General features: G+C 42.1%; 10 protein-coding genes across 16 annotated transcripts; 4 read left to right on the top strand and 6 right to left on the bottom strand.

Moving 5' to 3' along the window:
* Positions 1–312: 312 nt before the first annotated feature.
* Positions 313–13,235, bottom strand: uckl1a (uridine-cytidine kinase 1-like 1a). The gene is made up of 15 exons (XM_069704165.1): positions 13,127–13,235; positions 9,405–9,592; positions 9,071–9,177; positions 6,982–7,152; positions 6,612–6,683; positions 6,274–6,463; positions 6,110–6,171; positions 5,600–5,616; positions 5,265–5,363; positions 5,090–5,183; positions 3,841–3,903; positions 3,624–3,746; positions 3,266–3,373; positions 2,833–2,989; positions 313–1,923 (listed from the first exon to the last, which is right to left on the bottom strand). The coding sequence occupies exons 1-15, from the start codon at positions 13,213–13,215 to the stop codon at positions 1,841–1,843; spliced, it is 1,623 nt and encodes a 540-aa protein (XP_069560266.1). The 5' UTR covers positions 13,216–13,235; the 3' UTR covers positions 313–1,840.
* A 119-nt stretch (positions 13,236–13,354) lies between these two features.
* On the bottom strand, positions 13,355–22,838 carry samd10a (sterile alpha motif domain containing 10a). Its single transcript, XM_069704166.1, has 5 exons — positions 22,370–22,838; positions 20,519–20,700; positions 14,477–14,645; positions 14,238–14,378; positions 13,355–13,700 (listed from the first exon to the last, which is right to left on the bottom strand). The coding sequence occupies exons 1-5, from the start codon at positions 22,380–22,382 to the stop codon at positions 13,678–13,680; spliced, it is 528 nt and encodes a 175-aa protein (XP_069560267.1). The 5' UTR covers positions 22,383–22,838; the 3' UTR covers positions 13,355–13,677.
* An 11,885-nt stretch (positions 22,839–34,723) lies between these two features.
* emilin3a (elastin microfibril interfacer 3a) lies at positions 34,724–38,407 on the top strand. The gene is made up of 4 exons (XM_069704167.1): positions 34,724–34,875; positions 35,007–35,126; positions 35,250–35,779; positions 35,993–38,407. Exons 1-4 carry the CDS (start codon positions 34,724–34,726, stop codon positions 37,927–37,929), a joined length of 2,739 nt encoding a protein of 912 aa, XP_069560268.1. The 3' UTR covers positions 37,930–38,407.
* Positions 38,408–46,107: 7,700 nt separating this feature from the next.
* On the top strand, positions 46,108–56,530 carry opn7d (opsin 7, group member d). 3 transcript variants are annotated; one of them, XM_069704270.1, is made up of 6 exons: positions 46,108–46,377; positions 52,560–52,650; positions 52,759–52,921; positions 53,145–53,272; positions 53,387–53,721; positions 53,985–56,530. In XM_069704270.1, exons 2-6 carry the CDS (start codon positions 52,560–52,562, stop codon positions 54,465–54,467), a joined length of 1,200 nt encoding a protein of 399 aa, XP_069560371.1. In that variant the 5' UTR covers positions 46,108–46,377; the 3' UTR covers positions 54,468–56,530. The 3 variants fall into 3 exon arrangements, with proteins under 3 accessions (XP_069560371.1, XP_069560370.1, XP_069560372.1); XM_069704269.1 differs by having other exon boundaries at positions 53,145–53,721; XM_069704271.1 differs by lacking the exons at positions 52,560–52,650; positions 52,759–52,921.
* A 4,963-nt stretch (positions 56,531–61,493) lies between these two features.
* On the top strand, positions 61,494–66,265 carry rad21l1 (RAD21 cohesin complex component like 1). The gene is made up of 12 exons (XM_069704177.1): positions 61,494–61,640; positions 62,009–62,138; positions 62,719–62,818; positions 63,153–63,256; positions 63,717–63,824; positions 64,288–64,395; positions 64,566–64,795; positions 64,934–65,015; positions 65,137–65,276; positions 65,377–65,487; positions 65,735–65,809; positions 66,080–66,265. Exons 1-12 carry the CDS (start codon positions 61,494–61,496, stop codon positions 66,263–66,265), a joined length of 1,521 nt encoding a protein of 506 aa, XP_069560278.1.
* A 3,084-nt stretch (positions 66,266–69,349) lies between these two features.
* LOC138624263 (syntaphilin) lies at positions 69,350–76,180 on the top strand. Its single transcript, XM_069704272.1, has 5 exons — positions 69,350–69,645; positions 72,244–72,360; positions 72,472–72,606; positions 72,950–73,099; positions 73,296–76,180. The coding sequence occupies exons 2-5, from the start codon at positions 72,317–72,319 to the stop codon at positions 74,548–74,550; spliced, it is 1,584 nt and encodes a 527-aa protein (XP_069560373.1). The 5' UTR covers positions 69,350–69,645; positions 72,244–72,316; the 3' UTR covers positions 74,551–76,180.
* Positions 76,181–76,631: 451 nt separating this feature from the next.
* fkbp1aa (FKBP prolyl isomerase 1Aa) lies at positions 76,632–79,580 on the bottom strand. The gene is made up of 5 exons (XM_069704274.1): positions 79,452–79,580; positions 79,260–79,307; positions 78,636–78,748; positions 77,431–77,606; positions 76,632–77,119 (listed from the first exon to the last, which is right to left on the bottom strand). Exons 1-4 carry the CDS (start codon positions 79,486–79,488, stop codon positions 77,475–77,477), a joined length of 330 nt encoding a protein of 109 aa, XP_069560375.1. The 5' UTR covers positions 79,489–79,580; the 3' UTR covers positions 76,632–77,119; positions 77,431–77,474.
* Positions 79,581–89,824: 10,244 nt separating this feature from the next.
* On the bottom strand, positions 89,825–92,373 carry fam110a (family with sequence similarity 110 member A). 2 transcript variants are annotated; one of them, XM_069704275.1, is made up of 2 exons: positions 92,333–92,373; positions 89,825–91,491 (listed from the first exon to the last, which is right to left on the bottom strand). In XM_069704275.1, exon 2 carries the CDS (start codon positions 91,340–91,342, stop codon positions 90,017–90,019), a length of 1,326 nt encoding a protein of 441 aa, XP_069560376.1. In that variant the 5' UTR covers positions 91,343–91,491; positions 92,333–92,373; the 3' UTR covers positions 89,825–90,016. The 2 variants fall into 2 exon arrangements, with proteins under 2 accessions (XP_069560376.1, XP_069560377.1); XM_069704276.1 differs by lacking the exon at positions 92,333–92,373 and adding an exon at positions 91,581–91,826.
* A 1,161-nt stretch (positions 92,374–93,534) lies between these two features.
* Positions 93,535–112,955, bottom strand: prickle3 (prickle homolog 3). 4 transcript variants are annotated; one of them, XM_069704277.1, is made up of 11 exons: positions 112,763–112,955; positions 106,870–106,952; positions 99,983–100,166; positions 99,608–99,721; positions 99,020–99,157; positions 98,476–98,679; positions 97,721–97,907; positions 96,416–96,757; positions 95,995–96,300; positions 95,473–95,856; positions 93,535–95,394 (listed from the first exon to the last, which is right to left on the bottom strand). In XM_069704277.1, the coding sequence occupies exons 1-11, from the start codon at positions 112,802–112,804 to the stop codon at positions 94,940–94,942; spliced, it is 2,439 nt and encodes an 812-aa protein (XP_069560378.1). In that variant the 5' UTR covers positions 112,805–112,955; the 3' UTR covers positions 93,535–94,939. The 4 variants fall into 4 exon arrangements, with proteins under 4 accessions (XP_069560378.1, XP_069560380.1, XP_069560381.1 ...); XM_069704279.1 differs by lacking the exon at positions 112,763–112,955 and adding an exon at positions 112,512–112,528; XM_069704280.1 differs by lacking the exons at positions 106,870–106,952; positions 112,763–112,955 and adding an exon at positions 103,436–103,553.
* Positions 112,956–114,085: 1,130 nt separating this feature from the next.
* plp2b (proteolipid protein 2b) lies at positions 114,086–122,335 on the bottom strand. Its single transcript, XM_069704281.1, has 5 exons — positions 121,909–122,335; positions 117,553–117,708; positions 117,365–117,463; positions 115,346–115,442; positions 114,086–115,235 (listed from the first exon to the last, which is right to left on the bottom strand). Exons 1-5 carry the CDS (start codon positions 122,002–122,004, stop codon positions 115,222–115,224), a joined length of 462 nt encoding a protein of 153 aa, XP_069560382.1. The 5' UTR covers positions 122,005–122,335; the 3' UTR covers positions 114,086–115,221.
* Positions 122,336–122,656: the final 321 nt, after the last annotated feature.

Raw genomic sequence — 122,656 nt, forward strand, 5'->3', positions numbered from 1 at the left:
CAAACATCATCATCAACATGGCTGAGCATCAAACCGGCACCAGAACAGTCAGTCAAACCACGAAACACAAGGATGAATCCAATTACTTCCACGATATTAAATCTGTAAATTGTGATTTGTGTGCATCCGTGTGCTTTCTCCTGCACTGTAAAAGAACAGATTTCTCAAAGGGACACACTACTGTATAGAAATCACACTGGAGGAAGCTTAATGTGAGCTATACTGACCCCTTCAGGCCTTAAAGTGCGTCGCAGAGGGGAGCCGGGCAGCCTGTGCGTGAACCCCGAGAGCCAGAGGAGCAATATTTGTGACCGTCGGTGACCTCGAACCTCGACAACTAGTCCAGGATCATCCAGGTTTTATACGCAGGCGGAGGTCCACACACGTCATCGGAAACTCCAGCAGTGATTTCTAGTAGTGGCATTAATCTGAATTATAATCTCCTTTTTAATACCCTGAATCTAAGATATATTGGATTTACTCCTGACAAAACAACAATAAATTCCCTTTGTGATATATCTTTAATATAAAATTTCGGACAACTACTCAGCTGTAGATGTAAGTTTACACCATTACATGTATAAAATCTCTCATCAGAGCAGCATCAAGTGAGAATGAATTTACACAGAATAAATCCTGAGGCCGGTTGCACCAGCTGTTCATAAACGTTTGTGACTCTCAAGTTTGAACATTATATTATGTTATGCATCCGATTTTAAAACACAATAAACAAAGTGAAACGTCTTCAAACTATGTGGATAAAATAAAGATTTGTTAAGTCTTCTAAATTGTGCCTGTTTTTTTTTTCTATTCAAACAATGCTGTACTCACTATTTCACCATATTCACATAGTTTCACAGCTGCTGCAGTGACTTCCTGTCGACACTGCGGGTTCACACGTAGTCTGAACTAGTCAAGATATTTCCTAAGTTTTAGTAAATTATTGTTCGCAACAATATTTTAGAGCAGCTGGTGAAACCCAGTCCCAGATAAAAACCATTTACTTTAATATCATGTTATTGCATCATTGTACCCTCACAGGTAATGGCACTGTTTCACTTCTGGGACCCTTCTGTAAGAAAATATTAATGACAAAACACTTAAACAAAATGAAATATCCCTCATGCATACATCTAGACTGAGACTCGTTTGGTTGCATTAGAGTACAAAATTTCATGTGCAGTACACAAAAGGGAATATAACAAAGTTTTTGCTATGAATGCCTGAAGAGGAGGATGCGCATTAACTGGAGTTTTCAAGTAGTTTGTTTTTTTTCTCTCAACGATGTTCGAGTCAGTGTCGTCTCATATACGACGATTGTCTGGCTGCACTCAAATATCATTCTGTTTTAGGGGGAAAACGCCCTGACTTGTTATATTTCTTTAAACTAATCAATTGTCTTCGGCGGCACAAAGCTGCAGCGACAGCGCTCTTGCTAAATAGTGTGTGTGTGTGTGTGTGTGTGTGTGTGTGTGTGTGTGTGTGTGTGTGTGTGTGTGTGTGTGTGTGTGTGTGTGTGTGTGTGTGTGTGTGTGTGTGTGTGTGTGTGTGTGGGGAGGGCTTGTTTTGGTGGAACATTTGTACGCGGTGAGGCAAGCTCTGGTATAAAAATATCTAAATCACTATAAAAGACTGAACAGAACCAAGCAGGCGTGCCTTACTGAAAGATCCTGACTTCATCAAAACTTTTCAGCATGTAGGTTGCTGCTCGGAGGTTGTTGTCGTATTAAGTTGCTACGGGAGACTCTAAAAACGGAAACGCAGCGATAGCGGAGGGGCTGAAATTGTCGCCAGTGGCGGGTTTGTACTGACATTTTACATCCGGTGAGTGACACTAGAGTCAGTATGAAAGCTGCTCCTGGTCCTCCACATCGCTCCAGCTGTCGGACCCGTCCGTCCCAAAGTACCGGTCCCCAAAGTCCCCTAAAAACACACAACAGCGGCCTCAGAGAGGGGCAGTCATCCCTCCCGAAGTCAGATAGGATGAAATAATAATAAAACTAAATAATGAGTGATGAAAAACACCTCATGAATACACATTAAAACTGAACGGCTGCAAAGGTTGGATGACTTGGATTGAAGAGCTCAGTGCTCGGTATCTGGAACCTGGAATTAATTTCTGCTTCAGTGACACAGAGAGACTGATTATTTTGAGGTTATTATGAGGGGTTTTTTTTCCACGAGGAATTTACTATGTTAAGTGCCTTGAAATAACTTGTCAATAATTGTACTGAATCCAAAGCATTTTGCGTTTCGAGTCCCTGGATGCCAGAAGCAATGAAAGATTAAGTTACAGTCTTTGATAGTAAGCGACGACACCGGCAGCTTTTTTTGTGTGTCAACATGTTTTCTTGAAGGCACAGCTGCAGCTTGTCACCTCCCATATACATTTCCTACATAAAATACATCCTCTAGTTATGTAATAGTATTATTTATGTTAACAGAGAACAAAGTGATCTGTCTGATGTGCATTTTGTTTAGTTACAGTCGTGACGGGGAGCAGCGCTGGCTTCAGATCTGAGGTGACACAGCCATAAAATTAGAATCTGCTGGGACATGAAATGAAATCCGTCAACTTGAAACACAGAGCCTTATTACCTTTTATCTACTGCTTTTATTTCCTGCATAAAGCTAAAATGAACAACCCAAAACCTGGATGCTGAAGACAGAGCTGGAAGGTGAAGATGAGCATGTCAGTAATTTACCAATTGGACAAGTTGTCCCGGGATGGGAGACTTTAAAACGGACAAATGGATTCCAGTTTTACACTTAGGAACAAATGGCTTCTGAATTTGTTTCATAAAGAGTTAATAAAAGCTTGCGACGACTTACCGATACCAGGAATCACGTGTAAAAAATCGTCCAGGCTCTTGTCCACGGCGGTGGTGATGATTTTGACCTTTGGGAAAGCGTAGGCCACAGAGTGCACCCCGAGCTCGGCCATCAGCAGCGACACCAACATGATCTTATCCTCCTGAACCTCGTGGTCCTGCTCAGCCACACACACATCACAGCGACAACTGTCAGTGGCTTTGTGATCATTACCGGAGGTTTAATGAATGAGTGGAAAGCAGGGGAGGAGATTATTTGACTTTTGTCTTTGCAGAAATAAAATGAATCAACTCTCACCTGCACAAAAAAAAAAAAAACACCAACTTGTCCTCAATTTCTACACAGATGAGTAGTTAAACACATGTGACTGATCAAGAGCAGAGGGGTCCTATTGTTGCCTGACTGAGGAGTAATGATGTTAATCTCCACCCACCAATAGGACTCGCACTGCCATCATGGCAGCAGCGCCGGTGGAGACTGTGCTGTCCATTAGGATGACATGATCTTCACTGATGTCTTTGGGCAGACGCAGGTAATGCAGCTGGCGAGGCCAGAGAGGAGGAGACCGGTTACCATGGATACAAAAGCAGGAAGGGTAGTTACCACGGAGACACACATCATGTGGAAGAAAAAAAAAAAAAAACGAAAAACAAAAAAACATTTTTTTTTTCATCTCTTTGTTTGATGTGATTTTTAAAACCCGACACTATGGACTCTTAAAAATGGCCCATGAGGGTTTGGAAAATATTAATAGCAAAGACATTTGGTACTGAATGATTCATCCTTGCTACCTCCGGTTCGCCCGAGTCGAGGTTGGTCTGGATGAGGATCTTGCCGATGCGGACGTCCTTGCACACGGCCCTCAGGGCGGGCTCCATGGTCTCTCCGGCCCGCAGGATCGACACACCGGTGATCTGTGGAGACGAGGCAGCAGAGCGAGTGTGATGACAGAAACCCCGAGGAAACAGTCGACTGGAAGTTAGCAAGACCTCGTGGATCTCCACTCACCCCTTTGCCTTTGTAGCTGCGACCCTCGTATTCGTGGCCCTGTGGAGTCTGAACTACACACGGCTGATAGAAGAGAAGACGAGAGTTGGATTTTTAAGAGATGATGTTTTAGCACAGAAACAGTATATCTGCATCTTTTCTTTATATTCTATCTTTTGAAACCGAGTCACTTTTTTTTTTTAAGGATATAAACATTCTGTAATACTGCAACAAAGTTCATCTCAAAAAAGGCAATTAAGTTTTCTTTAGCACATTCACCACAAATGGTGCACGCTTTCCGAAGAACTGTTTATTTATACCTGCGGAGACCTGCAGACACCTCAAGCAATCCATCACTGTCACCTTTATTTTTGTTTTTATCTTTCATTACTGTATTAAAAACTGGTGACAGAGATAACTGCTTAAATGCTATATTTATTAAAAACACAAGCAATGAGTAAATGAATGTAAACAAATGATTGTTATGAAATTGATAACTAAGATAAGGTTGTTTGGCAGTTGATTGTAGAGGTGGTGAGTCCCTTGAATCCGCCAAAAATGTTTCCAAAACAGTTCCTATTTTCCACAACTGTGGCAGAATTGAAATTATAATAATGATTTGTGTGTAATTCATTATCTCAATTATCTAACCTGTATAGAAACAGGGCGAAGGAAATAAAACGATGTTTCTAAACAAAAATATCTGCCGTTGGCTGATTTTGCTGTTTTAAAAACATATTGTTGGCATGGCAAAATACATAACTTAGATCATTTAGTATATTATTTAAGTGGATAATTTGTGACTAATGGTCTAAGTCATGAAAAAAAAACTGCTTTTGAGTTTAAACCAACAGCAGATTTTTTTTTTTGGTAACTGCACAATTGACAAATTATCACCCTTCAAGTTAATAAATATTAGACTTTCTGGCAAACAGTTGCCTATTTCAAAATAACACCCAACACATAACAACTCTTCTACAACTACTGAGGGAAACATTTTGCTCTGTAGCTGCTAAATGTTCCAGTAGAAAGTTTCTAACTGAGTGTGTCTGCTGTTCGGTGCTAATAAGCTCGTGTACAGTTATTAAATCTTTTTTGCTCTCAACAGCTTCTGTGGCAGAAAAACAACACCGATTAGAGAGGTGAGGGTGAACCAAAACAACAAGCTTAAAGACGACAAACTCCACAGACCTGACAGGAAACAGAATCCGGTGATCATTTTCTGTTTTCATTACTACGAGTAACTCTTTTCACACGAATGTCTACTCACCTGACATGGTATAAATGTTAGAGCGTGCTCTATGAGAAGCCGCATTAATCTCTTTGAGTAGAAGATGAACTCGTCCCGGCTGGTTTCATTGTTCCTGCGGTGAGGCAGAATAAAAGTTTTTAAAACAACGCATTGTAGGTATTGTGGAAGATCTGTCCTTGAGCTCATGTCCTACCTGATGATGGTGTGCAGACCTTTGACCTGCGGCGTGCTCTCCAGCACGCTGAGCGTCTGAGGCAGCGGCTGCGTCTGCTGGGCGGAGGCCAGGAGCGCCCTGCGACAGAGGAGAGGTCGTTCAGATCCAAAGGTTTTTACTGCCTCATTCTGCTGTCGGAGAAACATAGCAGTCTGACTTTGAGACGGCTGAGGCTTCTCCGAGAGCCACTTAATGCAGAGCCACAGAGGAGACACTGTGAAGGACGGCGTGTACACAGCACGGATATAAAAAAAAATTACAATCACAGTAAGTGGAAAAAAAAGCCAGAGAAGTCAAAATACGTGTCAGCGTACCTGACACTGAGTTCACGCTGCATGAGGAGGAGAGAGTGAGAACAAGGCAATGAAATGACACAGAAAATGCAGATAGAGAGAAGAAAAATACGTTTACAGAAATGTGTTTTTCATCGTTTACATTTTTTATTAAAAGACAAGAAACAGTGTGCCAGCCCAAAACATTTCTGTTCCCTCAGGAGATGTAAAACAGCTCATAAATATGTAGTTTTATTGTTTAAAAAAAGCAAAATACAGCTGGACACTGTATGTGTATGTTGCACAAACTAGAGAAAATGCTGTGCTTTTACTGGGGACTATTTCCAGGATCATGTGTGTGTGTGTGTCCATGTAACGAAGAGACATGTAAAAGTTTGTGAATGGGAAGCTCCGGTGTGATTTAATAATAAATAAATAAATAATAAATAATTTAAGCAGGTCATTGCTCCAAGAACTGAGCCTGTATTTTTCAGCTTTTGGACACAGGGTGGCGCCACTCTCTCATGAACACAGAGGGTCTCTGTGACTCACCTCCTCCAGCTGGCTGTGAACATGCTGGACTATCAGATCGATGGCCACCATATTCCCACCACCTTGGAGGTAAAAAATAATCCCAGTTGGTACAAATATGTCCAAATGTTTTAGTTTAGGTTGTTGTTGTTGTTGTTATTTGAGAAGAGGTCAGCCTGTCTCACCTCTGGGCACAACAATGTCGGCCAGCCTCATGGTCGGCTCGATGTACTGCTCGAAGGCCGGCTTCACATACTTGTTGTACTGCTTGATGACACCTTCGATGTCCCGCCCGCGCTCCGTGATGTCCCTGCGGAGCCGGCGGACGAGACGAATGTCTGAGTCTGTGTCCACAAAGATTTTCATATCCAGGAGCTGCAGGTGTGCAGAGCAAACACGGTTCAATTAATGTTCACTTCAGCGAAGCAGCTGCGCAAACTACAAATCCTGCTGATGATGATTACTTGACTTCAGTCAGGAATTCTTCAAAAGTAAATAAATAAAAGAAGAAACACGGCCTTACCTGCAGAAGCTCTTTGTCCGCAAAAGACATAATGCCTTCAAATATTATTACACTGGCACCGTACACATTTTTCTGCAGAAGAGAGGAGGGGAAACCAAGAGTCTTAAAAGAAGAAAGCTGCTTCATGAACAGGCATTTCAGCCTTTTTTTTTTTTAAAGATTACAGCAACAGCATGTCACTTTGAGAAAATTCCTTTAAAAAAAAAAAGTTTTAATTTAAGTTTAATATATTTTCACACATTAACATCCAGAATAAAACTGTCTCATTACTGCTGTTCTACTTTTTTCTTTCAAAAATTAATAGATGCATATTTAATTTAGTCTTTCAGAAAATGAACAGTGAGATGTTTTCTGCAGAAGCACAACTCACCCAGTCTTTCTGTCTCCCGTGTGTGGTGAAATCGTACACCGGGATCTTCACACTCTTGCCCTGCTTCAGTTTTCTCAGGGTGGCAACCAGCAGCTCGAAGTCAAACGCTCCCGGATGGTCGAAGTTGTAGTCGTTCTTTGCTGCCATGTGCTGCTCCTCAGGGGACAGAACCTGACGAACAAAGCGGATTCACAGGATGATGCTGACGAACAATGTTTGACGACTTTTAACAAAGTAGTTTTGACACTTTGCCGATCATTTGGATGCGATCGATACCACCCGTGTCTGTGCATTAGCCGAAGCGCGAGAGCTGGGAGTTTAGCTTTGCTTAGGAAAGGACGGGAATCAGGTGGAAAATGTTACCTTGACTTTAAAGAACCTATCAGCAACTCTAAAGTTCCCTCTACAAGATGTTGCACCTTGTTTGATTAATTCACACACAAACTGTTAAGTAAAAACATCAAGTTACGTTGTTGTACATGCTATAACTACAGTTTTTCTTCCACTGATTGGCTGGATGGCTCTTCTAAACTCCAGGCAAGAAAACAAGTGCATTGCTTCCCATACACAGGTATCGCTTGTATTGTCTACTGGTGGCCTGCATGCGAGGCGTTTAGGGGGAAATCTGCAAACTTGAGATACAGAAAACAAGCTTGGTCTCCCCCTCCGAAACACGTCAGTACCCACAACCAAATGGCATTTCTCAACCTGGGAAACACTGGAGGATTTTAAAAATGTTGAGATGTAAACCTTAACAACAAAATATTTAATATCTTGTCACTAAATGTCCAAAGTGCTTTCCCTCCTTTTACGATATTTAATGTGCTTGTAGTATGTCTGTTAGTTCAGTGTGTGACTGCATTCAGTTTCTTTGTGTTACATGGCCCCGTACACTCGTGAAATTTAATGTAAAAAGTTGTTTTTACCAAGTTATTTAGTCAGGAAACCTCACTGAGATCAAGATTTCTTTTGCAAAAGGCAGCTGAGGACAAAACACGAGATCACAACAATGATAACCGTTCTCACCAAAAAAAACATCAGACGTGAATAATATTAGAAATTTAAACTAGTAAAGAGGAAAAGAGGAGAGGAATGAAAGTCTAAACGTCCAGTAAGCGGCGCAGAACTGGAAACCAGTTGTAATAAGAAACTCAAAGAATGTCTCTCCTGTGATCTGGTGTTGTGGTTATTAACTCTGACTGTACACAACGAAAGACGTTCAATACCTCAGCTTTAAAAATGAAAACAATAAATCAGCTCATGCTTTGTAAATGCCAGTGATGAGCGTCCAACCCTTTCATGTACTTCACAGCAGGTGAGCGCGATAGCTGTCTGCAGTAATTAATCGGAAGCCAGCGAGGCAGACGGCGTCCGGTGGTTTAAAGGTATTTAAACAAACAGGATGTCGCCGTTAACCTGCGTAGACAGTTTGGTGGATGGTTTGTTTGTCTCAGTTTTGGCTTTGAACTTAAAATTTGTGATCAACGTGAGTTTTGTAGGACATTTCTGGGTGTTTCTGAGGCTGCATTATATCAGTTAGATCTCCATGAAGGACGTGAATTGGATCGTTTTGGAGTTCTGATCCAGTTTTAATAAGTTAAACAGAAGTCTGGAGGTTATTGAAACAACCTACAATTTGGAGAAGTCTTAACTATTGTCAAAGGACATTTGCCTGAACGTGTTGGTTCCCAGACACTTTTTTTTTTTTTTTTTTTTTTTAAACATGTGCTGAGTCATTTAAAAAGTAATTACAGAGTTTATTTATTTCCAGGTTCCTCCCAAACACTTTTGTTTTAGTACTCCATTGTTCTCCGTACTTCTTCCCTTACACGTATCTTTCAACAGCTTTTAATTTGTGCAGCATATGTACAAAATATTTCCCCTGCGAGTTGCAGGCTGTGATCCAAAGCGTTACCACGACATCTTATTAACTCAAAACCCTGGCAGCCGTATTACGATCGCTCCGAGGCGCTGTGATAGAAATGCTCTTAAGATTGACAAAACATTTCCTCATGATGATGATTTCTTCCTGCAAAGATAATCAGTAATAACCAAATAAAAACAAGGCTGACACGCATGACTCTCTCACCTTGTAGAAAGAATCCATCGACAGCAGCACAACCCACGGCACATCCAGAGCCTCGATGATCTTATTGGCCACGGTGGTCTTCCCTGAGGCGCTGCCCCCACACAACCCTGCAGATCCACACAGCATTTCAAAGCCCCATTATGTGTGTTTTTCAGAGTGTGTCTAATGTTGTCTGGTGGTATGCATGTGTGATAGCACTAAAGTGTTTATGGGTATAATAAGAGAGAATAGGTTCTGCAGCTCAAAGCTTACGACTTGGCATGAAGGTAGTGAAAGAAAGAAAGAAAAAAAACCGTCCACAGGAGACTGAAGACATCATCAGTGAGTGTCGTACCGATGACAAAGGCCTCTTTTGACTGAGCGCCGTGCTCGTCATACCAGGGAGGTCGGCCGGCGGTGTAGATGGTGCGTGTGCCCGTGCGGAGCAGAGGAGGCTCTGTTTTACTCAGCGAGGTAGTGCTCTTCCTGCGAGGGGCCCCGGCGGGGGGCAGGAGCCGGTCCAACGAGTCCTCGCCGCTCCCACTGCGTACAGCAGACAGCAGACAGCGGGGCAGGTTACAGCCTGAACACACAGGACTCAGGAGAAGAACTGGGAGAGAAAATGTTAAATGCACTTTCTGTGGGCCGGCAGGTTGCTTCTATTATACTATATGGTCTGTATTCTGCAGAATGTAAACACATTTATTTTGTACAACCTTACTATGCATGTTGTATGCACGATGGAGCTTAATGGCCCTGTAAAAATGCAGACTAGTCTACAGTAATGCCAGCAGCAATGTTAACCATTTCCACCATCTTGGTGTTAGCGTGCAGTTAAGCCTGATGGGAATGTCGTTAGTTTTACAGGAATCTGGTCATAAACTAAAGAAAGTGAGAGAATAAGAGTTGCAACGATCTCAAAAGTTCTCAAATGTCCAAAGGGACTTGACATGTTGACCGTTCTGTTTACACAAATCAAATACGCACATACACTTTCTGCTAAAATACTTTCCTGCTGCTAACACGATAAAACTCTCTTGTAATTGCTAACAAACACATTATTCTGATGTTATCCACTTGACAACTGCTCAAAGACAAATATCTGATTCCAACTTTTCGGGAAAGTCTATAGAAGCTCGGACTAATCTTTACAGAGTTTAAAATAAGAGCTACTATCAGGAAGCGAGAAATGAGACACATTCAATTAAACATGTTTCTGTTTGACAGCGACAAAGCTGCAGTAAAAAAACATCAGAGTGCAAGAAGAAAATATTTTTGTCATGTTATGCAAACACATTATTGTGTGCGTTATGTAAGGTTGTTTGTGAGATCCTGTGAGGTCAAATCCAGCGGCCGTGTGTTGAATAATAATTTAACGACATCTCAGAGGGAAATCTGCATTTTACCGCACAACATTGTTGTTACACATTATGATTTTAAATATAAAATAAATAAATAACTTGTAAATAAGTAAAGCACTCAACAGTGGTATTGACAAATAGACAGTTTTTCAATTATCAAAAAATAATCCGATTTTTAAATTTTTTTTTATTGCTGATTAATCAAAAGTGATTAAATCAACAGATTTATTGGGTCAAATGATACAATTTGCAGTTTTTTCTTACCTTAAATTACAGTAAACAGAATCATTTTAAGGGTTTAGACATATGAAGACGTCACTTTGAGTTCTGTGTCTCTGCGATTTTAGTTTGTCAATGCTGTTTTACATTTGAAAAATCAAACCATAAATTGATCGATCGAGAAAGTAACCAGCTGATCAATCTACAGTGAATACAATGACTGGTTGCCGAAACCAATTACTAGAGTAAAACACAATACTTCATGCTGTAATAGTACATTTACATTAGACAGTAGCATCCTGTGCTGTGTACACACAGGGACTATTTACATTTAATACTACATTACCCTGATAATACCGCGTTACATTGTCAGTGCAGTACTTTTACATTGTGGTATTGTAGTAAAGGGTCTGAATACTTCCTCTGTCACTGTCTTGATTGTCTTAATGCGGCGGTATGTTATTTAAACTTGTATAGCAGAGCTTAGATCACTGTGATTAAGATTAGACTCTCACAGCTCTGTTTACGTTGGAACAGACAAAAGTCACTCGGCTTTTGCGTCACTCACTCCGAGGACACTTTTAGGAACTCCTGCGTTCCCACCGGCACAAATTAAATTAGTAGCCCGCTTCCTCTGGTTGTGTACGGGATGCCTAACAACATGTATGTGTACAAAAACGGGACAAACCGTAAATGGACCTGAAGACTAATGAGAGTTTTGCATATTCAACCAATGCTCAGTAATGACACACTGCAGGCAACCTCAGGAAAACCCCTTCTGACTCCTATATTCCCTGCAAACTAACCTAGATCATGCACTTCCTCTGCCCTCTCAACAACCCCCGTTTATAGACTATTTATAGGCCAATCTTGCACCCTGCCTGCGCGGAGAGAAAACAACGGCAGCCGCAGCCGATCAGATCTTACCTGCAGTCAGACCTCAGAGACCAACACCCGGAGATTCTGGCTCCCGCACCGTCCAGCAGACATAAATCTGCTTCGGACGACAACCTGCTACCCTCCAGCTTGCCTGTCAAAGTGGAAACCTCAACCAAAACAACAGCGACACTGACCGAGGTCGCAAACGAGCGTAAATCACAGATGTGTCTCTAGTCTGTTGTCACACATCTGTATCGGTGGAGCCCTGAATGGTCGTCTTCCCGTCTCTCCATGCTGCTGTCCATGTGTCCTCCTCTCCCTCTGTGTGTGTGACACACGCGCTAAGAGGATCACTGTGACACTGACAGCAAGAGAGATGCTTGGCTGGTATTAATAGAGGCACCTGTAAACAGAAAGAGGACAGAACGGACATCTTCTACTGATCCTTCCTCTCAGTTTCTTAATCTGATTCGCAGAAACACTAAAGAGCCGGAGGGACAATATGTTTTATATTGTGGAAAGAGACACGCATCATCTGAGACAACAGTGGAAACTGTCCATCACAGTCCACCCAGAGGCTTAAATGAAGTCCGCTTTTGTCTGATCAACTGTCCAGTAAATAAAGGTACAAAACAGAAAATCCTCACATTGAAGTGAATATTTAGCTCTTGTCCCTTGAACTCCTCACCTGTTTACAGCTGTGCTGGAGTTCCTTAACTATTAATATCACGATAAACTCATTTCATCATGATATTAATAGTTATATAATGATTTATCTTGGGTTTACTTATTTAACTGTATTTAAAATTCCTCTGTAAACCACTTTGGTCACCATCTGCTGTTACAGCCTATAAATAAATTTGACCTGAACATTGTCATAATTAGTACTTTTCATACTGTAGGTACATTTAGTTGTTCAAATTCATGTACTCTTCTTACAAATAAAACTTTTAATTTAAGAGTAAGTATGATGATGCAGTATGGCTTACTTGATTGACGTAAAAACTTCTTTCACTGCACTTGAGTACAAGTCCTTTCAACTCGGCATTATTTGCAACTAGTGAAAAATAGTTCCAGTTTTGGCCTTTTATCCAAAAAAGATTAGTTATATTTTGCAGGGTTACACTTCTTTTTTTTTTTTAACTTAAACATTTTAATACTGTAAACTGACAACAGTTGTCAAAAGCCGTAATCATGGTCACTGTGAACGAACTCGTGAGTGCCAGAGATTAAACACTTCAGGGTTATTTAAAGATATAATTCAGGGATTTTCTGGTGGTTTCTTATTAAGAGTCTGTGACGCACAACTGTGTCATGCAGTGCACTTCACCACATCTGAAGCATCCACATGCTCCACTGTGGTGATGTTGTTCATGTACTGAATGCACAATAACAGAGAGAGAGAGAGGTGGGGGGGGTGGGAGGGGGGAGTTTGAGTATTAGTTAATATATTTAGATATCTTTGCTCAGTTTGGACAAGGAGCTTGTGTAAGTGTGGTTAGCGTTACATTACAGCATCTGGACTCGGCTGCGGACAGAAAACAGCCCAAACCCGCGTGAATAATTTCGGGAGCATCGTTTTCAAACACAGGTGAAAATACTTGAGAGTATCATGTACCTGTCCGAGTGGGACGACAGTATTATCCCGCACTCCGCTTCCATCGGGATCCTGCGACCTCGGAGCCGGCATCGGCTGGTCAGAGCCATGGACGGATTCCTTGTTAACCGTGCCGAGGGATTGTGGGTAATGTAGTTCATCATCACGTGCTTCACACACGGTCAAGGTTTTTTTTTTTGTTTTTTTTGTTTTTTTTAACATACACGTGGCAGAAAGCGGCGCTGATATTCAGATATTCTTATTTATTAATGATTTTATTTTACATTTAAAAAAAAAAAAGAGAGAGAAAGAGAGGAATAGTTATAATAATTAATCACAGAACAGAGCAATAGATTGACAACAGATTGTCATGATGCTTTTTCATCACAGTTCACAGTCAGTCTGTAGAGATGACGTCTGTTTATCCTGCAGACAGGGAATGAAAAGCTGCCAACTTCCAACATTGTTCTCGATATCAGGTCTCGCTGTGTGCATTTGTCCCACCGATCTGATTCACATTTCAGCTTTTACGATTCAATATCCTGCGATTCCACAGCGTCCACTTTCTCCAGCTATGATATCTTTCCGAAGGAACCTGCAGAAGACAGAAAGTTTACTGCTTTAACAGATTTGTTCTCAACTTTTATAGCAAAAGTTTGACATTTTTTTAAAAGTACGCTCCGGCTTTCAGGTGTTGAGTTATACAAGAAGATCTGGACTACTTCACGTTAGGCGACAGCCAGCTGTTGGTTAGCTTGGCTTAGCATAAAGACTGGAACCGTGGAAACATCTGGCCACGCTCCGTCCAAAGGTTTTTTTTTTCAGTCCAAAATCTTTGTTTTGGAGATATTTTAAGACGATGCAGAAGCCATTTTATTGAAATGGATGTGGTTGATAGCTGTTAATTGTCATGGATGCATTAAACTGCTTCAACTTACACACTTTCAATACAATGCAGAAATAAAGTTGATGTGGAAGTCATTTTAACTGACGCCTCGTAAAATTTCAAGCTGCCGACTGAAGCTTCATATCTATCCAACAGATATGAGCATGGTATTGAAAGTGAAAGTCGAAAATATGTCCTCACAGTCCAGGTTTGAGAAATCACTGTTAAGGACACAAACAGCCTCACCTCTGCTGAGCAGCTGCAGGTTGCGCCCCTCCTCCTGCACCTGGAGCTGCAGCACCTGCTGCAGCAGCTCCTGTCGAAGCGTCTCTTGCACTAAGCCCATCCGCTCCAGCTTCTCCCCATTCAGACGCAGCAGCGCACGGCCTGTGAGGCGAAATCAGAGGACTTCACTTTTAACCCGTCATCCTTTAATCCACCTCCTGGAGTCACACTACAGCTACTCATCATGTCAGCAGAGCGACCTGTGATGGCGTGGTGGGAGAAGGCCTCCACGTAGGTCAGGTAGTTGTGTGGACAGTGCTTCTTCAGCCATTTACAGACATCCTGCTGTGACCAGAGCACGACGGGGCGGATCAGGCTGGGCTGTGTCGGGCTCGTGTGATATATCCCATAATTGTCACTGGAGCGGTACTGAAACAGACAAGACATGCAGATTAATACAGACGAGACGGATACGCATTAAAGGAACAGTCTGACATTTTCTTGAGGAGAGTTGATGCCGCTGTGACAAAGTTAACTTAGCATAAAGGCTGAAAACTGGAGGAAACAGGAAGCCTGGTTTACCAGCCGCAGGTTCACAGTGTGAATATCTGGGTACGTTCCCGAAGTAATCGTTTGCAGTCGTTGCATCTTACTGGGAAACTATTGGAGCAGCTTTAATCATTACTAATTTAGCGCCTGGCAAGAAGGAAGCCGAACTGAACCTGACATCTGTTGTAAAGTTCTCACAACATCACTGAGAGGAACCCAACAATTCAACAATTCCCACATGAGCAACAGCTGGCAGGAAAACAACCTCCCTGTCTTAGTTTGGTGTATGAGCATTGCGTGCATGGAGTTAGCGTAGCATCCTGTGAATTCGTGAGGCATTTTTTTTGGTAGGTGAAAACTGGTATTGAGTTGTTCGACCCTTGAGAGGTGTTCTTCCACAGTAATGTGCACTTTGTGTGTACTTTAAAACGGAGAAAAACCTCGGATAGAACCAGACCCAGACTTGGGCGGCGTCTTCTTACTAGTAACTTCATAGTTGCATTTCTGTTTGTCACAACACTAAAATATTCACACATGGGACATACCGATGTGCTAGATGCCTAATTAAGACAAGCTACCGTGCCTCAGGCACATCTCTCATGAACCGACAAAGTTGCACAGTTATCGGTGGTGTTTCACTCCTGAGAGACCGCACCGTGAAACTCTTCCTGAAAATATGGCCACCGGTATCACACATCACACAGACCCTGTTACAAAACACAAACTACTCATTGATGCCACTGAGGCATCAGACAGCCCGCATCTCTGAAGTGATGTGATCAAATCCACAAACACCCGTGGCTTTTCTTCTCTGCACATAATAGTTTGATCTCAGTTTGATTAATCAAGCGTCTGCTGGGAGGATTTCATACCGAACATACAACACATACGCGTGGATATGTCTACGGCACACGACCAGCTGACAGGATCGGTGCTCCGCAACCGCAAGTTTCAAACTCATTAAAGCGCTCGGAGAGCATCGCGACCATATGGGCAGATCAAACGCTCCGTGTGGATGTGAGCTTCTAAGTGGTCGGGAAGATCAGCGACCATACAGCAGCAGCAGCAGCATCTATAAAGAGGAGCATGTAGATCGGTGTGATCTTCACATTCGGCTCTTTAATCTTAAAGATGCACAAGATGTAAAACTGTGAAGGAGTAATCAAACTTACTCTTTGATCTGTCTATCAGGCTCAGCAGTTCTCCAACTCACAACTTTCTTGGATGTAAAAAATAAATAAAGGCTGGTTCACATTTAACGGTCAGCGGGGCAAAATGTCTGCCTAAAATGTTGAGTGTACTGATGACTCTCTTTCATAGAGTAACATGTTGCTTGTTAATCAATATAGAAAATCTTCCAGCTGAGATCGAGAATTACCGCACGTCTCTCTAAATTAGTCTGGTTACAGTTTGCATCCATATTTGTCCAGACTCATAAAATATGTAGAAAGGACTTTGTGTTCTATCAGAATTAGATTTCTTTTGTAAAATTCCCGTGACAATAGGCGATGATTTAATTATGGATCTTACCACAAAGAAGCTTCCCCTTTGGTCAACGTCTTATCTATGAAGAATTAGTATTCTTTCTCTCTCCTCCTAATAATCATGTGGTGTTAGTGTGTCCTGCATCGCTGACTTTGGGCCGCCTGTCAAGCTCAAGGTGGAGGCATTGCCACACTGAGAGAAGAGAAAATTGGCAAGATGACTGTCTTTGTCAACAATTTCTGCTAAATAATGTAATAACTGCTAAGGAGATTAATGAGTGTTGTCTTAATGATTTAAAAATGTTGTTATATATTTAAAATGTTCATTTTCTGAAGAATATATTACATTTAAATAACATGCATTTTCACATAACATAACCACTTATTCTTTTGCGCGTGGCCCTCCATCCAGAATAATTTTTGGTCCTTTATAGAAAACAACTTGGGCACGTCCAGTCCAAACAGTCGCCACAGTTTCAAGGTGGACCACTAAGATTTTTTTGTCACCAATTAATTGTGCCACCAAATGTCAAATATGTTCACAATCCCCCCTTCTGTTCCTGAGTCATGGCGTTTTTTTGAGGTCACAGTGACCTTTTCACCTTTGACCACCAACATCTTATCAGTTCATCTTTGAGTCCATGTGAACGTTTGTGCCAACTTTGAAGAAATTTCCTCAAAGCATTCCTGAGACATCGTGTTCACTAGAACGGGACAGACAGAAATTAAAATGCCTCAGACCGCAGCTGTCACCGACACAGAGGCATAAAAATATTCATCCTTAAAATACACATAATATTGTGCATTTCATATTGTAATAAGACATTTTCATGTAAACTGCTGTTGTAATAAACAAAGCGGCAGGTGCATAAAATCATAAACTCTTAATCATTAAATCCTGAACCTTGTCGATCGCTTCAGTAAGATTGTTTCAGTTCTCAGACCTTCTTTGAGAAAGTTTCACAGCAGTAAATGTTGTTCATAATAAAAAATAAATTACATTAAACACTCAGAGCCAACAATTTCCATCAAGTACCAAAACCTACCAGCGTGCTCTTAAAAACAAAAATCCAGGTGATTTTAGTCCCTGAGGACAATTAAGATCCAGCAAGTCACCAAACAGCTGATTCCAGCATTTGTCTTATCGCCCTTCATTATTGAGCAATTAAGGAACACAGAAAAACACAACAGGAGGTAATTAAAATAGGTCGACATACTGAATAATCATTAGTCTTGGTTGCTGTACAAGTAAAAAAAAAACAGTGCACTTTATCAAAACAACCTAAACCTACATGTTGTTCTTTTCAGACAGACATCTGAGTACATTTTTGTTGCCCCATGTAGTATTCTTTATGTATTTAACGGTGTATTATTTTATGTACACGTTTAGAAATTGTATTTATTTACACAAGAAACTGAGTAGCTGTTTTTTTAATAATGTATGTTATTTTACTGGTTACAGTTGTGTCTCTGTAGTTAGTTGTGTTGAGTATTATTATGAGTAGGGATGTTAGAAATGATGTGCATCGGTATCACTGCTGCTGCTGCTGCTGTGTCAGTACATGCAGTTAATATGGATGAAAACGCCTTCGAAGACACATTCAGAGAGGCAAGTTTGAAGATTAAAACACTTTTCTGCGTTCTGACTGACTTGAAAACATGGACGCTTTTGATTTTTATCTTTAGACTTCCACACAGCCCGGAGTTTCTTTTTTTCTCCATTTACTTACAGTATATCTTTCAACTCAGTGCGGCACAAAGTAAAAGGCAGCAAAAAGGCAGCAAACAGTGTTTCTCACTTCACACCCTACACTTCACAGCTAAGTTCAGCTTCTGTGTGCAGAAACAATCGTATTCTGAATGATCACATAAAGGCCTGGTACTTATTATATAGTGTAATAGTAAATACAAGAGTTATTTTAACGTCATTGTCTAAAGAGGAGTGAACGTTTCCCTCAATTCATCCAAAATATGTGAGATGGCGTTCGGAGGGCAGAATACAGCTCAATAATCCCAAAAGGCAGCATTTCTATTTGGCCTGCAAATGACTCATTTTCATTATTCATTATTCTGTGGATTAAGTGATTAATTGTTTGTCCAATAAAATGTCAGAATGAATGAAAAATTGCCACAGACGCTAAAGTGTTCAAATGACACTTTTTGTTTGATTAACAGTCTAAATATCAAATTATTCAGTTTTCTGTAAAAGAAGAAGAAAGAAAAAGTAGAAAACACTATATTAGAGGCTGGAATTAAAAAATGACTTACATTTTTGCCCAAAAATGACATAAATAATGAACTATTAATCAACATTGTTGCAAATTAAGATTTCTTGCATAAGTTACTGAAGGCATCGTGTTGCTCTGAGTCTACAGTGGTGAAAGAGAAAAGATAGTTTTTATGCCTTTAATAGGTTTACTCTCAAAACAAACAAGTACAGCGGCGTGGAGAGGACACTGATGCCGACAGTGGAGGAGTGAGTAAGAGTACAAGAAAGTGAATTAAAATATGCTGAAAGTAAAAATACTGTACACATGTTACAGTGCTGCGCAAACAAACAGCACTGATTAAGTTGAAGCTCCTCAGGACAACAATAAAAGGACCACTACATTATGTGCAGCCGAGCGGATTGAAGCAAACAAACAATGCATCGTATACAACTCTGTTATCAGCCCAGTCCAGTTCTATGTCTGCAGCTTTAGCTTCAGCTCATAACGGCCTTTTAAAGAGCCTTTTCATAGGGCGAAGACAAAGGCGTGGGCTCGCTGACTTGTAACCAAGGGCTTTAAATGAGGCCAGTTTACAGCATAAATGGATTGTCTCCGTTGACGATACCGACGGTGCGAGAGCACAATGCTGTATCAGAGATGGGAAAAACTTTAATTCAAACTGGAAGATAAAGGCTACTGGAAGTGGATATGACGACGTTTCACACAAAAAGACCTTTAAAAGAAAAGGCTCGCTGTTTATTATCCTGCAACCACCGACTGGATATTATCGGACATTCGGCATCAAACTAAATTCTGTTTCTTTCTGCTCTCAGTTCAGACACAGACACAGTGGTGCTTGCAGCACAGTCTCAGTGTTGGAAGACTTGTGCTATTTAAAGCCGAGCTAAAAGGCTGTTAGAAGCCATCGACCCGCTGGGGAGAGAGCAATGTCCATTCTCTGCTAACAAAGTGCCCATTTGCAACAATGGATGGTGACCTGCCGCATTATTATTTTCTTTCTTTCAGACATTTCTGTACAGAATTCTGAGATAAGAGTCGCTGAAAGCTAATGAGGGTCGTTCCTGTGCTCTCATATTGATAAGACAGAGAAAAGATTGTTTTAAATGATTTTTTTTTTAAGAAAGCGTTAGATTTGTTTTGTGTCTGCATGACGTAAGTACCCATTGACACATTAAAAAAAAAAAAAAAAAAAAAAGGTTAAACACACCACTACTTTCTTCCTATCAATACATTCATATCTGGATCTTACTCGATCTGATCGGGATACCGAGGACACTACGCCCACTCACCTACGGTGGAAACCTGACTGCATTACAGGCCTGTCGATCAAACATGCACACCGCTAAACATGCCGCTTTTTGAGGCTTAGTATCTATTTAATGATGGGATTATTTTTAGATAGACCACTATTAAATAAGAAGAAGTCATTTTAGAGAATGCCACCATTATGGCTTTTGGAAAAAAATGTATTGACTGTGTATTTCATCAGAGAAGTTGAATAGGAGTCTATGGAGCCTGAGCCTATTTGGATCCAGCCCCTAGGGGCTCTCGGTGGTATTGCAGTTTAGAGCACTTCCGATTTGGTAAAATTTTTCAGACTCTACAGCTACGTCCCCTTTTATATAATCTGTGGTTAAAACTGAAGGTAACTGGTCATCCAATGACGTTAACATACTGTATGTTTAACCGTGGCTTGACTCAAAAATCACATATACTACTAAGCAGCTAACAATATCAGCCCTGTTGCTGGTTATTGGTCTGTGTGATTGTTGGAATTTAACTTGTGCCCGCCGACATAGTAACAACATTATCAGTCTGTAGTTATAATTTTGACCAAACACAGAGGATAAATTGATTTTAATTCCAGTTTGACTTGAAGCAACACTGCCGTCACATTTTGTCCGGTATCATCATGCCTAATGAAGCAGAAGGTAACAGATCTCCTTTAGCTTGGAAAATAACATAAGCCTGCAGGGTTTATCACACCATGAACCAGGTGTGCGGTCCGACATGCTGAGGTCATGTAGGTGTTCGGTACCTGCAGGGCCTCGGTGCCCGGCTGCTGCAGTAGCTTGACTGTTCGGCCTCCCGCCGTTTTCTGTCCACGCCCGTCATGCCAGGTTAAGTTCCCACCTGTCCGCCGACTCAGCTGGTGCTTGAAGTCCTCAGGCAGAGCCCTGTACTCCACAGCTGGCCTGCAGAAACTAAAACTGGATGCAGCTGCAGAGATAAAGGCAGAAGGTGTAAGGATTAGACAGACAGACCTGCTGACAACATAAAAACAGCAGGGGACCTGCTCTGCAAAACAAAAAAACCTCCCTCAGTCTGCGTGACTTCAAAACAAAAGGGAGCATTGAACCCATCGGGACACCTCGTCATCCAAGGATGATGTCATTGTGAAATACCTGCTCGGACCTGCTCCATTGACACAGCGCAGACACGAGGCAGCGCTCTGTCATCTGAAGCTGGACAAGCTCAGTCCCGGCAGACACTGTTCAGGTACCACAATTACTTTGTGAGGAGCTTGAAGGCAAATGTCAGAGCTGTGAGGCAAGCCACTTTCTCATCATTACGAGGAGGCCTGCAGGCAAACATCCAAGCCCACTCAACAGCAGGTGGCTTCCCAACATCCAGTAATTAAAGAGAGTGTGGAACTACAGTAAACACGCTGTTACTGGCAAAGATTTTGGCAGAAAGCCGCAGGTCATTACGGATTCATGTGCCAGATTGGAAGGATTTTCTTACCGCGTTTGAAGCTATACGCGCAGCTGTGTTGGTCCGCGCGTCAATATGCATTTTCGATATCGTAAGCTGACTAAGAGAATTTGAAAAGAGGACCGAATGAGAGACTGTCAGGGGGGGGGGGGGGTGGACGAGGTTTTTGAGGAGATGAAAGAATCTTCATTTTCTCCCTTTGTGCCTTTCCTTTCTGTCATTCAACATCTCCCAATGAGACTGGAGCCGAGCCAAGTCCTGTAATCATCAAAGCAAACCAGCAGCATCAGGTTTTCATGAATAAAACTCTGTATGCAATTTCTTTTAATTTCTTTGAGGTCGTACTTCCAGACGGTGCACAAACGAATGCTCCTTTCACAGAGTTACTCACGCAGGCTGCTGCTCCTGTAAACACAAATGTGCAGCTCTCACAGATTTAATATACATAATTAAAACCACTTGTGAGAGTGTTTTTTTTTTTTCCCCCTTCCTTTAGCTTCTCCCTTATTTGGGAGGAAAACGGTCTTATTAACTAACACATATATAACCTGCCAACACATGAGGAAACACTTTCATGAACCAAAACCTTACTGAACAAACTGTGAACTGTAGCCTGCCTATAATACATTCAACTAGATAAAACATGTTTGGTTTGCTGTAGATTAAAGCTCTTCATAGGATTTTTTTTTTTACAAATATTTGTCAAAAAATCTGCACGAGGATTTTGACACGTCGTTGCCAAGATTACAATCCTATTGAGAGTAACCGAAACTGACCACAGTAACAGTGATACCACGATCCTGGTTTCATCCAGGGCGCTGTCCGTTTCAGCACCATGTCACTGACCATCAGCACACAGCCTTGTATCCTCCTTTTGTTTCGTATAAACACCGTATTGTTCCCTTAATGTCTCTACAGAAATTCAGATCAAAGTGACCCTGCAGAACTGTGTGGTATGGTTCGTGTTTCCTGTAGATTTAATGGCGCCGGCGGAGTTTTTAGCTGTTAATGTAATGTTATGACCTCATACTTTATCTAACAGACGTTTGTTACCAGCTGCAACATCTGACAAGGCTGAGAAACTGGTTTAGCAAGTACTGAGGTAAGTAACGAACTCATTTCGGTTAGTTAAGAACAAATAAACGAGACGTGTAACCCGCAGAAAGCTTCCTACCGTCCACAGCCATTAGTGTTTCCGTGCCGGGAGTGAATCTAGTGAAAGTCTCCCATCGTCTCTGGTGCCCGACGCAGAGTCTGCGGGTCGTGCGTCCACCTCCCCGCGCCGCGTTACCCGACAAAAGTTTCAGTGAGGTCTGGCAGGAGCAGCGAAGCTCCACATCTTCTCAAACTGCTGCTGCACCTCCGACTGAAAAATACTAATAATAAAATTAAAAAAAAATTTTTTTTAAAAAAGCCTTAAAAACAGCTCACGTCGTCCGCGGTTTCACTTCGCTGCTGGTGTCTGAAGTTGTTGAGAGACGCACAGGAATGTCCCCCGAGCAGCTGGCTGACTGGTTCCGCTGGCTCGCGAGCGTGTGTGCGCGTGCGCGGTGTGCGTATTTGTGTGTGTATTTGTGTGTTTTTTTTTTTTATCTGTGTCGTGAGAATCAGACGCGCGTCTTTTTCTCAAGAGCATGCATGAGCACAGTGAGCTCAAAGTGCTGCCCCGGGCCCTGTAATTAACGCAGCCGGTGGAGACTCTGAAAAACAGCCGGATGAAAAGGCTTCTCATCACTGCAGCATCCACCATAAGAAATTCCCCTTTGCCTTTTCTTAAAGAAAGGGAGCTCTGTGCGCTCCTGTGGGCAGCGCGCCCTGCCTGTGATGGAGCCTCTATGTGGGGTTTGTGCAGAGGAGCTGCAGGACATCAGGACAGATAGCTCTGTTCCTGCTCCCACCTGCCCTCAGACTCACTCCATTGATCACATTTGGTCTTACAGTAAGGGAGAGTTGGGAGTTAGGCGACCATTTGTTTATGAGCATCACAGCATTAAATATAATCATAGTCAGTTAAAAAAAAAAAAATCATTTGCCTTTCTTTCTTTAGTTTCTATTATTTTCCACCCAAACAAAACAAAGGGGAAATCTGGGAAAAAAACAAAAAACAAAAAAACGGCATAAATGACTAACAAAATCCAAAACTAGGGTTTCGTCACTGCATAAAAAAAAAAAATCATGAAAAGAGGATAAAAAAAAGGGTTTCCATTAATAAAAACTTCACTTTTGTTAGTTAGGATAATAATCCTGACCTATTTAACTGACCTCTGTTTAAATGGCAGTTTTCTTAATGCTGCTATCCGTCCAACAGTAATGCTCACAAAAAAGGTTCAGATAATAAGTTACTGAGATCAAAACAATACACTAAACAATCTTCTTTGTCAAGTCGATGGATGCAACATTATCTATGCAGTAAGTCATCACATCGATGAACCAAAAATAGAGTTAACAGCTAAAAAAACTGGGAACTTTAAAATGTTGTTCAAAAGGCAAAACAGTATGCTCTAATGTAATTTGTTAAACACTTATGTGAATCTTAATGTCACCAACTGGACTACAAATCTCTCAATCTTTATTTTCTGCTCTATGTTTAGTTTTGGGCATTCTTTATTTTTTGGCTTTTTGAACTGTTGTGATGATTATTGTTGTCACACCATAAGAGTTATTTTTCATTAAAATATTCCTTCTCAGCTGGATTTTTTTTCCTAATTAGGGCCCGAGCACCGACTCAAAAGTCATGCTATGGCATGTTGTTCAAAAAATGACCGGCATTTTCAAAGTCAAAAATGACTTATGATTTTTTTTTTTTTAAGTCATGACAAAGTGACTTGGTCTTGAACCCCAAACATTCTGGCTGAGAGGTAGCAGTGCTAACCACTGCGCCACCAATTTTCCCAGGAGTTAGACGCCCAAACTGTTTACTCTGAACATGTTTGGAATAAAAAATTATCAAAATAATTTGTTTTCAGCGATCGGTGTGCCCGTAAATTGGCGGCCAAAGAGTGACCCAAAAGTCATGCTATGGCATTTTGTTCAAAAGCTGACCGGAATTTTCAAAGTCAAAACTGAATTGTGATTTTTTTTTTTTAAATCTAACAAAGGGGGTCTCAAAGCCCAAACCTTCTGGCTGAGAGGCAGCAGCGCAAACCACTGCGCCACCAATCTTCCCAGGAATTAAAGAGCATTGTGACAAATCTTTGGCTCACTGCAACCTATAACTTCACCGTCCACAAATATTCAGTCAAATGCGACCAAAATTGCCGCAGACATTCTTTGGATAATAGATATACGTGTTTTCAAGGGGTCTGCAGTGATATTAAATAGCTTCCTGTAATGTGTAGTGTATGCAAAACTTTTTCAATTTCTTCAAACGTTTCAACTTCACTAAAAGTTGAATCAGCATCAACAGGCCAAGGTGGAATCTGAACCATTAACAGCAACCTGGGTGAAGGAGAATCTTTTACCTGTTGAGTTAATCAGACTGTCTGTTGAGTAGCTGGAAGCTCTGAGTGAACTCCGTGAACCACTTTCTCCTGCCGCAATTCAGCCTACGGCGCCAAAGGTAGTCCAGTGGTCTACAACACCGACTCCCAGCTGGAAACGTCCTCATGAAGATACGGGTTCGAGCCCCGCCGAGGTAACACACATGGTTCACTGCTTACCCGCCGAGGTAACACACAAGGTTTACCCGCCGAGGTAACACACAAGGTTCAAGGTTTACCCGCCGAGGTAACACACAAGGTTCAAGGTTTACCCGCCGAGGTAACACACAAGGTTTACCCGCCGAGGTAACACACAAGGTTCAAGGTTTACCCGCCGAGGTAACACACAAGGTTCATGGTTTACTGAGGGCAAGTCCCCTTAATAAGCCACATGGTTCAGAGAGCAAATCCCTCTAAGGGTAAGCTACATGGTTCACAGAGGGCAAGACCTCCTAAGGCAAGTCCCTCTAAGGGTAAGCCATACTAATACCAAACCAAAGGTCAACAATACAAAACAAAAAAGTCTGAAAGTGACTTTTTTTTTTTTCATATTTCAGACATGGATGAGCATGTGAGAAGTAACTTGAGGCATGCATGTCAGTTCAGAAAAAGGTCATACTCTAAAAAGTCATGAAAAGTCATCCAAAATATCCAAAGTATGTCATCCAAAATATTCAAAGAAAAGTCATGTCCAAAATATGGTATAAAAGTCATACTATAGCACATCCAAAAAGTGACCCAAAAATGACTTTTAGGTCATTTTTTGCTGTAGTATGACTTTTTTTTTCCCATAATTTGGATGACATGCGATTGTGATTTAAAAAAAAAAGTCATTACAGAAGGGGGAATCGAACCCCCAAACTGTTTACTCTGAACATGTTTAGAATTAAAAGTTATCAAAATAATTTGTTTTCATCAATCGGTGTGCTCATGGCATGGTGGCCAAAAAGTGACCCAAAAGTCATGCTATGGCATGTTGTTAAAAAAATGACAGGCATTTTCAAAGTCAAAAATGATTTATGATTTTTTTTTTTGAAGTCATGACAAAAGGGGGTCTCAAACCCCAAACCTTCTGGCTGAGAGGTAGCAGTGCTAACCACTGCACAACCAATCTTCCCAGGAGTTAGGCAGCATTGTGACAAATCTTTGGCTCACACATGGTTCATGGTTACCTGCCGAGGTAACACACAAGGTTCATGGTTTACTGAGGGCAAGTCCCCTTAATCAGCCACACGGTTCACGGAGAGCGAGTCCCTCTAAGGGTAAACCACACAGTTAGGGTTTGTACGTGCAGTCATACTAATACCAAACCAAAGGTCAACAACAATACAGAACTAAAATCAAAACTAAGACCCTCACATGCTGCATGTCGACCCGCTGGATCCCCGACGTGAAGCTGCGAGGGCCTGCATATCACTGCTTGAAGTTTTAATTAAATATAATCCTCTTTGCCATGCAGCCTCCATAAATTTCTGCAGGTTTGATGACAGAGTTCAGAATAACATGTTTTTGTTTTCTCCTCACAACAAATAGAAGATTATTGCTCTGTGAGAGCAGGTATTCTGACTGTTTATATATTCTTAATTCAACCCGTTGGAGTTTGAAGAGTAAAAGTTTTTTCCTGTTCTCTCTTTAAGAGGTAACTGCATAAAATGTAAACAATACACTCGGTCTGATGTTCTCTGACCTCAACATGAAATATGGCAAACCTTCTGAAATAAGACAACAGACACAGACCTACATTTAATAGAAAGAAAAGTAGACATAAGGTGTCTACTTGTAGCATGAATACATAAAAACACCCTAAAGAACTAAAACTAGAAGTAAATTGTATTTATCCACTGCTACAGGCTTTACTAGAGCTGCAGGGAAAAGCTGCCCTGAAGGGTGTGCACTAACATACATTTATACACTTGTGTAATTATTTCATACTTTTATACCAGGCTGCTCTGGTTTTAAAACAGCAGCTACCAAAACTCTGAGAAGTAGAGAGTTTTTAAACCAGGATCGTCCTGCTGAGACAGATTTTGGGGACTATGCTGGTGCATGTGTGGTGATGAAGGCAGATTAGAGACCAAGGCAGCACAGAAAACCCACAACATGTGGATGGTACTTGATCAGTGTAAGTGAAGGTGTGTTGCACATGCTGAAATGTAACCACGTTTTTTTTTTTTTAATACAAGTTAAGAGTAAAAATGTAGTCATAACTGATGCACTGCCCCCCTCGTGAGGTCTAGAGTGATTTCCACGCAAATAAAGTAAATGGTGGTTGTGGTGAGACATCAACTAAAATACAATTTAAAGACTGAAAAAACATGCAACTATACCACATGCTACTGTTCATTCTGCTTCAGATTAAATTCAGGGCCTTCCTATAAGGTAGCCTACAGCTTGACATTTTAGGAAATAAGCTTATAGCTTTATCCTGAGAGGTAGTGTCAAAGTATTATAAGCACAAAGTTATTGGAAAAAAAAAATCCACTCAATACATCCTAAGTACGAGCACAAAGTATGCAGAGTTAGGTCCTGTCAGCATCATGTTAACACATATTATTGCTACCACCGATTCATACGTGTATAAGAAGGATGTTAATAGTAGCTGGTCTGAGAACAGTAACTTCTGCCTATTTATTACACTATTTGGTCGCCCTATGTGGCTGAGCACTGGCAAATATTAAAATGATTAACGACTCCATTTATAATATGATGTGTATGTGTAATAAAGTGAAATTAAATTACAATGTTTTTTGCTTACACTGACAGCATAATGTTAGTTGATATAGTGTTACATGCAAGATCAGACACTTGCATGTGCCAGCCCATAGATGTATGGATTGAAAAGGGCTTTTTTTTTTTAGGCCTTTCAGCAAGGCTCTTGTTCGCCACCAGGTGGAGCTTTCGGTACCACCGTCACTTCTCTATGCATTTCAGAAGACATATGGAAATTGAATATCAGAAAGAAACTTGAAACAGTTCTGCGTAGTTCGAGAGTCATATCTGGAGAGATGAGAATGACACGGTTTCTCACAATAACAAGTGAGGGAGTTTGTGATGAGCGGTGTGACCCTGTGTCCCAATTTAACCAACTCGCTCATCAAAAGATGCCAAGAATGGATATAAGGCGGAGCCCCGGGCTGTTTTTGATACTGCATCATGTGGTTGTTGTTTATTTGAAATGACTGCATACTAAATGACAACATCTGCCACACATCCTCCCGCAATCAACGCCCGAGTTACCCGCAGTGTTCTTCTAATTCAGCAAAGTGATTGCTGCCTCTTTGGCTTTACTCGGATTGTTTTTTATAATGATGTTGGCAGAAATATATCGTAATTCATCTCTGTTACACCGCAAATTGCTCAGGAGACTGTAAACCCGGCTGACTGGTTCCAGTTTTATTGGCAGGGTGTGGGCCTGACATGCCTCTGAGGAAACTGCAGCGCTGAAGCCCCTCTTAAACTTTAAGCATGGGCACATTTGGCCTGGTTAGAGCGCTGAAAGATGAAAGGGACGGCTTGTATTAATAGTTTCCACAGGAGAGAACATCAAAGAGACTCAAATATTAATAGTATACATTTGAGGTTTACACTGAGCAGCTTCCTTTTGTTTTAACTTTAACTAAGAAATTCTTTTTCATCAATTGTTTTTATGGTCATTCCAGAGCGATGCAGAAACTCTGGCTCAGTCTGTTGAACATGTTACAGTGTGACACGGTGGCCACAAGCCGAGCTGCGGTTCTCTTATTTAGCAATAAAGTTACTCATTCTTTAATAAGGGAAAAAAAAAAAAATTGATTAGAAAGGGGAGAAACTGAGGTGAGGTTTAGTTGACACAAGGGGGCAGTCATATTCTGTGACACACTGTACTGTCTGCTGGCAGGGAGGAATATGTAACAGTATATTTAATTTATAGTTTCAACAACACAATATGCAGCCATGATCGAATTAATAAACACATCATGCTGTTTTATCTACATTAAAAACAACCACTGCAATCCGAATAATGAAAACAACTAAAAATCACATTATTAGATGTAACGCTTTGTCTTTTAAGTGTCTTTAGTTTAAAACAATTAAAACTAACATATTACAAACAGGAACTGTGCATCATGCTCCCGTTGACAGGACTGCAACATTCAACTTTTAAAATGTTTTTGTCAATTAATCTGCTGATTGTTTTCTTAATTAATTTGTTTCCTGTAGCCCAATGTAGCATATTCACATTGTTTTGTCCAACTAACATAAGTACGGTCCTCACATTGAAGAGGCTGGAATCATCAGATGTTTAGTATTTTTGACAGAAAAGTGATTTAACGTATTAATCCATCGTTGAAAGAGTTGCTCATAAATTCAATTGATTTTCTGTGAAACACCAAATTTATTATTCCACCAATAATTCCAGCTCAGTCAAAGTAATCCAACAGATGACACCTCTTCAGTTTGAGTGAATGTACAAGAAAAAACTGTAATATGATAGGGGATTGCTACTATTGTAAAAAAAAAAAAAAGCTATCCATGTCCAACTTGTCCAGCTGTCTATTAAAATACTGCAAAAATACAAAAAGGAAGGAATTCCAGTGCAATTCTAAACACCATCCAGTATTTACACAGTTTTTTCAGATAGCTTCCAGTGTCAGCCATTTAGCTCCTCCCCTCTTTGTTTGTTTAGATGGTATGAAATAAAAATACATTCAGTGCTGTAAGATGTGTGTAATCAATTGTAAAAACTGTTACACACACAAGCAACGAAGATCATGAAGGACGATTTATCAGGAAGGAACAGAATGCAGGAGAGTTCATGGCTGAAGAACCGGAAAGCTTTCAAAGCCAATTCTGGCTTCCAGAGTTTCAGCAGTGCTGTCCGTCCATATGGAAATGTGTGTGTGAGTTTGTGAATGTGTGTGTGTGTGTGTGGGGGGGGGGGTGGTGAGACCTGGCTGTCTCCAGATGTGTACACACTGCCATGAACCTGGCAACAACAAACACACTGAACCTCTTGGCTAACGTGTGAAGTGTGCCGTGACCTCTGGCTCCCCCAAATTAGGTTTGTTCAGGCCAACATGACTAAATTCTTCAGATGGTGATGACTCAGAAAGAATTCATCCTTCACAAGAACAAAAAGAAAACATGTTCACTGAAAAATGCCCTAGCCTAGATTCACCTAAAACAACAATATTACACATGGAGAGGAAGAAAAAGAAGAAGAAAAAAAAAAAAAGGCACATAACTGTGGGTCACCGGCACAGGAAACAAGCTTCAGGTGTGAAGTGTTTGTTTTTTTTTTTTTTTTTTATGTGGCTGTGAACATACAGGAGCGGATATAGGCCGCTCTAAAACAAACAAACAAACAATGCTGCCAATCAGACACGACCTGAAGGCTTTTTCTAAACCTGCATTTCCAACATTTTTCTCTTAAACGGTCCAACAGTCACCCTGGTGAATAAAAGCCACGTGGACGATTTCCTAATGTTCATTCAGTAAAGTTTTTTACATTTTCAGGTTAACAGGTTGTATTGAGAAATTTTAATAGCAGACTGAAAGAGTTTTGGGTCCGACAGTCAGAATTAGGTTTTATAAAACTCATTCTATCGGTCTGGTTGACTTCAGTGCACAAAGAAACTATCCAAAGTTCTACATTTTCCATACTATTTTCAATACTACAATATTTTGCATGAACCAGTACTTTTGGGAAAGTGCTAGAGTCTCACGGTCCACTAACGCCACGACTTAATTGAAAACTAAAAACACACATCAAAAGATTTACAGGTCTGTGCAGAATTTGGACCGCTGGTGTTAAAACTAAATAGACACAAAGAGACAGAGGAGGGACAAACAAAAATGCAGCTCCCATATGTTGCACAGGCTCCGGCACAGTGTTCACTTCTTCACGGGCAAACCGGGCCTCACCCTGTTCATAATGTGTCCGATGTTGGGAAGTCGGCGGACGGCTCGAGTCTGACGTAAGCACCATGACGGGCAGGTGAGTGGAAGCTGAAACAGTTGCAACTGTGTGATGCCATTCAGGGCAAAGTCAGGGTGGAGCCGCCAGCGGCCGGCAGGAATAAAGCTGCACTTGTTTGGCAACACCAAAGCTCTGGTCCGGTGTGCTCTGCAACACGCTTCAACATGGTACAATGAGAGCTTGTTTACAAATCAGGAGGGTTAAAGAGCTCGGGGAGAAAATGTAACGAACTAACACACACACACACACACACACTTTTGTACATCTGCACTGACCCGAGTGTTTCCAGGTAAAGGAGGTGGGACCTGCTGCATACAGGATGCAGGAAATGGGTCCGCTTCTAAAACAGGTCAATCAAAAGATTGCGGAAAAATAATGGACACAATGTTACTCCTGTTCAGACCGAGGGGACGTTACAAGGTCACAGCACAACATTTAACAAGGATGTCAGGCAGTAATGGCGGTATGTAGATATGCACATACGCTCCGTGGTAGAGGAATAACTCATTCATTCTGCATTATTGCTAATACAGATGTATCAAAATGTAAGCAGCATCGTACTGTTGTAGCTGCTTGATGTGGAGCTGGCACATGGTGAGGTAGTTTAGTCCAACGGCTAACCGGTAGGGTTCGGGCCCCCTCCGGAGGGTCACAACATAAATCTCAGGGGTCCGAAGACTCGGGCGCCCCTGGTGCAAACAAAGAGACTGACAGCAGGAGCCGCTGAGGAAGTAAAACACCTCAAAGCGGGTACGAATGGAGAAGGTCTGAAAAGTATGAAGGGGCAGTCGAATCTTGGCGGATGAGTAGAGGTGTGATAAGGTTGGTGGACTTGGTGCAGGTGATGATCCTGGCAGCAGAGCTCGAAATGACTTGAATGTCTACTGCAACACACCCTGCATTGATTATGACAAAGAAAAGGTTCAAATAGACGCAGGACGTAATCAGAGTGTGAATAAGGACCTGAGTGCTGTGTTGAGAGAGAAAAGAGGGAAAACCTGCATGTATAATGGCAGCCAAAGGCGGTGACATTTACTTTCTGCTACACAAATTAATATTTGTTTTTTTGAACAGTTCTATGATCTTTTTTTAATACTGAATAATCTGACCTTTTTGGATTCTTTCAATTAAGTCATCTGGAAAGTTTTTTTTTAAAGGAAAAGTCTCTGGTGAGACTGATTGCAACCACGCGCTGCTTTTTTGTAAGGGGTTACAGATGAAAATAAAAACACAGACATTCAAACGCTTGATGAGGGATTAAACAGAAAGTGTAGTTTAATGTCCGTTGAATCTTCACCCAGCTTCTTTTGGACTATCATCACAAACAGCCTTGTGAACCACAACAGAAGGGTTCGTTTTTACCCTGTAAATTAATAACAGACTCATTCCATTGACGCTCTGCATTCCCTAATGTAGTAGACGACAGGAACAGACTGGTAAGGAAGGTGAACGTTTTTATGGCCAATAGGAAATTACAGGTTCAATTTCTTTCACAAGAATTTTTAGTTTGTCCTCCAAAAATCGAACACTGTAAATTCCATATTACATTTCGAAAATGTTAGGAGTAAATTAAATATTATTCTGACCACATGCCATTAAAACACTTCTCCGTCTAACTGGCCTTTAAGAGGAAAGTGTCCCGGCTGCGGTGCAGTGGAGCTTTAGGCGTGTTTCTACTCAGAGCACTGAACTTACTGAATTGTACAAAGACTTGTGTTGTGAACGAACGTGTGGGCTTGTAGGGCAGGGCACCCAGGCATGGGTGTGCGCCATCGTAGCCTCTAACACAGGGTATTTGTTTTTGTTTGTTCTCGTTCATGGAGGTTTGCTGTGAGGTCGGGGTTCACACTGTGTCAGTGTGCACGTGTGAAGTTAAGGAAGTTTCACAGCTTTCACTTCACAGACAGCCAAGTCTTCATTTACCCTCCACAATATCATCACAGTTCAGTTATTCTAGTGTGAAAAATGCATGTGTGTGTGTGTGTGTGTGTGTGTGTGTGTGTGTGTGTGTGTGTGTGTGTGTGTGTGTGTGTGTGTGTGTGTGTGTGTGTGTGTGTGTGTGTGTGTGCGCAACCTCCCATATTGATTTCATACAATATTAATACTACGTATGTAACTAAATGATACTTGAGATACATTTTTTAACATCCATCATCAAACCAAAAGGCCCAAAAAATAATTCACACGTGAGGATTTTCTTCTTTGTTTCATTATATTATAAATTACATACCAATTAGTTTTGGACTGATTTATATCTCTGCAGTGGTGAAATGTAGCTGAGATTTTCCATTTCCTGCAGCTGAATAACTTATAACAAATTCTGTACTTTTTATTTCTCTACTTTTACTTGACAGCTTTAGTTTGCAGATTCAACATTTTGCACCTCATGGCCTTTCTCACAGCAGACATTTTGATTGGTCAAAGTGTTACTAAAATCATGAACTCTGTTTTAATCAAGAGTCGTGAAGTGCAGCAGTGAGTCAGCATGCACAACACCCTGAAACAGAAATGGGATTGGTCCATCATTCATTTGATTATTTACACCTACTGTGACATTTTACTTCTCTACTTTTATTTGACAGCTTTAGTTTGCAGATTCAACTTCTAGCACCCCCCCACACCCCTTCGGTTCAGGAAAACTGGAATTGACATTTACTTTCTTTTATAGACAACACAAAAATGCCCATTTCTATTCGCTAAATCTTACACTTTGGGCTGGCTGACATGACCCTGAACCATCCCTTAGTTATGCTGCTATCAGCTGAGGCTGCCACATTTTTTCAACATTGATATTTTAATGTGGTTGTTTATTGTTACAAAAGAACAAACAGCAAGTAAATTAAATAATAAAGTGTTTTGGGACCATGTTGCAATGTGATTTTATAGTTTAAATCAAATTGAATTGAAAAATAATTAGTTGCAGCAGCTCTACACTCTACGACAAAAGAATGGATGACATGAATAATGAATGACATATCTTTTACTGTATGTTACTCTGACAAGGACAACTTAAGGACAACGTAGCGAAGGTACGACCCGGAGATAGCTACAGAGGATGATGTGGATATTACACATTCATTTTTATCATCTGTATCAATTCAGAGTGTTGGACAAGATGTTGTGACCAAAAGGAAATTGTACCTTAAGGCCTTTCTCACAGCAGACATTTTGATTTGTCAAAGTGTTCCTAAAATCATTAACTCTGTTTTAATCAAGAGTCCCAGTGAGTCACGAAGTGGAATGAGTCAGCATGCACAACACCCTGAAACAGAAATGGGATTCTTCCATCATTCATCTTATTATTTACACCTACTGTGAGATGTACAAATGTAATATTTCAAGTTCAATCACAACAGAAGGGAAAAGTTTACTTCATACTCTAAAGGGCACATAAATAACTACATCATAGACTGCCTATTTTGGGACAAGGCTGGGTGTTGTACTCTGTGGAGGTGATTTGCTGTTTCTCCTCTGCTTTGCCGTGATGTCATCATTGGAAAATAACTCATGGGACTTCAGGCTCAGCCCCTGATTGGGAGAAGCCGCCTTCAGAATAGGTGTATAATAAAAAACTGGATTTTCTATGAAGTTGAAAACCACAGAGGACCACAGGAATAACACCAGCTGTGAGGATGAGGGCTCTCCTCTCTCCTCCAGTGTCACTCTGGTGTTACTTTGAGGAGGTTGAGTGGGAGGAGACATGCAGATGTTGCCGGTAGGGCCCTATTAGTGGCGTCTGTAGTCCCCCCTCAAACTCACAGTGGACTGTTGTCACTCGAACAGAGTCCACCACATCCACAGCCAGCATCAGGATCAACATTCACAGCCAAAAAAGGTTATATTACAGAGACTGAATCCGTTTTTTCTGATGCCTATTTTGTAGCCTTTTTCCCCGAGCTTGTGAGATATCTGGTTTTGACAGAGGCCTGGCAATTTAAAAACTGCCTTATAACAAGATACTGGAGGGGAATCTTTAGGGTATCACTTGCCCTTGATGGAGGAGGAATACTTTTTTCTACTGTGATATCGCCATTACCTCAGAGAGAAGACTCTTTTTAAAAAGGTTTTGACTTGACACGTGGATCCAAGGATGCATTTTGAGAAGACTGCGAGTCCTTTTGTGCTGATGAGTCTGTTTTTGTCACTGGTTGAAACTAAGTTCTACAGACCCTTCCAGTTTCACCAGTACAACACTGGACTCATTCAACACCATGACCAAGGGAAACCCACCAGCAGAAACAAGTAATCTCCTTCTCTTTCTTTCCGTCATGTGCTGCATCACTTAAGATCTTAAATTTACATTTGACTTGATTTTGTGTTTGTATTATACTTTTCTCACTTCTATTATTATTTTCTTATCTCCACTCTGTAAGGAACCATTGTGCCTACGTCGCTGAAAAGACGGTGTCCTTCACTGTGCAGGACGGGGCTGTCCCTTCTGTAAAAGCCGAGTACAACAAATGTTCCTGGGGTCAAAAATGTCCAGCTCTCACGTGAGTAAAAAAACAACAACAAAAAAACAGTTATTTTTACAAATTTAGATTCACATCACTTCATGATACAAAATACTGCAGTCAAGCTTATGTTTCTGACTAATAACTGGATGTTCCACGCAGGTATCGCCTGCTCTACAAGCCAATTTACAAGGTGGCATATAAAACCGTCACAGAGCTGGAGTGGCGTTGCTGTCCTGGGTACTCTGGTTATGGCTGCATGCAAGGACATCCAGTTTACCAACACTCTATGAAAATGATGCCACCATTCAAGGGACCACCAATGAAAAGACAACAGTTCAAGGGCCCTCAGTATAAAAGTCTCATGTTCAAAGGTCCCATGTTCAAGGGCCCCCCTGTTAACACTGTTGTGAGAGCCAATCCATGGAGTCAACACAAAGGACCTCCCACCGGCAGTTTTAACTCCTACCCGATGCGTCACTTTGGGCCTCCGGGGTCCTCCTCCTTCCCAGACACCTCCTTCGAGCCTTATCCATCTGAACCAGAACCAATGACAGAGCACCAGGAGCCGCATCACGAAGAGAACAACCACGAACATGAACATGAGCACAGCCAAGGACCCAGGGAAATTATACCGGAAGGAATCCCTCCTCCTCCCTGCAGAGGTGAACAGCCAGAGGGGGAGACAACAGGTTTGTCCTAATTCCAAACTTTCTAATAATTCAAACCTAGCACACACACTTTCTTCCTCACAAAGTGATAGAATAAAAAATGGGCTTTGAAAATGTATTCAGTTCTTTTGAACTGGATTCAACCTGCAATCACATCAAAGCAAAAATGTTTTTTTGGTTGTTTTTTTTATGTTTACCATCCTTGTCCCTAAAAGCTCTTCTTTCTCTTTTTAGGCCACAGTCTTGACAGTGAGACAGAGGAGCGAATATATCGAATGGAGGATGATGTGCGGCGTGTGAACCAGGGCCTGGAGACCCTGAGAGGTACTGTGAACGGACTGGAGGATAGTCTACGAGCCTCTCTAAGGGAGGACGCCAACAGGATGCTGTCAGCTCTGCTCTCTGCTGTGCCCGGTCCTGTTCCCGCTCCAGCTTTAGCCTCGAGACCATTCACCGTAGGGTTTGTAGAGATTCCTGGGGAAGATCCTGAGATAGAGGGTCTAGATGACAGGCGGGTGTTTCCAGGCCTTACAGAACTGAATGGAAGGGTAGAGGAGCTCAGGACGGAGCTGCAAGCCAAGACAACAGAGCTTCAGGAACTTAAAGCGACAGTGATGGGACATGACGGAGCATTGAAGAGGATTTCGAATAAAGCAGAAGTGCTTTCAGTCACCACTGGCAATGGAGGAGCTGTGGAGAAGTTGATGGATGCCAAACTAAGTGCAACCAGAACAGAAATTGTTGGTGGGTTTGAGAAGCGCGTGGAGAGTGCAGAGGGCCGATGTGAGGATAAAGCTGGGGATGTGCGCCGTCAGTGCCAAAAGGAGCGAGGTGAGCACCAGGGGCAGATGGAAGATGCTCTGGACGAAACTAATACAAACTTGAGAACAGAGCTGAGAAATCTTCAGGCACAGGTTCACGGTTTAAATGCTTCAGAAAGCTGCTGCGAGAGAATTAGTGGACTGACTGAAAGGGTGCAGCTGCTGGAATCGTCAGTGGAAAGCCTCAACCAGTCCCAGGGACACCTGAGAGTGGATCTGGGTGGACACAAGGACCACATAGAAGGAATGCTGGAGGGCCGTCTGGCATATGTAGAAGCCAAGCTCAACGTCACTGGGCAGATTAACAGTGATGAGTCTGGAAAGTGGAACGATGGTCCAGACAGACCAGCACAGGGCTTGGAGGCCAGGATGGAGGGTAAGTTGAAGGCTCTGGAGTGCCGTTTACTGACAGCGTTGGAAGAGCTAGATAATGCCACTGCCCCCGTACTGCTGGAGGGTCATGTTGTTCCTACTCTGGAGACGGAGCTGGAGTCCCTCCGAAGGAGACTGGAGGTGGATGTGGACAGAGTGCAAAAGCACCTCAACAGCCTTGAGGTTCTCTGCTCCTCTTCCTGTTCCTCATCTGAAAAATCTGCCATCCAGGGAGACTCTGCTGTGCCAAGTAAAAACCTGGCAGAGGAGCAGAGTGTGAAGGAGGTACTGGATGTGCAAGGTGACCATTTGAACAGTCTCAACATTACACTGCAGAACATCGTAAAGAGTCTGACCCTCAGGGAAGAGCAGGAACAAGCTGAGAGAGATTCTCCCATTCAGGGAGAGCTAACAATACTCAAGTTCAATGTTCGATCCGTCAACCACACCCTCAGAGGCCTCAAGGATTCCCTGGGGACAGTTGTCCACCAGGTGGATCAAGCCAACAGCTCCTGGCATGAGAGAGAAGCTCGTCTTGCCCAGCAGATAAAGGGTGTGGTCCATCTGGTTGGACATCAGGCTTCCATGCTCGGGGCAGGCGATCGCAGACTGAACCGACTTAGAGGGGAGCTCCAGGGCATGAAGAGGCGGCTCGCTACGGAGGTCCAGGGGTGCCGGAGTACAGCTATGGTGGTCCAGAAAGAGGTAACTGAGGTTGGTGGGCGTGTTGCCAGCGTGGAGGACCAGTGTAAGGGCCTGAATTACTTGGCAGAGGACCTGGAGAGAATCAGGGAGGAGCTGGAGAGACAATCGAATGGTCTTCTCCTTCAGGTCAACGGGACTCTCTCCAGCCACGCTCATCAGCTTTCAGAGCTCAAAGATGAACTCAGAAACTGCACCTCCAAATTAGAGCCAACACAACAGAGTTTAGAGATGAAGGAAGAGGTGAGACGAGGGGACACATTCTCTTTGAATTAGTTCAGTTTATATGGACAATTGCTTTTAAAAAACAACAAAGAAAGGGTATTGTGCAGGTGTAGAGGTTTTGACTAAAACCCCATCTTTTTTATTTGAATTGGAGAATATTGAGGTTTTGAACCTGCACTGAAACAAGGATGGTTTAAGTAACCTTGCATTATAAAGTGAAAACAAAAAAGGCAGCTAAGTCTTACTGCACTCATAACAGAACCTTGAAACTGAATCATGAAGGTGCTGAGATGAACTGTGTTGTCAGCAGCCATTGTTTAGATCCCCAGTGGTTGAGAGAGAAACTGCACCTCTGTTGTTGTACTGTTTCTGTAAAGCTTAAATGAAAAGTCATTTAACAGTGTTTACATGTCTAAGTTTTTGTACTGATTTTTCTTATGTCTAGATTAGAAGTATCCAAGATGTTATGTTTTTATATGGCTTTAGGTTTTTCAGTACTGATAATCCAATAAAAGAGTTTCTTAATACATGTTTTCTTTGTCAATAAGAGATGTTTAAAACATACAAATATATCCAGGAGTCTGTTTCTGAATGGGATTCAAAACAACATCAGAATAAATCAAACTTAGTTCACAAAACCTTTAGTTGTCTTGCATATTTAAAAGGTTTGACTCATACTGCAACATTCAGTATTCTGCAATAAACTCAAGTCCAAAACAAGGGAGGCAATGAGATCTACATTTTACGTTTATTAACACCCACATATCCAAAATGCAGGTTTTCAATTTCCATCCATTCTCTATCTTACTAAGCCTGTTTAAGTATGACAAAAAAATATAAGAAAATATTCAACCTGAGCTTGATGTGGAGTAAAAGATATTTTTGTCTATTCTTAGTTTAGCCAACTTGATCCTAACTAATAAAAAAAAATATTCTTTGTACATGATGCATGGCCTCAATCACTGCACATGCACAGTAATTAAGTGAAGTTACCCATGTGTAATACCAACTACATCCAAACAGCTATTTTTCCTAATGCTTCCAAAGAACATAAAAAGTACTATCATAAAAATCCTAATCGAAATGTTTTGCTCCTACACCAACCTTGTATTTTAGAAAATAGTCAAACTTCACTTAGAGGTGAGAAATGTTGCTGCAGAGACCACAAGAGGGCAACAGAGAAGCATTAACACAGTTAACTGGAGGGGATTGGGGAGGACTGAGTTATGCTGAGTGTAAACCACAGTCTCCCTCCCAAAAAATTAAGTTCATGGAGACCGCCCTTGCTTGTATGAAAGGAAAAAAAATTAAAAAAAATACAGCAGAAAATTGCCTTATTTCCAAGGTGACAGAGAAAGAGCATTTTAGCACAGCAGCATACCTCTCATTCTCGCTCTCTCTCTAGGTGACAAATCTACAAGCCCGTCTTTCTGAGCGCAGTTCTCATTACAATAGGGCGAGAGGTGACCTTGCTGTTAGTTCCTGTTCCCTCCGTCGGACAAACAACCATTAAATTGACAGCTATGTGGGAGATGAACCCACTGCTGTGTGACAACGTTTTAGCCCGAGACATGTGGTGAATAATAACTATGGAAATGCCAGGGGAGGAGAGGGAGGGCAGGCAGCAGAGATAGACACTAAATTTATTGTCGGTTGAGGAGCTGAGTGACGGAGCAATCTCGACACGCGAAATATACATCGCGGTAATGACACAGGTTCACACATACAAATGTGAAAAGTGTCAGAGAGGGAGAGATAGTTCACTGCTTCCACATGCAACCTTTCACACATAAACAACAAACTGCTGTTCTTCTGTTTAAGTAAAAACATGAACATGACTGAAAGAGAAAAGAAAAAGAGTAAAAAAAAAATATGAACCACTTCTCTCTCTCTACACCACACTAGTCCCACATTACTTCTCGAATCTGTTATATCTCTGCCATTGTTGGGGTTTACTTTTCTCCTCTGTATTCCTCCGGTGCCTCCGTTAAGTTCACATCTCACGCGAGCCCAGACGACAGCACATTAATCTTCTTTGTTTCCACTTGGACACTTTGACAGAAAGGGCAGTCGGGGCTCTGGTGAATTTGCCTCCTCTGACTCTCCTCGCCGCTCACTCGCAGACCCGATTCAGAGTTACACTCCCTTCACAGCGCCCAGACTGTCACTGACCAACGCATGCACCCACGTCCCAAAAGGCAAAGCTGGCACAATGACAGAGGACAAAGGATATTGGAGTAAACAGAGGGCCGCAGAGGTCGAAAAATGCGAATCAGCCTATATAATGTCCTGTGGAAGCTTAAGGTGAGAGGACAGTTTTTGTCCTCATTATAGTGATGGCCAGAGAATAGACAGTGTTGAATACAGCTGGCTCGCACAGAAGAGGGTTACCTTAAATCAAGGACTCGCAGCTTTTTGGTAATAAGCTCCAGGATTTGACATTTTCCTGGAAGCAGAAACGTGTCAAGCTGTAACAGCGCTTTTGTCCTTTAGACTGAACAAGTTATTGGTGAAAAGTTGTTCTCATAAAATGCCATGCTTGCAAAACAATGTGAAATTTAGGGCCCTGAATATTCAGTGATAAATAAAACATAACCGATGCGTCGATGCTCAGGGATATACTGTACTAAACTCAATTTTGTTGTGTCAAGAAAATGAAATACTGACGCCTCATTTACACAACATGGATTCCTGCCAGGGTAAAGTACCTTAACTGCTTTGGCTCAGCCCTCAGATTGGAAGGTAGACTGTTAAGACAAACAAATAACTGGAGGCAAATGAAAGAAAGATCTTTCCATAGATATGAAGCTTTTATGTCCAGGAAGTGCATAAAGGCCCTCTGCATAAGAGCTATAAATCTCTGGACCTAACAATGTATGTGGTGCTCTGGATGGGAGTTATGAGCATTAAGTGCACAAAGATCACATGTACATATGATTACCTCATGACCCCTTCCACTTTAAACACGTTGTGAATTAGAGTTTATATATCTGATATTTAAACACGGACTTGGCTTCTATTGTCTTTCCTGGAAAGCTTGAGGGGGGGGGGGGAGAAGTGCGCCATAGACAGAAAAAAATATTGAGTCCATATTAATTTAAAGCTCAAAATGAATGAGACACAATGTGTTCACACGTTTTGATTCATGCTCATGAGATGAGTGGGGACAGTGTTATCAAACGTTGTATTATTCATTGTGCTGAATTATGAAAATATAAATGTAAATGCTGTACCACGTACTGTTCCATGTTACCCATTGGGAGTTATATTTATATTCACATCTCTGCTACACGACTCGACATGTACATTTAAACTGAACACAGCGTTGTAAACAATATTGTGCCCCTATAATCCACTTTTCAGGTAAGTGCAAGTGACAGCCCACCTTTGGATATTGTTGTAAATGATTCTGAATTCCCCTCTTTTAAGGGTAAATAATAATAATCTTAATAATTATCATTGTGATAAGTTAGTGAATTTACATAATGCTTTTCATGACACAAAGCCGAGAAGGTACATCTCCAACCAGGCTGGACATGCAGCCTACTAAAATAAGTGACCCCCTCGGCAATGCAAAATCTCTGTCCTCTCATCAAGTGTTTTATTATATTAATATCTCGGATCAAACCTAATAACCTTGGTAAAATTGGCTGGGCATATTTTTGTGATGGAATTACTTCTATTAGTCCATCATTTTCGGGTTCAGTCCCCTTAATATTAGTCAGCATATTCAGTAACCTTGACAACCCTGGTTCGGTATGGTAAAATATTGGTTATGGTCTCTTAAAGTGTCTGTAAAATAGAAAAAGCAGATGATGGATGCACGGCCAATCAATTTGCACATGATTTTAGTCACATCTAACATAGCACTTCATGTTCTTTTCTCCACTAAAACACATTAACTCTGAATCTGACTTCCACAAGAAACCGGAAAATATGTGGGACAACCTGAACCGCTGGTGTATCATCAGAAGAACAACAAGAAGAGCAATCAAATCATCTATGTTCTTACTACATCGTCTCTTTATCATTTTATGTTGAGTAACTTGAGTAACACAAAAGAATTTAAGGGTTAAAACACAAGTCTATAATCCTTGTGGTGTTTACAAAGTATTGATCTGCCACACCCATTTTTGTATGCATCATTGCTGTTCTTCAGTTGTGTACTAAACAATGAAATGTCAATAATCCAATGTTTGTTTTGGCGGCAACTTTACCAAGTTTCAGATGATTCATTATTTTATCTTTACCCCTAAGTGTGAAGTTGATAAAGTTGTTCATCAACGCTGTGAGCGGTTTGCAGCCCAAAATAAACACCTGGGAGTTCATTAAATGTGCCCGTCTGACTCAGGCAGCTGTGACCAGGACAATGTGGTCTCAGCACTCTCTCACTCACTGCCTCTCCACCGGGTCAGAGTGATTCTAAAAAAAAACATCATTCAATCATATCATAGAAAACTAAAGCACCGGCTTGTGCTGCTTATTTGTTTAAAAATGCAGTAGGATGCAACATCAATATAAACGGCTTTTAAACATCTGTAAAAAAAATTTTTATTCCTGAACAATGTCATGACTTTATTATTTTTTTTTAGATATGTGGTTCTTACAGGATCGGCAAACATATGATTATGTCATACAATAGGGCGCATTACTGTAGATTTAACTACCCGATGTTATATAAAGTAGTTAAAGTTAGCAAGACTTTAAATATTATTAAATTGTACAGCAGCAATTATAATATTAATATCAATTCAAAACATATAATACATACAACAGTAAATTACTGACAGGAGGCTTTTTCGAGAAGCCTCTGGCTGCAGACCACAGATCAGGATGGTGCTCGATGTGGGCGGGGTTAGACGTTTGGCCCCGCCCACATTGAGCAGCTCCTGATCTGCGTACTGCAGTCAGGAATGCTCTGCTTTTTTCTGCCCAGTTGACTTTAGAAACTTTCAATGTAGTTTGCTGATAACACCTGCATACTTTTACTTAAAGTGAGGTTGTGAATCTAATGGAGTCATTTTCAAAGTATTGATCTGTATTTTTGATTGAGGAAAGGACCTGAATAGTTCTTCCACCACTCCTCACTAAAAAAAGGGACAGAAGAAAAAAAACTGAAAAAAAAAGTTCTTGACAAGTACATTCAAATTATTCCTTGGGAAGAGGCAGACTTATATTTCCAGCGGCGCCAATTAATCATATTGTAACGGCTTATCAGATTAATTTTATAGCCTGAAGCTTTAAAATACGGCTCCTTAAACGGTTGTGGGACGGCCTCTGCTCTCAGTCAAATGTCACTACTATACGGCTGGAAGGTAATTTCAGTTTACTATCCAGTAAGAATAATGTATAACGGTAGGTAATAATATCAAAGTAAGTAAATATTTATTGCATAAGCCATAGTTATACCTCGTCTCTCAATAAAGCTAAATAAATTGAATGAAGTGAGTCTGTAAAACCACTTTTACAAACATAAAAATAACAACAAGATGTGACAACTACACTTTTAAATTCAATTCATGTACTTACAGTTTACAACAAACACAAAATTGGATCCAACATCCACTTTCTCACAAATAAAACTAAAAAGTCATTTTAATATCTCGGAAACAGAGTTATATTCTTTTAAAGTTAAAGTTTGTTTTTACAGTTTATCTGTAGGTGGAGATATTTCTTCAAATTAAATAGAGATGGAAAGCTGATTGTTACTCTCCCAAATTTTAGCGCTACATTAATTTTCAGCGCTCAAGGTCATTTTAATAAAATGTGCTTAATGCTTTATGTGCTGAGGAATACTGAGCAAGGTCGATCAACCTCAAATATATTCTTGATTGAGTCTCTAAATCCTCAGTAATAGTCTAGTTTGTCACGCTTTCAGAACATACTATATGTATGAAGGGCCCTGAATCTTCCCGTTATTTGTCCTGTGAAGTCGTTCTGTAAAACAGCTTCTATGAATGATATTAAACTGTTAAGAGTTTTCATGGCTATTTGACAAAACGGCTTTTTAGACTTACGATAGATTTTTGAGCACTTTGTGGGAGCAGAAAGAAGTTGTCAACATAATATTGACATTTTATTATCAGTACTAGTTTTTGTTTTTTTTACACTGAGTAAATTTGGAGAAGCATTATGACCGATTGAGTGTTATTTTTCTGGCCAAATCATGAATGTAAGCCAAAGATTTATCCCGTTTCAGCCTTTGCTGTTATTATAGTGTGGAAACAATCCGAAGGTAACAGAGACGTTTCACCTCTTCAGTTCTGTCCTGAAGGATTCAGTCACATTAGAGGGGAAATGTGTTGCAGAAACCTGAAGAAGTCCAATTGCCTTTGGATAACACTTTGATGACCCGGCTGACTGACATTCTTCACGGACGTCTGGAAATAAGGTTCGCAGGAAGGTTTCCTCAGCCACTCTGAAGGTCAGACCAGTAAATGTAGTTCCAACAATGGCGGTAGAGCCAGATGAAGTTATACGAACAGTTGTAGCAATGCTAGCAAATATCAAGGATTTGAAGCCGGAGCAAGAACAATGCTCCCTGCATCCTTAAATTTCCTTCATAAGTCTGCAATGTTCATTTCCAGACATGCTAGAGGCTCCCTGGTGTTTACAGCTTGGCGAGTTTCAGCTCACAACATCAAGTGTACGGTGGTCAGTACTGATTGGTTAAAGGCGGCTCCAATAGTTTCAAAATGAACCAGAGGGTTATGCAAATTCGGACGCAACGACTGGAAACAATCGTTAATGAGACATGTCCAGGCCCGTATATTCACTCAGTGAATTTGAGAATTTAGGCAACGATTCATCCTCTGGTCACTGTTATTGCCCTAACAGGACTTCAATGCAATCTAATATCTCTTAATATTTCCGATATATCAGTCTGGTGGACCGCCCCGCACTGACATCCATGACAATATGCTCCAGTATTGCATAAAACGAAGTGACTTGACATCTATGCCATCTGAATGCCCAGCGGGAAAGTGACTGCACTCGTGTTCAACATTATCTCCAATAATTTCCTCTCGTTCTGATCATTTCCTGCCAACTGCCATCTCCAATAAGTCAATGAAGAGACTCCAAGCTGTGAAGGACCACCGGCTGTGGCACTAAGTTCATCTAAACGTGTCCAAGGTAGCGGCCTGAGAAGGACCAGGACCCTGCGCCGAGGTATTAATATGACAGCGCTGCTTTCTGCAGCTTTGACAGCCCTGCAGCTTCGGCACAGCTCAGCGAGGAAGCCCACACTCCCTTAAGCAGCTTTCTTTCCATGACTGTCGGTTTGGGAACAGCGCTGCCCCGAGCAAACGGTATGGGTGGGTATGATAAAGTAGGATGACACAGCGCTTCAGGTTCAGTTCAAATGCTCCCTCGCAGGACTGGATTTACTGTGTGACCGAGGATGACACTTTATTTTCTAAAATGTCTGTAATACTCATTTTGGACCCTTGAATTAAGTACAGTCACACAAGAAATATCACATTAATCACAATTCACCTGAGAAAAGCAGAGCAGCAACAGGCATTCACTGATCAATGCTGTTTATGCAGCTTCATTGCTTTAGTTTGGACTATTTGAACCATGATGAAAGACACTCATAAGCTGTCTAATATCTTGTAAATGTAATATCTTGTATCTTAAAAATGTCAAAGGCGCATGCTGAATTAATAATATTCTATTTAAAATTTGACTCCATTTCACCTTCATGGACAAAATCCTTCAAATGTTAAACGAGATCAAAATTCGACCTTGACAGCGTTTGCATTCCCACTACGTTATAATTATAATCAACAGCCAGTTTTCTCTCCCCCCGGCTCTGATTACCAGCCTTATTGATCAGGAGTTGTGTGTAGATCCATAAACGCTGGTGCTCGTGCAGAAATTGACTGCTTGAGTAAACTGTGGAGACCAATTTGGGAAAACGCTCGACTGCAGGTGTGATTCATTCACACGCAAAGAAGGTGAATAATCCAAAGTGTAACAAAAACAAATGAGAGTGTTGATGAAGAGTGGAGCAGGAAAGTAGCAGTATGTGGAAGGAGGAAATGGGCTGGGGAGTGGTACTTTGAGTCATCAGTGACACTTATGCTGATCTCTCTCCTCTCTCTCTCTCTCTCTCTCTCTCTCTCTCTCTCTCTCTCTCTCCCTGGCCTGCAGTCACTGTGGGCTTCTACATAAGTGGGGCTCAGTCCATGTCCACAATGATGATGACTGCTGTAGGACGGCGCGAGTATGCGTCCACCTGGCCAGTTGTGTGTGAGTGTGTGTGACTGAAGGGAGGAGGAGGAGGATACTTTAACCGGACTCTTCGGCGTGAGCCTCAAACAAGTTCAGAGCTCCCCCCCACCCCTCCCCTATCTCTCTCCCTTTCTCCGTCTCCCTCAGTCTGTCCCCCGTCTCTGTCTCCGTAACGCTGGCTGGCCAAGCTGCTCTCCTTTGTCCTGCTCTCCAACTGGCCTCCATGAGTTTAACTGAGGACAAGCCATCCCTCCCTGGAAGGTAAGCAGCACAGCTGTGGGGTGTCTGTTTCCAGTGCAATTCAAAGAGATCAGACAGTTAAAAAAAAAAAAAAAAAAGGGGGATCATTCATTATGATGCATTTTTTTTTAGTCCCCTTCATTTTGCTCATCTATGGTTGTTCTTCAGATAAAGAAGCTGAAATGATCCAAAACTATTTATTCTATTATTTCTTTCCGTATTTTCTTTGTAAAGGTGTGGTAGTTTTTCCTTGATTTGACTCTGACACAACATCTGGCTGTATTAAATGGATATTTACTGAAGGGCATTCAGTCAAGGTTCAAATACTTGTATCAAGGAAGTGGAAACGGATTGTGCCGGCTGTAATGCTGACGAAATGAAGGCGCAGACCTCATAGCCGAATGGTGGGATCTCGGGCAGGATTAGTGAGGAGATCCTTTGATTATCTCTCTGTAAAAACCGGCTGCTTTTCTTTATCTTTTTGTCTGCGTTGTCGCAGCGCTGACATTTTTTTTTAGGAAAGCTGGTCGGAGTTGATTTCAGGTTGTTTGCTGCACATTATTTTTCTCTGGAAATGTGTGTCTGCATGCCTAACCTGCCGGGTTGTTGTTGTAGTTGCTGCCTGCATAGACATATGTGAGTGACGATTCATTTGTTTGTGGGTTCTCACTCTAGCCACACAACAGGAAATTAATATGTGCAGACAAAGAACAATTATGACGTCTTTCTGTCAGATTCAACATAATTTAACAAAGTGAGCGACCTCTAACTGAAGATTAGAGTCAAAGCCAAATAACAAATGATAACAGCTGTTTGGGGCAAGACAGTTACCAAAAAGACTGTGTTATGTAACACATTTGTCCCATGAAGGGGAAGCAATTGTGGGAGACTGATAACATGACTGACTAGAGTGGCAGAATTGCATTCCTTGTTTTTCATTTTTTTTGTGACTGCTGTCCTCCCACGGTCACAGAGATCAAAGAGAATAAAAGAAATAACATTTTAAAGCCTGATTAACATCAGAGCCATTCATGGCATCTTACATAAACAATATCTTTTCAATGAAGATCCAAAAAATGACAGGTAATCCAATTAGGCTTAAAGAAATGTCCAATGACCCACGTTTCGATTGTTCACATCTGACCTTCTGTGATAAATTGCTTCTGTAACAATCGACTACGTCTCCTCTCTGTTACGACATTTGTCATCTTCCCTTATAAATTTTTCTTGCGCCTATCCTTCTGACTCTGCTTTAATGTTAATATTGTAAATTGTTAAGTTATAGAAGATTGGACACAAATGTCAAAATTTGGATATTGATATAACCACTGAAATGTGGATATTCAACACGTGTGACAAAGATACGCGATCATGACAGAGCGTGTAATGCAGCCGACAGTCCACTAGAGGGTAGTGAAGGGTGTGATGCTTGAAGACACGTCAGAAATGTCAGAGAAGACATGTCATGTGATGCAGGTCATGAGACAAAATACAAAAGCGGTGAAATCCATGTGCGAAGGTTGAAGGGTTAGCAGCTGGCGTAAGTCACAAATGTCTCAGGGAGGACAGCAAGAAGTTGACATGGCTTTCATTTAAGTGATGTAATTTTGATGCGTAACCACACAAATTTTTCACTAACCTTAACCATGTGATTTCTTTTTCCACCTAACCACCTGTTTTCATTCTTTTAAAACACTAACATGCTATCCTCTAGTGGCCTGGCAGGAGTATTACACACTTTGGAGTGATATTGGGTTGAATTGAGGCAGGACGTTTTACCGTTTAACAATAAACGTTATTGTCCACTGAAACAGTGAACTTCACTGGGAATGTAATGACCATAAATTTCTACAATAAAAAAAACAAATCGGACAATTTCTAAATTACCCCAAGCATATTATTCTGTATTCTATTCTGTTAAAAAAGGGGTTTTATATCAGACAACTTATATGCTATTACTGATCTGTTACAGGTCTATATCATCAGATAAAATCGGTTGGGCTCTGCTAATGACTGTTAAGGTCCTATTACAATTTGCAACAAGCCAAAGTTGCATGTTAAAGAATCGTGTGCAAAGAAAAACAAAAAGGAAAAGCACGAGTAAAGATGAGGAGGCTTTACTCATTTAGTACTCTTTTGTTAATGAGAAAAATTAATGTCCAAACCTAAACACTTGTGGAATCACCAGTTGGCCGGTGATTCTTGGTCACATTACACTGAAATGCTCGGCATCTTGAACAGACCACATTCGGTGCATCATGTGATTATTTTTCAGTCATTACATAAGACATGTCACGGCATGCCCTGCCATGTTTGAAGGAGCTGCCTCCAACCACTCTGTCGTGCTGCTAAAACATGGTGCAAACATTGTACTTTGATGGCATTCACTTGTCACTGTCAGTCACTCTCAGATGAGGCGGCAGTTACACACTGAGGGTGAATACAGTCGCCTTCAATCTCACAAAAGGTCTCCCCGGAGCCTCGGGGGATGTGTCACGCAGCACGCTGTGTGTCATATATGTTGACGTGAAGGTTGGCTTTTATATTTGGGACAACGCAGTGAACCGCAATCCTAATAGTCAGCACAAAACAATGTGGACTGGAGCTGCAGTGATTAGTAAATGAAAAGAATATTAACTCCAAAACTATTGTTTAATTGTTCGAGTCATTTTTCAATCCAAAACACAGCATGTTTGCTGGTTTCAACTAAAAAAATACAAATTTTCTGCTTTTGTTATTTATAATCAAAATAAAAATGTCACTTGGATGAGCATTTCTGACTGAAACAGATTGATTAACTAGAGACAATTATCATTACTTGCAGTTCTAATGTGAGCACCTGTATCTAACTACACTATGAAAGAAGCTCTGAACTGGGAATCATTTACAAATGACAGTAAAAAAAACAACTACATGCTGCAAACAAAGTAAGCAGATGCTATTAAGGACAACTGCGGCGTCACAATGTTTAACATTCATTTATGTTTTCTAGCTTTTTAACATATAATAGCATAAATAATTTAGAAAAAACTGTCTAATACTGCCTTGAAATGAACAGATGAAAACAGTGTAAATACTCAAGGGGCAGGACGGGTCGATCAAGCAAAGCAAACAAGATACGACATGACACTTTACATTCAACAACACAAATATTTTATGATTCATAAATGTCGAAGGCACAAACACTGAGGGGCAGGGTGTGAATCTCCCAGCTATGATAACGCAATTTAGGGGTTTTCTTCTTACGTAACTCTTTTTTTTTTTTAAACACGCAAGTTTTAGATACACGCATTATATTCAAGCCTATAACATTAAGGACATGTCAAAGGACATGTCAAAGATCAAGACTGGAAGCCCCTCTCAGAAAACCAAGCAGACAAGCTGACATTGTTGTTGTCGCTGCTCATGAGCTCTTGCATGTGGTCTCCGACTCCCTGACATGCCCGTCAGCCTTTAAATGGCTGCTCATCTCCGCTGACTACAGACATTTCATGGTTACGAGTGACAGTCCTCATTTCACTGGCATCACAAAGTTCAGTTTTGATGACATGCTTGCAGGAAAACTTGTCGCAGATTTATAGATTATTTGTCAAGCAGCTGACAGCAGCAGTAAACTGAGGATAGATGGTTTCACATCTTTCCCTCGGTGAATTACCAAAGGGTCAGCGCGTGAGAGTGTGAGATGCAAATGTGCCTCAAAATGAAATAATGGGTGCACGAGAAAAGTCAGCAGGCAATATATGCATCGCTTCCCTTGCATCATCTACTGGTCAAAGTTCCCGTCTCCGTATCGAAGGCGTCCAGTTGATCTCTGCTGAACAGAGGAGTAATTCAGGCCGGCTCAGAGGCATCATAACAGTGGTGTCATAGCTCAGCCTGTCTCAAAATACTCTGTGACAGCAGACCAAAGGCGCAGTTCAGCTGGTCAGGCCTTCCTCTCAATTTCATACTCACATGGCTTGAGAGTCGTGTTGGTTTCCTTCCTCTGATTAAAACATGCAACAGAGAAATGACTCCGTTTGAAAGTAATATTGTGTCACTAATGAGACACACTTTGACAAGTTTATTCATTAAATTAAGCAATATTGATTCAACTCAACACAAAAAGAACACACTGCCTCCTTCATTCAATGGTGGTGATAAAAAAAAAAAGTGAGGAGAAATGCTGCTGGGCTCAGTGAAGGAGCTGGAGATTAAACACCTGCACACCAGAGAGAGAGAGAGAGAGAGAGAGAGAGAGAGAGAGAGAGAGAGAGAGAGAGAGAGAGAGAGAGAAAGAAAGAGGGAGAGAGAGAAAGAAAGAGGGAGAGAGAGAGAGAGAGAGAAAGAAAGAGAGAGAGAGAGAAAGAGAAAGAAAGAGAGAGAGAGAAAGAAAGAGAGAGAGAGAGAGAGAGAGAAAACCAGAGAAAGAGAGAGAGAGAGAGAGAGAGAGAGAGAGAAAGAGAGAGAGAGAAAGAGAGAGAGAGAAAGAGAGAGAGAGAGAGAAAGAGAGAGAGAGAGAGAGAGAGAGAGAGAGAAAGAGAGAGAGAGAGAGAGAGAGAGAGAGAAAGAAAGAGAGAGAGAGAGAAAGAAAGAGAGAGAGAAAGAAAGAGAGAGAAAGAGAAAGAAAGAGAAAGAGAAAGAGAGAGAGGGAGAGAGGGAGAGGGAGAGAGGGAGAGAGGAGAGAGAGAGAGGGAGAGAGGGAGAGAGAGAGAGGGAGAGAGGGAGAAGCCTCCAAGGAGCCTCAGGTCTCGGTAAAAGTTGTTTTGATTAATGCATGCTTTAAATCCTCCAAGTGAGACAGATTTTCACTGTAAAAACTTATTTCGCACAGATCTCAGTGTAAAGATATTTCTCTCCCCAGCTTAGTCACACAGGACGGTTATCACACTGGACACGTCCACCTACCATCCAACTGTTGTCTTCTGGCATCACGATCACAATATCCAAACAATATTGGAGATCTGATGGCGAAATGGAGATTAAAATGAAAAAAAGAATACAAAACATGCTGTTTATACATAGTGGTTGATGTTCTTTATAGTAATTAATAAAAAGCAATAATTAGAAATAATAGCTACTCCTAAAACACAAACACATTTTAAAAATCAAATAGAAATGTTTTAAAAATGCAGTAATATTGATGAACCTGCTTTAAACCAGACTGAGAACTAATCAGTGTGATGGGATATTAATTGAATTGATGAACGGTCGTGCTGACACAATAATGGAGTTCTTGGATGCAAGTGCCACTAAAACTCATCAGAACAATATACTCTGCTGAGTCTCAGACTGACTGGACATTTCGTCACTGACTGACATGCTGACTTGCATAATAATGAAGCCTCGTTCTTTACCCTGCGTGTTTGCCGAAGTCCTTGAGAGTCAACGTTGCCTCTGTGTCATCTCAGATGAAATTTCCCCTCGGGGATTAATAAAGTGTATAAAATCAAAAAAATTAAAAAAAATACTGGAATATGAGTCCGGCTCCTAACAAGGAGCACGAGTGCCTCTGACATGCTTCAACTGATGCTGAGAAGACACTATTAAGATTCTTCTTACAATGTGTTAGGATAATTTATTAACTCTGTCATGGCAGAATAAACACACTCCTACCTCTGATAATGGATCTATCTACTCTATCACTTCATGCGCGTTGCATTGTGGGGGCACGTGTGCGTACTTGCATTTTGTGCAATTTCCTCATCTTTTTTTTTTCCCAGCAAATTTCAGCGCATCTTGTCATAATCGTAACGGCTTTGTTCTCTATAGCTCTCCGTCTCTCGCGCTCCTCTCGTAAATCCTGAAAGGCTCAGTCGTCCTAATTCTTTCCAACCGTCAATCTTGCTTTATGTATTTGCATTTGATAAGAATTCTCCCCATCTTTTGCAGAAGATTATCTCAAAATGATATTTCTACATTTGATCCTGCTGGCTGGGGAAACGGCACAGAGAAGTCGGACAGCCCGGACAGACAATCACACAATGGGCAGCATTTTAAATGCATTAGAAAACAAACCCGGAGAACTGAATATCCACACCAAACAGAGAGGAAATAGATTTCGCTGCTGTAATGTAACACCCTTTCAACGATCCATTTGTTTCACTGTTTCATTCAAGCTGACATCACAATGAGGGAAATATTGAGTTTCAGCGAATTGTTGATTCAATTCGAGCATTATTCACAACTAACCAACTTGTCTGCTAATGTCAACAACATTATAGATGGGAAATGATTCAGACGCATCTGCTGTGTTTGCCTCCACCATCTCGAAGGAGCACGACATCCTTATGGGTGCCCTCTACAGCGCTTTTTGTGAGTCCACACACAACGAACCAATCTCCACTGTGTCGATCGTTTGCTGACTTCTCGCGTCTCTAGCTCGGCTCGTTGGTTGTTTTTTTGTTTTGTTTGTTTCCACAGGTATACTGTCCCTCGCAGGCAACTGCATTCTGCTACTTGTTGCCTATCACAAGCGATCGACCTTAAAACCGGCAGAGTTCTTCATCATCAATCTCTCGATCAGTGACCTTGGGATGACGCTGTCTTTGTTTCCATTGGCAATACCGTCATCTTTTTCACACAGGTGTGTCGTGCGTATCTGTTTCATTTCTCTCGTCTGAGTATCAAATTAAATTGTCAGTGGAGAATCAATTGACTGCAATCGACAGCTAGTTTGATGAAAGGTTTATCGTGAAAGTTACTTTTTATTGCAAAAATGCTGATTAGTCGAGAAAATGACAGATGAATTGATAATGAAAATGATCAGTCTCCATTACATTTCCTTTTTGCTCCTTGTCTGTGTGCAGGTGGCTGTTTGGAGAAATCACCTGCCAGCTCTACGCGATGTGTGGAGTACTATTTGGTCTATGCAGCCTGACAAACCTCACAGCCCTCTCCTTAGTGTGCTGCCTTAAAGTCTGCGTCCCAAACCACGGTGAGGGACGACAAAATGATGATGTCAAAACTGCAGATCTGATGAGGAGAGAGAGAAAAAAAAAAAAGATCATAATAACTGCGGGGCATCTTGTTCTATCTCTTCTCCAATCAGGTAACAAGATCTCCTCGTTACACGCCCGCCTCATGGTGGCTGGAGTGTGGTTTTACGCGTCAGTGTTTGCTGTGGGGCCTTTGGCACAGTGGGGACATTACAGCCCCGAACCTTACGGAACGGCCTGCTGCATCGACTGGCAGGCGCCCAACCACGAGCTTTCGGCCTTGTCCTACATCATCTGCCTTTTCGTCTTTTGCTACGCACTGCCTTGCACCATCATCTTCCTCTCCTACGCGTTCATTCTGCTGACAGTGCGAGGGTCGCGTCAGGCCGTCCAACAGCATGTGTCACCACAGACCAAGACCACCAATGCCCACGCGCTCATTGTCAAGGTCAGAGGGTTGCGTTTGTGCTGCTTCACTGACATGAGGTTTTGCAGCTGGCAGGATTTGAGGCAGATAGGAAACACTTTTTCAAAGATTATCAAAGTACTTGATGCCGATTACTTTCTTTATATATTTGCGCTATTTTCTCAAGCTTATGTAGCCGTTTGTGAGGGTCCAATCAAAAATAAGGGAATAGTACTTCAGATATTTTCATCCTTACTATTTACGTTTTGATAGTTAAATCTTCGACGAATGTTTCTTCTTCACAGCTCTCAGTCGCGGTATGCATTGGCTTCCTGGGTGCCTGGACACCATATGCTGTCCTGGCCATGTGGGCTGCTTTCGGAGATGCCACTCAGGTTCCTCCTACTGCGTTCGCCTTCGCCGCCGTGTTCGCCAAGTCTTCCACTATCTACAATCCAGTGGTCTACCTGTTGTGTAAGCCCAACTTTCGCGAGTGTTTATACAGAGACACGTCTATGTTACGGCAGATGATCTACAGGGGAAGTTCGCAGTCGGAGACAAGAGATCGTTTCGGATCCACCTCCCAGCGAAACAAGGACATGAGCATCTCCGCGCGCTTCTCAAATGGACAGCAGGAGAGCTACGGGGCATGTCTGCACTGCACGGAGGACGCGGCATTGTGTCACGCGACCAAGCCACAAAGGACTGCCTGCATCCTGACTGGATCCGCCTACATGGAAGTGACAGTCAGCCAGCTATCAGCCCAACTACAGGCGGATTTGCTCTAGTAGTACAACCTCCTCCTTTCAAGAAATAAACAGGACGGGACACAAGCTCAAGAAGACGGGAGACTTTACTGGGCATGAACAACAAAAAGGCATGCACGAGTTACAATGAGCAGTGTTTCCCATAGGTTGAGAATTTACTAGAGATGGTAGGTGGTGCAGCTTGTGACTGCTGTGCATGCAGAGACTCATCAGCTCAGATGGGGGGGGGGGGGGTAACACAGGCTGTTTTCTGTAGCTACAATTTACAGATGTGCCCTAAAAGCATCATCTGCAAGCCATTGGCAGACAATACAATTTACAGATGTCCCTTAATCTCACTCAGGCTACGAGTAGACAGTACAATTTAAAGATGTCCCCTAAACGTCTCATATGCGGGCTACAGGCAGACACTACTGTGGGAAGACATTGCCAAAATGCCTCCCATGCCAGTTATTGGTAGACAATACAAATTTACAGATGCCCCATAAATGCATCATTTGCAGGCCATTGGTAGACAATACATTACTGTACTATTTGTAGGAACTGGATTGGCAGCTGCACAGAGGAGCCTCCACTCTCCGCTCAGTTACTGCAGCCCATGCAACTCAGACAGGTGTGTGTGGCCAAAATTTAGTTCGAAAAGAGTTAAACAAGATGTGCTGAAGGAAGATTTAGCAATATTGAAACCAACTGTTTTTTATCCACCTGGGGAGCTCTTAATCTACCTGGGCACACTGCCGAAGTCAAGCTTGTGAGGGAAATGATGATGAGTGTGTTTCTCCAAGACCTTACAGCATGACAACACCACAGGCTTGCAAGGACCTTTGATGGCATCCTTCCTGGGAGACTTAAAGGACTCTTTCATTGTGAAATGGCTGAGATTCCAAAAATCTGCACTGAGCTTTCTTCATCCGAGAAGATTTGCCAGAGAAATTTATACTTGTAACGTCTTGATGTTTACTTCTGTGTCAGCTTATCTCCTGTTTTATTCAAATGTACAGAAATTGAACTGGACTCTGGGGGAGAGACAGGAGAACCCATGCTGCCTTCAAGGTTAATTAGGAAATTGTCTGTGTGCAGCATTGGGATGACCCGCCAGTCCAAACAGAAGAAAATATATGGAAAAGATATACGCAATTACTCTCAAGGATTACAAAGGAGATGAAGAAATTATTTAGGTTTCATTACATGAAGGACACGCGTAACTGTTATATGTATGTAAAGTGACCAAAAATGATCAAGTATTCACCACCTGCAGGCTTAAATGTCTGGACTGATGTTTTGTCCTTGTCACCACTGGGATCCATTATAACCGAGACATAAAATCAAACTGACAGCTGCTGTTTACTGGTTGGAGCGAATAAAGCAACTTTCAGCAGCCACCTCAAGCCTACTGGGGCTGAGTATCTGATGGTAGAAAGACAGAATAAGGAGGACAATTACTTCACTGAAGAGGTCCATACCCGACAAGAGTCTGGTGCGCCATGTGGCCTCAATCTATTTTCCTCATGTAGACTGTCAGATAAAACGGTAGGGCATTATTTCTGACAAAGATTTTAACTTTTATTGAGTGAAACCCAACCCAAAATGAAATAATCTCTGTTTTTTAAAGGGTTTCTTAACTCCCCCCATGTTTGAATGTTGATTTCAGCTTGATTAGATCTGGGCAAACTGACACACAGTACTTGGTAACATGACTGACAGCTGTCACTTAAGAGCGGTTCATAGGATGTGTTTAAAATGATTATCCGTTCAGGAAATAATCTACAGTATTTATAATAATGAAAAGCAGGGGGAAACTAGGACTTCCAAAGTAGGGTGAAGATTCTTGGTTACAAAGAATGATATCTCTGATTGATGCTTTGAATATTTGTATTTGATGCTTTTGATTAGGGTAAATGATGGAAGATCAGAGCCCATGATCTTACATGCACATTTGATTAAAGATACTTTGTTTGTTATGCACTTGCACTTCATTTTCTGCTAAATAATGTATATTTACAGCAAGTATTTGTTTAAAACGCCATTCCTTAAAATAAATGGCTCGTTTGATTTATATCAGTCATTGAAACAATCATGTCTGATTCTGCATGTCGGTATCAGAGTTTGTTTTTCCTAAAAACACAAACAACACTTTGCTATATTCAATTATACTTTTCCTTTTGAATTGTGTACTATGCTGTGTGGCGTCATGTACTTAAAGAGGAGCATACTCAATGTATATATGTATGTATAATTATCAAAAACAATCCTTGTGGAGCCTTATTTACTAAGGACATAAAAATATTCAGTGATTGTTTTTTTTTCCTGGAGCAGGAAGTTGCAATGTTTTCCAGAAAGCCAGCGCTCAGAATGATAACATTTATTTCATTTAATCTTTTAAATTAGAATTAGATATTAGAAATGGAAAAGGGAAGTTGTAAATGCAATATCACTCAACACCCTAGAGTTGTACAGGAACAGATTGTAGTACAGGAAGTAACTCTTATCTCCTGTGAAAAGAAGCCAATATTCAGTAGCTCTGAGACTTGATTTTTTCCAACATTTTAATTATCTGTGGGAGGAAATATTGCTTTGGAAACTGTTTATTAACTTGAGAGCGCAGCAAGTTCAAATTCACGGGCAATCTCATTTTCTACAAAGGAGTGTATTGACATTATAAGCAGCAGTTTGGTGTGGACTCTGTTTAAAATTCCTCTCACTTTTGAGACTACTAGCATCAGCGTTTGAGAAGACAAAGGAGCTGGAAAATGAAGACCCAAATCTAAAAGTGTATTGCTCATCCTACAACACACAATACATTTTTGGAGAAAAATGTAGATTTCATAAAACCTCATTTATAGTAATTAGAGTAAATAGCTGTAAAATTTTCTTAATTTGTAGAAGAAAACCTGTCATGTAATTATTTGTCCACATAAACTGGGAAATCTGTGCGTTTCTTAAGTACTTAGTCACAAAAAGAAAAAAAAACCCGCTTAAACAGTTAATGAGATGTTTAATTTGGTGGATTAACCTCGCAGGGCACTCATTTAAAAGAGTTGAAAATGACCAATTTATCGGACAGTCACACTTCCTTCTTAGTGCAGCTTTATCATATCTTTGTTTGCCACACAGAGAGATTTTTCAGGGAATTATCTTTGAGCACACTGACTAAAAATCATGATGACAGCAAAGCTACAGCTGCCGGGATGGCCAGCCCTCTGAGGATAACAGGCAAAGAAAAAAAACACGCATAACAAAAACCCATTTTATGTTGAATCTTAGAAATACAAAACATCAATATGTATATCTATATTGTGTATATTATCGCCTGAAGTGATCTACTTCTACACTATCTTCTACTTCTACACTATCAACACTGAACTGTCTGAACTGAAAAAAAATAAATAAATAGAAATGCAAACTCCCATGCCAGCAGGCAACAAAGGCAAATATGCATGAAGGATCGACTTAGATGCAAAGTAATTTATTTTTCCCCAGTTAAAAAAAAAAAAAAGAAGAAAAAAAAAAAGTCCGGAGGATAAGCTTTTTGCTGGCAGCCAATATAGAGAAGCAGTGAGATACAGCCAGAGGAGGAATTAAAAGAAAAGTAACTGATCTGGCAGAAAACATTTAGGGAAACTGTCAGAAGAGTCCTACATGGGTGCACACGGCGGCGGGGTGTTATTTGAAACACATAAACTGAACCATCTCGATTACTGCGACAAATATATGTGGAACTCTTGATTTTGTGCTGCGCAATCTGCCTTCCAAGAAACAGATGGAAATTTTCAGTAAACATGATTAGAACCATCAGCTCAAACAAGTTTGCCATCACAGATGAAGTTTGCTCTGTTCAGCATCCAAATATAAAAACCTTGAATTCAAGAGCCACTTCAATAATAATTACTGCGGTGTTTACGCACTCGTATCCTCACTTGATTTCCCTCTTCAGAGTCCCATTCTCCCTCAGCAACTCTCTTCTCCTCAGTTTCCTTAAGACGGTCTCTCTTGAAATCCAGACCATCACTTGCCATACCAACTGTTTTGTGCGGCAACGCCACCCCAGGCTCCCAGTTAACGCAAAACACAAATCTATTTTGGCATCTTTAATTCTCGCTCAAAGATTGCTTCCTTAAAAGGTGACTTGAAGACATTTTTTTGTTCTTAAGTATGTCTGTAGAGAGACACAAAGAGAGAGAGCACGAGAGAGAGAGACAAGAGAAGGTTTAGGTTTTTAAACTTACCTCAAAGTCTGAGAAGTCCACTGTCGTGTCTGACAGGTTCGCCTTGACATGTATTAATCCTGTATTAATCAAAATAAGTCTGGTTATCATCGTGCACTTGAATCAAATAATTAACCAGTCATTGAACTAATCTGAACTGGACTTCCAGAGCTGCCATGTCAGTTGTTTTGTATGCTGTAAATACTTTCTGTAGCAACAATTTAGAGCTGAAACAACTGTTTAATTAACCAATCCATCAACAACAAAATCACCATTAAATCCATGAGTTGCTTAAATCCTCATTTTGCCTATAAATCCTAGTTTCAGCTTCTTAACGTCGTGGACATCCTGCTTTCGGACAGTTTTATATAATCAAAAAAGGGAATATTAAAAGCAATCATCTTAGAAAACAAATATATTCAAAAACGTGTCATTGTTCACCATTTTTTGAATTTATTTTTTTTAGACTTAACATTTAACTGATCAAATGAAAAATAATCAGCTGATTAACCAGTAAATAAAGATAATCTTTAGGTGCAGCCTTGCAATAATAATAAAAAATTTCCCCTCGGGGATTAATAAAGTAAATACCTACCTCCCTACCTACCTAATGTTCTAACAATAATTTGGAGGCAGATTAATAAGACTCCCCTTTGGAAAAAACAACAACACTTGTATGGTGCTTTAATCACTAACATCCACTTCAAATGACCTGTCTGGTGGTGTTTGATTCCTATAGTACTGTTTGTATACAAACAATTCCATGTTGTTTGCATTGGATCGATTAACACAAACACAGAGGATTCTTGAATAAATAAAAAATGTACATCTGGGGGCTGAAAACCTGACTTAACACTGGCAATTTTGCCTACATATTTGATTAACTATTTACCAGTATAAGTAATTTTAATCTTAAACTCTCAACTTTGTGGTTATGTGCAACTTTCAGATCATTTTTTGATTTTTATTTATTTATTTTTTTTAGCTCTCGCAAAGATTGCATGTTTGCATCTCATGTATTTTTATACACACAACATTATTTACAATGACTGCAGAAGTGCATTAATGTGCAAAATCAAGCAGTGCACCTGAAGTCAAGTAAAAAAAACCCGACAGGAAATCAAAGTCTTATTGGGATATTACATTTCTGATAATATCATTAAAAAAAAAAAAAAAGATCAAAAGATCACACAGACCACAAGTTGAGGAAATATTCACCAGATGAATCTATAATGAAATAATTGCTGGGTGCATCTTTACAATTTTGTGGAAAGACATTGCAGCTGTAGTTTGAGACTGCGTGTTCACTGTCCACCACCTCTAACTTCTCACTGTATTTAGTCTGTAACAGTGATGAGAGGTTAAACTTACATTCATTATCCAGCTGTGACAACATGAAACAAGTTACTTCTTCCGGGTGTCCTGATGCCCTCTGGTGGATATAAAACAGAAATGTGGAAGAACCATCAGTCTTTACTTACTCCCAAGGATATTTAAACAGCTTTATTAAAAGATAAACAATTAAACCAATCTTTTTTTTTTAAATCTTTTGTAGAAGGCCCTTGACATCTACGGAGAGGTTTTAGTTTATTCTGTCTGATTACACATCTGCTCACGTTTAAACTCCGTTTCTTTCCCAAGTTTTTAAACACTTCACTTTATTTTAAATAAATGTATGACAAACACATATTCCCTCATAAACATGGTTTCGCTTTAATGTCTTTATAAAGAGTAACACTTACCTCGCGCTTTTCCCAGCAGCAACATTTAACATCTTTTTTTTTTTTTTTTTGCACGATGCAGTTAATTTAGGATTCAACCGTTATTTCAGTGCTGCTGTCGTCCTTAATGGCTGAAAGTATCCCTGAAAAAAAAAAAAAAAAAAAAATCAACTCGCTATTCATTCAAACCAGTGACACAGCGGTCACAAACAACAACAACAACAACAACTTCCTGCCTGTGTACCTGAGCTCTGCAGCGACACCCAACGTACACACAAGAGAATAACAGTTCATTTGTGGTTGCCCCGGCAACGCCCGGGGTTCTCAGCCCGTTGTGCTGGAGGCTATTTACAAATAAATAAATTCATAAATTTTTAAACCCGTGTTTTGATTTGCAAGTGTCTTCTAGTTTGCCCGAGAAGTTAATGTTATATACGCGGAGACTTACAGTTTACAAACCCGGCCGATAAAGCAGGCGAAACGGTCCAAAACGGAGCCACCCCGCTCAATTGAAGGAAAAGAAACGGAAGCCCGCCCAATCTGACAAATCCCGAAACCGCAGATTCAAAACCGGCTGGAGGAAAATTATTAATATTAAAAAAAAAAAACATTTTGTCAGTATCCATCGCTTTCCTCACATCAGTGTCTGAAATCAATAAATTGTAAAAAAAAAAAAAAAAAATGTTTTATTTAAAATCTGTCTGTCGATATAATTTGGCTGAAGCCGTTGCTTGGTTACGCCTATAGAGTCCTCGAGCTGCAGAGGTAGGTTGTTCTGCTGAGTGTCGGCTCTGCGCGGTACTTCTGTACAATTAACTAAAATAACTTTTTTATGTTTATGTTTTTGCCTTTATTGTGAACGGTATTTTAAAAAAAAATTTTTTTTAAAAAAACGTTTTACTTCCGTGGTGTTCACGTCTGAAAACTGCAGCGCGGGCCTCGCTAAAAAAAAATAATAAAAAAAAAAAAGCTGGCGCGAAGGTTAGCTTTGGAAGTTCAAGCTCAGCCAGCAAAAAAAAAAAAAAAAAATCACACCGACTGAACGTCTGCTGTCTTTCATGTGCAGATCAACTCGTTTACACTGATTGTGTTTTGTCGCAGGTGACGGCTAACTTCCCAACATGATGTTCTACACGCAACTCTTCACGTCCAAACGGGGGCCTCTCGCCAAAATTTGGTTAGCCGCGCACTGGGAACGGAAACTCACCAAGGCGCACGTGTTTGAATGCAATTTGGAAACGACCATCAACGACATCATCTCCCCGCAGGTAAACCCGAGAACAAGGGGATGGTTCAAAAGTCCTTTCAGCCTTCAAAGTGTCTGTATCCAAACCCTGGCTGGGAGCTGCCCACCCCTCCCGTTTCTCAGCTTTCTGTTTGGATGATAGAGGGCACCAAGAAATCTTTTCATGTTTGATTATTAAAGGCTTTGTAAGTCAGTCAGGAGCTGAGTTTTGAATGATCAAGTGGGTTTAAACCCTCCCAACGTGGCCTACCTGCTACTTACGCTTTCCATTTCTCTGTTTTCCAATCATACGGCGTATTCAGACCAGTTGTCCATTCCTCAATCTTGTAATTATTGCATTACAGGCGTGAGTACTGATTCAGATGTGTTTTTTTGTTTGTTTTTTTGCAGATAAAAATTGGCTTGAGAACATCTGGTCATCTGCTCCTTGGTGTGGTCAGAATCTACTCCAGAAAAGCCAAGTATCTCCTTGCAGACTGCAGTGATGCCCTGGTTAAAATTAAAATGGCATTCAGGCCAGGTAACACACCCAGTTTTATTTATTTTTTATTTTTTTGTCAACAATTATTTAACGAGCAGTGACACATAAAGACACCACCAGGGCTGAAAGAGCTGTAGTTACATTGGATAGACTGACATGGTGTTTATGGCTGTGCAAAGGTAGAGATGAGATAGTTCTGATAACAATTAAAGATATTTACTACTTAATGGGACATTTTAATCAGAGCAGCTGACTTTTGTTTAGTTTATGTGACAGCTCTTCATGAATAAATGAAGCTAAAACCTCACTGAAAAAAACTGATTTAATGTGACAGAAATATGTATTCCTTCACAATCTGATAAGAGGGAGAAATTTATGGTTTCTCTCGCGTATACGATCACATTAAACAGTGCAGGCGTGAACTTCTGCCGCTAAACAAGTTAACACAAACCCAACAAGGAGTTTAAGAAGTTGGCATCTTAACTCAATAAACATTTGTGTTGTCATTTTTCATCTGTTCCAAACTAATTTCAGTCAAATCGTTGACTTTGTTCTTATCTTTTCTAGTTATAAATACAGTACGTGTGTATTATTTGCACGGTTTCTTTCACTCCACCAGGTCAGACAGATCTTCCTCTGGAAGGTCTCGAGGCCACAATAAAAGAAATTACCTTGGTTGAAGATTTCACTGCCTTTGATTCCCAGCTGCCACACCCCAGGTACTGTTTCCTCCTCTTCCTCAACACATCTCAGCCTATCTTATATATATATACTGTGGTTTTCTTTGAGACACGTGACTAAAACGTGGCAGTTGAAAGGAGATGAGTAAATGAAAAATCGGATATTTTGTACTTAAAAAATGCTCATAATTGAAAACATTGGGCTGATTTTCTGTTGCAATTACAAAAATGATAAACGCTACTAATGTAAGTTTATTATTTTGTGTTTTGAACTCCTGAAGCAGGGCCTAGTCAGCTGTTATTTAGTTAAACCTAATGGGGGAAAAAAATATTCTTTTTGTGTCCACAATTTGTCTTCGTGCTGCGACACCAGCGACATCGATGCGGTGGAACACTTTTCCCAGAACCAGAGTCGATCAGAGGAAATCACTCTGAAAGAAGATTTTGGAAACGGCTTTCTGAACTTGGCAGACATCGGTAAGAACCACATTGTTTTCATGTTACAGTGCCTCCGGACTTGATGCGAGTCAATAACATTTGCTTTATTTGTGTGGAGCCTTTTATTTATTATTGCTAATCAGCATAAATTTACTTCTGCATTCAACCTTTCTACTCGATCCTTATTGAGTATTTTCTGTATAACCTGAGCCTGATGTTGCCTATTGATCTGTACCACGGAGCCACATTGTCGTCACAGTAGCCGATTGCTGACGATGGTCCCAGTAAATGCACGATTTACTCCTGTTTGAGCAACACTTGCTCAAAGTTTGTTTCATTTTTAAATAGTGGAGAGATGGACTAACACACTGCGTTTGCCTCATTTTATGGAATTTGTTGACAATATCACCAGCCGTACCTTTTTAAAGCAGAGTTTGCGCTGACATCTCATGCTGACTTTGTGATTCCCTCCTGCCTCTTTCTTGCTTCTGATGGGTAGGAGATGAGTCCCCGGGCCACACGCATGCACTGCTGGACATGAGCTTACAGAGCTTCACTCAGCATGGAGACGCATTTGGGGATGAGGATCAAGGATTTGACCTACTTGGTAATCCTCGTGAATTGATCGGGATCCGTTTTTCAGCCACAACTTTGTCCCAAAAAACACTGTCAATGGGGGGGGGGGGACAATCTCAGTATTACTGATGTTAAACTGTAAGTTTACAACAGCAAACAAAGTAATCGACGCTTTATCGTATCTATCGACTCTGTAGACTTTCTCACAAACTCCACTGAACATGCTGAGCTCACAAACTTCAACCCAGAGGAAAAAAAAAAAGAAAATCAAGAGAACTCTTCGCTAAATTATCAACAAGGTAACAGTTCATCAGGATTCATATTTTACAGCATATTACAGTTACTTTTACCATTTTCACCTCCATTTGAACCGTTACTGAATAGTATTGTCAGACCTGCACTCTGTATTTCCCACCTGGGGTTGTTCTAGTTGTTGTGTTTAATGGTACAGCAGCACCGGTGGATCAAAACGGACTCCATATTTTTTTTCACAGACGCCGACAGAGGAGATGCTTTGGAGGCAGAGACCCCGACGCCGAATGAGACCACCCTGCTTGCTAATGAGGACGAGGCCTTTGCCCTCGAACCTGTGGCCGTCACTCGTAGGCACCGAAAACACGAACCATGTTCCTTCAACTCTTACTCTGGTGTTATCACGAGCACTGACGCAGGCCCTCTGAAACTGCACACATCCACTGTGTTTATAAAATGTGGCAAGATCTTGATGGCAGATAAATGAGCCCTCCTGTGACCTCCTGCTGATTCTCTTCAGCAAACTCGGAGAGGAAGAGGAGCAAGAGGAAACGCAAGTTGGTGGTGGACGAGACTAAAGAGCTGAGCAACGACTTCATCAGAGAGCAGATGTTTGACTTCTCGGACCTGGTCGCTCCTCTGGACATGGCCCCTCCGACTGTGCAGCTCATGCTGTGGAAGGAGACCGGGGGTGCAGACAAACTCTTTGCGCAGCCATGTTGCGCTGTCGCAACTCCAGAGATAAAGGAGGTAAAAAAATTTAAAAAAAATCTGCTTCACTCCCACCAACGGTATTCTAATTGTAACATTATTTTTTTTTGGCACATTAATGCGCATCGATAACTCAAAATCAAAACATTTCAAATCCCGCTACGAATCTTGAATCAGCTTTTTGCCGAGAGTATCTTTCCGGTGAAACATCACGGCGCGTGTGAGGAGGTCGAGGAGAGGCGCCACGAGGGACAAGAAGGTACGACCTCGCATATTCACGTCGTGAGAGAAGTATGGTTTTTGCCAACGATAACCTCATTATGTTATTGCATTGCTTGTGTTGTGCTCTGTTCTGCCTCTCCTGCACTAATGTGTCACAGCTCAGAGGGACCTCGGCGCCCTCGCCACAGACGTCAGTGTCGTAGATTCGTCGATCGACGCCGAAAAGACGCGCAACTCTGAGCTGACGGTGCCCGATCGCGTGAGCGACAACCGTGAGAGTTACTCCCAGCTCGCGCAGGTAAGTGTCAGCATGTCGGCTGAATAGAGAGTAGAAATGAGACGCTCCTTGGTGATTTTTTTTTTTTTTTAATGATTATCTGTGCTGTGTATCTTAACAGGATGGAAACAGGTCGGAGTTCGCTCATCCAGAACTTCCCTCAGAAGACTCCATGTTCGTCCATCCGTCTTACCCGGAGGAAGCCACGCCGTCGACTTCCTTCCACACGCAGGTGCTTGTGAACACACACACACACACACACGTTTACAAATAGAAACGTGGCAGGAAGCTTTTCCTCCACTTTTCATTGACCTTATCTCGGGGTTGAAAGTGAACTAATAATGGATGATAATCGACGGTACGGTCGACGAGCTCCGATCTGTCGGCGCTTGACAGATGGCAGGTGTTTCATTTCCCATGCCGCGTTGGCCGCGTGCCCAGCATCGCTGACTGAAACGCAGCGCTTCTCTATCCCGCAGTCGATGCTGAACAGCCAGGACTTTGAGGAGAGGTGGATCACCAGGCGGGCGCAGAGGCTTCTGAGCGCTCTTAAAGTAAGCCTCTAAAAATAAATGTTCCCACTCACACTAACTACCCAATGTCACGTTTAAACTGTGTTCTTTCAGAGTTCGTTCAGGACGCAGGAATGTCGTGTCCACGTTAAGCGGCGTCCTTGTTTAATACTGAACGCAGCAGGGTTAGGGATGATGTTGGGAAATTGAATTCGTCTGCGTGTGTGTGTGTGTGTGTGTGTGTGTGTGTGTGTGTGTGTGTGTGTGTGTGTGTGTGTGTGTGTGTGTGTGTGTGTGTGTGTGTGTGTGTAGCAGAGGCTGAGCATCAGTGACCCTACGTTCAGCCTGGAGGCTCTCTGTGAAGGAAGCACTCGCTCGCAGGCCGCAACCACCTTCTTCTGTCTCCTCGTCCTGAAAAAACAACAGGTCCTCCAACTGCACCAGAGCGCCCCCTACGGGGACATTATCGTCACACCTGCACCCAAATTCTACGAGTAGTAGAGAACGAAGGGAAAAGAAAAAAAAAAAATGCAGTTTTATAAAATTTCAGTTTGGAACGAGTCGCAGTGCCGGTTCGACTGGATCTGCCTCAAGCTGCAGTAGCACATGTTTTACTGTGCCGAGTAAAATCAAATGAACTTTTCTGGGTTGAATAGTATGAACTGCTTGAGGAGGAAAAAGTCTGTTTATGTCTTAACTTGTTCTGTCCTTGTTTTTTTTTTTTGCTTGTTCTTGGCACTTCTTGTTTGCGTAGACCTGGGGACGGTTTCAATGAAAGAAACGTTTCTCCTTAAACTTTTGGTCAGATTGTTTTTATAAGCTCTCGTATCTCACCACTCCGACTATTTTAATCGGCGTAATCCTCTGGATTTATTTATTTTTTTATCGTCATTATATGTGCAGCATCTCGTGTCATGCATCATTACTTGGAGGTCTTTTCGGACCGCACCGTCCTGCAGGCTGAGTTAGTGTTTTACATCGGTTCGTCTTGTATTTACTCCAAATAAAAGATGTCGAGTCGCCTCTCTGGGACCAGGTGTCACTTTAATGTCTGTTGATGTTTTATCTTGGAGAGAAAACCAAACTGATAATTTGTTATAAGCAAATGTTGCCTGTTTTCTGCTCGAAATTACAGGTATTATCGGGGCCCGAGGACCGATGGTGCGGAAGCCCTGTTGTTATCCGAGCGATTATTATGATTCTCCGTAAACAACTGCATTTTTGGAGGCTTTTCTCGTATTCAAAAACTCATGAAAGTTGGTACGCAGTCTCTCCCGGCGAAAAATGTTCGTATTTTAGTGGAGTCCCGAGTGGGCGTGGCCAAATGGCTCGCCAGCGCCCCCTAAACAGATGCCCCGCCGGCTCCATTTACGTACATGCACGAAATTTGTATCACACCGAGATGTACAAAAAAAGTGACATTGCACCATTACGTCACCTCAACAGGAAGTCCGCCATTTTGAATTTAGTCGCCATTTTTGGCGATTCGCACATGTTGTACTTTGACAAACTCCTCTTTCAGATTTTGTGGACCGACTTGAAATTTAGTCTGTGCCCTCTTAACATGTTTGGAATTAAAAGTTATCAAAATAATTTGTTTTCGTCGATCGGTGTGCCCGTGGCATGGCGGCCAAAAAGTGACCCAAAAGTCATGCTGTGGCATTTTGTTCAAAGAGTTACCGCATTTTCAAAGTCAAAAATGACTTGCGACCTTCTTTTAAGGTCATGACAAAAGGGGGATCAAACCCCAAACCTTCTGTGTGAGAGGCAGCAGTGCTAACCACTGCACCATCCATCTTTCCAGTATCTTGATTGCATTGTGACAAATCTTTGGCTCACTGCAACCTATAACTTCACCGTCCACAAATATTCATTCAAATGCGACCAAAATTGCCGCAGACATTCTTTGGATAGTAGATATACGTGTTTTCAAGGGGTCTGCAGTGATATTAAATAGCTTCCTGTAATGTGTAGTGTATGCAAAACTTTTTCAATTTCTTCAAACGTTTCAACTTCACTAAAAGTTGAATCAGCATCAACAGGCCGAGGTGGAATCTGAACCATTAACATCAACCTGGGTGAAGGAGAATCTTTTACCTGTTGAGTTAATCAGACTGTCTGTTGAGTAGCTGGAAGCTCTGAGTGAACTCCGTGAACCACTTTCTCCTGCCGCAGTTCGTCCTACGGCGCCGTAGATAGTCCAGCGGTCTGCAACGCCGACTCCCAGCTGGATGACCTCATGAAGACATGGGTTCGAGCCCCGCCCAGGTAACACACAAGGTTCATGGTTCACTGAGGACAAGTCCCCTTAGTAAGCCACGTGGTTCACAGAGGGCGAGACCTCCTAAGGTGAGTCCCTCTAAGGGTAAGCCACACAGGTTTGGGTTTGTACTAACAGTATAAGTCAACAAACCAAAAAAATTCCAAAAGTGCCTTTTCTTCATATTTCAGACATGTATGACACAGTGGTGTTCGAGCAGATACCTCACAGTGAGAAATAACTTGAGGCATCCATGTCATACTCTGAAAAGTCATGAAAAGTCATCCAAACGTGTCGTCCGAAATATAAAAAAAGTCATACTATGACCCAAAATTCATTTTTATATAGAGTATAGATAGTATAGAGTATACAGCATAGAGTATATAGTATAGACTATATAGAGTATAGAGTATACAGCATAGAGTATATAGTATATAATATATAGTATATAGTATAGCCAGGGCGATGCGGCTAAGTTTGATGTTTCACGGTGACACAGGAAGTTGATGTTTAAGGTCAAACGATGCTTCAAACATCATGAAACTTGTGTCAGGCACCAACTTTCATGAGTTTTTGAAGATGTTAAAGCCGACAAAAAAAGCCTTTTCTTTTTAAAGAGGAATAAGGGACGAGATCGAGAAAAAAAAATGTAATCTGCAAGCGGGAATATGCTGACCTTGGTGTGCTGCACGTCGGGGAGCCGGCGGCCCCGACCTGCTGGATCCCCCACATGCAGCGTGCGAGGGCCCGCATATCACTGCTTGCAGTTTTAATTGACATTGTTTAATGACCATTTGATCTTCATTCAGCAGAGCTGTGCTGTTAACAACAAATGAAATGCCTAATCTTAAAATATACAGTGATTCATAAATACTAAATGTATTTATGAACTTCTCTCTGTTCTGTATGCACATCTTACATGAAGTGAACAGCAAATTATTTTTCTTTTAACACATAAAAGTGTCAGTGAGACCCTGTACAGATGAATTTACGCAGCGGGAACCGAAAAATATTCCCATTTGCCACTTTTGTTCCTTTCGTTTATTATGTAAATAGTAGCCTATTGAGAATTTAGAGTTTGAGCCATTTGTGTGTTCCTTTCTCTGTAATTGTAAATATGTTGTTGTGTCATTGTGGATTGTATTGAGATAAACAGATGGATGAATTTTAATGCATTTCTTTTAAATGGGAACTAAACTTCGCTCCAACTGCAGCTTGCTTCAGTGACTCTGCACAATCATCCATCATCTGAAGTGCTGTACACCTTGTACCAGTCCAGCCGGACCCCCATCACGCTGCCTGTTGGAATAAGAGGATTATTAAACTGCTCTTCACCTGTCAGACGGAAACATCCCTGCTGTGAAATCCCCTCAATAACCAGAGAAAACGTGCGGGGGAAATCCTGCCAAATGAGGCATCATGATTCCCTACTGTCACTTTAAGAAGCACCGATGCAGCAGACGCAGTTGCCTCATTTCATCTCCGGGCTTCATGGCTGCAGGATGGACTCTCATCATCAGCACCACCAGCACCTTTTCTTCCTGCTGCCACCGGGGACCATCGAGTCAGGCAGGGACCGAGGCTTTTCTACGAGGCGCAGCTTCCACCTGCCGAAATGGTACCGCTTTCATGTGCAGGTTTTTATTTCTGTCTTCAGCTACCAAAAACGATTGTTTGGAGATTCAGAGATGTGTTTGTTGTTGTTGTTTTTTGGGGTCTTTTTTTTTGTTTTTTAGTAAACGTATGTAGGACAGAGCTGGAAAGATGAATTTCATAGTCAGCTGTTTTGATCAGAGGCGTTTTCCCGTATGAAAAGTACCTACTGGGGTGTTCGGTGTCCTGTTTAGGGACCCGCGTGTTGTCAGCTGGTTATGCAAAAGCTATGATGAGACTTTTTCTTTTGACTACTTGCTTATCTAACACTGCTTTACTGTGGGCGACAGATGTGGAAAATCCTGTGATCTAATACCATAATGACAATTCAAGGACGGGGCGCACCGTCCGAGCACTTCCTCATATCCATCCTGAAACATTCAGCCTGCTGATCATCTGCAGGTCTAAACGCTGCTCTGAGTTCAGTTTTATCCACCTACTGTAAAGATTCTCGCCTCCACAGTAAACACCGATACTCACACTTACGTAAGATGATTGCGTATTTCTCACCAGCATCACCACTTGTTGCGCAGACACAGGAGAGGGGAGGGGTGGGGAGGGATAGATTTCCTGCTTCGTCGTCCTAGAAATTAAATATAGGACAAAATGAGACGCTTCCGGTTCGTTAAGTGTGCTTTTCATTATCAGTGGAGTTGCAGGTCTGTTGAGTCTGCAGCAGACACACAGATTTATTGAACAGCAGGCGTATTTGTAAGGCTGGAGCAGCTGCTTTCAGAGCTGAAGGCACTTCTGAGGATAAAGGAGAACATTTTGTCCTCATGTTGGATTTTTTTACTGTTAAATAACACCCGAGATGAACAGGGCGAGCAGATATTCACAGAAAATAATGAAAACGTGATCATACTTTTAGGCAGGACTGTAGCCACCATGGAGGTTACCGAGTTCATGTCATCAAGTTGTCTGAATTTGGGGGTTTTAACTAAATGAATTAGGCCACACAAGTTGGACATTACACATGTTTAATATAGGATTTACTTTATATTATATTAAGATATCAGTGCCATAGAAACCTGACTTTATGGAAATATCAATGTTATGACTTTTTTTTTTTTTAACCTATCAAACTATTAAGTTCATCAGTGAACATTCAGCATGTAACATTTCAGTAACATAACTTGAATCGTGTAAACAAGCTTAGAAATGAAAAGGAGACAAAACATTTTCTGTGCATGGGTCAGTATCTCATCTAAAACTGTAAGTGTTCATAAATTGTTTTACAGTTGTATTTTGAGTCAGTTTGACAAAATATTTGTGCATTTTTAGAGATCCTGTGTTATTCCTATCAAACTTTGCATGTGACAACTTTATACTTTGCTAAATTAACATATTGAGGAGTTACACTTGTAGCCCAGTTTGTGCTGGAAAAAAAAGGATAACATACAAGTGTTGTAAGAACAATATAGAATATGATGATCAAATAAGAGAAAATAGTCAGAAAAAATTAACCTGGACACAAAAGCACTATATAATTAAGTTTTACATAAATATGGTCTTGGTAAGGTAGAAAGAATGGAGGTAAAGAAATGTCCGATCAAAGAATAAACAAGCCTAAAACCTGAACCATGCCGACGTCTAATTCAACATATTTCAGTCTATACGTTCTGACTTTCATTACCGAGCCCTGTCACAGTTAGTCAAGAAGACGTGCATGACACCGAGGCTGGTGGTGAAGCAAACTGAGCTTCACATACAAAGGCTTGGTGATATTTCAAAGACCAGGCAGGTGAAAACGATGCAGAGGGAGAGTCCAAAGCTACTGACTTAGAAACAGAACATGAGGCTGCAACCCAGAGAGACAAAAACGTCCTACCTGGCAACTTAGTGCTGGCAAACTGAGGACAGACAGACTGACTGGGCTGATTGGCTGCAGGTGAGGCAATCTGGGGAACTGGGAGCAGGTGAGGTGGGCGTGGCAGGAAGGAGACTGGGAACAGAGGAAGAGACTGGTTACCTCTGGTGTGTGGAGGGAGTGACACGTGGGACAAACTGAGAGGCAAGAAAGAAGACCAAAAAAACCATACCGCGACCCTTTAAATGACATTTTATTCCTGCTGTTGTGAATCCACCTCTGCTAATATCTGATCGTTTACATTTTTGGCAGATTCGGAGTTCATATAACCCCAGTGACTCCTGCCTCTGCCAGCCACCAAGCTTTTGACTTCTGACAGCCGTTGATGTGAAGTTTAATCATGTTTGTGTGCAGCGCTGCAGACAGGGAGGACACAGCTCAGAGAGACGCAGCTGCACTCACTGTGAACTCACTGTGTCCCCTTTGTCTCAGCAGAGAAAGGAGGCTTTATTTGCTGCTGGCCGAGACTATTTTTTTTTTTTTTTATTAGGGTTAGGGTGAGACTTTTGTCTCTGGCCTTCAGTGAAGATAATGACCACACACAGGAGACAACGTTCAGGAAGAAAAAGGAGCTCTTTCTTTTCAGAGCACGGCTTTTAGGATTCATTTTGGGTAATTTGTGATTCAGATAATTACTTATTATTTTTGCTGGTTTTACCTCTGATGTGTTTGTGTCTGTTCCGGTTCTTACAGTCCAGCTGTGAGGGTTCCTAGTGTCCCTCTCTAGAGACAGCAGTGGAGAGGTTGGAGGTTCCTTTGCACATCAATGTCTCTCACTCCGAGTCGAAAGCCCTCCTCAGGTCAGCGCAGGTACTGTTCCCTCCTTCTCGTACGTCTCTTTTCAACAAAACCCCCAAAAAATAATCTCACGCCCGGTTTGGTGACTTCTTGTAAACGAGTGTGATTCGATCTCCCGACAAGGCGCTCAGTGGGAACTGGTGGCGGCAGCAGCGGGCGATGTTCCCACAGTGACACACCCAGCACTCACACCTACCCTGGTCGGGTCAGGGCACCAGAGGGCAGCCCCACGGCCCGGACGTATCCCACTACACCCAGGTAACATAGCACTCCTTTATACAATATGAAAAAAAAAAAAAAAAAAAAAAGGGACCAAAGTCATGTTTTTAAAAGTGTCTTATTGCCCAGAGTAGCTGCCCCTGGCTCTTTTTATGCTTTGTTGTCTCCTCATGAGACATTGCAGTTATATGGACTGGAGACTAAACGACCAACAACTAAGAAAGACTTTTCAATATAATGCGGTGTTATTGACGCCACAAACAGCCTTCGACGTAACTGTAGAGTTGAATCAATAAATCACAGCGATTGTCATTAACCATTACCCCTGGGGTAAAATATATTCAATGTGATTAAGCGCAGACTTTTATGTGTGTTGATTCAGGCGACAGGCAAAGCACACCGCCTGCAGCAACAACCATGGGATCAGGCCTCCCACCCCGGAGCAGTACCTCACACCCCTGCAACAGAAGGAGGTGTGTATACGACACCTGCGGGCGCGACTAAGGGAAAATGTGGAAAGACTTCAACACAGGTGAGTCTTCCTTTTCCTCACACTCCTTTTGCTTGTTGTTGTGCCAATTTTTACTGTAGCCAGAAAGTAATGCTTCCTATGTCTAGTTCCCTGGTGCCTTTTTATATATATATATATTTTTTAACCACACTTTGTCGCTGTCAAAGACATTCTGAAAAGTGAGTCTGCTCTTCAGTTATCCTTTATACTTTGTCAGGGACTGTGAAATAGATGAGTTGAGGACTCAACTGTACCGGATGCAAGAAGACTGGATAGAAGAAGAATGCCACCGTGTGGAGGCCCAGTTAGCACTGAAAGAGGCCCGCAAGGAGATCCATCACCTCCAAGGAGTGGTCGAGTCCGTGAGGTCCAACTTGGGTGTCCGTGAACAAGACCCTCACGACCCCAAGCCAAACTCATGGTTGCAGGGAGCTCGGCCGGGCGGCAGGTCTCGCTCCTGCGGATGTTCCCCTGCCAGCACTTTGAGCCGCAGCGCCGCCCACACCCGACGGAGCAGCGAGGCCCTGCAGCTGGAGCGCAGCGCCAATGCCGGCGACCTGAGCGGAGCGCCTCGCCCACCCGGACAAACCCACCTGCTCCTGGAGGCCGCCGTCCTGTCAGAGCAGCTGCCCTCGCAGGGCCACCTCCGAGTCCCCGCAACCATGCCGCGCTCCTCCACCTATGAAAGGCTGTGCAGCGGGGGGGCTGTGTTGCCAATCTCGCACTCCTGCCACACCCTCAGTAGCAGCTGCAGGTGCAGTGGACACTCCTACCTCCCCCACCATCACCTGTTCCTTCACTTACCTCAGGAGGAGGCCCCGGTGACCACGGCGACCGCAGCTGTCCCCGCCACCGACTCCAGCCCCGTCCCTGTTCCTGCAGCAGAGAAGAAAGCGGAGGTCCGCTCGCAGGCCTGCAGCCCCACCATGTCCTGGCTGTGTGAGGAAACGAGTGCCGAGGAGCTGAGTGTCATTTCTTTCCCCGCCGCAGACATCGCACGCTCAGAGCCACAACTATTCCCGTCGTCTTTGCCGCCTCTGTCTCCTCCTCCGCTTTCTTACACTGCAGAGCCGCTGCCGCCGGACAGACCCGCGGAGGTACCAAAGGTGCCAGCTAAACCCCACACCTGCCAGCCCCACCCTATAGCTCCTCCGCCAGTGAAGCAGGAAGCAACCGTGGTGGAGCTAGAAGAGGACAATAGGGAGGAGACGGAGGGCGCAAACGAAGACGGGTATTCCCCTCCGCTGTGCCACTGGAGCCGCTACTTCCTCGTAGATCTTTTAGCCCTGGCGATGCCGGTGGTCCCGACCATGGCCTGGCTGTGTCGAGGGGGGCAGCAGGAAGTCATGCCCGTGTACCATATTGGTTCCATGCTGAGAGGCTGCTGTGCCGTCGCCCTGCACTCGCTTCGACGCCAGGGTGCAGGCAGGGGACGCAGGCCCACCAGCATGAACGGAACCACGTCAATCTGACACCGTCGGCCCCCCTCCGACGTTAAGATTACAACTCCAAACCTCTGCAGGCACAACGCAGACTTTGCTTTGGTACATTTCTGGTCCCGGCCGTGCGTTGGATATTCCTCCTCCTTATAAGGTTTTTAGATTTGACATAATGCCCTTGTGATTCTGTGGTCATGCTTTGCCTTAGAGAACAAATGATTAGTTGTACTTGGAATACTTTTTCATTACTCGGATATACTTACTGCCTACCGCCTGCAGTTTAAGTGGTTTTCTCTTTATTGCACTTTGCATGTAACCCGACGTTTGTTCGGGTTCTCCTGCTTGCATTGAAAAGCCCCCTTCGTGGATTACGATGAGCCGTCTTCAGGGTAAAGATATACAGTTTATACTATAAAAAAGAAGTGGAGGAGAATTTGAATGCTGCTCTATTTTCAGCATCGTATTTTAGAAATTGCTCACAGGGAATGGGAGAGTCACCGCCATGAAATTCCTTTGGCCGTCAACTGTGCCGCACGCAATTTTAGAGAAATTAATGAAGAGTCAGCACTCATCTGGTTTGTTCCGACGGACACCGAGCACCGTGGGTTTGGGCACCGAAGAGTGGAAGGTGTTAGGTTTTGTATTTCGGTCATATCCGCCCAGGAAAATACTGAATGTTTTAAAGCTGTTGGGGACTTTCATCTTCTGAAAAGCAGAGCATGTGCATAGAATCTTGTACTCAGACGCAGAACCAACAGATCAGCGATTTTTTTTTCTTCTTCTTCTTCTTTTGCCCATTAAATAAACCACGGAAAACCGAACAGACTCTAGTTCTTTGATCCAGTTTGGACATTTGTCCTACACATCAACACAATAATGTGTTAATAGAGACAATCTAAACGTCTGGATCGCGCTAACAGAAAAACGGGAAACTGGGCTCGTAGCTTTTTAGCTGGACAGCTTTTACTGCAATTTGGATCTAGAAAATAAAGGTGGGGTAATATGTACCGGGCTTTTTCTGCTCCAGTTCTGAAATGCACAGTCGGGCCATGTATCCAGTGTTTCTACAAAGCTTACAAATTGTAAGGAGAAGCTTTTCTTTAAGGTCAAACATACTGTAGCTTCTGATCCACACGGATGAATAAATCAGATTTGGATGAGTGGTTTTGTTTAGAAATGTTTGCGAAGAGATAAAAGAGATATATTTTCTAATTTTACATGAAACAATAGATGCCTGAGCGGATGAAAGTAAAGACTAATACCGAAGTTATCGTTTGTGTCGGCTTCGGCTGTTTTAATTGCACTTCGATGGATCCCAAAGAGTATTATTTAAACATCATTCCTAAAAATGTTGGTACTCATCTTTGAAGTGGCCCTCTGGTTTGTGCTGACCCAACTCTGATGTAGTTTGTAGTTACTGATTTCAGTCCTATGTTTGAGCTTTCAAGGATCTTTCCAATAAAGTTGAACTCGAGGTTTAATCAGTGGTTCTGTTTCGGAGCAAATTCTGTTGTAAAACAAAGTGTGGTTTAATGATGCTTTTAAATTCATAATGGCTCAATGTCATTTATGCATTAGTGATGATGTGTAATAGCACAAGAAACAAAATATTGCAAAATAACCCTGTTTCCTCTCTACAATAAAAGATACTTGTTTTATTTTATTTTTATCATATTCTTCGTGTGCTGTGATACCACTGAATATGAATTATAAATGAGTGTGAATGACAGGAAGTGCTGAGCAGTGAGATAAAAGTCGCCCAAGGGAAGGAAAAAAAAAAATGTCTGTTTCTGTAAAATTACTCTTTTAATGTGTTTAGAGGAGCCACAGACAAAACAGACCTAGAAACCTTTTACTAGAGACCAAACATTTTTTTGGCCAACAAGACAAATATTGTCCAACTGTGAACATTACAGCCATAAAGTCACGTTGCTCATAAATTAAGAACTGATGCTGCCGTATAGACAATAAAAATCTTACATGTGCACACACTTGTCAACTATTCGTGGTCATGATGTGCTTGACTTGTGAGTCCCTGGTTACAACGTGTTTCACATGTTTTACTAATTTATTCCAATCACAAATATCACAAAAGGTTATTCTTAGCAATATCATTGTGTCAAACAAAAATTTATTCTTATTTTTATTCAAGACAATTCATTACCCGCAATCAATACAATTTTTCTTTAAAAGGCCACAGAACCACAGGAATGAGACTGATTCGGTACTTATGACACTTATCTAAAAATGTGGTCCTGATGGCAGACACATTTTGTCAGTCAAATAGTCAATAAAGTCAATTTTAAGTCAAATAATAATAATAATAATAATAATAATAAAAATTAAAAAAAAACATCACCATAAAAATACATAGCAGAATATGACAAAATACATGGGATGGGATGGCCTATAACTTTAAACTGTATGGAATCTAAAGTATATATAAGGGATCAAGTTTTAAAGCAAGTGACATGACATAATTTGTATCTAAATGGAAAGGAGAGTGAGCTAGTGAAGCTATAGACATAGGTCCTATGCAGGAATCAAGAGCAGGAATCATCTGTTAACATTTTTCCTCCATGTTCCCGAGATAGGAGTCAACCTGCGGGGAAATAACAGGGTCTTAGTGCTGCGATTAAGGAGGAGATGCAAGAGGGGATTACAGGATACTCAAGGCTAAATCTTGTTATGTCCATACCGTTAAATCCTTACACATCAGCTGGAGAATTATAAAACCGAAAAAAAAAAAGAAAAAAAAAATGTATAGTTAAGCGTGGAGCAAAACGAGCAGACCGGGTGGGAACGTGAGCGCAGCCAGCGCCGATAACCACAGCAGGTCCATCGCACGCACATCCACACGCATTCAGATGTTCCCCCGTCAACACTCGCTGAAACAATTCAAAAACGTCTTACCCTGATAATCTGAGTGGAATTAAACAAAGTTGAGTGCACGAGTTTCAGGCTTCCAGACCAAGCAGCTCCACGTCGAAGGTGAGAGTGGCGTTTGGTGGGATGATCCCGGGGTGACCTTTGCTGCCGTAGGCATACTCTGGTGAGCAAACAAGCTTTGCCCGCTGACCTACACTCATCTGTGGAGGAGAGGGGGAAACCTCGCTTGAACTACCATTGCAGCCGAATGACACAACACACGGCGGTTGACATATTTCGCACAAAAGCAGTATAATAACACGGCGAGCGGCAAATCGAACGCGTTTTCCGAGGAGCGCACCGGACGGGAGACGCGCGCGGAAACGTAAAACCTGCGGGAGTAAGCGTCCGAGGTTACGCCGCTCGATCGACGCCGCCAGCCGAGTTACACCCGTTTTTCTGCGACCGCCGGCGTCGTCGTGCGCACCCGCGAATTTCGCCCGTGAACCGCGAGCGGAGAGGGCGAACGCCAACGTCTCGGACCGGAGGCCGCCGGAGGGTTCCCCCCCCCCCGGCGACGAGCCGAGGGGAGTTTTTAAAGACCGACACCGAAGGAGGTTCGTCGCGTCCGGAGCGCGATCGGGTGTTTTTCTTCCCTTTTGACAGTTACGGGTGTCGCGCGTCGCGAATTCACCTCCCACGGCAAGACCGCCAACGCCGAGTTCTGCCGCGATGCTCCGAAGCGTCCGCGTTTGCTCGAGCTTCAGGCGCACGGCGGAAATCGCAAGTTACGCCCAAGACTGGCGGTCACAAAAAAAAAAAAACAAACAAACAAACAAAAACAAAATCTGTGTGAAACTGAGGCGCTGATGCCGATCAAATTAACAAAAACCTTTGAATACTTACTTCCACAAAAAGGTACATCCCCCCCCCCAACCCCTGATCTGTCCACACATCTCACCAGATTTGGTTGATCTTTTTTGTTTGTTGTTGAAAGCTGTAGATTATCTCACTACTATTCAGTCTATTTATATCAATGAAAATGGGATAAATAACAAGAAGCAACTCATTATATAAGCAGCACAGTTACGCAAACACCACAAACTACTTGTAAAAGGTCTTCGGGAAAGCGGGATTTAGTTCGTTTAAAGCTGTTTAAAGGTAGTCAAAGTGGACATGTTAAATAGGAGGAGATGGGAGGAGGAGAGGAGAGGGGAGAGAGGAGAAACAAACCAAAACATCCTCCTCACCTGAGCTACTCCTTCCTCCCAACCACGAATCACCTCCTGGTGTCCGATCTTGAATTTGAACGGTTTCCCTCGGGACCTCGAGGAGTCAAACACTTTCCCATCAGCCAGCGTGCCTGATTTAAACACACACAGGAAAAAAAAAGGGGGAAAAAGGAAGAAACCTCGTTGATGAGTAGTCCCACTTTTTTTTTTTTTTTTTTTTTTTCTGCGCCAGGCTGCCAACTGCTAGCATTAGCCGGGAGCTAGCAGGAGGGTGGGTGGGTGGAGGGGGGGTTAGGTTAAGCTTTACGTTAAAGGAGCTTTACTCCTCCGTCCTCCTAATAAAGATAAGCCAGGTCTCCCCGTTTTTAATTATTAATTGAATCGTTAAAAAAAAGAAAGAAAAAGCCAGCTTCGGCCTCAACCCTTGAACGGTGTCAAACAGGATATGAGCGTTAGCTGCGATGCTAGCTGTGAATAATTTGTTTCCAGCTCCAGTTTTTTTTTTTTTTTTTTTTTTTTTTCCTCCACAACCTCTAAGAAAGAAACACATTTAGTTCTCCTAAAAAAATAAAATAATAATAATAATAATTAAAAAAATAACAACATCCGCTCGGCTCGGCTCGGCTCGGCTCGCTCTCTCACCGACGTAGTGCACCACGACGCGCTGCCCCTTCTTCGGGAATGTCCGTCCTGGAAACGAAAAGAGGGGAAAAATAAAAAATAAATACCAAATAAAAAAAATAAAATAAAATAAAGAGAAAGACGAGGCGTTAAGGGTTAAAAGCTCTTTTAAAATACATCCGAGTATTAACGCCGTTGAACGACATTTCTCACCGTCGCCCGGAGTTATTGTCTCAATTTCTACTCCCATTTTCGCTCTACGGTGTCCTTCCTCTCGACCACCCGACAATGAGAGCAGCGGAAGCGGGAGGCGAAGCAGGCAGGGGCGGCCTGCTGACGGGCGGGTGGGTGGGCATGGGAGGGAGGGGGGGTGGGGAGATGGTGGTGGTAGTAGGAGGAGGAGGAGGAGGGATGCACCAATCCATGCATACTTCCTGTTATTATTATTATGATGATGAAAATATCTTATTTTCTGAAACACAACAAAGTGTTTCATATACTGTGTTGACACCGTGAGCAAAAAAAAAACAACAAAAAAAAACAACAAAAATTCATCTGAATGATTTGAAGCTTTTCTCGAGGTTACAGTGCACAAAAAAACAACAACAACAAAACACCTCAAAAGTCTACTTCTGTGTGCAGAGGAGAAATAAAAATCAACAGGCTGTATGATGAATCATGGAGGAATATTTATTTTTTTCCAACCCGTACAGTACTATACAGAACAATAACCCACATGGACCCTTAAAAGATATTAGGTTAAGTTAGGTAGTTACTTTATTAAAAAAAAATTAGAAATAGCTGTAAAATAGCAGTAAAAATATTAAATATAAAATGCACAGTATATACAGTACAGTATGTATCTATATAGACATACATACATATATACAGTATATATCTATATATATTATATACAAAGATTAAATAATAAAATAAAAATGAAAGATAAAATGTATACAAAAACAGTCATCATGCTATATTACATGAAATTAACATTACAAGGAAAATTAATTTAACGTCTGTTGCTATGGATTATTAGTGGGCACCGACATACAGTACAGAGTGATTTTGATTGTTGTGGTAAATATGCACAAAAAGAACCAAAGACACTCTCACTGGCTTTTTGCTTTTCAGCTTTTCTTTAAATTACCGAACATTATCGGCTCAGCTTGGGACTTGTTTTTGTCATCACGGCGTGATGATATTGTATGCAGGTAGTTGCTGAGGTATAAACAGTGCTAGAAAGGACCTTGTTTTGCAATAAACAAATCATGGAAACCATACAGTCGATGGACCAATCACAATCTTAGACTTCATATGGTCGGAAATAGCCAAATAACTTCCCATCACTATAGGTGAAGAATGACATATCCTTAAGTGAAATTGTTTGTAAACAGTTGCTCATGTACACACCCTTTATAAAGTATTAATAAAACTCATTGTAAGTTGCGTTTCTGTCCACCAGGTGAATGTAAATTTGATATTCATTCTTCTTTTAGCTCTGTTTTTGGTCTCCACCGACTGCTGACACAAATAAAGCAGAAACAGTTATGTCTCCAGTATGAATGTCGCTGCATGGACGAATCATTCCCCTTTGAAAACAATACATGAACAGGCAGTGTTTTCATTCAATGTGACTTGAAAAGGTTGCGTGTACTTTTTGAACTGTATGCAATACATCAGGCAGGTCTTTTGAGCCACGCAACCATTTGTCATTTTAATGACACTTGATGAAGGAAAATTTAATAACGAATGATTAAAGACATACATTATTTATTTAAGGGAACATAGGAACAGGAAACTCCCAGAAAAGTGTGTGAAAGTAAGCAGGGAAAGCAAGCAATTTAAACCAAGGTCATCATGCATCTTTGTTTGAGTAGTTGGACATATGTACGTATGCTAAAAAAAAAAAAAAAAAGCTTTGTCGGGAGAGAAGTCGAGCGTATATCTATTAGTGGATTAGTGTTTTGCCACATGTAGTGTAAAGTTGTAAGACATCAGAAACCTGGTCCAGCTCCCACCAGCAGTCTGCTCAGCTCATCAGTTTCCTTCAGACTGACCTCCTGCTGTGGCTCCAGCACTTTCATACATCCCTTTAAGGTGTCTCCTTATACCCATGACACCTTGGATCTCACATGTGACGCTGGAGGATTATTCTCCTGGACATTTCTGTCTAATTTATCTCCTCCTGAGCGCCGCTGAGGGCTGCGTATCTGTTTATAACACTGAGGATTTACATTCAACGGAACTGAATTAAATTTGCCGCTTTTTCTGAAATGGCCGTTTGATACCTTTGAACAGGCGGATGGCTCGACTGAGCATTTTTTAGCCTGACTGTGACACGGCGAGGACATGAAGTTGGACCGTTGGTTGGTCTGTGTGTCATTATGTGAGGTTGATGTCACCTCTGTCAGCTCTGTGTCGTCTCTTTGGTCTGATGATGGTGATGATAATGTAGCTTCTGGACTAGATGAAGAATACACATAAAATTACCATTGCTATTCTTCTTTTTGTATTTTTTTTTTTAGAGGTATACACCGAAAAACTCTTTGCACATATTCAAAATCACAAAAAAAAAAAAAAAAATCTCCTGGTTAATTAAAATAAGATGACAAGATATTTGTTAACTTCAGACATGCTGGTAGGCATCTTTTTTTTTTTTTTTTTTTAACTTTGGACTGAGCTGTTTCCCTGTTTCTGTTCTTAATGCTAAGCTAAGGGAAACTAGGTTAACTGGCTCTTGGCTGCAGTCTCATATCTGCTGTTAAGACACAAGATTGTTATAAATAGATAATAAGCAAAAAGGTTGAACTATTTCTTTAATACTCAATTGGCTTGCAGCGCAGCCTGCAATGCCAACAAATAAAACCAAAGGACGATTCAAATCCTTGGATGATGACGAACTTGATGTTTACAACTAAATCTGTGACTGAACTTAGACTTCCTATAACAGATTTTTCTGACAACTTGGGGGAAGCTGAAACAATATATACCTGTCTTTACCTCAGCGTTATATGGCTAATTTGCTTATTTATTCCAGTATATATATAAATATATATGTATACCCGATCAGCAGGAATGTGATGGGAACTGGCGAGAACAGCACAGTCAGAGCTGTCGCCACTCCGTCACCATGGTTACACGCACCTGCTTTGTAGCCCGCAAACCTGCAGACGAGGAGAAACGTGACAGACCGACTGATGCAAAACGCATAACAAATGCATGAAGTGAGCGGACAGAAGTGTGACTCACTGCAATGTCATGGTCGAGAGTCCAGCAGACAGCCCTCCTTGCCAGCTTGCTACAGAAGGCGTAGCAGGAGAAAAACAGAGGCTCCAGGTCTTTGAAGGAGGGATGCTTCACAGCAAAGTCATCCACCACATCTGGGAGCATTGACCTGCAGCAGATACAGTTCAAGCTGGCATATCACATGTCAGAACCGCATGCCGGTTTTAACGAAGAGTTCTGAGCGCTCAAAGCATCGTTTCTGGAATATTCATCGCTGGCCAGAGTCAGGTAGAGCCGACGTGAAAGATTAATGTGAAGCACATCCAGTTGCGATGCTGATTAGATGTGACAGGCAGGGGCCTCGGAAAGGACAGCGAACTTTGTGTCCAGGCTGGGAAGTGACTCACCATGGTAGCAGGAACACGGTCGCCATGCTGAATCCCATCAGAACGCACATAGTCATGAAGGCTGGCAGGTTACTGGGAACACAGGCAACTATAATCACCGCTGGGATGAAGAGCTGAGAGAGACACAAACAAGGCCGCACAGAGGAAGATTCAAGGGGAGGGAAATTACTCTTATCAAGAAATGACAGGGATTTCTGATTTCTTACGGAAAGTCCGATGAAAACTGTGGCCTTTTTTTTTTCCAATTCTCAGAAGAACTATTTGCCACAGAGGAACTGCTATTGAGGCAGACGCCTGTGGAAAGATGGAAAACTGTTTTCTTATCAGAAAAAAATAGGAAACCACATGCAGAGATGATTGGTATTATAACAAATCTCTGTGCTTCATCAAAGCCAACGCTTGGAAGAAAGCAACACAACCACCGAACTAAAACTGTACCTGAAATGCAAGTCCACTGAACACAAAGCCAAGAACCAGCCGTTGGTAAGGAACATGGCATATCAGCGTCTTGAGGGAGGTCAGATAGGATGGTCGTATTATGTCATCAGAGCAGACAGGGCCTGAACGTTTTTATGAAAATTGAATATGAAGGGAAGAGCGGGAAACTCGAGATATCGAGTTATCGGTGGAATATACTGCAGCAGGACATGAAAATGGAGTTTAAAGTTTTGATTGAGCTGACGAGACCTGAACATGGACACATCAGAGGGAAGTGCACTGTGGATCCTGAGGTTGACTCCTATTTTCTTTTCAAATATTCCTCACAACTATTATTGTACTAATATATTCTTATCCCCCTTTGTTGTTTATAAATTTAAGGTCGACTTGGCTTGATTCCATTGTCTTATATTCCATTCATTTGTTTTTCTTTGTTTATACAGTTTACACTTTGTGAGATGTATTACGTTGTGCACTCAGGGCGCCCTGCTAAGAAAAAGAGCTAAACAGCAAGTAAAGGTTGAATGACACACTTCACGCTCATGTTACCAGATATCACTGATGACATGATTCACACCCTACAATTACATGAAGCAACTAAAAACTATGTTGTGGTGTTTGAACACTGAACATCTCTGAGTGACTCACCCCGCTGCTCCTTCACCCCCAGGAACAGAGCCAGGCTGCAGAGGAAGAACAAGGCACCCATGACCAGAGCTGAGGTCAGGAATGCCTTTTGCTGGGGGACAAATCACACAACGCAGCACACAACTGACAAATAATGCATATTATGCTGTCCACAAACTCACGCCCGGAGGCGAACACTAGTAAAAACACAATCTAAGTCTTTACTGCTTGAAATTTCTCCCTGTTGTGACTTTGCATTCAAATTGTGTCGAGTTATTCAACTTTCAAGCATTGTTTTATAACTGACACTAAAATGACTATTAGTTGAATTTCCACTTGCTTTCACATGTTGGGAAATGCACTAACTCACTTTCTTGTTAGGAGTTATATAAGAGGATTGATAGACCGTGACAAATATATGACGCTGAAGCTAGATATGGTCATCTTATTGGGATAAAAACAAACATATTTTGATGAGTGAGCTTTAATTGTTCCTGAAGGTCAATTTTGTCACATGCAGACAGAACCAGGCCAGTTGCCTCCCCCCCCCCACCCCCACACACACACACACTTGTTTTTATGCTCTATTAAGATAACCATCTCTTTTTCGCTAACGAAGTGATTTCCAAAAATGTCGGACTGCACCTTTAATCTGGCAGCGTTTCAGCAGATGAAACTGAGCCGTAACAATTTGTTTTTGCAAAGGCACTTAGCTGCATTAAATCTGCCTCCTCAACACCGTTGTTATGTAATAACCAGACAAGCCTGAAAGCACACGCACACTCACCCACACACGCATGTTTTTGTACAGCTATCTTTGTGAGGCCATTCATTGACATAATACATCTCCTAGTCCCTTACCACAACCTTAACTATCACAGCTAAGTGTGTAAACCCAATCCAAACCTTGACTCGAAACTAAACTGAATTCTAACCTTAACACTAAAACTAAGTATTAACTCCTTAAACACCCATTTGACGGGTTGTCAGAGGGTGACGGCTAAACATAATGTCCTTGGCTCACTGAAACCAAAACAGGTCCTCACAACGATAGTTAGACACACTTCAGAAGACACTGAATTAATTTCCTGGAGACCTACATTGGCCTTAAACCAAGTCTTCACCTTAAAAAAAAAAAGAAAAAGTAATGATTTGTGCTGTGGGGACTTGCTTTGGAGACAGGTTCCCACAACATGAGCAATACAAGCACACACACACACAGAGGAACAAACAACAATGCTCATGTCAAGCTAAGAACAGTAAATTACAGGGTAACACGATATCCCTGAGACTTTGTGAGCACAACGCTAAAAGCAATGCTGCCAGGCTGCTGCAGAAACACGAGCGGCGACTCCATTAGAGTGACCACTTGTTTTTTGAGGCTGCCACCGCGGTATCCACCGTCTCCTGGAGCGAGGCCGTTTGTGGTGAAGATGTGCTTCGAGTTGGGTGTCTCATCGTCATCGCGGGCCTGGTCCTGCTGCTCGCAGGCCTCCTGCGTCTCTGTGTCGTACACGAGACGCAACTTGTCCCTGAATGACTGAAGAGCCAGCAGCGCCGCGGCCACCTCCACACTCATTCCTGCCCAAAGAAGGACAGAAAACACACACACACACACATAGAGAAGAGAGTCTGCACTTTGTTTGACCTCTGATTGGCCACTGAGATGTGGTAGCGTTAAGAGTGCCTTGCTGCAGGCGGTGGCAGAGTCTCTGTCTCTCTGACACCCCCCCCCCGTCTCCCGTCCCCCACCAGGGACATGTTCAGCGAGAGGCAGGGGACGTTATAGCACTGTTCACACACGACAGGAGGAGAGCATCACACCAGCTGACAGCACGTTAGCAGTGCGAAGCCCAGTAGCCATGGTGACGCAGCTCGGGGCAAAACGGCAGCAGAAACAGCGACATGAGAATATTGTGAGATTCTGTTGCCATGGCGACACGAGGAAGATGAGGAAAAACGGACTTGAGAGACGGAAATCACAAGATGGTGGGTAGATGATAAAGAAATGGTGGAAGAAGTGATCGAAACCTCGCAAACGATTCATTTCCACGGCTCAAAAGTAATGTCCGAAAATAAAAGCGTACAGTTTTATTCTAATTGACGAATTGGAGAGGCCTTCTTTACGTGAACATTTATATGATGGGGTCAAAGGTTAAAGGTCACTGTGACCTCATGTCGGCTTAATCTATCAGTCGCATTAGTGTGAAGACAATATCTCAGGAATGCCTAAAGGGACTTTTTTCAAATTTGGCACAAACGTCCGCTGGGATTCAAGGAGGAGGATGAAAAGTTGGTGGTTAAAGGTTAAAGGTTAAAGGTCAATGTCAATGCCAAGGTACATGTCACTTCTTGTCCATCTCCTATTGTGAATGCCATATCTCTAACAGATTGAGGAAATTTCATCAAACTTGGCGCGAACATTCACTTGGACTCAAATATGAACTGATAAGATTTTGGGGGTCAAAAGTCGGGGGGGGGGCGGGGGGTTACTGTGACCTCACAAAACATGTTTGTGGCCATAACTTAGGAAGTTGGACGCTAATTATCAAAAAAAAATTCACACGGAATATCTCAGGATAAAATGATGAAGTGATGACGTCATATCCTAGAGGTCAAAGGTCAACTTCACTGCGACATCAAAATGCAATTTTCTTGCTGTTATTCAACACAAAGATTCAGTCAAAGCGTCCACACCATACATGACATGTGGACGGAAACTGAAACTTGACTGGTTAAAATAACAAAAAGCTGCAATGTTTCCCTCTTAAATTTATTGGCGTGTGTGAAATAAAACCTAAGTAGTAAGAAGTGCCTGAAAACAGACTTCCACTCATGAGGGTCTCGAACAGGCAGGCGGCGGCGGCGGCGATGAACCGCAGCACGCTGACAGCCTCAGACGTCGAGCCTCGCGGCACAAACCACAGCAGCAGATAGGACGGGACGCCAAGCGGAGTGGAAACAACCAGCCTGTGGGACAAACATTGACGGACTTGTTGAAAGCTGCACCGCAGGATGAATCGTAGCTAAATTAAAGATGAAGTGCCTGTGAAACATGCAGCTCCACCAACCAACCAGGGAGTGAGTTTGCCGACGGGCGTCCATTTACTGCGGCTCACCGGATATCCAATCAGAGGGTCAGTCACAGCATCCCGGGCCCGACTCACAAATAAAATCATGGAAACATAGAAGGCCTCCATCTGTGAAATTTTATTTTCATATATTTGCAGTCTGACATTATCTTGGAATTGAAAGCAATAAAGAGGCTTTTTTTTTTTACCTGCACAACATCCAGAAGGAAAATCTGCATGGAAATGCCGACAGCTACTGTAGTAATCTGATATGGGACCCCACCCACAGCACAGCACATCTTCCCGGCCAGAGGACCCCCCACCCCCCTCCCCGACCGGGGAAGGAAGACATTTCTGCTGAATGTGCTTACCACTGAAACGTCTGCTCAGGAAAAACTACACATGTACAGTCTTTCTGCCGATTGCGTTTAGTTTTGTGGTTGGTTTTCACACTAATCTGTTTCTCTCGTGGCGGCTCATTTACTGTGAAAACATGCAGGGACACAAAACTGTAGATTCTCTACTTTCGGTGTGAAGTCACGTCAGCTTTGTTACCGAAAAAATAATATGAATGCAAAAAGAGAAAGTTAAGCAGCTGTGTTGTCCAGATGTGTGAATAAGTTGATAAAAATCCACGTGGGAACAAAAGATGGAACTTTACGAGTGTTTCCAAAGAAACAAAACTAGAAAAAAAATAATAAAAAGAAGCAATAACAATAGTAATTCTATCTCAAGGAAGAATTTTACAATGAGGACAAAAGTCTATGATTCATGTAAATGAAAAAGAACATTGAGGAGAATATTTACCTTCGTTTTTAAGGTTTTGAACTTTTTGTTGAAAGAGATGGTTGTTTTTCATATTTTGCTCTCTTAAGTTACCGTTTTTAACATTGCAGCAGTATAATTGAGGAAAAACTACAGAACAGTGAAAAATACATTCAATAAACAATTTTAGCTGAGACAAAACAAATGAGTCTTACGAAACATCTTGAATGCAAAATTAGAAGATGAATATTTCTTACCCTCGGCTGATCGTCGCTGCACGAGTTCCTGTCTGCAGACTGTTTTAAGAACTTAATCTTTGATATCTGTAGCTGGTTTGTAAAAGTCTTCAGACAATTCATTCTGTAATGTGAGGGATGAATAATGTCACTACAGAGAAGTGATAATTGCACCCTACATGCACACACACTTGTACTTAAGTCCCACTGGCTTTAAACTGGAATCTGGTCCAACAACTCTTTTGCATTTGAAAGTGACGTATTTTTATTGAGTCCACCTGCTCATATTTAAGAATAAATTAAGTGCCACCAAACAGAGTTCATGGATTATTAATGACTCTGCTTCATTTCAAGTGATTTTAGCTGCTAGGTCTGTTTTACATGAAACAGATAATGATCAAAGCATTTGTATGGTAAAATGCAGCGAACTAGAATCACTCTCTGCTCCCTTATTAAGCAATTAAAATAAACATCTAATAATTCCAAAATGTTTTCATCACAAAACATCAAGACATGCTTTGATTTAAAAAAAATTAAAGGCCTCAATATTCCCAGATTTATGGCTCAGAAGCAGTTTCTTAATGATGAGCAGTTCTTCTGAAAATCATGAAAAAAGAAGACCTCAGCTTTGAACAAACTATCAGTAGGACATTGCAGATATTCCTGCGCTGATCGTGCAGAACAAAGTCAGTATGGACTCCTCTGACCTCTTGTGGAGCATCGGTGAAACTTTCCTCCATCACAGGAAGCCTGTTGATCCTGTTCTTCCTCTTCTCTCCGACAGTCTGACGAAAACACAACTCTTCCGCTTCAAGGGTACAAACTTCAATCAGTTACGAAGTCATTTTACAGAATTGTACGGTCTCATAATTTCCTACAAGTAGAGTGTGACTCAGAGGAAATGCATCACTGCAATCAGTTGGCAATATCAACACAGTCATGGTTTTTTTGACGTATTTGAACAGTCAACCACTTAATCATCTTTGAAACAGTGGCTGTTAATAAATGTGACATACAAATGATACAAAAAAAAAAGAACATTTTGTAATTGTTTTCATAATTTGAATAAATACATTTTTAAAAAAAGGATCAATCACATGGAAAAACCTTCAAATCCACAAAGAAATAACTGAAGGTTATGAAATGGTCTGATTAAGAAAAAAAAAAATCCCATGTTTAATAGCATATAAATGTTGCGGAGGGTTGAAATGGACAGACGTGACAGGAAACCCCCGAACACCTCACAGCTGGGGGAGTTTTGCCTCCAGTGTGGTCAAATGTTCCGGAGAGGCGACAATTAGGAAAAAACGTCTACAAGAAGTTATTTCTGCTGAAGAAGGAAATACCAGCTTCAGATGCCGGGAGTGTAGTAACCGTTTCCACCGCAGATCATTACATCGGTTGATGTTGTTTTGTTGAATAAATGAATGTAAACACTAATTTTCCTGGTTGTGGTCAAATGTACAGACTTTACCTGGTGGTACACTGTTTCAAAGAGGATCAAATGTTTGACTCATTTCTGCAGGGAGGAAACTCATTTATTTGTGGTGAGATTCTTTAAAATACATCAGAGAGGACCAAATAAAGATGCTTGAACCATTTCATCTTTAATGCCACCCATTCAGAGCAGAATGTGATTTGTTGACCACTGACGACACTTCAATGTCAAAACAACTGCTATAATAAACTATTAAGACCTGTTATCAAACTCACAGAACAAATACAGCATTTGAAAAGTAAAAATAGCAACAACAAAAAAAAAAAAGACAATGAAAATTTCTTCATCAATGTTCACATTAAAAAAAAAAAAAAAAAAAAAAAAAAACTAAACTAAAAGTGAACTATCCGTCAGACAAATATCATCGATTATCAGACCTCCGTTTGCTACCGGTCTAATAATGGGAATCCATCACATTTTGCGTTATCCACGCGTGTTGTGGAAAGAAATAAAGTCGATTTTTTTTTTTAAATTTTGATTTTAAGTTTATAGACTCTTTGACAACATCCTATAAATTGGTGCTCTTAATCACATTGTCTTTGGCCTGCCGGAGTCCATAGAGCCATTTGATCACTCTCGCATTTCTCTCAATGACAGAAACACCGTAAGGAACACGATTTGCAGCTTGGCCAGAATCCTCCTCTTCGTCATTATCTCCTTCTCTGCCCGAGCCCGCACACTCCGACCCCGGAGCGCTGACGCTGCGAAAACGAGCGAGAGACACAATGTCAGAGCTGGACCCTTTGAGGTCCTGCAGGTCGGCCGGGTCCAAACCGCACAGGTTGAAGAAGCGCTCCAGCTCTGTCCCGGCTCGGGAGTACCGGTCGCTCATGTCCGACTTAGACCGGGTCAGAGAGGGGCGTTTCCGGGAGCTGGAGGAAGACAGACGGGTGATCGCCGGGGAGGCGGGAGGAAAAACAGGGAAGGTGGCGGGAGGCGGAGTCGGAGGCGGAGGCGTAGGCGGCGCAGGAGCTGCAGCTGGAGAGGAGGAAGAGTTTTCAGGTTTTGATGGAGCGACGACCGGCTTCAGAGGAGACGAAGCCGGCGCCGTTCGAGGGTGGAAGAGACGCAGGTGTGAGGCAGCCGGGTGGAGCTGAAACTGAGGATGTAGCGATACGGGCTGAAGGGGCTGCCGGATGTACTGAGGCGGTCTGCAGGCCGTCCTCACGGGGCTGGCCTGAGGCATGACGTCCACTCTGCGAACCGTCCCCGCAGTCGGACACCAAGGAGACCCGGGACTTTCTCCCCTGGCAGGTCCGGACGCTTTTAATCGCACCTTAGCAGGACTGGACCAGTCGGGACGTGGAGGCGGACACGGCCTCTCCTTCTTCTGTTGAGTCCCAGCAGGAGTCTGGACGGGAGAGTTGCGTGAAGCGGCAGCTTTACCGTCCTCTGAAACTACAGCTGCGCTCGACTGAGGTCCGTCACTCACGCCGCTGATTAGGTTGCTGAGGTGCTCCAAGTCGAGCTGGACGGCCTCCTGCTTCTTCTTCGTCTGGGTCGGGGTCTTCCTGGTGGGCCGCAGAGCGGTGCCGGGGTTCAGCAGTGGCTTCCTCACTTCGGGAGGCCTGACCGGCTGCTGCTTGGACAGAGCCACCGGGCTCTTGACGTATTTAGCCTTGTCTGCTTCCAGCCTCTCCACAGCGCTCTGCTTCGGTCTGCCCGCCGCTGTCGGGCCCTGTCGGAAGAAGTCTGGCCCCACCGGCGCTTTGGGTCGCAGGCGTGGAGGAAAGGCAGCGATGGCAGTCCTCGTTTGGTGCCTCACTGGTTGCTGAAGTGTCTCGACGGGCATTTTGTAAACCAGTAGACGTGCCTGTCCTTGTCCACTTCCCATTTACAGTTTTTTGGAATAAAAAGTTCCGTCGGCGTTATCCTTTGTTTGTGCCCCTGGATGTCTGCTTCATGATCATCTCCATGCCATTTGTAAGGAGATGTAATCTCAGCATCTCAGTTGAACTCTAGCTCCTTGACATTTTGGACTTCCTGTGGGAAACGGACACATCAGTCAGCAGAGTAGAAAACAAAAGACAGCTCAATAAAGAACTCAATGAACACTCAATAAAAACATTTACCTTAAAAGACAAGCCGGCATGGCTTTTTTCAGACACTTCAGCGCTCCGAAAACTCAACAAAGACTCAACAACCATAAAACCCTCCTGTATATTTAAGGCTGCAGCCAATCGCCCTGCGGGAGCGTCCTCCAGCGCGAGAGTTCATTGGCTGCCGGCGGAGTCGGATTTGAACAATTACTCGCAGTCATCCATCTCTCGGAGGACAAACGCACAATAAAACTGACACTTCATTTTCAGTCAGTAGAAGGGCTGTGAAAAGAGTGGTAGAAGTGTGTGTGTGTGTGTGTGTGTGTGTGGTGATGGAGACAGCTGTCAACAAGCTATTGTCTGGAGGCGATACAGAGCAGATCACACACACACACACACACACACACACACACACACACACACACACACACACACACACACACACACACACCAACAGCTGCTATGGGAACAATGACTCTTCATCTTTAAATAAAGCAGCCCGTTGCCAGGGTTTGTAATGTCTGCTTCTTCCTCATCTATACAAAACTCTGACATCAAATGAAGCCAAATAAAACATAGTTATGAGCCTCTAAATGTTGAAGGTCAGGCACTCTTTGTGTGTGTGTGTGTGTGTATATATATATATATATATATGAGTGTGAGAAACAGGCCGTCTGAGCAGTCTGCATCTGCCAGTCAAATTCTCGACATATTTGCCATTCCGGTCTGAGCCAGGCCAAACTCCTGCTGACAGCGTTTAAACCTTTAGTGGCCTCTTTCTTTACCTTCATAGAAGTCTCCAAGATCTCCCCCAAATTTTTTTTTTAAAACGATCTCTCCCTTCTTCTTCTTCTTCTTCTTCTTCTTCTTTCTGCCGGCGAGGAGAAGCGGCAGCACCACAGTATGTCACTGGAAGAGAAGGAAGCAAAGGGCCTGGTGGGTTTACAGACCAAAAGAGGAATGTCAGACCAACAAAAATAGAGGCACGAATTTAATGTTTTGAGTCAAGTGCTGGCATGTTGTGCTGCGGAGAGTCAATGGCAAACACGGAGTAAAAGCAGGAAATCAAATACAAGTGGCACGCACGCACGCACGCACGGGCAGGGGCAGGTAAACAAAGGGAAAAGCACCCGCATGAGGCCTGCGCACCAGTCTTTGACCTGACGAGCTCCAAGTCTGCCTGTATGAAGCTGGAGGTGAGCTGAGGCAGCTTTTCTCATTGGTTTTTTTTTTCCTCCTCCAGGAGACTCACCTTGACAGCTCCTGCTCTGCTCCTCAGCCTTTTCCTGGGTTTCTTGAACACACGGACCCTGTCGTCCCGTTGATGGTAATGTGTGTGGGACTGTGTTTGAAGCCACTTAACAGCACGAGTCGAACCTGTTTGACAACTCACGCCGCTGCTCCTGGCCCCGCCCCCTCCGCTCGCTGATTGGTCCAGTCGGTGTTCCACAAGGAAACACATTTGCGGACCTCTTTTGGTCACGTGGCTCTGCCATTGTTTTAAGCTGGCAGATAGACGTTAAGCACTTTTATTTCCTGTCCAGTGCTGAAGGACTTACTGAGATCCTTTACTTAAGGAAACCTACTAATACCTCACCCCATTCAAAGTGAAAGTCAGGCGGTGACATAATCAGAAAAGTACTACATGGGGTTTCTTACTATAAAGGAGTATAATGATTATTTTTTAAAATAATTAATCTCATTATTTTTTTTTAAATAATAAGAAATACCTGTCAGTTGCCCACATTAGCCCACAAAATGTGTTTTATCCAACCAGTAGTCCCAAAATCAAAGTCATTAAAAAAAAAAAATTAAACGTATTTGAATAATTAGAAGCAAATCCTCACATTTGCAATTATCAAAAGTGACTAATTGCTCATTTTTTTTTTTTGGCAGAGAGCCGTATTCCTCTCCAGTTTCTGCTATTTAACGCATGTTGAGTTTGTGGTACGTGTGGGGGAAAAAAAGAAGCACACACTTAGACAAACAAGTTTGACAAATTTACCCATTTACAGTATAACATACATTCAAAGAAACAGAAGGGTCATTATAATCTCTTTCTTATACCCCAAATAAAAAAGACAGAACAGTGACCTTCACCAGGTATAAAAAACAAAACAAAAAAAACAGATGACCTTTAAGTCGTGTGATTACAGACTTGAAAGAATGTCTGCGGATTTTGCAGTATTTTGTTTGGACTATACAACAAAGCTGAAGTCATCACACACCATCCCCTCCTCCCCCCCACCCCATACTATTTGGCCTTTTAGTGTCCATAACTGTAACATTATTACAGCCACATATAGATTGCACATGAGAGCACAGAGAAATAGTTGCAGTAGAGTCAGAAGTAACAAATATATATATATATATATATATTTTTTTTTTTACAAACCGTGACGACAGGATGTGCTGGGGTCAGTTTGACGAAGACATTTTACACTGGTCCGGAGTTTTCTGTCGGTTTAATGCAGTTTTCACAAAGATCAAGAGCTCAGAAGTTATAACCCAGCTGCTGACCCAAATATACACGTTTCCATGGTAACGACCAATAACACCTGCTTGGCCGAGTGGGGCCAAATGGGAAAACGTGGCTTATAATTTGCGGTCAACGTGCGAGAAGAGATGGGAAAAAGGTTTTTCAGAAGTGCAATGACATGTTGGGTATTTACAGACGTGGGGGAGCTTTCTGTGTTCATCCGATCTTCGTCGTCTTTTCTCGGTAAAATGTCTTCGTGTTGATTCGATTTTTTTTTTTTTTGTTTCCCAGAAGGGAAACCTTTTCTGCGGGGAAGGGAGCGTTTTGAGATGGTTTCTTGGTCAGCCATGTTTAATGGTTTGAAAAAAAAAAGAAAGAAAAAGTCTTAATGTGAACAAAACATCCTCCTGTGATATCTTTGTAAAATGAAAGGATAAAGTCTCTGAATTAGGTACATTTTAAACCGTAGTTAAAGCCCGTCTCGGTGAAACTGGCCCCAGGTCATTCGTGCCTGCTGAAAGGTTTGCATATGTAAATAATGGTAATGTTTAAAAAAAAACAAAAAACAGTAACATTTCACTGCAGGGTCACAACAGTTCAAACTAACTGCAACTCAGGCCTTCATAAGAAAATAAACAACCTCAGCACATCACTTTCTACACTGCAGCACCTCAGAGTCGAACAACGAGCGTCAACAATATAAACAGGAGGCAGTGACTCCTCGGAGGTTTATTTTGCTTCCCTTTGCGAAGCAGCGTGTCAGAAGCAATGGCTGCGGTTCACCTTCGGAGTGTGTTGGAGCTAACATCACCATCGTAAACGCCGATAAACACCAGAGTACAGACGGTCATTAGTTCTTCTCGTGCACCATAATTTAACAAAATAACATGTTGTGTTCTTGTGTAGGTTGGCGTTAGGAGATAGCACAGTTTTTATCTTTGTCCTTTGCTCCCAGACTGTGAGCTCTTCTCCGCCTGAAGCTGCCTCTCAGTCCCCAGTCTCTCTGCGCCTCCCTCCCATCCTCCCCCTCCCCGTCTTTGCCCTCGTCGGGTGGCTGCTTCCGAAGTTGCGGGGGCAGAGGAATGGGCTGTCCCAGGAAGAAGCCCTCCTCCTCCGAGTCTGAGGACGAGGAGCAAGTAGAGCAGGAGTCCTCGTGCTTGCGCCGGCCCTGCTGGAGTTTCAGCGAGGAGACGTTGGAGCAGCCGTCTTGGTCCTTCTCGCCTCGCCAGTCCAGGGTGTCCAGGTGGGGCCGGTCGGGCCGCGAGCGTAGGGAGCGCCTCTCTGAGCCCGGGTGGAGAGAAGGGTCGGAGGGGATGTGGCAGCGACCCCACCCTCTCCTTAGGTTGCGCTGATGGTACGAGGACCCGTCTGAGTGGAAAAAGAAGTTGTGAGAAAAACAGCACAAACTTGAGTTAATAATCAACATCCCTTCAGACTTTTCCTCACCCAGTAGATCCATCTGCGGCGGGATGCCCTTCTGTAGATGCAACCTGCTTCCGAAGCCTCCCTCCGCCTCATCTTCCTCCTGCTGGTTGTCCTCGCCCTCTTGCAGCCCCTCCTCATTCTCATTCTCATCTTCTTCCTCATCAACAGAGTAGCTGCTGCTGATTGGCTCTCTGAAGCTGACTCTGGCTGTGGCGCTGCGAGTCAGCGGGGGTGGAGAGTCAGAGGGTCTGTCCTCTGGCTGGGGGATGAGCGGAGGGGGGGAATCCTGGGGCATCAGGTCACGTGACTTCACGGGCAGAGGAGGTGGGAGGACGGAGGGGTTGTTTAGGGGGAGAGGGGGCGAGTCGGGTGAAATGAGCTGTGAGTTTGTCTGAGGAGGAAACGCTGAGGACAGAAAACCAAAGGACACAATGTAGGCAAGAGGCAGTGAGATGGAAACATCAGAATTAAATATTACTGGCACTAGTTGTTTTTTTTCTATTAGGTAGTTAAAATGTGTTGAGGATCAGTGACTTCTGATACCTTGCATAACTTGATTTGTCTTTTCCACCCAGTTCCTACAGTCTTTATCAGATGAGGTTCCTCTTGAATTAAGACCCGTTAGTCCAGTACTTCCATTCAGCTCTCCCTGAAACTGACCACCACTGACTGGAGCTTTGACACCACAGTCCTCCGGCAGTAAACTGTAATGCGGAAGGTCGCTGGGCCAAGACGGACCGAGGCCGTTGCCTAGATGAATGTGAGGCAGAGGTGAGTAGGAGCCTCTCGGATGAGGATGCCCGCTCGGTGTAGGAACTCCATTTTGAACTGGAGCGGTGCAGTGGACGCCTGAGAGAAGCAGAGAGTTGGAATAAAGAAAAAAAATATAAGTATAGAGTCTCTGCAAGATGTCTGAACTCACTGGGACCTGCCCAATATTGTAACAACAATGCCTCCTATTCACCTCTGCTTTCCACTGCGGTACGAATGCAGTCCTTTGCAGGCATTATCTTGGGGTTGGTGCCCTCTAGTGGCAGCAGTGGAGAACTGCACTGTAGCTGGTGGTGTTTCTCTGCTGTCCCGCACCGCCTGCTGTGGTGCGGCGGTCTGCTCTGCAGCGCCGAGTCGCAGGAGTCAGAGTTATTGGGGTCGTCGCCCAGCGAGCAGGGCCTGGAGCAGAAGATGAGCCCCGCACGAGGGAGGAAGGGACGCCCCAGCAGAGGGAGGTGACAGCGGGCGCAGCAGAAACACGACTCGGCGGCGTGCCAGTGCTGACCCTCGTACGTCATCTGGCCCTGGTCGATGCCTGAGAGGAAATATATTTGTGATTATACACATTGATGTCGGCTGGAGATCTGTCTAACTGTGTGAATGCATTATTACACATATTGTACACACATCAGTCATATTTAACATCATTACTGTACTGTACATTAATTGAACCGTCTGTGCAGGAGTATAACATGTCATACTGACGGGTTACTGGAATGTCCTTGTTTATTTGCTTTTTATACCTCTATTGTGAGAAATATAACATAGTCCTGACATTAAAGTTGTTTTCAGTCATGGAATACGCTGACTCGTCACAGTTAACGATGCGAAAGTCTTCAGGTCGTCACATAGTAATAATGATCAATTTTACAAATCTGTGCAAACAAGATCATAATTAAGTTCCCTACTGATAGGGGTCTCTTTGTGATGGCAATGTTTTTAAAGTCTGTGGGCATGTTCAAGCTTTTGCCGCTGTGGCCTTAACATTGTCAGGATACAGTTCAAACTTGTCAGGTTTTAATACAGGGTTTCTGCAGGGTTCACCAAATTAAATTCAAGACTTTTCATAACCCGACATAGAATGCATTTCAATCTCACTCATAATTTAAAGGTGTGAAGTGTCTCCCAACAGCCTGTAATCTGATTCAAAAACATTTCATAACTAAGATTACAGCAGTGAGAGGGCAACAGAAAAAACAACAAAATCTACATTTTACCATTTAAATTTCAGGCTTTTCGACACCTTCTGAGGTATTTTTGAAAACTGAATTCAATGCTTCCCTCATTTAGCATTTATAAATGTCCAATAAATAGATTATAACACTATAATGTAGATAGAAGCAGATATACGTGTTTGTTTACGTAGTTGTCTGCTATTTTAACTCTTCCTTCGGGGGCAAATAAGTGAAAGCCACTTCAATCCATCCATTTATTGTCTGCTGACTGCTAATCAAAGCTGAATAGGTGTTCCCAGTGAATCGGTATGTTCCTTCGGTACCTATGTGTTCTCCGCAGGTGTCACAGTACTCCGTGTACATGGACTCGTAGCAGGAGCAGCAGAACGGTCGACTCTCTCTCATGATGTAACGCTGGCCGCCGAGCGCAGCCTCGCACTCGAAACAGCAGAAGTGCTTCATGTGCCAGTATCTTCCTTCTGCCTCTGTACATTCATCTGCTAGAATAATCTAGGATTGAGAGTGAAAGAGAAAGAGGCAGAGAGGTCGTTTCACGCGGGTACAGAAGTAAACCAATCACGGCCGTAAAAATACGGCAGCATACTAAGAATTTGGGTTAAAAAAAACAAAAAAACGGAGAAAAGTGATGCCACCGGCGCCCTCCTGTTACAGGCTTAGCAATCCTCTGGGTCTAAAGAACTCTTGTGGGTCAGTCGTGGCAGATCCATTAGACAACTTCTGTCAACTAATCCCTTAAATCACAGTGAGAGGCCATTCAAAACAAGATGAGACTCCCAGAAATATCTACAAATAGTGTGCAGTGGTCAGTGGAAATGTTGAAGTATATTGATGATTAAAGGATCTTTCCATACAGGTTATCATCATCTCTTGTATAAAAAAAAATAAAAAAAAAAAAAGTCTGGCAAGAGTCCCTGCATTCTTTTCTTATGATATTTCATAAAAAGCTTTCAGCTTTCTGTCAGCGGGCTGTTGACTTTGAAAGGACATTTTAACTTTAACTGTTGTTGATGAGAGTTTACAAAAGTAAACAGCTTGGGGATCTTGGCGAGACGGTCACCTCATCGCAGGCCTGGCAGCGGGGCTTCAGTCTCTCAGCGTGGTGCCGGCCGCAGTATATCTGCCCGTCCTGGTAGAAGTAGATGAGATCGACCAGCAGCTCGCTGCAGGAGGCACACTGGAAACACTGAGGGTGCCAGCAGCTGCCGTGTCCTGCCCGGTTGGCAAACACTGCGATATCTCCGCCGCAGATCTGTCTGCCACACTGGAAAAATAGATGCGGTTGTGTGGGTGGGGTAGTTTTGCACCGGGAAGGAAGTGAGATGGTATGTCCTTTAACAAACGATGAACGCTCCAGGTCGTACAGCAATGTGCTCATGCAGCCTTGTAATCATTAAATCTTAGAGTGCTGTGGCCCCTGAGCGATGCCTGTACCTACTTGCACATTAACTTTCTCTAGTCTGCGTGACTCCAATATATTTTAATGGGATTTCACATACATGCAGTGATGTCTTAAACAGAGAAACTGCTGTTTGGAGCTTTATATTGGTCCCATAAGGGAATCTACATGTTATTCTAAAGGTAAAATGAGAATATTTCCATACCTGCTGGCAGATGGCTCCGGTCATAGTTACTGGAAAAAGTCTGACGACGCCTCTTCCCAAGTTTTCTCTTTTTCTCTGTTGGCTGAACAGACGCAGCTCCTTCTTCTCCTCCTCGTCCAGAGTGTTACAGTACTGCGGCTGCAAGAAACAGACACATTCTTGTCGCCAAACATCGAACTGGACCTGAGCAGAGGATGTAGTTGGCATCAGGGCTGCAACTGAGGGTTATTTTAATTACCAATTGATCTGCCAAATATTTTCTTGATACTAAAATGTCAGCACAAGGTCACATCTTCAAATATCTTGTTTTGATTTTGATAAAATTGCAATCTATTGTATATCTGATTGTACCGTTCACATTTCTGTTCATTCTCTTCATAATTTCTATCTATTTTACAATCAGCTCAATGGTCTATATTTTTTGTGACCTCAGAACTGAACAGCTGAACTTCTGGCATTTTTGTTTGAAAAAAAAGACGTTGATTATTTTTATGTGGATCTACTTATTGTTTGATCCTCTACTTGTTTCAGGTCCAGCTGGCATGTCACCACTCTATTAGGGTCTGACGCATCCACAGTCAGACTGACCTCACTGTCGTGGGCTGGAAGCTGGTGCAGCAGCTGTTTGATTCGGTACCTCTCTCCCGGACTGTTCACATAAGGCACCCTGTCTTCCGGCAAGCAGCTAAAATACTGATATACCTGCATGAAGAAAAGAGTTCGTCCACATGAAGGCATGAATGAGAAAATACAGACAACTTTTTTTTAATATATTTTTTTTTAAATGTAAAACAGAGCAATTTACTCAGCTACTGACATAAATCAAAAACTGAACAAGCAAATTGTTATTAAATTGTTCGAGGATATGCGTGAACATGTGAAAGTGAAGATGAGCATCGTGTGCGCCTGCGTAGCATTAATTTATGCCTCGACTCTGTGTCTGTTCTGCACGCTGCTCGTTACCTGTTCGGGCTTGAGCCCAGGTGGGACCCATGAGTACTCCTCAGAGGCGCAGCCCGAGTCGTCGTCGGAGATGGAGTGTCTCTGGAAATCTGAAACCAGCTTGGTCATCATCTTCTCCAGCTGCCCCGGCACCGAGCGCACGGCATGCTCCTCTCGCACACACTTGCAGTGCACACAGATCTTCCTGTGGAGACAAGAGGCAGCTTTTAGCTTCATCCCCGGGGACTCAATAACTGATTTACGACACTGAACGAATGTCAAACATTTAAGTAAATGTCTGTGTGGGTTCTCCTGGTGCTTCAGGTGGTAAGGTGCAAAATGAAACGTTTTAAACGGGCTCAAAACTTAAGATGTGTCGGCCTGCCTTTTTCTGACGAGGCAGCATAAAATAAATATATGAAAAGTTGAAATTTGTTTGCAAAAAAAGGTTCACTTCCCTTTACACCACTTTCATCCCGGCACTCCCACTGCCTTGTAAGCACATTATTTATGAACGCACTTTGTGTTGGAGACATTATGTTACAAACCAGCCCACACACATTCTTCAAGTTGACTCAACTAGACTCCCTGCAGTCAAAAATTACTAATGCAACAGTTGTCGCAACACGATGAGACGCACCACATAAACATAATCTCCAGATCACTTTAAACCAAACTCAGATCAGTGCATGCTTTAACATCTCACAGGATCTGCATCAGGACGAGCACATCCCGGCTATTTTTTCTACCAAACGAGGGGGGAAACGAGGTCGCTGACATAAGCCAGGCTGTCAATCCAGGGCAGTTAACAGAGGGAGGTGAAGATGGGAGCAATAATCTCCCTCGGCCTTGTATTACAACCCTTCTTGTCCTCAGATTCCTCGCCACAGTCAATCTGCCGGTGGGTGTGCCTGTGTGTGGGACCGGTGCAGTCAGAATAAAGCGCCCCGGGGTTGGCGGTGAGGTGCGGGCGGCACCCCGGTTGGACTGCATGCGACACAGTGGCCATATGCAGCACGCACTGCATGTGTACATCTCTGTTGTGATTGCATAACAGCATGCCAGCTGGCACTTGGGGCTCAAGTTCACAAGGCACAAAGCTGCTTTATTCCAGCACCCAACCCCCCACGCAACCAAAAAGCTCGCACAGCAAAACACACACAACCGCTCGTAAACCGCATGAGAACTCCTCTTCTGAGCAATTGCCTCGTTTGTTTGTTACGGCAGGAAATAACTGCGAGTGAGTGTGGACGTGCTGCTCTCTCTTCACCCGACACGAGTTAATTATTGAGGAGTTGACAAAACACACAGACCAGGTATGGGATTCAGGTGCCTTTTCTCAGGCCCACAACAGAATATACTGCTAATATATGCAGCTGTCTTGTACTGGCACCTCATATGGCCACAGTTGCCAAGCAGGTAATACAAATATAAATAACAGTAAACACAGCATCAGCTTAGTTTAAGCCATGTTGGCATGAACTGGTCCCAGCTGTATTTGTGTGTGTGTGTGTGTGTGTGTGTGTGTGTGTGTGTGTGTGTGTGTGTGTGTGTGTGTGTGTGTGTGTGTGTGTGTGTGTGTGTGTGTGTGTGTGTGTGTGTGTGTGTGTGTGTGTGTGTGTATGTGTGGAGGAGGGGGAACCACGACGCGCATGCCGATGTCAGTGGGTAGGAGGACGTAGCCAGAGATCTGGCATGATGGGACAGATGGCAGATGAACTGCGTCTCACCCCACCACCACCACCACCAGCCTCCACCACCAGCCTCCACCACCACCACCACTAGCCTCCACTACCAGCCTCCACCTCCACCACCACCAGCCTCCACATGACGAAAGCATTTGCAAGGGCTTTAATCACCAGCAGGTGCCAACCCTCGCATGCGGCCTCCAGTTACTGGAAGTGCCAGTTTGGAGGAATTCGGGGCATGAAAGTATTCAGGAAAGTCCCAAATCCTGTCTGTCTTTGTGCAGATTTAATGCTATCAGGGAGAAATTTGACCAAAGCCAAAACATTGTAATATACCTCTTTTACAGTCTTACAGTCACAACATGTACAAAAGACAAAATGCAAATCGGGAAATGCAAGCAGCAACTCCAGTATTGTGCACTCAGTGCTGTACGGTTATGTATAGACCCTGAGGAGGTTTTTCTGGAACATCTTATTTCTCTTTTGCAAGTGGTTGTTAAATCATGACTTCACTTAAATTAAAAGCGCTGCACTTTTTAAAGGGAACTGCAATTTACAAAGCCCTGTTTAGTTGAGCCTTTTCCTGATGTAACAGGATATGGACCACATTTGGTTCTAAATGTTGGAAAATCCATTAAAATCTACTTTGATTTTCTTGGTGGAAATTTGCAGAGCAAGAATTATTTTGCTAAGCTAAACAACATGTAAATGTGGAGTTGTAATGGTAGTTTTCACTCATAAGTTTGTCACTGTAAGACAATGAATCCACACGCAGCCGTGTGTGTTATGACCAGGAGACATGGCAGATGCTACTCTGCCTCGAAATTTGCTTTCCTGGACCAAAACATTGTTACAGAGACTGCTGCTACATCTGCTGCTATTTTTTTTTAACAAAAAAATAATCAAATGAACTCCAGATAATGAAACAGGCTGACTGAGGACATACAGTTAAGAACAGTGTTTTCTCATTGGAGGATTAAATGGAAAAGTAAATATTGACACCATATGGCTCTGAAATAAACTCACTTCATATTCAACAGCCAAAAACACATTATTTTTTGCTGAATATGACATCAAGACATTAAGGCTTGTTCCATCCCCTCGCCTCCATCCCAGATTGACCAAAATTGAATCAAAGTTTAATAACCAAGAAATAAATTAGCCTGCACTTTCCTGCCAAATCTTTAAATATAATATAATCTCTGTGAGTTTACCACATTTTATAAAGATATTAGATCACAACTTCCTGTCCATAACAGTCACACGGCTCATCTTTTATGTCCAAAACAACATAAAGTCCAGCTATGAAAGACAAGAACAATCTTCTTAACACACACAAAAAAATAAACCTTCACTCTTCCCACATCTCCCGACTTAATGACTGTTTGAGCTTCTCGTCCCTCTAATCCTGTCAGTCAGTAAAATATGCTTTCTTCATTACCTGCTGTAATCATGACAAATTAGTCCGAGTTGACCTGTTGATGCCGTCCCATCCAGACTCGTGTTCCTCTGAAGCGGTTGAGGTTCCTAACAGCCTATCTGCCAGTCAGAGCAAGTTATTGTATGGCAGCTCCTTTCCATGTGATAATTTCTCCGTCTGAGCAGCTCTTTTCAATGTCCCGCGCGAGCCCCGACTCCCACCCTCCTCCGTCCTGATAGTGGGCTCAAACAAAAGCTTTAACCACGCTGGATACAAGCCCGTGGGAGTTTTTAGATTTACTTAAAAAGAGGACGCACACAGCGGACGTTTCTACACATTTCAAATCGAGCATCGCAATTTACTCACGCAGCCTTTCGAAAGATGTGAAACGTCAGGAGTCCAAGTGACAAATCACAAAGAGTAAACTCGCTGCGTCTTTCCTCCTCTGACCACACTGCTGCCACTGATTCATCACAGATGGTAGATTGTGGCTTTGATGCAGTTATTAATCACAGAAATAAGTGGATCAGATTTTGAGCCCGTGAGCAATTCTCTGCTGGGCAGTATTTGTCATAGTACACGATCAAGATGGCTTTGTACGACAACAAAGCGTCTCTGGTGAAATTTCAAAACAGACTTTCAGTCATTGTTGAAGTTATGAAAAATCTCTGAATACATTCCAGCTCATCCAGCTGAATATCAGTAAAGACACATCGATATTTCTGTTCATTCACTGTCCTTCATACCCCCCAAAAAATGTTTACGACTAACAGTTAGACAATGAAAGCATCGCCAGCGCTGCTTAGCTGCGAAAGCTGCAATGTTTAACAAATAGTGAATCGATGCATTAGTCAGTTTACAAGAAATTAATCTGGAACTGTTTTTGAAGGAATTATAGATTTTTGAGACAAACATCTTTTTAAAATCCACATTTTCTGAATTAATTTTTTTTTTTCATTATAGCAAAGTATCTTTTGGTCCGATAAAGCATGTAATTTGAATACGTCACCATAACTTCTTTAACCGTTTACTTTCATAGTTTACTCACAAAACGATAAATCAGGAAGAAAAATCGTCAGACTAATCAAAACGAAACAGCTCCAACTTTTCAAGCAGCCATTTTACAATTCTGTCTTTCTGCACATTATAGATCATTATATCAAAAGGGATGGGGCGTCTAGTCTAGCAGCTGCATATAACCCTCTGCTGCTGGTGTGATAATCCATAACTGAGGCTAACAGTGAACCCTCCTTAGATCTGGCTCTAAGAAACAGATGGGCCTCGTCCCATACCTCTCTGCCACTAATTAGTGAGTGAGTAATTGCCGCATGATCACCCAGACTAATAGCGATGGCGACTTTGAACACTTGTGAAGCGTGGTGGGGACCCGTGGGTCACAAGTAACTCAATTCGCTTGCTGCTGGGCAGCGGAAGCACCATCTGCCCCCCACCTCACTTTAAGCTCTGTCTGAAAAAGCTCAAGATGAAGATGGATCACTTCCCTCTCAGTGATCACCAGCAGCTGAGCCTGTGGTCACTTGGATGATCTTCACCATCAGCGAAGGTGTGATTCTAAATTGGTTATTAAGAAAGATGCAATTAGCAGCAGACTCTGGGGTCTTAAAGATGTGACCCCTATAAATCTCAATCATTCAATCACCTTCATGTTCCTCACTCTTCTGCATCAGATAAGAGACTCGAAACGTCTGAACGAGACATCTGCCCTTGTCTCCTCGACCAAAGTCATTTCTGATCTGTCCATCAGCCACAATCAGAAAAACTTAAAACAATAAACTTCAGCTTCATGTTAATGCTACACAGATTAAACATACTGTAAACAGATCAATGTGTACAGCGGGCCTGAGGTAGAGCGCAGCACATGTTTTAGATTACATCCCAACTTCTAAGCTTTTGTGTTGACCTGAATAGAGAGAAGAGAGCTAGAAAAAAAAAAACCCTGAAAGATACAATTACAGCCTTTTTGATTGTATGAAGTACACATTCCTGTGCCTTTTGTTTTATTCTCTCCATCACCAAACCACGGTTGGCTTCAGCCACGCAGCACCCATCTGGGACTGTGAATGCAGCATTCATCACCAAGAATAAATCTTTCTTTATTCATTTACTTGTGTGACAAACCTGGAGACTGTGCTGTACTCTTCAAACCTCTGGAAGCACTAAACACAATGTGGTTGGAAGAAAAAAAAAAAAAAAAAAAAACTCATAATATGAATCACATTGTTTCTTTCAAAGTCACTCTTAGCTTCTTCTGCACTAAAGAATCTAAACAATAAGGGGTAATCTTCATTTTGGCACAATATACAGTAAAACTTGATGAAACACAAAAGTCAAATCTAAAAAGGGAAAGCCGCATTGAAAAGCAGAAAGGAGGGGAGGGGGGGAGATACAGAGGAGGGTATGAAGTGGTTGAGAAGGTTACTATCACAGCAGTAAGGCCTAATCTTATTAGTGTGATTGACAGGATTAGACTAACCAAGAGACCCAACCAGCTGGATATACAGCAAAGGACAGAAAAGAAAGAAAAAGGGGGCTCAAAGAAAAGCGCACAAAAACTTAACAGACGAGAAGAAAATGTTGTTCAAGCCCGACAGTGTTTAACAACTCCTGAATAAAAGGGCGCAAGAAGTATGTGGCAGGAATTACAACAACTGAAAGTCATTTTGCTGCAGAGACTCTTGGTTTCAAAAACAATATGGACGTCCTACAAAAAAAACACCCGTCCTCCCACTGAGTGAAGCCAAGAACCTGTTGTGCTTATAAAAACATTTTCAAGTGATTTGCACACAAAAAAAAAAAAAAAAAGATTTGTCATCTTAAAATCTTCCAAGAAACATCATATGACTCTTTTTTTTTTTTGCCAGTGAGAAATAATAAACACTTAATTTCACATCTCTGCAGCTCTGACATACACCACATGTTGCAGGATGACTATTGTTAATCCTGCTGCTCTGTATTGCTCCTGTTTGCCAGTGAAGATAATGTCAACTAAATGCAGCAGCTTCAGTTGTAGATGTCGGGGTTTAATGGTACTCATTAGTCTACAGCGCTGCTTTAGGACCACAGTGGGGCTGATCTGCTCTGTGAATGTCATGTGGTGCCCTGACTGACTGGGTCACGTTTGTTGTCTTCTAATGCATAGCTGCGCTAAGCGTGCACACGGATCGCAGCTAAGCTGATTCGGTGAGCAATGTTGCTGCCCTTCTGAAGACACGTAAGCACGGATAAACACACCAACACACACACACACACACACACACACACACACACACACACACACACACACACACACACACACACACACACACACACACACACACACACACACACACACACACACACACACACACACGCGCGTAGGGACGAAATCAGCCTGATAAAAGAGACGAAATCAAGACGACGTATTTGTATTAAATGATGCTGATGATTGGCTGTTCGCCACAAAAAGATGCAACATCTTGGGCTCCTCTTTGTCTGCTGTCAGGGTGTCAGCTAGTAACATGCATGATATAAAAAACAAACCAAAAAAAAATAAAAAGCCAAAGTTTTTAAGTGAGTCAACGAGTGTGATTCTAAACGTTGTTTTAGCAAATGCGGCAGTTTCTTCTTTTCTTTTTTTCTATAAGATAACAGAAATGTTGATGTTAAGCCTCTCGCTTCTGAGTTATTAGCAGAGTTTGTACGAGATGTACGCGGCAGCACGAGACACTGCGACCCAACAAACATTTCCTGCAAAGTCCACCGGCAGCGCCAGCAATGTTTAGGAGCCGTGCAGGTCATACCTCCAGCCGTGGACACGGAAGCCGGGGCACTGGTCTCCACAGCGCATGCAGGGCTGGCCTCTGTCCGGGTCCTCTTCCTCCTGCTGGAAACACAACACAAAGTCACCGCGGCTCACGCGCATCATTTTTCAGACTAAATTATAGCGACAGCGCATACGGTGTTCGCCAGACACGGTTGGAGAGACGTCAACAGCAGGTCGCGTGAGCAGCGTTTCCATGGTTTCAGGCTTTGGTTCAGACGTTTGCGGTGGCGCGCGAACTGCGTACAGATTAATAAAACGGCGTCACGCCCGGAGTCCGTTTACGAATATCTCGACATTATACCAACGTCCTTTTACCATTTTGCCGTAAAGCTGAGCCGGCAGAGCAAGAGACACCAAACGCGTGCGAAACGTCCTGCGTTGGTAAGTTTTATTTGACGCAGCTTGTGAACGACAGAATATAAATTGTGTTTTCACGCTTTTACATAACGACGTTTTTTTTTTTTTTGTACAGCTTCTGCTGAGTGAGTATGTTCACTAACGAATGAGGCCTACTTCTTACGCTAATGTAACGTCCAGGATTTGAGGTAATCAGCACCAAACTAACCATGTGTGCAGAAGAGGAGATCGGCCACACAGCGATACTCAACAGTGAGCTTCAGGAATGCTATATTGTGCGTTTTGAAGCGATAAAGGGAATAAAATCCCCCAAAATGCCTTTTTTTTGTCAAAAATGCTGAGCGGTGCATCAGACCTCGCCAAAGGCAACTCCACATCGCTGCACTAAACCAACGAGCTCACGTCTCACTTCTGTTCTCGCTGCAGTCTCTTTTTAGAGATGAGAGGAAGGAAGCAGACACAGGATGAGAGCTGCACCCTTTCCCTCGCCGTGAAGTCGCTCCGTCGCTACTTTCTTTGTCTCTGATGCCGTAACTCTACTGTACCTCGATCGTCTACAGTATGTGAGGAACTCCAGTGTTGAAAAAAAAAAAAAAGAAAAGAGTCCTTCCACGCAGTGCTCGCTCTCTCTCTCTCTCTCTCTCTCGTTTTTTTTTTTTTTGTTTTTTTGTACACAACTGTTTTCCGGACCGTGCACCTCATTCGCTTTTGCACATAAAAACAAAGCAAACCCCCAATTTTTAAGATCAAACAGATCAAATCCGACTAAAAACGTACTTTCAAATGCACGAGGAAACCGCACGTGAGGACGCATAACGCCGAGTTTAACGAGCAGAGCAATTAAATGCAGATATGCGATACGGCGAGCTACCTGTGCATACCTGTTCACATGGTTTTCTTTTTCCAAGCACTAACCACAAAACCATCACGTCGAGCCTGTTCTCCCATGCAGACATTTCTATGAATGTTTTAAAGAGCTGCGAGGGTTTTATCAGGGAAACGCTGAGGTTGCTTTTCTCACTGACATCTGAGGGCAGTTACGTGGGTTAAAAGTGCTTTATTATTGATTATCGGACATGTTTTTGGAGGGAGGGTGTTATATAACTGGGAGGATATGTTTGGTTATTCGCACTGATGACTATATTCAGTTTGATAGGAACATGAACTAGTTAGTCCGGAATTAGGATTTACCACATGGCCGTGGACAAATATTTACTTTGTTTCTTACAAAGTCGGGTATGAAATGTGACGAGACGGGTGAAATGAAGCGTGCAGATGATTTCTGGGTGAGTGCGCCTTTCACTTGTTATATCGTTAAGAAAGGAGCTCCCGGGCTGTCACACTGTCACACCGACTGAACCCGCGCATTACAAAATGTCTGTTCATTCAACACTGGCGTACAGCTGCACTCCTACATATTACGATTATTAAGGTTACACAGAATGAAAGTAAGCAGCTGCAGGATTAAAAAAAAAAAAAAAAAAAAAACAACTAAATTGGAAATTGTAGCCGGCCTGAGTTGATTACACTTCCAGGGTGTTACTGCCTTTCCATTCACAGAGTGAAGAAATAAAATGACGCTCTATATGTTCACGCTTCCACAGTCATTTCTCTCCACTCAGACACTATTTGACTTGATTTTCACAGGAAGCATAACTTCGTTAGTACCGTTCATGCGTCAGTGCTCAACATTTAAGAGCAGATCACACAAACAGTTCATCTTGACTGGACAACTTTGGGGGAGAAGGATCAACACTTACTTCTTTACATTATTTATTGATGAACTGAAAACAGATCTAGAAATTATGTTCTCACGTCCTCCCGGATTATATTTTGGTAACGAATTATTTTAATAATCAATTAATCATTTTGAGTGCTAAATATATATATTTTTTCTTTTAAATGCAAAAATTCTCTCATTGCAGCTTCTTCAATGTGAATATTTTCTGGTTGCTTTGGTCCACAATTTTATATACATATATTATAAACTGAATATCTTCAGGATGTGGACAGTTGGTCGGGACAAAACAAGATATCTTAGGGTGCACGTTGGACTTTGGGAAACACTGCTTGACATTTCTCACCATTTTCTGGCAATTTAAAGACCAAATGGCTAATCAATTAACCGAGAACATAATCAACAGATTGCTCAATAATAAAAAATAATCCGTATTTACACACCTACATAACATAATGTAACTGTGGCACATGAAAAGAGGACACTCGCTGAACAGCAGGTAGTAATTACGAGTTCATCATGGGTTCAATTGTGACATAATTTAAGAAGAAGGATTAGAGATCCTGAGAAAAGCTTTAAATTCACTGAAAATTGTGCAAAGGGATAACAGGAGGAATAGTTTGCACAGCATTCAGCGCAGGTTTGACGAGGCCGAACACCTATTTGGGGTAATATAAAAAAATTAAATGACCCGGCGATAGTCTTGTCAGTAAACATAGCCAAACATGTACCAAACAATGGCACCTTGGTTTCAATTTTGTCATAAACATTTTTTTTTTTTTTTTTTTTTTTTAAATCAACCTAGATTATGAGATGGAATCTACAACATCTTGGCTTCTCCCAGCACTTAATTTAAGTATGTAGGATCATTTAATTTACTCCTGAGTGACTGCATTTTGACAAAAAACAATAAAGCACAAGCTTATTACCTTGAACATTAGCCCAGTTAGTTTCCTTATCGCGATGGCAGTGTCCTATGTCAAGGCTACGCGGAGACTTGAGGGTGTTTTCTTTCAGTTTTCCACAAAAGATAACGCGTCAAGTTTGTGTCCTCACAATGAGGTTTTCCTTTTGTGCTGTGAGTGAAGGATGTGATGGGAGGGGTCGGAGGAAGTTTCCTCCAAACAAAGTGCGGGTAAAGTAAATAATACATTCACAACTTCGAGTCAGCTCACATGCTTACACTTAGACCAGCGTCAAGACTTTTCATATCAGCTCCTTTGTTTTCACTAAGTGGGTATAAGGTTTAATCACATGCCGCTGCCTCGGTTTGCTTGAGCTCTTTCTTGCAGCCGAGTAACGGTGTAACCAGGTAATGGACAAACTGAGAGGCGGCCAGCTTTGTTATCTGACATCAGCATGCAGAAGCATTGGCTGAGCTCGGGGTTACTTACAATAATATAAAGGGGCAAGAATCATTAACACATGAATTATGTCATGTGGTGCACACCGAATGCTTTGGTAGAAGAAACACACTCTTCAAGAGCTCATTAGCCACATAGGAGGAATGACAGAGTGCCATTTGTGCCTCTTCTCAAAGCTGTGGTGTTGGATGGATTAAACATTAACAGGACAGGTCATAGGTTGGGGGGCCTTTGCCGTCCTGGCCCTAGCTGCACCTCTCGTCACTGGACAGGATCAAACAGGCGGCCTGAAGGCCAGCCGTCTCCACGCCCCCCTCGGTGGCACAACACCTCTCGTCGCCCTCATGGTTTATACATTTCTGCTTCCTGCTGCCGAGGCCGACTCAAATAATATCTAACGACTGGACGGGTTTGCTGAAATTCGATCGGTAGTGAGTGAAGACTTTACTCACGTATCTTTTAAATGTGTGCACGGCCTGTCAAATCCTGTATACAAATTGAAGCTATAAAGCCGCTGAAATAAAAAGTCTTTAGTGGAAATGTTTTTTTTCCACAGTGCAGTGTGGACAAGGCAGGAAACGTGGGAAAAGGTCCAACCAGCCAGGAATCAAACTGGGAACTCGCTGCTGATGGCATTTGTGCTCATGTGGTGTGCACCCTGACCACTCAGGTCACTCCTGTTGTGGAAATGTTTGTTGAAACTGCACTGTGAGGGAACAAAGGCTATATTGAGAATTTGTAATTTATTGTTGATTACGTCATATTCAAACTGAGGTTTTTATATTTAGTCTATTCACACTGAGGAATACATAAACAATTCGAATGGTTTGTTTATTTCACTTGGCTGCCACAGTCAAAATATTACATTTGATCACTTAAGTGTATTCAGCTGTCAGAAATAGGAAGACATTTAATTGGTTTCTCAAAACTTTATGTAAAAATCACTGGCAATTCCTAATCTCAGACTAATATCAATAAAAAAAAAATCAAAATGTTCCTCCTCTGCCTCCTATTAATCTACAAATATCTTTAATATTGTTTAAAAAACAAAACGTGCACACATTGTACATGCATCTGACAGAAGTCTGTATGATCCTCTTTAAACACCGGTGTTGTAAGATGACTTAAAGCTGTTCTAGTGCCACTGTAATGGGAGTGTTGCATTAAATATTGATGATATTCATTAATACCTGAGTGAAGTTATTATATGTGTTAGATGGGAACCGGTGACCCGAGTCCTAAAATATTGTTAGAGCACTTATACAAATAATATAGGCTATTAAATATTAAAATTGTTATAATCAATCAGCTACACAGAGTTAAGAAAATTGGTAAAAAGTGAATATTAGGGTTTCAAAACAGTTAAATGAATTATTGATTTATCTGGTCTTTAAGACTTAGGAAAATGGTGAAAAATGTCAATCAGTGTTTCCTAAAGTCCAGAGTGCCTTAAATGTTTTGTTTCGTCCCGACCAACAGTCCACAACTGAAGGATATTTAGTTTATTATCATGGAGGACTAAAGGAACCAGAATATATTACCATTTAAGAAACTAGAATCAAAGAATTGTTGTATTTTTTTTCATTAAAAGAAGTCTCAAAACAATAAATCAATTACCAAAATGGTTGTTGATTAATTTTCTAATCAATTAATCATTGCAGCTTTAGTTAATATATTCTGGTTTGCTACTAGACTAGTGCACTTTGTGAGTATTACAATAAGTAGTGTGGTATAAAGTGAGTTGGATCCTTTCCAGGTGAGAGCCAGATGTTTCATGGCCACACATCTGTCAGTCTGTTCATTTTGGTCTGACTGTCTATTGGGGGGGGGAATAAATAAAAAAAATAATAATAATAATTCAGCAATAACAACTATTTAAACCGAACAGGAACTGTTGTTGTGATCACGAAAAGCTGACGGCGATAATAAATATGTTCAGCTACCACATCCCAACCTGCTCAGGTACAAATCCATGACGTAGTCCGACCCCTCCTGACTTGTACCTGAGGCGCCCGACGTGACTCGAGAAACAAAGAATGTCGGATTTAATGGAACACAGTATCGTAAGATAACACAACAACCTTCACGTTAAGGGTGGTTAAATAAATAAATTAAAAATGAGTGGGCCAGTTTTTTTTTTTTAAACTAAACTTAATTTACCGAAACAAAAGCCAGGTGAAGGTGGGACGAAGAAGTTCCGCTTGGGCTGTTTTCTGTGTTGGACTGGAAAACCCTACAAGTTCGTTTGAAGTCGACTATTACAGCGAAACCTTACCAAAAAAAACAACAACAACCCAACAACCTCAAAGTGTGCTTTGTCTTTAAAAAAAACAACAGATGTTATCCAAAGTGATTGACGACTTGTGGAAGTCGCTTGAGGAATAAATGTATGGGACGAAGCGGGCACTTACCGAGCGGTTGGACCGTCGCTTTTTAGAGCCGCGCAGGAACATGATGTCGGCCGGACCGTTAAAAACAGTTTCCAGGTGAACAAACGGAGCCGAGAAATAACGAGGACTAAATACGGAAAGAAACACAGTCTGAGTACAACTACATGCTGTTTTCCTCCGGCTACCCTGCTCTCTTCAGTCAGACTTTTAGCTAACTAAAGACTTTGGCATCTGAAACGGAAAAGCTGGCCTAACTGAAAATATAACTTCCGGCTGGACTTTCAAAATAAAAGTATACCCACGCCTATGTTTGATATTTCCAGGTCACAGAAAAAAGAAAAAAAAAAGCCAAATTAAGATATAGGTTTTTATTAAATAGACATGTTATTATTTTGCTGGCCAAGATATTTACTGCCATACGAGTTTAATTCAAAATGATACTGCTCCCGCTTTTATCTTGAATGTGTAAACCCGGAACTGCCACTGCCTGCGAACTTAACGAAGCTCCAACTTTACGGCTCCGGTCCAGAAGAGACCTCAGCAACAAACTGTCCCAAAGTTTGGCCTGTATTTCACCTAGGCTACAAAATAGGTTGACATGCATACAAAGATTTATGAGTCCTAACTAGACGTTTTTGATTCATGACATGTTCAGTCTATATCCATCTGTACATTCAGATCTTGGTTCTACTCATCCACTGTGGCTTTATCCTCCAAATTATTATTCCTGAATAAATGTTTTTGAAGACTAAATACGCACACTGGTGCGTTTTGGGCGAGTGAGTCACAATGGTAACTAGTTTGATGGCAGCCACACAAGGGATTATCATCCTTCCACAGCAGGTCGGTCGAATGACAAGCGTCCTAAAAGTGGTTATTGCAATTGCAAGGCTGTAGCACCAAAGCAAAAAAAAAAAAAAAAAAAAGTAGGAAAGGATTTTCATGAACACAATCTCAAAATGAAAAGTAGGGACAACATGCATGAACTGAATAGATGAAAAAGAAAATCAGATGAGATTAGAGCTCACAGATGCGTGCAGCACTACATCAACAAAGATCAAGGCATGAACAGTGTAAAAACAGTCACTTCCGATCACATTTAAATACCAAGAACCCTGATTAGAGACTGCGACATCACCACCACAGCTTTGTTAACATTAGTTGATTTTAAACTGTTAACTTTCCCAGTGCCAGAAGATGAGTGGCAGACTGCTCCATCTAGTGGCAACGAAATAGAAGACAAGTGACAGTCAAAATCTAAATACAGTACCTAGAAATATATGCAATCAAATGAGGTCCTTGGAGAATGAAAGATTTGTGTGCAATGCAGGCTACAAAAACAGATTTTCTTTGTTGTGACAATGGCTTTTATTTCCAAAAGCAAGGCTGCTTTGACTCTTCAGATTACAAGCTGCAGACTCTTGTAAAGCATGTTAGAAAAAAAATAAAATATTGAGGCAATGTTTTACTTGGACAAATCCCTGCCAACGGGTTAAAGAAACAATTACAGTACAAACTATTGTGATATCCACATTAATCTTGAACTTTCAACAATTTTTTTCTTTTTGAAACTGACTTTTCTTCATCTGCCTCATCAAAAGAGAACGCGTAAGAAACGGGACCGTACGACTGGGCAGTGTAAAACGATGACAGAAAAATATTCTGCACCTTCAAAACGTGTTACAAATGTAAGAAAAAAACATAATAACCTGAGCAAGAATTAAAGGAGATGGGTAAAACTGGAGGATTACACTGTTACTTAAATAATTAACGTGTTTGATGGTTAAAGGCTCTAAACACTCTAAACTCTATTGGAACGAAAACAACCAAATGATTGCTGTTCAATGACAGCAGGCCACTACAAATGTTTAGGATTCAGGAATAAAAGATGAAGGAACTAGTTCATTTGAATAAGGCACTGTAACACACAGGCATTACAGTGATTAAATTACAGAAAAGGAAACGCATAACCAACTGAGAAATCGCACTTAAAATACAGAAAACAAATTTAGCAAAATTATGGTGTTAAACAATTCCTCAAGCACCCATCTCAGTGTCAATTACTCCTGAAGTCCAAATAGCACAATTAATATTTACTACAGCAGTCCATTAACAGTAGACAAGTGTATTAGACAAGCTGCTTGATGACATCAACCGAAGTGTTACATTGCCTGTTACTGACAGTTTTCCCTTTTTAACCAGTGGTACGTTGAGGTTGGAATAAAAGCTTGGGAGGGGAATTCCTGGTGAAGTCGGCATGCAGGCACAGAAATACAGTACCGCTCACTTTGGCTATGACATCCTCCTCCCGGGCTCGGCACTAAAATAAAATCTCATCTGTTCCCGCCTTACAGTGGCATTGATTAAACTGTGACCTGCTCGTTTAACTGTCCATCGTCCTCTCTCTGACCCGGTCCACTGCTGCACAATGTCCTCTTTCTGCTGTGCTTTTTGACAGAGGTACAAGCGTCTTGGAGTGTTTAAACTCTGTCATCTGAAAAAAAAAAAAAAAAAAAAAATTAAATAAATCAGCGAAAACTTCTCTTTGGTCATCCAGCGCATATCTGGAGTGCATCACGAAAGTTAAAAATCTGTTGCGCTCACCAGTAGAAGCCGCAGAGTGTTGTCTGGTAATCTTGATTTGCAGGAAGATGATGTAGGTGTCATATGCAAATAGCAGACCAGCGAGCAGGCCAAATACCTGAGAGGAAACGGCTCGATATCAGAATCACGACGGTAGTTACATTCACTGATCACATACAGGACCACCAAGTTGGTGAATGCAAAATAAGATTCATGAAAATGCATCAAAATACTGTAATGATTCAATAAACTGTCAATATGTGTGCTACACAGCTAAAGTTAAGTGCCGACAAGACTTTGCTGCACGGCCACACATTTGTTTTTACTTCCAGTCTGTCACATTGACTTGAGGGTTCAGGAAGTTGCTCTGGTGTGTATTGTGTGTATTGTAGATACATGCGTGATGGATTTTGTGTTGCAAGAATGAAACCAAAGACAAGGCATAAAAATACAACGTAGTGCACTGACAGAAGAAGGAAGGAAGGTTTACATAAATCTCACTGGTATCAGCCACAAAGTAAGTACTCAATACTGAGGGGAAAAAAACATGAATTAAAACAAAAAGAAAGAATAAACAAATACGATTATCAGAAAATTACAGATAAAATATTTGCTAATGTCCTCGTCTGACTGTAAAAGGAAGCAGAGAGTAAGGTTGTGTGGTTCGTGTTGCGCTTGGCTTCCATTTTATTTGTAATACAACGACAAGCTCGCCGCTTTGATATTTTGTTCCTGCATTTATCTCGCTCGTCTCGTGAGATGCCCGGTGTATCAACACCTCCTCACTCAGACCAGCTGGGTCCGATGCACCGTCCTCTCCCTCTCTCTAGCCGTGGCTGCGGCTCATTTTACATTTCACACATTTTTGATGTGTTAGAGGCCGGACACACGTGACATCAACATGCCTCCTGGACAATAAGAGCAGTTGATAATGTAGTGACGCTCCTGCTAAATTTGGTAGCTCTTACACCATCGTAGTAAATTGATTTTTGGCCAGACCTCAACCTCTTTAGCCCTCGGCTATTTCTTGAAATTTCCACTTGAAAAAAAGTTTTAAAAAATTCAGCCAATAACAGCTACACAACAGTCAGGCCAGAATGAACATCTGAGGGCTTCATGGATCAGAGACACTTGGGAGATTTTGAAATACAATAAGTCTCCTGTCTCCATCACCAGGCCAGAGTGAGATTTGAAAAACATCCGCAGAATATTAAAATCTTTCCTTTAGTATAATCAAAACAGACTGTAAGAGAGTAAAGAACAGCATTATAACAATGAACCAGTGACACTAATCATTTTTAACCTGCTTGTAAAAGTCTCAACAGAAACTCTACAAAATTTGAGGCCACATTTGACAAGTTTCCAAAAATGCCAATGCAAATCGCAGATATAATGCGCAGATGTGATGTAATCTAATAATAGCAAGCAACTTATGGATCCAAAATTTGGTTATTGGTCTTCTGCAGGTGTTACTACTTCCCCTATTCATTACTCATGTAGCTTGTTTAATAACTCCTGTTGCATTAATAATATAGTTAGTGGCTGTGTGTTGAGCTACTCTTACTTTCTGTGTGTGACCATACGTACAACTGGACGTCTTTTCTCTTGCATCCTGTTCTGGCTCTGATAAAATCAGAACTGTCAGTGTGCTGAACAGCTGGCGATAAGGGAAAGACATGTTTCTGAACAACTTGAATTTACAGACCTGTAGTTTCCGTTAGAAATTTGTCTGAAAAAGTCCCATTATGTGAAAAGTCGTACAGTGCGCTGTAGACCCGAACGTGAAGGAAGCATGACATGTGATTTGACAGCAGTATTACTTAATACTGTCAGAGCAACTTCTCCAAAAGTTTGATTGTGTATCGTAGCGTAAACGCAGCAGCAAATTTCAAAGCCGCGGGTTTCAATTTCTACATCATGGAAATAACTCATAGATAACAGTTTACAGTCGTCAAGGTAAACAATAAAACCTGCATGGTAACATGAACAGTTTCAGGACACAGTTGAGATCACAGGTTGGTTCACGGTGACATAACTGACCCCGCCTGCGACAGTCGCTCCGTCCCCATTTCTGCTGATGACGCAGATCAGAGAAGTGATGAGGTAAAGGACGGCACCAATGATGGCGCGGAAAAAATCCTGCACAAAAGAGGGAAGCAGAAGATGAAGCAACGTGCATCTCAAATGTGTCAGCCTGTGTGTAAGTACGTGTGCTGTCAGACACTCACGCTCCAGAGCCAGTTCACCAGCAAAAACTGCTTGTCCAGCTCCATCATGAAGATGATGAAGAAGATAATGGCGAAGATCAGCTCACAGATGGCCACAGTGGAGAAGCCTCCAGACACAGAGGCAGCGAAGCAGATGATGACTATGAAACTGAGGAGCTACGAGTGATACGAGGGGAACGGGGAGATTAGGGGGGGGGAACAACAACAAAGAGAAAATAATGTTTGATATTCCAGAAATCTTCACGGTTCCACCAGATGCTGCCTGAATTCCTCCTCGCTGTTGAGACTTTGCGGGTTACTTTGAATTACATGATATAAACAGTGTGTAGATCAGCTGCAATTTGAATGAGACAGTCCTGACCATCTCATAGCAACAGAAAATAAATCTGTCCATTGAACTGTGCGACAGTAAATCGCTCCGACAAAGCCATCATTGTTAGCTTACTCAAACCACTTCACTTGTTCCAAATCAACACTCGCATGATAACCAAGACAAATTATCTTTCGACCCATAATATTGTTAGCGTAAGACAACTGAATGGAATATAATTCACTCTGTCAGTCAGTCTATCACACATGCTGCTTTCATCTTAGATTTACAGCGAGTGTTTGTTCCATCATATATATATATATATATAAATTTTTTTTAAAAAGTCAGCGTGCATTCTTCTCGATCCACTGAAACGCAGCCAACGTGGAGAAATCACAAACTCGGGCTGCCCACGGCTCAACTATCAGCCTCTTTCTTTCAATATCTCTATTGTTGCTGCTGCTGTCCAACTGTGTGGGCAGATGTGTTCACACAAGCCGGACAGACTTCAAATAGTTTGAAGTTCTAAACGTCTTTTTAAGCCTGACAATTTCATTCATTCATTTGGATCCATTAAATGAGTGCTTGAAAAATAATTTCTGTCAGTCAAGTAAACAATTTATCAACTAATTATTGCAGCTCTTAAAACCTTGATTTTATTATTTCTATTTCTTTAAAAAAAAAAATTATGATTCTTTTCTCAAGGCCAGTCTTAAGAAGAAAAAGTCTCAAGAGTATGAAAACCTGTATTTCACTGCACATTTTGAATTGGCATGTGACAAAATAAACCTTCAATCTCCATAATCACTCATTCATCATGTGTTGCTACAAAATCTGTTGTCCTGCAACATCCAGCTGCTCCGCTTTCTTCTTAGGTCATTTATTCTCGTAATGCTGACTAAATAAATGGGACTCTAAAAGAAGCGCATCTGTGAAAATTGCAGCGTTTTATTCTCAGACAGAGGCAACTCATTAGACGGAGTCAACTCACTGCAGTCTACATGATACACACATGATTTAACGGACTCGACGGCAGCTCTACATCTGCCACTGCTGCCTCCCCCTCCCCTCACCCGCCACGCACAGACAGCGAGCGAGATGCATCAGTAGTTCATGTGTTCTCGAGACTGGCACAGGCTGCCTCTGTAGAGTAGCGAAGAGGCCGAGGCCAAAGTCCTGCACAAAAGAGGCTCTATTCAGGCCGAAGCCGGCTGCTCCGAGAGCTGCAGCCACCGAGGAGGCCGTCGCACGGAGGAACACCCACTTTACGAGAGTCCCTCGGAACAAGAAAGGCTCTGAGATGTTGACACCGTTATGTTTTCCAACAAAGCGGTGGATCTGTTTGCACAGGGCAGCTTTCAAAGATCCCAGTTAGGATCCATTCACAGCACCAGAATGAGCTGCTCTATTTAAATTGACTGGAGGGGAATTGTTGCAAACGGTTGGCTAATTATAGTCAGCAGCAACATGAGAGCCAAGAGCCGGTCCGCGGTGCAGAGACACACCAAACAGCAATGGTTGCTAGGGGAGTCACTTACATTTTGGGGCGGGTTTTTTTTTTTTGGGGCACTTTCTGTGACTCACCAATGTGGATAGCATGAGTGTTGAGGGTAAAAGGAAAGTTCCGTTTCATTTTCTCATTACTCATTTCCACCACTTGCTTTCTCCACCCTACTTTACTTTCAATAATTATTCTGACTAAGAAATTTTGAAAAGCAGATAAATAACAATAGGAAGGTTTTTCAGTTATAAGACAATCTCACTCCCTCTTACGTGATGTCAACTGAACAGAAGGGTCAACAGTCATCTCGGTTGCATGACTCATCCCAACTTATCACTCACTCCTGGCTTAACCGGGCCACATGACAAACGGAAGTCTGCACTAGATGGGCGTGTGGCTTGTGTGTTGCACTACAACTTTGAACATGTTCAAACAAAGTCGCTCTCTGAAAGACAGAATAAAAGAAAAAGACAAACAACTCTCGATGTAATTTTAGCGAGGCACTAACACATTGCTGTTAATCTTTTATATTTTTGGTTTACCAGCAGGAGCAACATGAAGATCAGTAACCCTGGCTGCTGCCGTTATTTCCAATTTAAAAAGGAAATAGCCCTTTTAAATTGGAAATAATTCGCAGTAATGACATTTGCCTTCCTGTTTCCCTCCCACAGTGAACTATTTCAGATATCCACCATCACAGATGATTTCCTTTAGACTTTATCAAGACTGTAGTAAACTTATGAGCGGGAAAGGAAACAACAAACTTCCGAGGCAGGATCCAGTGGTGCGTGAAGCAGAGAAGTGCGTGTTAAGCTGTTCATGCATTCTTTGTTCTCAGGACTAAACTTCACACTAGTCTGGAATTTCCATTAGCTCAGAAAAAAAAAAAAAAAAAAAAACCTTTACAGTGGGTGCACCACTGACCACCAACATCTGAGAGCTGCTTTATAATGAGCCTGCTGAGCTGTGAGAGCAGAAACCTTTCATCAGTGGCACAAAGTGCTGTTCTCCTCACAGGATTATTGATAGTGGAGCTGCAACAATTACTGATGGATTAGTTGCCAGACAATTAATTGCCCATGATTTAGATTTAAAAAAAAAAAAAAATTTTAAAGTAATTTTTTAATGCAAATATGCTCAATAAACATAAATCTTTTCTGGTTCTTGTCATCCTGTATGATGATAAACTGAATATCTTTTGGTTGTGGGCTGTTAATCAGGAAAAAAACAAGACATTCTAACCGCGTGTATATACACATATGTATATATACATTTTAAAGACCAAACAGCTGATTAATTCATGGAAAAATAATAGACAATCATGAAAATCATTGCTATTTGCAGCCGTAGTTAAGATGCATTGGTTGGTCAAGGTAGTGTTAATTAACTTTGGTATTATTATTATTATTATTATGTTGGGCATAAATGTGCCATATAAATAAACTGACTTGACAATGTGGCAAAGAACTGGGACGCTTAATTAACTGTACTTTAAGTACAGTATTCGAGTAAATTTACTTCCCTACTTTCATCCACTGAAAATGCAAACCTCATGCACAGCACTAAAGATTGGAGCAACTTCTGTTGAGAAAACACACAGCTGTGAAATACAAACAAAAGCGTTCATGTGAAACCAGACCCAGGACAGTATAAATACAACGACTTGCCCGACAAGAAGAGATTTTGCTTTGCTCATACTACCTTTTTTATTATTAGGGCATGGGTGTTGCTGTAATGTTTCTATTTCCGCCATTGTGGGTGCATATATTCCGCTTAAATGGAGCCAGATGTGCAGAGATATAATGTAGGGGGGGGAGGGGGGGGACAGGGGGAATCCCTTTATGAGCCTTTATACTAACAGGAATTTGATATACACTGCATTTCCTCTTCACCATATTCGGACTTTCACTCCTCTGCCTACAAATAGTCTGCGGCCAGCCTGTGGTATTAAATACAACAAGGGGATGCCTGACAACAGCCACTGGGCTGAGTTAACCCACGTGACCCTTCATCTGCCATTAACACTCAGCATTTGGCTCTTTGGTGCGAAATGAGAAAACAGAGGAGCACACGTGACAGGTGGAAACCCTTAACCTCACTTCATGATCCCTCCACCGGCAGACCACATGCTTTTCATTCCCTGCATTCAAAGATACAAAACCAGGAGAAAATGCGGCTTATTTCTGACCAAAGTTAAGTTTTAAAAGGCTGCTCTAGCAATTAGAAAAAAAAAAAAAAATCAATAGCTGCCCAACATTAACCCACTTCACCATCTATGAAATATTGATTAACTAATCAATATTTCATAGATGGTGATGTAAAACCTTAATTATGACAACAATAACTGTAGCTGTCACTTAGGTGTAGTGGAGCACAATGTCTCTCTAATATGTGGTGGAGTAGAAGAAAGTTGCAACACACACACAACATATTACAGATTGCAGTTTTGTAAGCAGTTGTTGACAATTATAAAAAAGCTACAGAGTAAGGTAAAAAAAAAAAAAAAAAAAAAAAGGTAAAGACGTTAGTCTTTAAGTAAACTTACTATTTCTCCTGTGAGGATGGTGCCTTTCTGGGTCTTCACGTAATTTTTCAGCTTCTCCATGCAGTTAGCAGTGTTGGACCCACTTGTATCACCCATTGTGTAACAAATAACTCACTGAACCTACTATGCGTTGTATTAAAAACCCCACAAACAGGGTAAACTCGAGCGTCAAAGTGAAAGGTGTTTCGGAATTTAAAAAACGGTCCCCGTGTTTGTGGCCGTAGCTACCGCTCAAGCCAGCGACGAGTTGTTGGGTTTTTTCTGTTTTTTTCTGTTGTTGTTTTTTCCTCTTCCCCCGCAGGCGAATGAATCAACTTCTCCGGTGAAAAGTTTGGGTGAAGCACTCTGACTGGACTCCGTCACGACCGCAGAGGCTCTGCTGAAAGCCTGCTCTCTGTCTGAAGAGGGAGGGACGGTTGAAGGAACTGAGCGTTGGGCGTTGGCTTTCACTTTCCTGGAGTGGAGCTGCTGTTTGCACCGCCGAGCCGAGCCGAGCCGAGCCAGCCGAGCCGAGCCGAGCCGAGCCGCCCTCATGCTGCCTTCAGGTGCTCTTCGGAAACTGCACGAGTCGCAACACCTGTTGCGAAAAGGCTTCCTCAGTGGCTGATAATTAGACAGAGCAGTGACTAGATAATAAAAAAATGCCTGCCTTACTAACAACGTTTAATATTCTTATTAAATTTGAGGCTATCTTGTCTTTTTACATGTCCGTCTGGTTGTAGAAAAAGTACACTTTAATTGTCCAGCC

Source organism: Brachyistius frenatus, unplaced genomic scaffold, assembly GCF_029030835.1.
Source record: "Brachyistius frenatus isolate BFR_SWC_R1_liver_20210118 unplaced genomic scaffold, ASM2903083v1 Contig_50, whole genome shotgun sequence".
In the NCBI taxonomy this organism is placed as follows: domain Eukaryota; kingdom Metazoa; phylum Chordata; class Actinopteri; family Embiotocidae; genus Brachyistius; species Brachyistius frenatus.

Bases quoted from the DNA above. Each gene is read 5' to 3' on its own strand.
- uckl1a (XM_069704165.1), bottom strand. From the start codon at position 13,215: ATGGCTCTGACCAGCCGATGCCGGCTCCGAGGTCGCAGGATCCCGATG. The intron at 7,153-9,070 runs GTGAGAGAGTCA...TTTGTTCGTCAG, and splicing joins CGATGGATTCTTTCTACAAG to GTTCTGTCCCCTGAGGAGCA. The intron at 6,172-6,273 runs GTGAGACAGGCT...TTTACCTCCAAG, and splicing joins CGACATTGTTGTGCCCAGAG to GTGGTGGGAATATGGTGGCC.
- samd10a (XM_069704166.1), bottom strand. The intron at 14,646-20,518 runs GTACCGAACACC...TGTCTGTTTCAG, and splicing joins CGGGCACCGAGGCCCTGCAG to TACCGCTCCAGTGACAATTA. The intron at 14,379-14,476 runs GTCGCTCTGCTG...TTCGCCTCACAG, and splicing joins CTCCCACCACGCCATCACAG to GCCGTGCGCTGCTGCGTCTG.
- emilin3a (XM_069704167.1), top strand. From the start codon at position 34,724: ATGCATTTTGAGAAGACTGCGAGTCCTTTTGTGCTGATGAGTCTGTTT. The intron at 34,876-35,006 runs GTAATCTCCTTC...CCACTCTGTAAG, and splicing joins AAACCCACCAGCAGAAACAA to GAACCATTGTGCCTACGTCG. The intron at 35,780-35,992 runs GTTTGTCCTAAT...TTCTCTTTTTAG, and splicing joins GCCAGAGGGGGAGACAACAG to GCCACAGTCTTGACAGTGAG.
- opn7d (XM_069704269.1), top strand. From the start codon at position 52,560: ATGGGAAATGATTCAGACGCATCTGCTGTGTTTGCCTCCACCATCTCG. The intron at 52,651-52,758 runs GTGAGTCCACAC...TTGTTTCCACAG, and splicing joins TGCCCTCTACAGCGCTTTTT to GTATACTGTCCCTCGCAGGC. The intron at 53,722-53,984 runs GTCAGAGGGTTG...TCTTCTTCACAG, and splicing joins CCCACGCGCTCATTGTCAAG to CTCTCAGTCGCGGTATGCAT.
- rad21l1 (XM_069704177.1), top strand. From the start codon at position 61,494: ATGATGTTCTACACGCAACTCTTCACGTCCAAACGGGGGCCTCTCGCC. The intron at 62,139-62,718 runs GTAACACACCCA...TCACTCCACCAG, and splicing joins TAAAATGGCATTCAGGCCAG to GTCAGACAGATCTTCCTCTG. The intron at 62,819-63,152 runs GTACTGTTTCCT...CTGCGACACCAG, and splicing joins TCCCAGCTGCCACACCCCAG to CGACATCGATGCGGTGGAAC.
- LOC138624263 (XM_069704272.1), top strand. From the start codon at position 72,317: ATGTCTCTCACTCCGAGTCGAAAGCCCTCCTCAGGTCAGCGCAG. The intron at 72,361-72,471 runs GTACTGTTCCCT...TCTCCCGACAAG, and splicing joins CCCTCCTCAGGTCAGCGCAG to GCGCTCAGTGGGAACTGGTG. The intron at 73,100-73,295 runs GTGAGTCTTCCT...ATACTTTGTCAG, and splicing joins GTGGAAAGACTTCAACACAG to GGACTGTGAAATAGATGAGT.
- fkbp1aa (XM_069704274.1), bottom strand. From the start codon at position 79,488: ATGGGAGTAGAAATTGAGACAATAACTCCGGGCGACG. The intron at 79,308-79,451 runs GTGAGAAATGTC...TTTCGTTTCCAG, and splicing joins GACAATAACTCCGGGCGACG to GACGGACATTCCCGAAGAAG. The intron at 78,749-79,259 runs GTGAGAGAGCGA...TGTTTAAATCAG, and splicing joins CGTCGTGGTGCACTACGTCG to GCACGCTGGCTGATGGGAAA.
- fam110a (XM_069704275.1), bottom strand. From the start codon at position 91,342: ATGGGAAGTGGACAAGGACAGGCACGTCTACTGGTTTACAAAATGCCC.
- prickle3 (XM_069704277.1), bottom strand. From the start codon at position 112,804: ATGTTCCTGCGCGGCTCTAAAAAGCGACGGTCCAACCGCTCG. The intron at 99,722-99,982 runs GTAACGAGCAGC...TTCTTCATGCAG, and splicing joins CTGGGCTCAAGCCCGAACAG to GTATATCAGTATTTTAGCTG. The intron at 97,908-98,475 runs GTGACCGTCTCG...TCTCAATCCTAG, and splicing joins GCTGCCAGGCCTGCGATGAG to ATTATTCTAGCAGATGAATG.
- plp2b (XM_069704281.1), bottom strand. From the start codon at position 122,004: ATGGGTGATACAAGTGGGTCCAACACTGCTAACTGCATGGAGAAGCTG. The intron at 117,709-121,908 runs GTAAGTTTACTT...TATCACTCGTAG, and splicing joins CCATCCTCACAGGAGAAATA to CTCCTCAGTTTCATAGTCAT. The intron at 117,464-117,552 runs GTGAGTGTCTGA...TCTTTTGTGCAG, and splicing joins TGGTGAACTGGCTCTGGAGC to GATTTTTTCCGCGCCATCAT.